Source organism: Panulirus ornatus, chromosome 22, assembly GCF_036320965.1.
Source record: "Panulirus ornatus isolate Po-2019 chromosome 22, ASM3632096v1, whole genome shotgun sequence".
Classification (NCBI taxonomy): Eukaryota; Metazoa; Arthropoda; class Malacostraca; order Decapoda; family Palinuridae; genus Panulirus; species Panulirus ornatus.
Window position 1 is genome coordinate 23,555,701 of NC_092245.1, and position 126,939 is coordinate 23,682,639.

The following is a 126,939-nucleotide window of genomic DNA, read 5'->3' on the forward strand; positions in this document are numbered from 1 at the left end:
TAAACCATGGAAAGCTGTGTAGGTATGTATATTTGCGTGTGTGGACGTGTATGTATATACATGTGTATGGGGGTGGGTTGGGCCATTTCTTTCGTCTGTTTCCTTGCGCTGCCTTGCAAACGCGGGAGACAGCGACAAAGCAAAAAAAAAAAAAATATATATATATATATATATATATATATATATATATATATATATATATATATATTATCCCTGGGGATAGGGGATTAAGAATACTTCCCACGTATTCCCTGCGTGTCGTAGAAGGCGACTAAAAGGGGAGGGAGCGGGGGGGCTGGAAATCATCCCCTCTCGGTTTTTTTTAATTTTCCAAAGCAAGGAACAGAGAATTGGGCCAGGTGAGGATATTCCCTCAAAGGCCCAGTCCTCTGTTCTTAACGCTACCTCGCTAATGCGGGAAATGGCGAATAGTTTGAAAGAAAAAACAAAAGAGATATATATATATATATATATATATATATATATATATATATATATATATATATCATATTTTTTTTTTTCTTATTATACTTTCTCTGTCTCCCGCGTTTGCGAGGTAGCGCAAGGAAACAGACGAAAGAAATGGCCCAACCCCCCCCCATACACATGTATATACATACGTCCACACACGCAAATATACATACCTACACAGCTTTCCATGGTTTACCCCAGACGCTTCACATGCCTTGATTCAATCCACTGACAGCACGTCAACCCCGGTATACCACATCGCTCCAATTCACTCTATTCCTTGCCCTCCTTTCACCCTCCTGCATGTTCAGGCCCCGATCACACAAAATCTTTTTCACTCCATCTTTCCACCTCCAATTTGGTCTCCCTCTTCTCCTCGTTCCCTCCACCTCCGACACATATATCCTCTTGGTCAATCTTTCCTCACTCATTCTCTCCATGTGTCCAAACCACTTCAAAACACCCTCTTCTGCTCTCTCAACCACGCTCTTTTTATTTCCACACATCTCTCTTACCCTTACGTTACTCACTCGATCAAACCACCTCACACCACACATTGTCATCAAACATCTCATTTCCAGCACATCCATCCTCCTGCGCACAACTCTATCCATAGCCCACGCCTCGCAACCATACAACATTGTTGGAACCACTATTCCTTCAAACATACCCATTTTTGCTTTCCGAGATAATGTTCTCGACTTCCACACATTCTTCAAGGCCCCCAGAATTTTCGCCCCCTCCCCCACCCTATGATCCACTTCCGCTTCCATGGTTCCATCCGCTGCCAGATCCACTCCCAGATATCTAAAACACTTCACTTCCTCCAGTTTTTCTCCATTCAAACTCACCTCCCAATTGACTTGACCCTCAACCCTAATGTACCTAATAACCTTGCTCTTATTCACATTTACTCTTAACTTTCTTCTTCCACACACTTTACCAAACTCAGTCACCAGCTTCTGCAGTTTCTCACATGAATCAGCCACCAGCACTGTATCATCAGCGAACAACAACTGACTCACTTCCCAAGGTCTCTCATCCCCAACAGACTTCATACTTGCCCCTCTTTCCAAAACTCTTGCATTTACCTCCCTAACAACCCCATACATAAACAAATTAAACAACCATGGAGACATCACACACCCCTGCCGCAAACCTACATTCACTGAGAACCAATCACTTTCCTCTCTTCCTACACGTACACATGCCTTACATCCTCGACAAAAACTTTTCACTGCTTCTAACAACTTTCCTCCCACACCATATATTCTTAATACCTTCCACAGAGCATCTCTATCAACTCTATCATATGCCTTCTCCAGATCCATAAATGCTACATACAAATCCATTTGCTTTTCTAAGTATTTCTCACATACATTCTTCAAAGCAAACACCTGATCCACACATCCTCTACCACTTCTGAAACCACACTGCTCTTCCCCGGTCTGATGCTCTGTACATGCCTTCACCCTCTCAATCAATACCCTCCCATATAATTTACCAGGAATACTCAACAAACTTATACCTCTGTAATTTGAGCACTCACTCTTATCCCCTTTGCCTTTGTACAATGGCACTATGCACGCATTCCGCCAATCCTCAGGCACCTCACCATGAGTCATACATACATTAAATAACCTTACCAACCAGTCCACAATACAGTCACCCCCTTTTTTAATAAATTCCACTGCAATACCATCCAAACCTGCTGCCTTGCCGGCTTTCATCTTCCGCAAAGCTTTCACTACCTCTTCTCTGTTTACCAAATAATTTTCCCTAACCCTCTCACTTTGCACACCACCTCGACCAAAACACCCTATATCTGCCACTCTATCATCAAACACATTCAACAAACCTTCAAAATACTCACTCCATCTCCTTCTCACATCACCACTACTTGTTATCACCTCCCCATTTGCGCCCTTCACTGAAGTTCCCATTTGCTCCCTTGTCTTACGCACTTTATTTACCTCCTTCCAGAACATCTTTTTATTCTCCCTAAAATTTAATGATACTCTCTCACCCCAACTCTCATTTGCCCTTTTTTTCACCTCTTGCACCTTTCTCTTGACCTCCTGTCTCTTTCTTTTATACATCTCCCACTCAATTGCATTTTTTCCCTGCAAAAATCATCCAAATGCCTCTCTCTTCTCTTTCACTAATACTCTTACTTCTTCATCCCACCACTCACTACCCTTTCTAATCAACCCACCTCCCACTCTTCTCATGCCTCAAGCATCTTTTGCGCAATCAATCACTGATTCCCTAAATACATCCCATTCCTCCCCCACTCCCCTTACTTCCATTGTTCTCACCTTTTTCCATTCTGTACTCATATATATATATATATATATATATATATATATATATATATATATATATATATATATATATATATTATTTTTTTTTCTTTTATTATACTTTGTCGCTGTCTTCCGCGTTTGTGAGGTAGCGCAAGGAAACAGACGAAAGAAATGGCCCAACCCCCCCCATACACATGTATATACATACGTCCACACACGCAAATATACATACCTACACAGCTTTCCATGGGTTACCCCAGACGCTTCACATGCCCTGATTCATTCCACTGACAGCACGTCAACCCCGGTATACAACATTGATCCAATTCACTCTATTCCTTGCCCTCCTTTCACCCTCTTGCATGTTCAGGCCCCGATCACACAAAATGTTTTTCACTCCATCTTTCCACCTCCAATTTGGTCTCCCTCTTCTCCTCGTTCCCTCCACCTCCGACACATATATCCTCTTGGTCTATCTTTCCTCACTCATTCTCTCCATGTGCCCAAACCACTTCAAAACACCCTCTTCTGCTCTCTCAACCACGCTCTTTTTATTTCCACACATCTCTCTTACCCTTACGTTACTCACTCGATCAAACCACCTCACACCACACATTGTCCTCAAACATCTCATTTCCAGCACATCCATCCTCCTGCACACAACTCTATCCATAGCCCATGCCTCGCAACCATACAACAACGCCTCGCAACCATACAACATTGTTGGAACCACTATTCCTTCAAACATACCCATTTTTGCTTTCCGAGATAATGTTCTCGACTTCCACACATTCTTCAAGGCCCCCAGAATTTTCGCCCCCTCCCCCACCCTATGATCCACTTCCGCTTCCATGGTTCCATCCGCTGCCAGATCCACTCCCAGATATCTAAAACACTTCACTTCCTCCAGTTTTTCTCCATTCAAAATCACCTCCCAATTGACTTGACCCTCAACCCTACTGTACCTAATAACCTTGCTCTTATTCACATTTACTCTTAACTTTCTTCTTCCACACACTCTACCAAACTCAGTCACCAGCTTCTGCAGTTTCTCACATGAATCAGCCACCAGCGCTGTATCATCAGCGAACAACAACTGACTCACTTCCCAAGCTCTCTCATCCCCAACTGACTTCATACTTGCCCCTCTTTCCAAAACTCTTGCATTTACCTCCCTAACAACCCCATCCATAAACAAATTAAACAACCATGGAGACATATATATTCCCTCAAAGGTCCAGTCCTCTGTAAGTAAGTTAATGCAACCTTGCTAATGCGGATGATGCCGAATAGTATAAAAAAGAATATATATATATATATATACATATATATATTTATTTATACATTTATTTTGCTTTGTCGCTGTCTCCCGTGTTTGCGAGGTAGCGCAAGGAAACATATATGAATTGTTTCCCACAATCTACACACTCAAATTTTTTCTTTCATGTGAATAACTGTGTAGATTAAGAATACCCTTCTCAGTGAATAGTTCCCCAATTATTTGCTGAATCATTCACCTTATGCAACCAGAGGCTGTCCTTTCTCGTTAATATTCTTCCATCCTCTTTATACTAAATCGTACCTCATGTGTAGCTGTAAAGGTATCCAAAATAAGGCCTTCTCTTGTGGAGTAGTTATGTAAAACAAAAGTAGTCTCTAGTTACATCTAGGATTCACCATCATCTATCATAATCACAAATCATATAAGATGGTGAAACTTACACTTGAGCATAATCTAGGAATACTAGCAATAGCTTTTTAAGGGAGATATTGAAATGATCATTTAAGTATAAACCTACTCTTCCTAAGAGAGTCATAATTTAGAAAACTGCACAATTAACTTTTTCAAAACTCAAAAAAGCTCTGGCTTATGCGATCACATGAATAACAGCAATTACCAAAACAATTAAAGGATACAAATTCCATTTCCAGCAGAGTTAATATGGTTGTGTTTGAAGAGCCTGTGTTGAACTCTTGATAAAAATTACCAGATTCAATTCTTGTTGGAGAGCAGCTGAAGTAGTCTTCAAAGCAAAAAAATAAAATAAAATAAAAAAATAAAATGTACAGTGATGCTTGTTTAACAAGATAATTCTTCTAAACTTGAAAAGTAGCTATCCCATCATTTTTTCCTTTGTGCAGCATCTGAAATGGTATGCATAAAGATATATATCTTCTGTACTTTTATCGAATATGGAAGGAATTTTCTGCATTTATAGAACTTAAGATTTGTGAAATGCTTTTTTACACAACCATATATTCAGTGTCAAAGAGAGACATGTTACCAAAAGAATCTATATTCTGTACAACAGTTCCATCAACTGTATATAATGAAATCAAATTCACTGATGCATTTGACAATGAACAGCAATATACTCATGAAGATTTACATACAAGTTACAATAATGTAAAATGAAAAGTATTATACTGATGAACACTCTGCACACACACACACACACACACACACACACACACACACACACACATATATTTTTCTTATATCTATTATACTTTGTCGCTGTCTCCCATGTTAGCAAGGTAGCGCAAGGAAACATTTGAAAGAATGGCCCAACACATCTACATACACATGTGTATACATAAACGCCCATACATGCACTTATACATACCTATACATTCCAACATATTCATACAGAGACATATACATATATTCACGTGTACATATTCATACATGCTGCCTTCATCCATACCTGCCACAAGACCACCACACATGAAATGGCACCCCCTCAACCCTGTGTGCATGTGAAGTAGCGCCAGGAAAAGACAACAAAGGCTACATTCGTTCACACTCAGTCTCTGGCTGTCATGTGTAATGCACCAAAACCACAGCTCCCTTTCCACATCAAGGCCCCATAAAACTTTCCATGGTTTATCCCAGACACTTCACATACCTTGGTTCAATCCACTGACAGCTTGTCGACCCCGGTATACCACATCATTCCAATTCACTCTATTCCTTGCATGCCTTTCACCCTCCTACATGTTCAGGCCCCAATCGCTCATAATCTTTTTCACTCATTCCTTCCACCTCCAATTTGGTTTCCCATTTCTTCTCATTCCCTCCACCTCTGACACATATACCCTGTTTGTCAATCTTTCCTCACTCATTCTCTCCATATGACCAAACCATTTCAAAACACCCTCTTCTGCTCTCTCAACCACACTCTTTCTATTTTCACACATCTCTCTTACCCTTTCATTACTTACTTGATCAAACTACCTCACACCACATATTGTCCTCAAACATTTCATTTCCAACACATCCACCCTATCAATAGCCTATTCCTAGCAACAATATAACTTTGGTGGAACCACTATTCCTTCAAATATACCCATTTTTGCTCTCTGAGATAAGGTTCTTGCCTTCCACACATTCTTCAATGTTCCCAGAACCTTTGCCCCCTACCCCACCCTGTGACTCACTTCTGCTTCCATGGTTCCATTCACTGCTAAGTCCAATCCCAGATTTCAGAAACATTTTGCTTCCTCCAGTTTTTCTCCATTCAAACTTACCTCCCAATCAACTTGTCCCACAACCCTACCGAACCTAATAACCTTGCTCTTATTCACATTTACTCTCACCTTTCTTCTTTTACACACTTTACCAAACTCGGTCACCAACTTCTGCAGTTTCTTACCCGAATCAGCCACTAGCGCTGTATCATCAGTGTACAACAACTAACTTCCTTTCCAAGCCCTCTCATCCACAACAGACTGCATAATTGCCCCTCTCTCCAAAACTCTTGCATTCACTTCCCTAAACACCCCATCCATAAACAAATTAAACAACCATGGAGACATCATGCAACCCTGCCGCAAATCGACATTCACTGAGAACCAATCACTTTCCTCTCTTTCTACCCATACACATGCCTTACATCCTTGGTAAAACCTTTGTACCGCTTCTAGCAACTTACCTACCACACCATATACTCTTAAAACCTTCCACAAAGAAGATCCATAAACACTACATACAAATCCATCTGTTTTTCTATTTCTCACATACATACTTCAAAACAAACACCTGATCCACACATCCTCTACCACTTCTGAAACCATACTGCTCTTCCCCAATCTGATGCTCAGTACATGCCTTTACTCCTCTCAATCAATACCCTCCCATATAATTTCCCAGGAATACTCACAGACTTACACCTCTGTAATTTGAACATTCATCTATATCCCCTTTTGTCTTTGTACAATGGCACTATGCATGCATTCTGCCAATCTTCATTTCACCATGAACCATACATACACTGAATATCCTTATTAACCAATCAACAACTTTTTTTATAGTCACCAACTTTTTTTTATAAATTCCACTGCCATACCTTCCAAACCTGCCGCCTTGTTGGCTTTCATCTTCCGCAAAGCTTTCACCACCTCTTCCCAGTTTACCAAACCATTCTCCCTGACCCTCTCACTTCGCTCATCACCTCAACCAAAACATCCTATATCTGCTACTCTATCATCAAACACATTCAACAAATCTTCAAAATACTCACACCATCTTTTCACTCCACCACTAGTTATTACCTCCCCATTTGCCCCCTTCACCGATGTTCCCATTTGATCTCTTGTCTTACGCACTTTATTTACTTCCCTCCAAAACATCTTTTTATTCTCCCTAAAATCTAATGATTCTCTCTCACCCAACTCTTATTTGCCCTATTTTTCTCTTGCACATTTCTCTTGACCTCCTGCTGCTTCTTTTATACATCTCCCATTCATTTGCGCTACTTCCCTGCAAAATCATCCAAACAACTCTCTCATCTCTTTCACTAACAATCTTACTTCTTCATCCCACCACGCACTACCCTTTCTAGTCTGCCCATCTCCAAGCTTTCTCATACCACAAGCATCTTTTGCGCAAGCCATAACTGCTTCCCAAAATATATCCCATTCCTCCCCCACATCCCTTATGTCATTTGCTTTCACTTTTTGCCATTCTTCACTCAATCTCTCCTGGTACTTCCTCACACAAGTCTTCTTTCCAAGCACACTTACTCTCACCACTCTCTTCACTCCAACATTCTCCCTTTTTTTCTGAAAACCTCTACAAATCTTCACCTTCACCTCCATAAGATAATGATCAGACATCGCTCCAGTTGCCCCTCTCCACACATTAACATTCAAAAGTCTCTCTTTCACACACCTATATCAAATAACAAGTAATCCAATAACACTCTCTGGCCATCTCTCCTAATTACATACATATACCTTTATATATATCTCTTTTTAAGCCAGGTATTCCCAATCACCAGCCCTTTTTCAGCACACAATCCACAAACTCTTCACCATTTCCATTTACAACACCAAAAACCCCTTGTACACCAATTATACCCTCAACTGTCTACGTTACTCAACTTTGCATTCAAATTACCAATCACTATAACCCAGTCTCATACATTAAAGCTGCTAACACACTCACTTGGCTGCTCCCAAAGCACTTGCCTCTCATGATCTTTCTTCTCATGACCAGGTGCATAGGTGCATATAATTACCCCTCTCTCTCCATCCACTTTCAGTTTTCCCATATGTGCTACTCCTTCCTTTGCTCTTGTCTTCTCACCAACCCCTGACTTTACTCCCAAGACATTCCCAAAGCATTCTTACCCTTTACTCTCGAGCTTCATTTCACTTAGAGCCAAAACATCTAGGTCACTTTCCCCAAACATACTACCTATCTTCTTTTTTCTCATCTTAGTTACATCCACACATATTTAGACAACCTAATCTCAGCCTTTGAGTAGGATAAGCACCCCCAGCATGATTCCCTCTTTCTGCTTTTAGAAATCAAAATATAAGGAAGGGGGGTTTTCCAGCCTCCCACTCCCATCCCTTCAGTGGCTCTCTACAACACGCAGGGAATACATAGAAAGTATTCTTTCTCCCATATATATATATATATATATATATATATATATATATATATATATATATATATATATATATATATATATATATATTTTTTTTTTTTTTTTTTTTTTAATACGATTCGCCATTTCCCGCACTTGCGAGGTAGCGCTAAGAACAGAGGACTGGGCCTTAGAGGGAAAATCCTCACCTGGCCCCCTTCTCTGTTCCTTCTTTTGGAAAATTAAAAAAAAAACGAGAGGGGAGGATTTCCAGCCACCCGCTCCCTCCCCATTTAGTCGCCTTCTACGACACGCAGGGAATACGTGGGAAGTATTCTTTCTCCCCTATCCCCAGGGATATATATATATATATATATGCAGGAGGATGGATGTGCTGGAAATGAGATGTTTGAGGACAATGTATGGTGTGAGGTGGTTTGATCGAGTGAGCAACGCAAGGGTAAGAGAGATGTGTGGAAATAAAAAGAGCGTGGTTGAGAGAGCAGAAGAGGGTGTTTTGAAGTGGTTTGGGCACATGGAGAGAATGAGTGAGGAAAGATTGACCAAGAGGATATATGTGTCGGAGGTGGAGGGAACGAGGAGAAGAGGGAGACCAAATTGGAGGTGGAAAGATGGAGTGAAAAAGATTTTGTGTGATCGGGGCCTGAGCATGCAGGAGGGTGAAAGGAGGGCAAGGAATAGAGTGAATTGGAGCGATGTGGTATACCGGGGTTGACGTGCTGTCAGTGGATTAAATCAAGGCATGTAAAGCGTCTGGGGTAAACCATGGAAAGCTGTGTAGGTATGTATATTTGCGTGTGTGGACGTATGTATATACATGTGTATGGGGGGGGTTGGGCCATTTCTTTCGTCTGTTTCCTTGCGCTACCTCGCAAACACGGGAGACAGCGACAAAGTATAATAATAAATAAAATATATATATATATATTTATATATATATATATACCCTAGCATGAGCCAGGTACCCATTTTATTAAATATACCCCTAAGGGTACATGAACAGCTGGGTTGACTGTGGATCTACTGCCGCAACCAGGATTCGAATCTATGTGCTCGACCCTGGGCAGCCCGTGAATGAGTCACAGTCAAGAACACTAACTCGTATGAGAGAGGTAGTAAGTAAGGAGCAAGCTATAATGATAATTGAGATACATACTAAAGTAGATGCCAAATACTGCAGATTACAACAATATCTAAAATGCTTACTAAAAGAAAACTAAGGGAATGATCGAGCAAGTAAATGAAGTGTAAACTAACAGTAACTCAAACACAGATTGAAAAGAATAAGCACAGGTGTAGATACAGATGTGTAAGACCAGTAGTGGTGCACGCTAAACAGTAGTCTATCTACACATCATCTTCATTGCCTGTTCCGAGTCTGCCACCCTCACCACGGCCCCCGGTGAAGACCACACTATCAGCAGACACCACCACTACATGCTGACTCCCACAACTGATACTGCCCACATCAACTGCCAGCAGCCGCTCTATAAGCTTAGGCTCGGTAGAGCTATGCCAATTGCCATGTCCAAGGCAGCCAGAAGTCCCATCACCACAGGTCATGACAATACCATTATCAGAGGCAAATATGGAGAAGCCATCGCCAGCACACATATATATATATATATATATATATATATGTGTTAGCAGGTTTGGATGGTATTGCAGTGGAATTTATTAAAAAAGGGGGTGACTGTATTGTTGACTGGTTGGTAAGGTTATTTAATGTATGTATGACTCATGGTGAGGTGCCTGAGGATTGGCGGAATGCATGCATAGTGCCATTGTACAAAGGCAAAGGGGATAAGAGTGAGTGCTCAAATTACAGAGGTATAAGTTTGTTGAGTATTCCTGGTAAATTATATGGGAGGGTATTGATTGAGAGGGTGAAGGCATGTACAGAGCATCAGATTGGGGAAGAGCAGTGTGGTTTCAGAAGTGGTAGAGGATGTGTGGATCAGGTGTTTGCTTTGAAGAATGTATGTGAGAAATACTTAGAAAAGCAAATGGATTTGTATGTAGCATTTATGGATCTGGAGAAGGCATATGATAAGAGTTGATAGAGATGCTCTGTGGAAGGTATTAAGAATATATGGTGTGGGAGGAAAGTTGTTAGAAGCAGTGAAAAGTTTTTATCGAGGATGTAAGGCATGTGTGCGTGTAGGAAGAGAGGAAAGTGATTGGTTCTCAGTGAATGTAGGTTTGCGCCAGGGGTGTGTGATGTCTCCATGGTTGTTTAATTTGTTTATGGATGGGGTTGTTAGGGAGGTAAATGCAAGAGTTTTGGAAAGAGGGGCAAGTATGAAGTCTGTTGGGGATGAGAGAGCTTGGGAAGTGAGTCAGTTGTTGTTCGCTGATGATACAGCGCTGGTGGCTGATTCATGTGAGAAACTGCAGAAGCTGGTGACTGAGTTTGGAAAAGTGTGTGGAAGAAGAAAGTTAATAGTAAATGTGAATAAGAGCAAGGTTATTAGGTACAGTAGGGTTGAGGGTCAAGTCAATTGGGAGGTGAGTTTGAATGGAGAAAAACTGGAGGAAGTGAAGTGTTTTAGATATCTGGGAGTGGATCTGGCAGCGGATGGAACCATGGAAGCGGAAGTGGATCATAGGGTGGGGGAGGGGGCGAAAATCCTGGGGGCCTTGAAGAATGTGTGGAAGTCGAGAACATTATCTCGGAAAGCAAAAATGGGTATGTTTGAAGGAATAGTGGTTCCAACAATGTTGTATGGTTGCGAGGCGTGGGCTATGGATAGAGTTGTGCGCAGGAGGATGGATGTGCTGGAAATGAGATGTTTGAGGATAATGTGTGGTGTGAGGTGGTTTGATCGAGTGAGTAACGTAAGGGTAAGAGAGATGTGTGGAAATAAAAAGAGCGTGGTTGAGAGAGCAGAAGAGGGTGTTTTGAAGTGGTTTGGGCACATGGAGAGAATGAGTGAGGAAAGATTGACCAAGAGGATATATGTGTCAGAGGTGGAGGGAACGAGGAGAAGAGGGAGACCAAATTGGAGGTGGAAAGATGGAGTGAAAAAGATTTTGTGTGATCGGGGCCTGAACATGCAGGAGGGTGAAAGGAGGGCAAGGAATAGAGTGAATTGGAGCGATGTGGTATACCGGGGTTGACGTGCTGTCAGTGGATTGAATCAAGGCATGTGAAGCGTCTGGGGTAAACCATGGAAAGCTGTGTAGGTATGTATATTTGCGTGTGTGGACGTATGTATATACATGTGTATGGGGGGGGTTGGGCCATTTCTTTCGTCTGTTTCCTTGCGCTACCTCGCAAACGCGGGAGACAGCGACAAAGTATAATAAAAAAAAAAATAATATATATATATATATATATATATATATATATATATATATATATATATATATATATCATAGGATGGGGGAAGGGGCGAAAATCCTGTGAGCCTTGAAGAATGTGTGGAAGTCGAGAACATTATCTCGGAAAGCAAAAATGGGTATGTTTGAAGGAATAGTGGTTCCAACAATGCTGTAGGGTTGCGAGGCGTGGGCTATGGATAGAGTTGTGCGCAGGAGGGTGGATGTGCTGGAAATGAGATGTTTGAGGACAATGTGTGGTGTGAGGTGGTTTGATCGAGTAAGTAATGTAAGGGTAAGAGAGATGTGTGGAAATAAAAAGAGCGTGGTTGAGAGAGCAGAAGAGGGTGTTTTGAAATGGTTTGGGCACATGGAGAGAATGAGTGAAGAAAGATTGACCAAGAGGATATATGTGTCGGAGGTGGAGGGAACGAGAAGTGGGAGACCAAATTGGAGGTGGAAAGATGGAGTGAAAAAGATTTTGTGTGATCGGGGCCTGAACATGCAGGAGGGTGAAAGGAGGACAAGGAATAGAGTGAATTGGATCGATGTGGTATACCGGGGTTGACGTGCTGTCAGTGGATTGAATGAGGGCATGTGAAGCGTCTGGGGTAAACCATGGAAAGTTGTGAGGGGCCTGGATGTGGAAAGGGAGCTGTGGTTTCGGGCATTATTGCATGAAAGCTAGAGACTAAGTGTGAACAAATGGGGCCTTTGTTGTCTTTTCCTAGTGCTACCTCGCACACATGAGGGGGGAGGGGGATGGTATTCCATGTGTGGCGAGGTGGCGATGGGAATGAATAAAGGCAGACAGTGTGAATTGTGTGCATGGGTATATATGTATGTGTCTGTGTGTGTATATATATGTGTACATTGAGATGTATAGGTACTTATATTTGCGTGTGTGGACGTGTATGTATATACATTGTGTATGGGGGTGGGTTGGGCCATTTCTTTCATCTGTTTCCTTGCGCTACCTCGCAAACGCGGGAGACAGCGACAAAGGAAAATAAATATAAAATAAATATATATATATATATATATATATATATATATATATATATATATATATATATATATATATCTATATTCTTTCACCCCTATCCCCAGGGACAATATATATATACATACACACACATATACACATGTGTGTATATATGTGTATATGTGTGTGTATGTATATATATATTGTCCCTCGGGGTAGGGGTGAAGGAATACTTCCCACGCATTCCTCACGTGTCGTAGAAGGCGACTAGAGGGGACGGGAGCGGGGAGCCAGATATCCTCCCCTCCTTGTATTTTTAACTTTTTAAAAGGGGAAACAGAAGGAGTCATGCGAGGAGTGCTCATCCTCCTCGTAGACTCAGATTGGGGTGTCTAAATGTGTGTGGATGTAACCAAGATGTGAAAAAAGGAGAGATAGGTAGTATGTTTGAGGAAAGGAACCAGGATGTTTTGGCTCTGAGTGAAACGAAGCTCAAGGGTAAAGGGAAAGAGTGGTTTGGGAATGTCTTGGGAGTAAAGTCAGGGGTTAGTGAAAGGACAAGAGCAAGGGAAGGAGTAGCAGTACTCCTGAATCAGGAGTTGTGGGAGTATGTGATAGAATGTAAGAAAGTAAATTCTCGATTAATATGGGTAAAACTGAAAGTTGATGGAGAGAGATGGGTGATTATTGGTGCATATGCACCTGGGCATGAGAAGAAAGATCATGAGAGGCAAGTGTTTTGGGAGCAGCTGAATGAGTGTGTTAGTGGTTTTCATGCACAAGACCGGACTATAGTGATGGGTGATTTGAATGCAAAGGTGAGTAATGTGGCAGTTGAGGGAATAATTGGTATACATGGTGTGTTCAGTGCTGTAAATGGAAATGGTGAAGAGCTTGTAGATTTTTTTTTTCTTTTTCATAATTTGCCATTTCCCGCGTTAGCGAGGTAGCGTTAAGAAGAGAGAACTGGGCCTTAGAGGGAATATCCTCACCTGACCCCCTTCTCTGTTCCTTCTTTTGGAAAATTAATTTATGTGCTGAAAAAAGACTGGTGATTGGGAACACCTGGTTTAAAAAGCGAGATATACATAAGTATACGTATGTAAGTAGGAGAGATGGCCAGAGATCGTTATTGGATTACGTGTTAATTGACAGGCGCGCGAAAGAGAGACTTTTGGATGTAAAAGTGCTGAGAGGTGCAACTGGAGGGATGTCTGATCATTATCTTGTGGAGGCTAAGGTGAAGATTTGTATGGGTTTTCAGAAAAGAAGACTGAATGTTGGGGTGAAGAGGGTGGTGAGAGTAAGTGAGCTTGAGAAGGAGACTTGTGTGAGGAAGTACCAGGAGAGACTAAGTACAGAATGGAAAAAGGTGAGAACAATGGAAGTAAGGGGAGTGGTGGAGGAATGGTATGTATTTAGGGAATCAGTGATGGATTGCGCAAAAGATGCTTGTGGCATGAGAAGCGTGGGAGGTGGGTTGATTAGAAAGGGTAGTGAGTGGTGGGATGAAGAAGTAATATTATTTGTGAAAGAGAAGAGAGAGGCATTTGGACGATTTTTGCAGGGAAAAAATGCAATTGAGTGGGAGATGTATAAAAGAAAGAGACAGGAGGTCAAGAGAAAGGTGCAAGAGGTGAAAAAGAGGGCAAATGAGAGTTGGGGTGAGAGAGTATCATTAAATTTTAGGGAGAATAAAAAGATGTTCTGGAAGGAGGTAAATAAAGTGCGTAAGACAAGGGAGCAAATGGGAACTTCAGTGAAGGGCGCAAATGGGGAGGTGATAAGTAGTGGTGATGTGAGAAGGAGATGGAGTGAGTAATTTGAAGGTTTGTTGAATGTGTTTGATGATAGAGTGGCAGATATAGGGTGTCTTGGTCGAGGTGGTGTGCAAAGTGAGAGGGTTAGGGAAAATGATTTGGTAAACAGTGAAGAGGTAGTAAAAGCTTTGCGGAAGATGAAAGCTGGCAAGGCAGCAGGTTTGGATGGTATTGCAGTGGAATTTCTTAAAAAAGCAGGTGACTGTATTGTTGACTGGTTGGTAAGGTTATTCAATGTATGTATGACTCATGGTGAGGTGCCTGAGGATTGGCAGAATGCGTGCATAGTGCCATTGTACAAAGGCAAAGGGGATAAGAGTGAGTGCTCAAATTAGAGAGGTATAAGTTTGTTGAGTATTCCTGGTAAATTATATGGGAGGGTATTGCTTGAGAGGGTGAAGGCATGTACAGAGCATCAGATTGGGGAAGAGCAGTGTGGTTTCAGAAGTGGTAGAGGATGTGTGGATCAGGTGTTTGCTTTGAAGAATTTACGTGAGAAATACTTAGAAAAGCAAATGGATTTGTATGTAGCATTTATGGATCTGGAGAAGGCATATGATAGAGTTGATAGAGATGCTCTGTGGAAGGTATTAAGAATATATGGTGTGGGAGGCAAGTTGTTAGAAGTGGTGAAAAGTTTTTATCGAGGATGTAAGGCATGTGTACGTGTAGGAAGAGAGGAACGTGATTGGTTCTCAGTGAATGTAGGTTTGCGGCATGGGTGAGTGATGTCTCCATGGTTGTTTAATTTGTTTATGGATGGGGTTGTTAGGGAGGTGAATGCAAGAGTTTTGGAAAGAGGGGCAAGTATGAAGTCTGTTGTGGATGAGAGAGCTTGGGAAGTGAGTCAGTTGTTGTTCGCTGATGATACAGCGCTTGTGGCTGATTCATGTGAGAAACTGCAGAAGCTGGTGACTGAGTTTGGTAAAGTGTGTGAAAGAAGAAAGTTAAGAGTAAATGTGAATAAGAGCAAGGTTATTAGGTACAGTAGGGTTGAGGGTCAAGTCAATTGGGAGGTAAGTTTGAATGGAGAAAAACTGGAGGAAGTAAAGTGTTTTAGATATCTGGGAGTGGATCTGGCAGTGGATGGAACCATGGAAGCGGAAGTGGATCATAGGGTGGGGGAGGGGGCGAAAATCCTGGGAGCCTTGAAGAATGTGTGGAAGTCGAGAACATTATCTCAGAAAGCAAAAATGGGTATGTTTGAAGGAATAGTGGTTCCAACAATTTTGTATGGTTGCGAGGCGTGGGCTATGGATAGAGTTGCGCGCAGGAGGGTGGATGTGCTGGAAATGAGATGTTTGAGGACAATGTGTGGTGTGAGGTGGTTTGATCGAGTAAGTAACGTAAGGGTAAGAGAGATGTGTGGAAATAAAAAGAGCATGGTTGAGAGAGCAGAAGAGGGTGTTTTGAAATGATTTGGGCACATGGAGAGAATGAGTGAAGAAAGATTGACCAAGAGGATATATGTGTCGGAGGTGGAGGGAACGAGGAGAAGTGGGAGACCAAATTGGAGGTGGAAAGATGGAGTGAAAAAGATTTTGTGTGATCGGGGCCTGAACATGCAGCAGGGTGAAAGGAGGGCAAGGAATAGAGTGAATTGGATCGATGTGGTATACTGGGGTTGACGTGCTGTCAGTGGATTGAATCAGGGCATGTGAAGCGTCTGGGGTAAACCATGGAAAGCTGTGTAGGTATGTATATTTGCGTGTGTGGACGTGTATGTATATAAATGTGTATGGGGTGGGTTGGGCCATTTCTTTCGTCTGTTTCCTTGCGCTACCTCGCAAACGCAGGAGACAGCAACAGAGCAAAAAAAAAAAAATATATATGTATATATATATATATATATATATACATATATATATATATATATATATATATATATATATATATATATATATATATATATATATATATATATATCCACTTGGGATAGGGGAGAAAGAAGACTTCCCATGCATTCCTCATGTTTCGTAGAAGGCGACTAAAGGGTACAGAAGCTGGGGGCTAGAAACCTAACCCCTCCTTGTATTTCAACTTTCTAAAAGGGGAAACAGAAGGAGGAGTCACGCAGGGAGTGCTCATCCTCCTCGAAGGCTCAGATTGGGGTGTCTAAATGTGTGTGGATGTAACCAAGATGAGAAAAAACGAGAGATAGGTAGAATGTTTGAGGAAAGGAGCCTGGATGTTTTGGCTATGAGTGAAATGAAGCTGAAGGGGAAAGGGGAAGAGTGGTTTGGGAATGTCTTGGGAGTAAAGTCAAGGGTTACTGAGAGGACAAGAGCAAGGGAAGGAGTAGCACTACCCCCGAAAATGAGTGGTGGGAGTATGTGATAGAGTGTAAGAAACTAAACTCCAGATCAATATGGGTAAAACTGAAAGTTGATGGAGAGAGATGGGTGATTATTGGTGCATATGCACCTGGGCATGAGAAGAAAGATCATAAGAGCCAAGTGTTTTGGGAGCAGCTGAATGAGTGTGTTAGTAGCTTTGATGCACGAGACTGGGTTATAGTGATGGGTGATTTGATTGCAAAGGTGAGTAATGTGGCAGTCGAGGGAATAATTGGTATACATGGGGAGTTCAGTGTTGTAAATGAAAATGGTGAAGAGCTTGTAGATATATGTGCTGGAAAAGGACTGGTGATTGGGAATACCTGGTTTAAAAAGAGAGATATACATAAGTATTCGTATGCAAGTAGGAGAGATGGCCAGAGAGCATTATTGGATTATGTGTTAATTGATTGGCATGCGAAAGAGAGACTTTTGGATGTTAATGTGCTGAGAGGTGCAACTGGAGGGATGTCTGATCATTATCTTGTGGAGGCGAAGGTGAAGATTTGTAGAGGTTTTCAGAAAAGAAGAGAGAATGTTGGGGTGAAGAGAGTGGTGAGAGTAAGTAAGTTTGGGAAGGACACCTGTGTAAGAGCTTGGGAAGGAGACCTGTGTGAGGAAGTTCCAAGAAAGACTGAGTACAGAATGGAAAAAGGTGAGAACAAAGGACGTAAGGGGAGCGGGGAAGGAATGGGATGTATTTAGGGAAGCAGTGATGGCTTGCGCAAAAGATGCTTGTGGCATGAGAAGTGTGGGAGGTGGGCAGATTAGAAAGGGTAGTGAGTGGTGGGATGAAGAGGTAAGATTATTAGTGAAAGAGAGGAGAGAGGCATTTGGACAATTTTTGCAAGGAAATAATGCAAATGACTGGGAGATGTATAAAAGAAAGAGGCAGGAGTTAAAAGAAAGGTGTAAGAAAAGAAACAGAGGGCAAATGAGAGTTGGGATGAGAGAGTATCATTGAATTTTAGGGAGAATAAAAAGATGTTTTGGAAGGAGGTAAATAAAGTGCGTAAGACAAGGGAACAAATGGGAACTTCAGTGAAGGGGGATAATGGGGAGGTGATAAGTAGTGGTTATGTGAGAAGCAGATGGAGTGAGTGTTTTGAAGGTTTGTTGAATGTGTTTGATGCTATAGTGGCAGATATAGGTTGTTTTGGTCGAGGAGGTATATAAAGTGACAGGCCTTGGGAAAATGATTTGGTAAACAGAGAAGAGGTAGTAAAAGCTTTGCGGAAGATGAAAGCCGGCAAGGCAGTGGGTTTGATGGCATTGCAGTGGAATTTATTAAAAAAAGGGGTGACTGTATTGTTGACTGGTTGGTAAGGTCATTTAATGTATGTATGATTTATGGTGAGGTGCCTAAGGATTGGTGGAATGCTTGCCTAGTGCCATTGTACAAAGGCAAAGGGGACAAAGGCGAGTGCTCAAATTGTTCAGTATTCCTGGGAAATTATATGGGAGGGTATTGATTGAGAGGGTGAAGGCATGTACAGAGCATCAGATTGGGGAAGAGCAGTGTGGTTTCAGAAGTGGTAGAGGATGTGTGGATCAGGTGTTTGCTTTGAAGAATGTATGTGAGAAATACCTAGAAAAGCAAATGGATTTGTACGTAGCTTTTATGGATCTGGAGAAGGCATATGATAGAGTTGCTCTGTGGAAGGTATTAAGAATATAAGGTGTGGGAGGCAAGTTGTTAGAAGCAATGAAAAGTTTTTATCGAGGATGTAAGGCATGTGTACATGTAGGAAGAGAGGAAAGTGATTGGTTCTCAGTGAATGTAGGTTTGCGGCAGGGGTGTGTGATGTTTCCATGGTTGTTAAATTTGTTTATGGATGGGGTTGTTAGGGAGGTGAATGCAAGAGTTTTGGAAAGAGGGGCAAGTATGAAGTCTGTTGTGGATGAGAGAGCTTGGGAAGTGAGTCAGTTGTTGTTCGCTGATGATACAGCACTGGTGGCTGATTCATGTGAGAAACTGCAGAAACTGGTGACTGAGTTTGGTAAAGTGTGTGAAAGAAGAAAGCTGAAAGTAAATGTGAATAAGAGCAAGGTTTTTGGTACAGTAGGTATGAGGGTTAAGTCAATTGGGAGGTAAGTTTGAATGGAGAAAAAGTGGAGGAAGTGAAGTGTTTTAGATATCTGGGGGTGGATTTGGCAGTGGATGGAACCATGGAAGCGGAAGTGAATCATAGGGTGGGGGAGGGAGCGAAAATTCATGGAGCGTTGAAGAATGTGTGGAAGTCGAGAACATTATCTCGGAAAGCAAAAATGGGTATGTTTGAAGGTATAGTGGTTCCAACAATGTTATATGGTTGCCAGCAATTGGCTATGGATAGAGTTGTGCGCAGGAGGATGGATGCGTTGGAAATGAGATGCTTGAGGACAAGATGTGGTGTGAGGTGGTTTGATCGAGTAAGTAATAATAGGGTAAGAGAGATGTGTGGTAATAAAAAGAGTGTGGTTGAGAGAGCAGAAGAGGGTGTTTTGAAATGGTTTAGTCACATAGAGAATGAGTGAGGAAAGATTGACGAAGAGGATATATGTGTCAGAGGTGGAGGGAACGAGGAGATGTAGGAGACCAAATTGGAGGTGGAAAGATGGAGTGAAAAAGATTTTGAGTGATCGGGCCTGAACTATGCAGGAGGGTGAAAGGCATGCAAGGAATAGAGTGAATTGGAATGATGTGGTATACTGGGGTCGACGTACTGTCAATGGATTGAACCAGGGAATGTGAAGCGTCTGGGGAAAACCATGGAAAGTTGTGTGGGGCCTGGATGTGGAAAGGAAGCTGTGGTTTAGGTTGATTATTACATGACAGCTAGAGACTGAGTGTGAACGAATGTGGCCTTTGTTGTCTTTTGTTAGTGCTACCTCGCACACATGAGGGGGGAGGGGTTGTTATTTCATGTGTGGCTAAGTGGTGATGGGAATGAATAAAGGCAGACAGTATGAATTATGTACATGTGTATATATGTGTATGTCTGTGTGTGTATATATATGTATACCTTGAGATGAATAGGTATGTATATTTGTGTGTGTGGACGTGTATGTATATACATGTGCATGTGGGTGGGCTGGGCCATTCTTTCGTTTGTTTCCTTGCGCTACCTCGCTAATGCGGGAGACAGCAACAAAGCAAAATAAATAAATATATATATATTATTATCATTATTGTCGCTGTCTCCTGCGTTTGCGAGGTAGCGCAAGGAAACAGACAAAAATATATATATATATATATATATATATATATATATATATATATATATATATATTTTTTTTTTTTTCAAACTATTCGCCATTTCCCGCGTTAGCGAGGTAGTGTTAAGAACAGAGGACTGGGCCATTGAGGGAATATCCTCACCTGTCCCCCTTCTCTGTTCCTTCTTTTGGAAAATTAAAAAAAATTGAGAGGGGAGGATTTCCAGCCCCCCGCTCCCTCCCCTGTTAGTCGCCTTCCACGACACGCAGGGAATACGTGGGAAGTATTCTTTCTCCCCTATCCCCAGGGGTAATATACATATATATTATATTTATATCTTATTTTGCTTTGTTGCTGTCTCCCGCGTTTGCGAGGTAGCGCAAAGAAACAGACGAAAGAAATGGCCCAACCCACCCCCATACACATGTATATACATACACATCCGCACACGCAAATATACATACCTGTACATCTCAGTGTACACATATATATACACACACAGACACATACATATATACCCATGCACACAATTCATACTATCTGCCTTTATTCATACCCATCGCGATGGGAATGAAAATATTTATTATCTATTTTTTCTTATTATACTTTGTCGCTGTCTCCCGCGTTTGCGAGGTAGCGCAAGGAAACAGACGAAAGAAATGGCCTAACCCACCCCCATACACATGTATATACATACGTCCACACACGCAAATATACATACCTACACAGCTTTCCATGGTTTACCCCAGACGCTTCACATGCCTTGATTCAATCCACTGACAGCACGTCAACCCCGGTATACCACATCGCTCCAATTCACTCTATTCCTTGCCCTCCTTTCACCCTCCTGCATGTTCAGGCCCCGATCACACAAAATCTTTTTCACTCCATCTTTCCACCTCCAATTTGGTCTCCCTCTTCTCCTCGTTCCCTCCTCCTCCGACACATATATCCTCTTGGTCAATCTTTCCTCACTCATTCTCTCCATGTGCCCAAACCACTTCAAAACACCCTCTTCTGCTCTCTCAACCATGCTCTTTTTATTTCCACACATCTCTCTTACCCTTATGTTACTCACTCGATCAAACCACCTCACACCACACATTGTCATCAAACATCTCATTTCCAGCCCATCCATCCTCCTGCGCACAACTCTATCCATAGCCCACGCCTCGCGACCATACAACATTGTTGGAACCACTATTCCTTCAAACATACCCATTTTTGCTTTCCGAGATAATGTTCTCGACTTCCACACATTCTTCAAGGCCCCCAGAATTTTCGACCCCTCCCCCACCCTATGATCCACTTCCGCTTCCATGGTTCCATCCGCTGCCAGATCCACTCCCAGATATCTAAAACACTTCACTTCCTCCAATTTTTCTGCATTCAAACTCACCTCCCAATTGACTTGACCCTCAACCCTACTGTACCTAATAACCTTGCTCTTATTCACATTTACTCTTAACTTTCTTCTTTCACACACTTTACCAAACTCAGTCACCAGCTTCTGCAGTTTCTCACATAAATCAGCCACCAGCGCTGTATCATCAGCGAACAACAACTGACTCACTTCCCAAGCTCTCTCATCCCCAACAGACTTCATACTTGCCCCTCTTTCCAAAACTCTTGCATTCACCTCCCTAACAACCCCATCCATAAACAAATTAAACAACCATGGAGACATCACACACCCCTGCCGCAAACCTACATTCACTGAGAACCAATCACTTTCCTCTCTTCCTACACGTACACATGCCTTACATCCTCGATAAAAACTTTTCACTGCTTCTAACAACTTTCCTCCCACACCATATATTCTTAATACCTTCCACAGAGCATCTCTATCAACTCTATCATATGCCTTCTCCAGATCCATAAATGCTACATACAAATCCATTTGCTTTTCTAAGGATTTCTCACATACATTCTTCAAAGCAAACACCTGATCCACACATCCTCTACCACTTCTGAAACCACACTGCTCTTCCCCAATCTGATGCTCTGTACATGCCTTCACCCTCTCAATCAATACCCTCCCATATAATTTACCAGGAATACTCAACAAACTTATACCTCTGTAATTTGAGCACTCACTCTTATCCCCTTTGCCTTTGTACAATGGCAATATGCACGCATTCCGCCAATCCTCAGGCACCTCACCATGAGTCATACATACATTAAATTACCTTACCAACCAGTCAACAATACAGTCACCCCCTTTTTTAATCAATTCCACTGCAATACCATCCAAACCTGCTGCCTTGCCGGCTTTCATCTTCCGCAAAGCTTTCACTACCTCTTCTCTGTTTACCAAATCATTTTCCCTAACCCTCTCACTTTGCACACCACCTCGACCAAAACACCCTATATCTGCCACTCTATCATCAAACACATTCAGCAAACCTTCAAAATACTCACTCCATCTCCTTCTCACATCACCACTACTTGTTATCACCTCCCCATTTGCGCCCTTCACTGAAGTTCCCATTTGCTCCCTTGTCTTACGCACTTTATTTACCTCCTTCCAGGACATCTTTTTATTCTCCCTAAAATTTAATGATACTCTCTCACCCCAACTCTCATTTGCCCTTTTTTTCACCTCTTGCACCTTTCTCTTGACCTCCTGTCTCTTTCTTTTATACATCTCCCACTCAATTGCATTTTTTCCCTGCAAAAATCGTCCAAATGCCTCTCTCTTCTCTTTCACTAATACTCTTACTTCTTCATCCTACCTTCAGACACAGTTTAAAATGTGAAGGAAAATAGTGAAATTGGAGAAAAATGTAGCTTAGACATTGAAGCTTATTGATACAGTGGTTAAATTGATGAGAACTGCTATTGACGTTTGTGTAAATAAATCATACATTTCCTTTTTTCCATAGCCAGAGGTTGAACCATTATGTGACATTCATTTTTTTTCATTCAAGCTAGAAGTTTCAGTTTTCTAAATTGTTTCTTACATTTTTCATATGTATATATATGTATGTGTGTGTGTGTGTATATGTGCGTATGTATGTGTATGTGTGTGTATGTGTATATGTATATATATATATGTATATTATCCCTGGGGATAGGGGTGAAAGAATACTTCCCACGTATTCCTCGCGTGTCGTAGAAAGCGACTAGAGGGGACGGGAGCGGGGGGCCAGAAATCCTCCCCTCCTTGTATTAACTTTCTAAAATGGGAAACAGAAGAAGGAGTCACGCGGGGAGTGCTCATCCTCCTCGAAGGCTCAGAGTGGGGTGCCTAAACGTGTGTGGATGTAACCAAGATGTGAAAAAAGGAGAGATAGGTAGTATGTTTGAGGAAAGGAACCTGGATGTTTTGGCTCTGAGTGAAACGAAGCTCAAGGGTAAAGGGGAAGAGTGGTTTGGGAATGTCTGGGGAGTAAAGTCAGGGGTTAGTGAGAGGACAAGAGCAAGGGAAGGAGTAGCAATACTCCTGAAACAGGAGTTGTGGGAGTATGTGATAGAGTGTAAGAAAGTAAATTCTCGATTAATATGGGTAAAACTGAAAGTTGATGGAGAGAGGTGGGTGATTATTGGTGCATATGCACCTGGGCATGAGAAGAAAGATCAAGAGAGGCAAGTGTTTTGGGAGCAGCTGAATGAGTGTGTTAGTGGTTTTGATGCACGAGACCGGGTTATAGTGATGGGTGATTTGAATGCAAAGGTGAGTAATGTGGCAGTTGAGGGAATAATTGTTATACATGGGGTGTTCAGTGTTGTAAATGGAAATGGTGAAGAGCTTGTAGATTTATGTGCTGAAAAAGGACTGATGATTGGGAATACCTGGTTTAAAAAGCGAGATATACATAAGTATACTTATGTAAGTAGGAGAGATGGCCAGAGAGCGTTATTGGATTACGTGTTAATTGACAGGCGTGCGAAAGAGAGACTTTTGGATGTTAATGTGCTGAGAGGTGCAACTGGAGGGATGTCTGATCATTATCTTGTGGAGGCTAAGGTGAAGATTTGTATGGGTTTTCAGAAAAGAAGAGTGAATGTTGGGGTGAAGAGGGTGGTGAGAGTAAGTGAGCTTGAGAAGGAGACCTGTGTGAGGAAGTACCAGGAGAGACTGAGTACAGAATGGAAAAAGGTGAGAACAATGGAAGCAAGGGGAGTGGGGGAGGAATGGGATGTATTTAGGGAATCAGTGATGGATTGCGCAAAAGATGCTTGTGGCATGAGAAGAGTGGGAGGTGGGTTGATTAGAATATATATATATATATATATATATATATATATATATATATATATATATATATATATATATATATATATATATATTTTTTTTTTCTTTTTCATACTATTCGCTATTTCCCACAATAGCGAGGTAGCGTTAAGAACAGAGGACTGGGCCTTTGAGGGAATATCCTCACCTGGCCCTCTTCTCTGTTCCTTCTTTTGGAAAATTAAAAAAAAAAAAAAAAAACGAGAGGGGAGGATTTCCAGCCCCCCGCTCCCTTCCCTTTTAGTCGCCTTCTACGACATGCAGGGAATACGTGGGAAGTATTCTTTCTCCCCTATCCCCAGGAAATATATATATATATATATATATATATATATATATATATATATATATATATATATATATATATATATATATATATATTTTTTTTTTGTTAATACTATTCGCCATTTCCCGCATTAGCGAGGTAGCGTTTAGAACAAATGACTGGGCCTTTGAGAGAATATCCTCACGTGGCCCCCTTCTCTGTTCCTTCTTTTAGAAAATTAAAAAAAAAAATGAGAGAGGAGGATTTATTTATGTTATATATATTATCCCAGGGGATAGGGGAGAAAGAATACTTCCTACATATTCCCTGCGTGTCGTAGAAGGCGACTAAAAGGGAAGGGAGCGGGGGCTGAAAATCCTCCCCTCTTTTTTTTTTCTTTTTCCCCAAAGAAGGAACAGAGAAGGGGGCCAGATGAGGATATTCCCTCAAAGGCCCAGTCCTCTGTTCTTAACGCTACCTCACTAATGCGGGAAATGGCGAATAGTATGAAAGAAATAAAAAGATTTATATCTTTCTTTTTTTCCTTCTTTTGGAAAATAAAAAAAAAGAGAGGGGAGGATTTCCAGCCCCCTGCTCCCTCCCCTTTAAGTCGCCTTCTACGACACGCAGGGAATATGTGGGAAGTATTCTTTCTCCCCTATCCCCAGGGATAATATATATATATATCATATCTATATTTTATTTTGCTTTGTTGCTGTCTCCCGCGTTTGTGAGGTAGCACAAGGAAACAGACGAAAGAAATGGCCCAACCCACCCCCATACACATGTATATACATACACGTCCGCACACGCAAATATACATACCTATACATCTCAATGTACACATATATATACAAACACAGACACATACTTATATATACCCATGCACACAATTCACACTGTCTGCCTTTATTCATACCCATCGCGATGGGAATGAATATATATTTATTTTCTATTATACTTTGTCGCTGTCTCCCGTGTTTGCGAGGTAGCGTAAGGAAACAGACGAAAAAAATGGCCCAACCCCCCCCCCCATACACATGTATATACATACGTCCACACATGCAAATATACATACCTACACAGCTTTCCATGGTTTACCCCAGACGCTTCACATGCCTTGATTCAATCCACTGACAGCACGTCAACCCCGGTATACCACATCGCTCCAATTCACTCTATTCCTTGCCCTCCTTTCACCCTCCTGCATGTTCAGGCCCCGATCACACAAAATCTTTTTCACTCCATCTTTCCACCTCCAATTTGGTCTCCCTCTTCTCCTCGTTCCTTCCACCTTCGACACATATATCCTCTTGGTCAATCTTTCCTCACTCATTCTCTCCATGTGCCCAAACCATTTCAAAACACCCTCTTCTGCTCTCTCAACCACGCTCTTTTTATTTCCACACATCTCTCTTACCCTTATGTTACTTACTCGATCAAACCACCTCACACCACACATTGTCCTCAAACATCTCATTTCCAGCACATCCATCCTCCTGCGCACACCTCTATCCATAGCCCATGCCTCGCAACCATACAACATTGTTGGAACCACTATTCCTTCAAACATACCCATTTTTGCTTTCCGAGATAATGTTCTCGACTTCCACACATTCTTCAAGGCTCCCAGAATTTTCGCCCCCTCCCCCACCCTATGAATATATATATATATATATATACATATATATATATATATATATATATATATATATATATATATATATATACATATATGTGTGTGTATATTTATATGTTAATATGCTGAGAGGTGCAACTGGAGGGATGTCTGATCATTATCTTGTGGAGGCGAAGGTGAAAATTTGTAGAGGTTTTCAGAAAAGAAGAAAGAGTGTTGGGGTAAAGATAGTGGCAAGAGTAAGTGAGCTTGGGAGGGAGACTTGTGTGAGGAAGTACCAGGAGAGACTGAGTACAGAATGGAAAAAGGTGAGAACAAAAGACGTAAGGGGAGTGGGGGAGGAATGGGATGTATTTAGGGAAACAGTGATGGCTTGTGCAAAAGATGCTTGTGGCACGAGAAGTGAGGGAGGTGGGCAGGTTAGAAAGGGTAGTGAGTGGTGGGATGAAGGAGTAAGATTATCAGTGAAATAGAAGAGAGAGAGGCATTTGGATGATTTTTGCAGGGAAATAAGGCAAATGACTGGGAGATGTATAAAAGAAAGAGGCAGGAGGTCAAGAAAAAGGAGCAAAAGGTGAAAAAGAGGGCAAATGAGAGTTGGGGTGAGAGAGCATCATTAAATTTTAGGGAGAATAAAAAGATGTTCTGGAAGGAGGTAAAGAAAGTGCGTAAGAAAAGGGAACATCAGTGAAGGGGGATAATGGGGAGGTGATAATACGTATTGGTGATGAGAGAAGTAGATGGAGTGAGTATTTTGAAGGTTTGTTGAATGTGTTTGATGATAGAGTGGCAGATATAGGGTGTTTTTGTCGAGGTGTTGTGCAAAGTGAGAGGGTTAGGGAAAATGATTTGGTAAACAGAGAAGAGGTAGTAAAAGATTTGCGGAAGATGAAAGCCGGAAGGCATCGGGTTTGGATGGCATTGCAGTGGAATTTATTAAAAAATAGAGTGGCTGTGTTGTTGAGTGGTTGGTAAGGTTATTTAATGTATGTATGACTCATGGGGAGGTGCCTGAGGATTGGCAGAATGCTTGCATAGTGCCATTGTACAAAGGCAAAGGGTATAAAAGTGAGTGCTTAAATTACAGAGGTGTAAGCTTGTTGAGTATTCCTGGTAAACTATATGGGAGGGTATTGATTGAGAGGGTGAAGGCATGTACAGAGCATCAGATTGGGGAAGAGCAGTGTGGTTTTAGAAGTGGTAGAAGATGTGTGGATCAGGTGTTTGCTTTGAAGAATGTATGTGAGAAATACTTAGAAAAGCAAATGGATATGTATGTAACATTCATGGATCTGGAGAAGGCATATGATAGAGTTGATAGAGATGCTTTTTGGAAGGTATTAAGAATATATGGTGCGGGAGGTAAGTTGTTAGAAGCAGTGAAAAGTTTTTATCGAGGATGTAAGGATGTGTACGAGTAGGAAGAGATGAAAGTGATTGGTTCCCAGTGAATGTCTGTTTGCGACAGGGGTACATGATGTCTCCATGGTTGTTTAATTTGTTTATGGATGGGGTTGTTAGGGAGGTGAATGCAAGAGTTTTAGAGAGAGGGGCAAGTATGCAGCCTGTTATGGATGAGAGAGCTTCGGAAGAGTCAGTTGTTGTTCGCTGATGATACAGCGCTGGTGGCTGATTCGGGTGAGAAACAGCAGAAACTGGTGACTGAGTTTGGTGAAATGTGTGAAAGAAGACAGTTGAGGGTAAATGTGAATAAGAGCAAGGTTATCAGGTACATCAGGGTTGAGGGACAAGTCAACTGGGAGGTACGTTTGAATGGAGAAAAACTGGAGGAAGAAGTGTTTTGGATATCTAGGAGTGCATTTGGCAGCAGATGGAACCATGGAAGCAGAAGCGAATCATAGGGTGGGGGAGGGGGCGAAAGTTCTGGGAGCATTGCAAAATGTGAAGGTGACAACATTATCTCAGAAATCAAAAATGGGTATGTTCGAAGGAATAGTGGTTCCGACAATGTTATATGGCTGCATGGCGTGGGCTATAGACAGAGTTGTGCGGAGGAGGGTGAATGTGTTGGAAATGAGATGTTTGAGGACAATGTGTGGTGTGAGGTGGTTTGATCGATTAAGTAATGAAACGGTAAGACAGATGTGTGGTAATAAAAAGAGTGTGGTTGAGAGAGTAGAAGAGGGTGTTTTGAAATGGTTTGGTCACATGGAGAGAATGAGTGAGAAAAGATTGACAAAGAGGATATATGTGTTAGAGGTGGAGGGAACGAGAAGTGGCAGACCTAATTGGAGGTGGAAAGATGGAGTAGAAAAGATTATGAGTGATTGGAGCCTGAACATGCAGGAGGGTGAAAGGCGTGCAAGGAATAGAATGAATTGGAACGATGTGGTATACTGGGGTCGACGTGCTGCCAATGGATTGAACCAGGACATGTGAAGCATCTGGGGGAAAACATGGAAAGTTTTGAGGGGCCTGGATGTGGAAAGGAAGCTGTGGTTTCAGTTCATAATCCATGACAGCTAGAGACTGAATGTGAATGAATGTGGCCTTTGTTGTCTTTTCCTAGCGCTACCTTGCACATATGCGGGGGGAGGGGGGTTGTTATTTCATGCGTGGCGAGGTGGCGACGGGAATGAATAAGGGCAGACAGTATGAATTATGTATATGTGTATATATGTGTATGTCTGTGTGTGTATATATATATGGATACGTTGAGATGTATAGGTATGTATATGTGCGTGTGTGGATATGTATGTGTGTGTGTATATATATATATATATATATATATATATATATATATATATATATATATATATATATATATATATATATATATATTTTTTTTTTTTTTTTTTTTGCTTTGTCGCTGTCTCCTGCGTTTGCGAGGTAGCGCAAGGAAACAGACGAAAGAAATGGCCCAACCCACCCCCATACACATGCCTTGATTCAATCCACTGACAGCACGTCAACCCCGGTATACCACATCACTCCAATTCACTCTATTCTTTGCCCTCCTTTCACCCTCCTGCATGTTCAGGCCCCGATCACACAAAATCTTTTTCACTCCATCTTTCCACCTCCAATTTGGTCTCCCTCTTCTCCTCGTTCCCTCCACATCCGACACATATATCCTCTTGGTCAATCTTTCCTCACTCATTCTCTCCATGTGACCAAACCATTTCAAAACACCCTCTTCTGCTCTCTCAACCACGCTCTTTTTATTTCCACACATCTCTCTTACCCTTACGTTACTTACTCGATCAAACCACCTCACACCACACATTGTCCTCAAACATCTCATTTCCAGCACATCCATCCTCCTGCGCACAACTCTATCCATAGTCCACGCCTCACAACCATACAACATTGTTGGAACCACTATTCCTTCAAACATACCCACTTTTGCTTTCCGAGATAATGTTCTCGACTTCCACACATTCTTCAAGGCTCCCAGAATTTTCGCCCCCTCCCCCACCCTATGACCCACTTCCGCTTCCATGGTTCCATCCGCTGCCAGATCCACTCCCAGATATCTAAAACACTTCACTTCCTCCAGTTTTTCTCCATTCAATCTCACCTCCCAATTGAATTGACCCTCAACCCTACTGTACCTAATAACCTTGCTCTTATTCACATTTACTCTTAACTTTCTTCTTTCACACACTTTACCAAACTCAGTCACCAGCATCTGCAGTTTCTCACATGAATCAGCCACCAGCGCTGTATCATCAGCGAACAACAACTGACTCACTTCCCAAGCTCTCTCATCCCCAACAGACTTCATACTTGCCCCTCTTTCCAAAACTCTTGCATTCACCTCCCTAACAACCCAATCCATAAACAAATTAAACAACCATGGAAACATCACACACCCCTGCCGCAAACCTACATTCACTGAGAACCAATCACTTTCCTCTCTTCCTACACGTACACATGCCTTACATCCTCGATAAAAACTTTTCACTGCTTCTAACAACTTTCCTCCCACACCATATATTCTTAATACCTTCCACAGAGCATCTCTATCAACTCTATCATATGCCTTCTCCAGATCCATAAATGCTACATACAAATCCATTTGCTTTTCTAAGTATTTCTCACATACATTCTTCAAAGCAAACACCTGATCCACACATCCTCTACCACTTCTGAAACCACACTGCTCTTCCCCAATCTGATGCTCTGTACATGCCTTCACCCTCTCAATCAATACCCTCCCATATAATTTACCAGGAATACTCAACAAACTTATACCTCTGTAATTTGAGCACTCACTCTTATCCCCTTTGCCTTTGTACAATGGCACTATGCACGCATTCCGCCAATCCTCAGGCACCTCACCATGAGTCATACATACATTAAATAACCTTACCAACCAGTCAACAATACAGTCACCCCCTTTTTTAATAAATTCCACTGCAATACCATCCAAACCTGCTGCCTTGCCGGCTTTCATCTTCCGCAAAGCTTTTACTACCTCTTCTCTGTTTACCAACTCATTTTCCCTAACCCTCGCACTTTGCACACCACCTCGACCAAAACACCCTATATCTGCCACTCTATCATCAAACACATTCAACAAACCTTCAAAATACTCACTCCATCTCCTTCTCACATCACCACTACTTGTTATCACCTCCCCATTTGCGCCCTTCACTGAAGTTCCCATTTGCTCCCTTGTCTTACGCACTTTATTTACCTCCTTCCAGAACATCTTTTTATTCTCCCTAAAATTTAATGATACTCTCTCACCCCAACTCTCATTTGCCCTTTTTTTCACCTCTTGCACCTTTCTCTTGACCTCCTGTCTCTTTCTTTTATACATCTCCCACTCAATTGCATTTTTTCCCTGCAAAAATCGTTCAAATGCCTCTCTCTTCTCTTTCACTAATACTCTTACTTCTTCATCCCACCACTCACTACCCTTTCTAATCAACCCACCTCCCACTCTTCTCATGCCACAAGCATCTTTTGCGCAATCCATCACTGATTCCCTAAATACATCCCATTCCTCCCCCACTCCCCTTACTTCCATTGTTCTCACCTTTTTCCATTCTGTACTCAGTCTCTCCTGGTACTTCCTCACACAGGTCTCCTTCTCAAGCTCACTTACTCTCACCACCCTCTTCACCCCAACATTCACTCTTCTTTTCTGAAAACCCATACAAATCTTCACCTTAGCCTCCACAAGATAATGATCAGACATCCCTCCAGTTGCACCTCTCAGCACATTAACATCCAAAAGTCTCTCTTTCGCACGCCTGTCAATTAACACGTAATCCAATAACGCTCTCTGGCCATCTCTCCTACTTACATAAGTATACTTATGTATATCTCGCTTTTTAAACCAGGTATTCCCAATCATCAGTCCTTTTTCAGCACATAAATCTACAAGCTCTTCACCATTTCCATTTACAACACTGAACACCCCATGTATACCAATTATTCCCTCAACTGCCACATTACTCACCTTTGCATTCAAATCACCCATCACTATGACCCGGTCTCGTGCATCAAAACCACTAACACACTCATTCAGCTGCTCCCAAAACACTTGCCTCTCTTGATCTTTCTTCTCATGCCCAGGTGCATATGCACCAATAATCACCCACCTCTCTCCATCAACTTTCAGTTTTACCCATATTAATCGAGAATTTACTTTCTTACACTCTATCACATACTCCCACAACTCCTGTTTCAGGAGTATTGCTACTCCTTCCCTTGCTCTTGTCCTCTCACTAACCCCTGACTTTACTCCCCAGACATTCCCAAACCAATATATATATATATTTATGTATATATATATATATATATATATATATATATATATATATATATATATATATATATATTTTTTTTTTTTTTTTCAAACTATTCGCCATTTCCCGCATTAGCGAGGTAGCGTTAAGTACAGAGGACTGGGCCTTTTTCGGAATATCCTCACCTGGCCCCCTCTGTTCCTTCTTTTGGAAAATTAAAAAAAAAAGAAAAAAAAAAAAAAACGAGAGGGGAGGATTTCCAGCCCCCCGCTCCCTCCCCTTTTAGTCGCCTTCTACGACACGCAGGGAATACGTGGGAAGTATTCTTAATCCCCTATCCCCAGGGATATATATATATATATATATATATATATATATATATATATATATATATATATATATATATATATATATTGAGGGAATAATTGGTATAAATGGGGTGTTCAGTGTTGTAAATGGAAATGGTGAAGAGCTTGTAGATTTATGTGCTGAAAAAGGACTGATGATTGGGAATACCTGGTTTAAAAAGCGAGATATACATAAGTATACTTATGTAAGTAGGAGAGATGGCCAGAGAGTGTTATTGGATTACGTGTTAATTGACAGGCGTGCAAAAGAGAGACTTTTGGATGTTAATGTGCATTGAGATGTGCATTGAGGTGTACATTGAGATGTATAGGTATGTATATTTGCGTGTGTGGACGTGTATGTATATACATGTGTATGTGGGCAGGTTGGGCCATTCTTTCGTCTGTTTCCTTGCACTACCTTGCAAACGTGGGAGACAGAGACAAAGCAAAATAAAAAAATAATATATTTATCATATATTTATTTATTTTGCTTTGTCGCTGTCTCCCGCGTTTACGAGGTAGTGGAAGGAAACAGACGAAAGAAATGGCACAACCCACCCCCATGCACCCAAACATGCAAATGTACATACCTATACATCTCAATGTACACATATATATTCACACACAGACACATACATATATACCCATGCACACAATTCACACTGCCTGCCCCTATTCATTCTCATCGCCACCTCACCACACATGGAATACCATCCCCCTCCCCCCTCATGTGTGCGAGGTAGCACTAGGAAAAAACAACAAAGGCCCCATTCGTTCACACTCAGTCTCCAGCTGTCACGCAATAATGCCCGAAACCACAGCTCCCTTTCCACATCCAGGCCACACACAACTTTCCATGGTTTACCCCAGACACTTCACATGCCTTGATTCAATCCACTGACAGCACGTCAACCCCGGTATACCACATCGCTCCAGTTTACTCTATTCCTTGCTCTCCTTTCACCCTCCTGCATGTTCAGGCCCCGATCACACAAAATCTTTTTCACTCCATCTTTCCACCTCCAATTTGGTCTCCCTCTTCTCCTCGTTCCCTCCACCTCCGACACATATATCCTCTTGGTCAATCTTTCCTCACTCATTCTCTCCATGTGCCCAAACCATTTCAAAACACCCTCTTCTGCTCTCTCAACCACGCTCTTTTTATTTCCACACATCTCTCTTACCCTTACGTTACTTACTCGATCAAACCACCTCACACCACACATTGTCCTCAAACATCTCATTTCCAGCACATCCAACCTCCTGCGCACAACTCTATCCATAGCCCACGCCTCGCAACCATACAACGTTGTTGGAACCACTATTCCTTCAAACATACCCATTTTTGCTTTCCGAGATAATGTTCTCGACTTCCACACATTCTTCAAGGCTCCCAGGATTTTCGCCCCCTCCCCCACCCTATGATCCACTTCCGCTTCCATGGTTCCATCCGCTGCCAGATCCACTCCCAGATATCTAAAACACTTCACTTCCTCCAGTTTTTCTCCATTCAAACTTACCTCCCAACGGACTTGACCCTCAACCCTACTGTACCTAATAACCTTGCTCTTATTCACATTTACTCTTAACTTTCTTCTTCCACACACTTTACCAAACTCAGTCACCAGCTTCTGCAGTTTCTCACATGAATCAGCCACCAGCGCTGTATCATCAGCGAACAACAACTGACTCACTTCCCAAGCTCTCTCATCCCCAACAGACTTCATACTTGCCCCTCTTTCCAAAACTCCTGCATTCACCTCCCTAACAACCCCATCCATAAACAAATTAAACAACCATGGAGACATCACACACCCCTGCCGCAAACCTGCATTCACTGAGAACCAATCACTTTCCTCTCTTGCTAAACGTACACATGCCTTACATCCTCGATAAAAACTTTTCACTGCTTCTAACAACTTGCCTCCCACACCATATATTCTTAATACCTTCCACAGAGCATCTCTATCAACTCTATCATATGCCTTCTCCAGATCCATAAATGCTACATACAAATCCATTTGCTTTTCTAAGTATTTCTCACATACATTCTTCAAAGCAAACACCTGATCCACACATCCTCTACCACTTCTGAAACCACACTGCTCTTCCCCAATCTGATGCTCTGTACATGCCTTCACCCTCTCAATCAATACCCTCCCATATAATTTACCAGGAATACTCAACAAACTTATACCTCTCTAATTTGAGCACTCACTCTTATCCCCTTTGCCTTTGTACAATGGCACTATGCAAGCATTCTGCCAATCCTCAGGCACCTCACCATGAGTCATACATGCATTAGATAACCTTACCAACCAGTCAACAATACATTCACCCCCTTTTTGAATAAATTCCACTGCAATACCATCCAAACCTGCTGCAAACACCTGATCCACTCATCCTCTACCACTTCTGAAACCACACTGCTCTTCCCCAATCTGATGCTCTGTACAGGCCTTCACTCTCTCAATCAGTACCCTCCCATATAATTTACCAGGAATACTCAAGAAACTTATACCTCTTTAATTTGAGCACTCACTTTTATCCCCTTTGCCTTTGTACAATGGGTCTATGCAAGCATTCCGCCTATCCTCAGGCACCTCACCATGAATCATACATACATTAAATAACCTTACCAACCAGTCAACAATACAGTCACCCACTTTTTTAATCAATTCCACTGCAATACCATCCAAACCTGCTGCCTTGCCGGCTTTCATCTTCCGCAAAGCTTTTACTACCTCTTCTCTGTTTACCAAATCATTTTCCCTAACCCTCTCACTTTGCACACCACCTCGACCAAAACACCCCATATCTGCCACTCTAACATCAAACACATTCAACAAACCTTCAAAATACTCACTCCATCTCCTTCTCACATCACCACCACTTGTTATCACCTCCCCATTAGTACCCTTCACTGAAGTTCCCATTTGCTCCCTTGTTTTATGCACTTTATTTACCTCCTTCCAGAACATCTTTTTATTCTCCCTAAAATCTAATGATACTCTCTCACCCTAACTCTCATTTGCCCTCTTTTTCACCTCTTGCACCTTTCTCTTGACCTCCTGTCTCTTTCTTTTATACATCTCCCACTCAATTGCATTTTTTCCCTGCAAAAATCGTCCAAATGCCTCTCTCTTCTCTTTCACTAATAATCTTACATCTTCATCCCACCACTCGCTACCCTTTCTAATCAACCCACCTTCCACGCTTCTCATGCCACAAGCACCTTTTGCGCAAGCCATCACTGCTTCCCTAAATACATCCCATTCCAACCCCCCACTCCCCTTACCTCCTTTGTTCTCACCTTTTTCCATTCTGTACTCAGTCTCTCCTGGTACTTCCTCAAGTCTCCTTCCCAAGCTCACTTACTCTCACCACTCTCTTCACCCCAACATTCTCTCTTCTTTTCTGAAAACCCCTACAAATCTTCACCTTCGCCTCCACAAGATAATGATCAGACATCCCTCCAGTTGCACCTCAGCATATAAACATCCAAAAGTCTCTCTCGCGCGCCTATCAATTAACACGTAATTCAATATATATATATATATATTTTTTTTTTTTTTTCTATACTTTGTCGCTGTCTCCCGCGTTTGCGAGGTAGCGCAAGGAAACAGACGAAAGAAATGGCCCAACCCCCCCCCATACACATGTACATACGTCCACACACGCAAATATACATACCTACACAGCTTTCCATGGTTTACCCCAGACGCTTCACATGCCTTGATTCAATCCACTGACAGCACGTCAACCCCGGTATACCACATCGCTCCAATTCACTCTATTCCTTGCCCTCCTTTCACCCTCCTGCATGTTCAGGCCCCGATCACACAAAATCTTTTTCACTCCATCTTTCCACCTCCAATTTGGTCTCCCTCTTCTCCTCGTTCCCTCCACCTCCGACACATATATCCTCTTGGTCAATCTTTCCTCACTCATTCTCTCCATGTGCCCAAACCATTTCAAAACACCCTCTTCTGGTCTCTCAACCACGCTCTTTTTATTTCCACACATCTCTCTTACCCTTACGTTACTTACTCGATCAAACCACCTCACACCACACATTGTCCTCAAACATCTCATTTCCAGCACATCCATCCTCCTGCGCACATCTCTATCCATAGCCCACGCCTCGCAACCATACAACATTGTTGGAACCACTATTCCTTTAAACATACCCATTTTTGCTTTCCAAGATAATGTTCTCGACTTCCACACATTTTTCAAGGCTCCCAGAATTTTCGCCCCCTCCCCCACCCTATGATCCACTTCCGCTTCCATGGTTCCATCCGCTGACAGATCCACTCCCAGATATCTAAAACACTTCACTTCCTCCAGTTTTTCTCCATTCAAACTCACCTCCCAATTGACTTGACCCTCACCCCTACTGTACCTAATAACCTTGCTCTTATTCACATTTACTCTTAACTTTCTTCTTCCACACACTTTACCAAACTCAGTCACCAGCTTCTGCAGTTTCTCACATGAATCAGCCACCAGCGCTGTATCATCAGCGAACAACAACTGACTCACTTCCCAAGCTCTCTCATCCCCAACAGACTTCATACTTGCCCCTCTTTCCAGGACTCTTGCATTTACCTCCCTAACAACCCCATCCATAAACAAATTAAACAACCATGGAGACATCACACACCCCTGCCGCAAACCTACATTCACTGAGAACCAATCACTTTCCTCTCTTCCTACATGTACACATGCCTTACATCCTCGATAAAAACTTTTCACTGCTTCTAACAACTTGCCTCCCACACCATATATTCTTAATACCTTCCACAGAGCATCTCTATCAACTCTATCATATGCCTTCTCCAGATCCATAAATGCTACATACAAATCCATTTGCTTTTCTAAGTATTTCTCACATACATTCTTCAAAGCAAACACCTGATCCACACATCCTCTACCACTTCTGAAACCGCACTGCTCTTCCCCAATCTGATGCTCTGTACATGCCTTCACCCTCTCAATCAATACCCTCCCATATAATTTACCAGGAATACTCAACAAACTTATACCTCTGTAATTTGAGCACTCACTCTTATCCCCTTTGCCTTTGTACAATGGCACTATGCACGCATTCCGCCAATCCTCAGGCACCTCACCATGAGTCATACATACATTAAATAACCTTACCAACCAGTCAACAATACAGTCACCCCACTTTTTAATAAATTCCACTGCAATACCATCCAAACCTGCTGCCTAGAGGGGACGGGAGCGGGGGGCCGGAAATCCTCCCCTCCTTGTATTAACTTTCTAAAATGGGAAACAGAAGAAGGAGTCACGCGGTGAGTGATCATCCTCCTCGAAGGCTCAGAGTGGGGTGCCTAAATGTGTGTGGATGTAACTAAGATGTGAAAAAAGGAGAGATAGGTAGTATGTTTGAGGAAAGGAACCTGGATGTTTTGGCTCTGAGTGAAACGAAGCTCAAGGGTAAAGGGGAAGAGTGGTTTGGAAATGTCTGGGGAGTGAAGTCAGGGGTTAGTGAGAGGACAAGAGCAAGGGAAGGAGTAGCAATACTCCTGAAACAGGAGTTGTGGGAGTATGTGATAGAATGTAAGAAAGTAAATTCTCGATTAATATGGGTAAAATTGAAAGTTGATGGAGAGAGGTGGGTGATTATTGGTGCATATGCACCTGGGCATGAGAAGAAAGATCACGAGAGGCAAGTGTTTTGGGAGCAGCTGAATGAGTGTGTTAGCGGTTTTGATGCACGAGACCGGGTTATAGTGATGGGTGATTTGAATGCAAAGGTGAGTAATGTGGCAGTTGAGGGAATAATTGGTATGCATGGGGTGTTCAGTGTTGTAAATGGAAATGGTGAAGAGCTTGTAGATTTATGTGCTGAAAAAGGACTGATGATTGGGAATACCTGGTTTAAAAAGCGAGATATACATAAGTATACTTATGTAAGTAGGAGAGATGGCCAGAGAGTGTTATTGGATTACGTGTTAATTGACAGGCGTGCAAAAGAGAGACTTTTGGATGTTAATGTGCTGAGAGGTGCAACTGGAGGGATGTCTGATCATTATCTTGAGGAGGCTAAGGTGAAGATTAGTATGGGTTTTCAGAAAAGAGGAGTGAATGTTGGGGTGAAGAAGGTGGTGAGAGTGAGTGAGCTTGGGAAGGAGACCTGTGTGGGGAAGTACCAGGAGAGACTGTGTACAGAATGGAAAAAGGTGAGAACAATGGAAGTAAGGGGAGTGGGGGAGGAATGGGATGTATTTAGGGAATCAGTGATGGATTGCGCAAAAGATGCTTGTGGCATGAGAAGAGTGGGAGGTGGGCTGTTTAGAAAGGGTAGTGAGTGGTGGGATGAAGAAGTAAGAGTATTAGTGAAAGAGAAGAGAGAGGCATTTGGACGATTTTTGCAGGGAAAAAATGCAATTGAGTGGGAGAAGTATAAAAGAAAGAGACAGGAGGTCAAGAGAAAGGTGCAAGAGGTGAAAAAAAGGGCAAATGAGAGTTGGGGTGAGAGACTATCAGTAAATTTTAGGGAGAATAAAAAGATGTTCTGGAAGGAGGTAAATAGGGTGCGTAAGACAAGGGAGCAAATGGGAACTTCAGTGAAGGGCGTAAATGGGGAGGTGATAACAAGTAGCGGTGATGTGAGAAGGAGATGGAATGAGTATTTTGAAGGTTTGTTGAATGTGTCTGATGACAGAGTGGCAGATATAGGGTGTTTTGGTCGAGGTGGTGTGCAAAGTGAGAGGGTTAGGGAAAATGATTTGGTAAACAGAGAAGAGGTAGTAAAAGCTTTGCGGAATATATATATATATATATATATATATATATATATATATATATATATATATATATATATATATATATATATATCCCTGGGGATAGGGGATTAAGAATACTTCCCACGTATTCCCTGTGTGTTGTAGAAGGCGACTAAAAGGGGAGGGAGCGGGGGGCTGGAAATCCTCCCCTCTCGTTTTTTTTTTAATTTTCCAAAAGAAGGAACAGAGAATTGGGCCAGGTGAGGGTATTCCCTCAAAGGCCCAGTCCTCTGTTCTTAACGCTACCTCGCTAATGCGGGAAATGGCGAATAGTTTAAAAAAAAAAAAATATATATATATATATATGGGGCCTGGATGTGAAAAGGGAGCTGTGTTTTCAGTGCATTATACATGACAACTAGAGACCGAGTGAGAACGAATGTGGCCTTTGTTGTCTTTTCGTAGCGCTACCTCGCGAGCATGCGGGGGGGGGTAGGGGGTTGTCATTTCATGTGAGCTGGGTTGGTGGCGAAAATGAATATAGGCAGCAAGTATGAATTATGTACATGTGTATATATGTATATGTCTGTGTATGTATATACATGTATATGTTGAAATGTACATGTGCATGTGTGAACATGTATGCATATGCATGTGTATATGGGTTGGTTGGGCCATTCTTTCATCTGTTTCCTTGTGCTATGTCCCTAATGCGGGACACAGCAACAAAGTATAATAAATATAAATATATATACATCCACATGTGCACATATACATACCTATACATTTCAACGTATACATATATAAACACACAAAGACATATACATATATACAAATGTACACAATTCATACTTGCTGCCTTTATTCATTCCCGCTGCTACCCTGCCACACTTAAATGCCAACCCCCGCAGCACACGAGGTAGTGCTAGGAAAAGACAACAAAGGCCATATTCGTTCACACTCAGTCTCTAGCTGTCATGTATAATGCACCGAAAGCACAGCTCCCTTTCCACATCAAGGCCCAACAAAACTTTCCATGGTTTACCCCAGATGCTTCTCATGCCCTGATTCAATACATTGACAGCACGTTGACCCCAGTATATGGCATCGTTCCATGTCACTCTATTCCTTGCACACCTTTCACCCTCCTGCATGTTCAGGCCCAGATCACTCAAAATCTTTTTCACTCCATCTTTCCACCTCAAATTTAGTCTCCCAATTCTCCTTGTTCCCTCCACCTCTGACACATATATCCTATTTGTCAATCTTTCCTCACTCATTCTCTCCATGTGACCAAACCATTTCAATATAACCTCTTCTGCTGTCTCAACCACACTCTTTTTATTACCACACATCTCTCTTACCCTTTCATTACTTACTCGATAAAACCACCTCACACCACATATTGTCCTCAAACATCTCATTTCAACAAATCTACCCTCCTTCAAACAACCCTATCTATAGCCCACACCTCTCAACCATATAACATTGCTAGAACCACTATTCCTTCAAACATACCCATTTTTGATTTGAGAGATAATATTCTCGCCTTCAACACATGTTTCAATGCCCCCATCACTTTCACCCCCTCCCCCAACCTGTGACTCACTTCCGTTTCCATGGTTCCATCCCCTGCCAAATCCACTCCCAGATATCTAAAACACTTCACTTCCTACAGTTTTTCCCCATTCAAACTTACCTCCCAACTGACTTGTCCCTCATCCCTACTGTACCTAATAACCTTGCTCTTATTCACATTTACTCTCAGCTTTCTTCTTTCACACACTTTACCAAACTCAGTCACCAGCTTCTGCAGTTTCTCACACGAATCAGCCACCAGCATTGTACCATCAGCGAACAACAACTGACTCACTTCCCAAGCCCTCTCACCTACAAGAGACTACATACTTGCCCCTCTCTCCAAAACTCTTGCATTGACCTCCCTAACAACCCCATCCATAAACAAATTAAACAACCATGGAGACATCATGCACCCCTGCCGCAAACTGACATTCAATGAGAACCAATCACTTTCCTCTCTTCCTACTCATACACATGCCTTACATCCTCTATAAAAACTTTTCATCGCTTCCAGCAACTTGCCTCCCAAAGCATATACTCTTAATACCTTCCACAGAGCATCTCTATCAACTCTATCATATACCTTCTCCAGATCCATAAATGCTTCATATAAATCCATTTGTTTTTGTGAGTATTTCCCTCATACATTTTTCAAAGCAAACACCTGATCCACACATCCTCTACCACTTCTGAAGCCACACTGCTCTTCCCCAATCTGATGCTCTGTACATGACTTCACCCTCTCAATCAATACCCTCCTATATAATTTCCATGGATTACTCAACAAATTCATACCGCTGTAATTTAAACACTCACCTTCATCCCCTTTGCTTTGTACAATGGCACTATGCATGCATTCCGCCAATCCTCAGGCACCTCACCATGAACCATACATAAAGTGAATATCCTCACCAACCAGTCAACAACATAGTCATCCTCTTTTTTAATAAATTCCACCGCAATACCATGTAAACCCGCCACCTTGCCAGCTTTCTTCTTCCGCAAAGCTTTCACTAACTCTTTTCTGTTTACCAAATCATTCTCCCTAACCCTCTCACTTCATACACCACCTCAACCAAAACACCCTATATCTACAACTCTATCATCTAACACATTAAACAAACCTTCAAAATATTCACTGCATCTCCTTCTCACATCATCACTATTTGTTATTATCTCCCCATTAACCCCCTTCACCGACCTCCCCATTAACCCCCTTCACCGATGTTCCCATTTGTTCTTTTGTCTTCTGCACTTTATTTACCTCCTTCCAAAACATCTTTTTATTCTCCCTAAAATTTAATGATACTCCCTCACCCCAACTCTCATTTACCTTCTTTTTCACCTCCTGCACCTTTCTCTTGATCTCCTGCCTCTTTCTTTTATACATCTCCCACTCATTTGCACTATTTCCCAGCAAAAATCATCCAAATCCCTCTCTCTTCTCTTTCATTGATAATCTTACTTCTTCATATCAGCACTCTACCTATTCTAATCTGCCCACCTCCCATGCTTCTCATGCCACAAGCATCTTTTACGCAAGCCATCACTGCTTCCCTAAATACATACCATTCCTCCTCTACTCCCCTTATGTCCTTTGCTCTCACCTTTTTCCATTTTGCACTGTCTCTCTTGGTACTTCCTCACACAAGTCTCCTTCCCAAGCTCACTTACTCTGACCACTCTCTTCACCCCAATATTCTCTCTTCTTTTCTGAAAACCTCTACAAATTTTCACCTTCGCCTCCACAAGATAATAATCAGACATCCCTCCAGATGAACCTCTCAGCACATTAACATCCAAAAGTCTCTCTTTCACGCGCCTATCAATCAACACGTAATCCAATAACGCTCTCTGGCCATCTTTCCTACTTACATACGTGTACTTATGTATGTCTCTCCTTTCAAAGAAGGTATTCCCAATCACTAGTCCTTTTTCAGCACACAAATCCACAAGCTCTTCACCATTTCCATTTACAACACTGAACACCCCATGCACACCAATCATTCCCTCAACTGCCACATTACTCACCTTTGCATTCAAATCATATATATAATGATATCATATAATATAAAACTTTAAAGAATGGCAACCTATTCATAATGGCACATATGTAGTGAAGATTAACTTTGGATCAGAAGATCTCTACATAAATGTATATGAAAATCTCCAGTCACAGACAAATTTATCGAAGCCACTTTGACACTCCTGCTTCTAAATAGTTTTCAAGCTAGGCACCTGTTTGTCCTCTACAAATTACCTGACTGTATTCAGACAGTTTCATAATTTTTCAAATTTACAACTTTCCCCATGTGTAACTATGGTTATAAAGAAAAAATTGCAAAGGAAGTTGCCCACAATCCTCAGATTCATTCATTTATGAACATGAATAAATACTTGTGTGCATGATGAGACTGCCTTTACAACATAAAAGTTTCCAAAATCTGTGCAATCAAACATTTCCTCACCAGAATGAATACACTTGTGCATTGCAAGATGGCTCATATGAATTTTTCCCACAATCCTAACATTTAAATCTTTTTCTGTGTGAATAGCTTTGTGCAAATTATTTCCCATAATCATCATTCACAAACCTTCTCTCAGTTTTGCGAATGCCTTTAAGCATATTAAGGTTGCCCTTCTCTGGAAATAATTTCCCCAAAATCCTATTTAAACTTTTTCTCACTGTGTGAATAACTTAATGCAAGTAAAGGCTGCCCTTCAATGGGAATAATTTCTCATAATCCTTACACTTTTTTCACATTTATGAATGACTGTGCATGTTAAGGCTGCCCTCTCCGTGAACTGTTTCCTCAATCTTTACATTCAATCTTCTCATCTGTGTGGATAATTGTGCAAATTAAGGTTGTCTCTCATTAACAATTAGTTTTCACTATCCTCACAATCAGACTTTCTCACCACTGTCAATATCTTTATGCATATTGAGGTTGTCTTTCAAAATGAATAGTTCCCCACTATCTAACCATTCAAACAATTTCTCATGTGTGGATACGATTGTAAACATTAAAGATGATTCTCACACAAAATTTTTCAAATCCATATGAATAACACTTTGCATTTAACCTTCTGTGTAAATCTTCTCCCACAATCCTTACATTCAAAATCTTTTGGTTCTGAATGAATATCTTTGTGTATGTTAAGGTTGTATTCAAAGCGAGATATTTTCCCACAATTCTCATATACAATTTTTTCTCACCTATGTGAACATATATGAGAAACTTAATGGCATTTCCCACTATTTTCACATTTATACCCTTTCTCAAATGTAAGAACAAGTTTGTGCATGTTAAGGTTGCCCTTCTGCATAAATCCTTTCCTACAATCCTTGCATTCAAACTTTCTCACCTATGTGAACACTTTTGTACATGTTAAACATATCTTTCAATAGGAACTATTTCTCACCATCCTAAGATACAATCTTTTTCTAACTTACGTGAATAAGTTTGTTAAGCTCAAAGGCAATCAACCGTATGAACAGTTTTCCAGAATCCTCACATCTAAACTTTTTCTCACCAATGTAAGTAAACTTGTGGATGTTAAGGTTGCCCTAGTGTGTGAATAGTTTCCCGCAATTCTCAAATTCAAACTTTTTCTCACGTATGTGAATAAGCTTGTGCATTTTGAGGTTGCCCTCATATGTGAATCGTTTCCCACAATCCTCACACTCAAACGTTTTCTCACCTATATGAACAGCTTTGTGAAAGTCAAGGCTGCCCTTTGTTATGAATAGTTTCCCACAATCCTCACACTTGAACTTTTTCTCATCTGTGTGAATAACTTTGTGCATGTTAAGGTTGCCCTTATTTGAGAATCGATTCCCACAATTCTCACATTCAAAAATATTCTCTGGTGCGTGAATACGTTTGTGCACATTGAGGTTACCCTTATATGTGAATTTTTTCCCACAGTCCTCACATTCAAACTTCTCATGTGTGTGAGTACGTTTGTGCACAGTGAGGTTACCTTTATATGTGAATCGTTTCCCACAATCCTCACATTCAAAGTTTTTCTCACCTGTATGAATAACTTTGTGAACCTTAAGGCTGCTCTTTGTTGAGTATAGTTTCCCACAATCCTCACATTTAAATTCTTTCCCACCTACATGGATAACTTCATGCATGTTAAGGTTACCCTTCCCATGATCCTTGCCTTCAAATGTTTTCTCATGAGCATAAATAACTTCATGCATGTTAAGCTTTCCCTTCTTTGAGAGAAGTCTTTCACAATTCTCATATTCAAACTTATTCTCATGCGTGTGAATACGTTTGTGCACATTGAGGTTACCCTTATATGTAAATCGTTTTCCACAGTCCTCACATTCAAAGTTTTTCTCACCTGTATGAATAACTTTGTGAACTTTAAGGCTGCCCTTTGTTGAGTATAGTTTCCCACAATCCTCACATCTAAATTCTTTCTCACCTTTGTGGATAACTTCGTGTATATCAAGGTTACCCTTCTCATGATCCTTGCCTTCTAACGTTTTCTCACCAGCATGAATAACTTTGTGCATGTTGAGCTTGCCCTTCTTTGAGAGAAGTCTTTCACAATTCTCATATTCAAACTTATTCTCATGTGTGTGAATACGTTTGTGCACATTGAGGTTACCCTTATATGTAAATCGTTTTCCACAATCCTCACATTCAAAGTTTTTCTCACCTGTATGAATAACTTTGTGAACTTTAAGGCTGCCCTTTGTAGAGTATTGTTTCCCACAATCCTCACATTCAAATGTTTTCTTATCTATGTAGTTGACTTTTTGAATGCTAAGGTTGCCCTTCTGTGTGAATAGTTTTCCACTATCCTCACCTTCAAATTTTTCTTCATCTTTGTAAACTTTAAGGCTGCCCTTCATTGAGCACTGTTTCCAGCAATCCTTATATCTAAACTTTTTCTTACCTGTGTGAGTAACTTTGTACACATCAAGACTGCCCTGCACTGGCAATATTTTCCCACAATCTAACTGTTCAACCTTGTTCTCATCAGTGTGAATACCTTTGAGCATGTTTAGGGTGTCATTCAAAATGAATCTTTTGCCACTATCCTCATTCAAACTTTTTCTTACTTGTGTGAATACCCTTTTGAACATTCAGGGTTATCTTTTGTGCAAATAGTTTTCCACAATCCTCATTTTCAGTCTTTTTCTCACCAATGTGAATAACTTTGTGCAAGTTAAAGTTGGCCTTCTCTGAACAGTCTCCTACAGTCCTCAAATTCAAACTTTTTTCAAGCATTTGAGTACCTTTTTGCATGTTTAGGTTGTCTTTCACTATAAACTGCTTCCCACTATCCTCACATTCAATCTTTTTCTCACCTATGAGAATAACTTGGTGAATACCAAGAAAACTTTTATGTGAATAATTTTCCAAAATCCTTACATTCAAGCATTTCCTTGGTGTGAACAACAATGCATGTCAAGGCTGCCCTTCTGTGTAAATATTTTCTTACAACCTTCACATTCAAAATTTTTCTCACCAGTATGAACTACTTTGTGCACACTAAGGTTATTTTTGTGTGAGAATAGTGTCCAGCTATTCTTGCACCTAAGTATTCCCTCCTGCTAGTTAAAACTATCTTTCACTATACAGTACTGTAGTGTCCCACAAGTCTCTCATTCAAAGGTTTTCTTACTTGTGTGTGTAGATTAAGATTACCTTTCTGAACATATGGTGTCCCATACTCCTTGCATTCAAACCTTCTTTAATGAAGGATTCAGCTTATGGATCCTGAGGGTCCCTCTTATGAATATTCTTCTAAAATCTTTACATTATATGTATATAAAAAGAATCCCAAATAAAGCTCTCTGGTGAAGTAATTACTTGTAACAAAATGATTGTTTCCAGCTATATCTCTGGTTCAATGTCTTCAGTTACAATCAAGCAATATATGATAGCATAACAAACAGTCAAGCATAAACTATGAAAAGTAAACTTTTTGAGAGAAATATTGATATGACTAATTAACTGGAACCTTCTTTCCACAACTTGAAATAACAATCTGTTAAACCATTGCACATCATTTCTCTTAGAAGCACCCTGAACTTTTTGTCTATAAATCAAAAATGTTCAGACACAAATGAGAATATTTCACAGCAAACAATAATCCAAGTGCACAAATTCATTTCTCAGTGGAGATGATGATAAGTTTAAGTGTGTTGCTTGAAGAGCCTGCAATTCCTTGCAATATAAATGATTAAAGTGAATTATTCTTGGAGAGCAGCTGAAGCAGTCTTCATAGCAACAACAAAAAACAAAGCACACTAATGCTTGTTTAAAGTTTTAGTTGCTCTAAACTTAACAACTTGATAAGTAGTTATCCCATCATTTTCTTTTAATCTTGGTAGTCTACAATGACACTTCTGAGCAGCATCTGAAACAGTAAGCATAAAAGATATATCTCGTAATTTCATCACTTATGGCAAAGCACTTTTTGAAGAATGTTTCTTAATCATTTTGCAGCTGAATTTATCAAGAAAGGGGGTGACTGTGTTCTTGATTGGTTAGTAAGGATATCTAATGTATGTATGGATCATGGTGAAGTGCCTAAGGACTGGCAGAATGCATGCATAGTGCCAGTGAACAAAGGCAAAGGGGGAAAAGGCGAGTATTCAAACTGCAGAGGCATTTGTTTGTCGAGTATTTCTGGGAAATTGCATGGGAGGGTATCGAGTGAGAGGGTGAGGGCATGTACAGAGCATCAGAATGGGGAGGACCAGCATCATTTCAGAAAGGGTAGAGGATGTGTGAATCAGTAGTTTGCTTTGAAGGAATGCAAGAAATACTTAGGAAAACATATGAATTTGTATGTGGCATTTATGGATCTGGAGTAATGCCATCTTGGTTACTGACATTAACCCTGGTAAAACAAGAAATATCATTGAATATTCTATTATCAAATATACAAAGAATTGTAATAATGTTAGTTACAGTTTATACAAATTGGATAGCTTTACTGTTGGTAAAATTTGTAAACAGTTGCCAGACGTGAATGCACCTTACCTCCATTCAGGTAGACATTTGTGTACCAAATGGTGTCCTAGCTAGGTCTTCTTGTTGTATATCAACTGACTGTTATATTTCTTTCTTGTACTTCCCACAATGAAATAGCACTTGGGAACTTACTGTTTCATTTCCCCAGTAGTTAAGAAAGGAATGTATACTTTATTATATTCGATTGCTGATTCCCGAGTCAGCGAAGTAGCACCAGGAGTCAGACAAATGGCCCAGCCACTAATTTTTTTTTTCATTATACTTAACTACTGTTTACTGAATCAGCTCCAGGAAACAGACAAAGAATGTCCAATCCATTAATATACACACAAGGGTGTGTGATGTCTCCGTGGTTGTTTAATTTGTTTATGGATGGGGTTGTTAGGGAGGTGAATGCAAGAGTTTTGGAAAGAGGAGCAAGTATGTAGTCTGTTGTGGATGAGAGAGCGTGGGAAGTGAGTCAGCTGTTGTTCGCTGATGATACAGCGCTGGTGGCTGATTCATGTGAGAAACTGCAGAAGCTGGTGACTGAGTTTGGTACAGTGTGTGAAAGAAGAAAGCTGAGAGTAAATGTGAATAAGAGCAAGGTTATTAGGTACAGTAGAGTTGAGGGGACAAGTCAATTGGGAGGCAAGTCTGAATGGAGAAAAACTGTTGGAAGTGAAGTGCTTTAGATATCTGGGAGTGGATTTGGCAGCGGATGGAACCATGGAAGTGGAAGTGAATCATAGGGTGGGGGAGGGGGCGAAAGTTCTAGGAGCGTTGAGTGGGTGAAAGTCGAGAACATTACCTCGGAAAGCAAAAATGGGTATGTTTGAAGGAATAGTGGTTCCAACAATGTTATATGGTTGCGAAGCATGTGCTATGGATAGAGTTGTGTGCAGGAGGGTGGATGTGCTGGAAATGAGATGTTTGAGGACAATATGTGGTGTGAGGTGGTTTGATCGAGTAAGTAATAATAGGGTAAGAGAGATGTGTGGTAATAAAAAGAATATGGTTGAGAGAGCAGAAGAGGGTGTTTTGAAATGGTTTGGTTACATGGAGAGAATGAGTGAGGAAAGATTGACCAAGAGGATATATGTGTCAGAGAACTAGGAGAAGTAGGACACCAAATTGGAGGTGGAAAGATGGAGTGAAAAAGATTTTGAGTGATCGGGGCCTGAACATGCAGGAGGGTAAAAGGCGTGGAAGTAATAGAGTGAATTGGAACGATGTGGTATACCGGGGTCGACGTGCTGTCAATGGATTGAACCAGGGCATGTGAAGCGTCTGGGTTAAACCATGGAAAGTTCTATGGAGCCTGGATGTGGAAAGGAAGCTGTGGTTTCCACATGACAGCTAGAGACAGTGTGAACAAATGTGGCCTTTGTTTTTTTCCTAGCGCTCCCTTGCGCACATGAGGGGGGAGGGGGTTGTAATTTTCATGTGTGGCGGGGTGACGATGGGAATGAATAAATGCAGACAGTATGAAATATGTACATGTGTATATATGTATATGTCTGTGTGTGTATATATATGTATACATTGAGATGTATAGGTATGTATATTTGCGTGTGTGGATGTGTATGTGTGTGGGTTGGGCGATTCTTTCGTCTGTTTCCTTGCGCTACCTCGCTAACGTGGGAGACAGTGACAAAGCAAAATAAATATAAATAATATATATATATATCTTTCTTTCTTTTCTTTCAAACTATTCGCCATTTCCCGCATTAGCGAGGTAGCGTTAAGAACAGAGGACTGGGCCTTTGAGGGAATACCCTCACCTGGCCCAATTCTCTGTTCCTTCTTTTGGAAAATTAAAAAAAAAAAAACCGAGAGGGGAGGATTTCCAGCCCCCCGCTCCCTCCCCTTTTAGTCGCCTTCTACGACACGCAGGGAATACGTGGGAAGTACTCTTAATCCCCTATCCCCAGGAATAATATATATATATATATATATATATATATATATATATATATATATATATATATATATATATATATATATATATATTTTTTTTTTTTTTTTCATACTATTTGCCATTTCCCGCGTTAGCGAGGTAGCGTTAAGAACAGAGAACTGGGCCTTAGAGGGAATATCCTCACCTGACCCCCTTCTCTGTTCCTTCTTTTGGAAAATTAAAAAAAAAAAACAAGAAAGGGGAGGATTTCCAGCCACCCGCTCCCTCCCCTTTTAGTCGCCTTCTACGACATGCAGGGAATACGTGGGAAGTATTCTTTCTCCCCTATCCCCAGGGATAATATATATATATATATATATATATATATAGAGTACAGAATGGAAAAAGGTGAAAACAAAGGAGGTAAGGGGAGTGGGGGAGGAATGGGATGTATTTAGGGAAGCAGTGATGGCTTGTGCAAAAGATGCTTGTGGCATGAGAAGCATGGGAGGTGGGTTGATTAGCAAAGGTAGTGAGTGGTGGGATGAAGAAGTAAGATCATTAGTGAAAGAGAAGAGAGAGGCATTTGGACGATTTTTGCAGGGAAAAAATGCAAATGAGTGGGAGAGGTATAAAAGAAAGAGGCAGGAGGTCAAGAGAAAGGTGCAAGAGGTGAAAAAGGGGGCAAATGAGAGTTGGGGTGAGAGAGTATCATTAAATTTCAGGGAGAATAAAAAGATGTTTTGGAAGGAGGTAAATAAAGTGCATAAGACAAGGGAGCAAATGGGAACTTCAGTGAAGGGGGCTAATGGGGAGGTGATAACAATTAGTGATGTGAGGAGGAGATGGAGTGAGTATTTTGAAGGTTTGTTGAATGTGTTTGATGATAGAGTGGCAGATGTGGGGTTTCTTGGTCGAGGTGGTGTGCAAAGAGAGAGGGTTAGGGAAAATGATTTGGTAAATAGAGAAGAGGTAGTAAAAGTTTTACGGAAGATGAAAGCCGGCAAAGCAGCAGGTTTGGATGGCATTGCAGTGGAATTTATCAAAAAAGGGGGTGACTGTATTGTTGACTGGTTGGTAAGGTTATTTAATGTATGTATGTTTCATGGCGAAGTGCCTGAGGATTGGCAGAATGCTTGCATAATGCCATTGTACAAAGGCAAAGGGGATAAGAGTGAGTGCACAAATTACAGAGGTATAAGTTTGTTGAGTATTCCTGGTAAATTATATGGAAGGGTATTGATTGAGAGGGTGAAGGCATGTACAGAGCATCAGATTGGGGAAGAGCAGTGTGGTTTCAGAAGTGGTAGAGGATGTGTGGATCAGGTGTTTGCTTTGAAGAATGTATGCGAGAAAAACTTGGAAAAGCAAATGGATTTGTATGTAGCATTTATGGATCTGGAGAAGGCATACGATAGAGTTGATAGAGATGCTCTGTGGAAGGTATCAAGAATATATGGTGGGGGAGGCAAGTTGTTAGAAGCAGTGAAAAGTTTTTATCAAGGATGTAAGGCATGTGTACGTGTAGGAAGAGAGGAAAGTGATTGGTTCTCAGTGAATGTAGGTTTGCGGCAGGGGTGTGTGATGTCTCCATGGTTGTTTAATTTGTTTATGGATGGGGTTGTTAGGGAGGTGAATGCAAGAGTTTTGGAAAGAGGGGCAAGTATGAAGTCTGTTGTGGATGAGAGAGCTTGGGAAGTGAGTCAGTTGTTGTTCGCTGATGATACAGCGCTAGTGGCTGATTCATGTAAGAAACTGCAGAAGCTGGTGACTGAGTTTGGTAAAGTGTGTGAAAGAAGAAAGTTAAGAGTAAATGTGAATAAGAGCAAGGTTATTAGGTACAGTAGGGTTGAGGGTCAAGTCAATTGGGAGGTAAGTTTGAATGGAGAAAAACTGGAGGAAGTGAAGTGTTTTAGATATCTGGGAGTGGATCTGGCAGCGGATGGAACCATGGAAGCGGAAGTGAATCATAGGGTGGGGGAGGGGGCGAAAATTCTGGGAGCCTTGAAGAATGTGTGGAAGTCGAGAACATTATCTCGGAAAGCAAAAATGGGTATGTTTGAAGGAATAGTGGTTCCAACAATGTTGTATGGTTGCGAGGCGTGGGCTATGGATAGAGTTGTGCGCAGGAGGGTGGATGTGCTGGAAATGAGATGTTTGAGGACAATATGCGGTGTGAGGTGGTTTGATCGAGTAAGTAATGTAAGGGTGAGAGAGATGAGTGGAAATAAAAAGAGTGTGGTTGAGAGAGCAGAAGAGGGTGTTTTGAAATGGTTTGGTCACATGGAGAGAATGAGTGAGGAAAGATTGACCAAGAGGATATATGTGTCAGAGGTGGAGGGAACGAGGAGGAGTGGGAGACCAAATTGGAGGTGGAAAGATGGAGTGAAAAAGATTTTGAGTGATCGGGGCCTGAACATGCAGGAGGGTGAAAGGCGTGCAAGGAATAGAGTGAATTGGAATGATGTGGTATACCGGGGTCGACGTGCTGTCAATGGATTGAACCAGGGCATGTGAAGCGTCTGGGGTAAACCATGCAAAGTGTGTGGGGCCTGGATGCGGAAAGGGAGCTGTGGTTTCGGTGCATTATTACATGACAGCTAGAGACTGAGTGTGATCGAATGGGGCCTTTGGTGTTTTTCCTAGCGCTACCTCGCACACATGAGGGGGGAGGGGGTTGTTATTCCATGTGTGGCGAGGTGGCGATGGGAACAAATAAAGGCAGACAGTATGAATTATGTACATGTGTATATATGTATATGTCTGTGTGTGTATATATATGTGCACATTGAGATGTATAGGTATGTATATTGTGCGTGTGTGGACATGTATGTATATGCATGTGTATGTGGGCGGGTTGGGCCATTCTTTCGTCTGTTTCCTTGCGCTACCTCGCTAACGCGGGAGACAGCGATAAAGCAAAATAAATATATATATATATATATATATATATATATATATATATATATATATATATATATATATATATATATATATATATTTTATTTATTTATTTATTTTGCTTTGTCGCTGTCTCCCGCGTTTGCGAGGTAGCACAAGGAAACAGACGAAAGAAATGCCCCAACCAACCCGCCTACACATGTATATACATATATACGTATGTACACATATATATACACCCACAGACACATACATATATATACCCATGCACACAATTCACACTGTCTGCCTTTATTCATTCCCATCACCACCTCGCCACACATGGAATACCATCCCCCTCCCCCTCATGTGTGCGAGGTAGCGCTAGGAAAAGACAACAAAGGCCCCATTCGTTCACACTCAGTCTCTAGCTGTCATGTAATAATGCCCGAAACCACAGCTCCCTTTCCACATCCAGGCCCCACACAACTTTCCATGGTTTACGCCAGACGCTTCACATGCCCTGATTCAATCCACTGACAGCACGTCAACTCCGGTATACCACATTGATCCAATTCACTCTATTCCTTGCCCGCCTTTCACCCTCCTGCATGTTCAGGCCCCGATCACTCAAAATTTCTTTCACTCCATCTTTCCAACTCCAATTTGGTCTCCCACTTCTCCTCGTTCCCTCCACCTCCGACACATATATCCTCTTGGTCAATCTTTCCTCACTCATTCTCTCCATGTGCCCAAACCATTTCAAAACACCCTCTTCTGCTCTCTCAACCACGCTCTTATCATTTCCACACATCTCTCTTACCCTTACGTTACTTACTCGATCAAACCACCTCACACCACACATTGCCATCAAACATCTCATTTCCAGCACATCCACCCTCCTGCGCAAACCTCTATCCATAGCCCACGCCTCGCAACCATACAACATTGTTGGAACCACTATTCCTTCAAACATTACCATTTTTGCTTTCCGAGATAATGTTCTCGACTTCCACACATTCTTCAAGGCTCCCAGGATTTTCGCCTCCTCCCCCACCCTATGATTCACTTCTGTTTCCATGTATATATATGTATAATCCCTGGGGATAGGGGAAAAGAATACTTTCCACACATTCCCCACGTGTCGTAGACAGCGACTGAAGGGGATGGGAGCGGAGGGCTGAAAACCCTCCCTCCTTGTATTTTAACTTTCTAAAAGGGGAAACAGAGGAAGGAGTCATGCGGGGAGTGCTCATCCTCCTCGAAGGCTCAGATTGGGGTGTCTAAATGTGTGTGGATGTAACCAAGATGAGAAAATAGGAGAGATAGGTAGTATGTTTGAGGAAAGGAGCCTGGATGTTTTGGCTACGACTGAAACGAAGCTCAAGGGTAAAGGGGAAGAGTGGTTTGGGAGTAAAGTCAGGGGTTAGCGAGAGGACAAGAGCAAGGGAAGGAGTAGCACTACTCCTGAAACAGGAGTGGTGGGAGTATGTGATAGAGTGTAAGAAAGTAAACTCTAGATTGATATGGGTAAAACTGAAAGTGGATGGAGAGAGATGGGTGATTATTGGTGCATATGCACCTGGGTATAAGAAAGATCATGAGAGGCAAGTGTTTTGGGAGCAGCTGAGCGAGTGTATTAGTAGTTTTGATGCACGAGACCAGGTTATAGTGATGTGTGATTTGAATGCAAAGGTGAGTAATGTGGCAGTTGAGGGAATAATCGGTGTACATAGGGTGTTCAGTGTTGTAAATGGAGAAGAGCTTGGAGACTTATGTGCTGAAAAAGGACTGGTGATTGGGAATACCTGGTTTAAAAAGAGAGATATACATAAGTATATGTATGTAAGTAGGAGAGATGGCCAGAAAGCATTATTGGATTACGTGTTAATTGATAGGCATGCGAAAGAGAAACTTTTGAATGTTAATGTGCTGAGAGGTGCAACTGGAGGGATGTCTGATCATTATCTTGTGGAGGCGAAGGTGAAGATTTGTAGAGGTTTTCAGAAAAGAAGAGAGAATGTTGGGGTGAAAAGAGTGGTGAGAGTAAGTGAGCTTGGGAAGGCGACTTGCATGAGGAAGTACCTGGAGAGACTGAGGACAGAATGGAAAAAGGTGAGAACAAAGGATGTAAGGGGAGTGGGGGAGGAATGGGATGTATTTACGGAAGCAGTGATGGCTTGCGCAAAAGATGCTTGTGGCATGAGAAGCGTGGGAGGTGGGCAGATTAGAAAGGGTAGCGAGTGGTGGGATGAAGACGTAAGATTATTAGTGAGAGAGAAGAGAGAGGCATTTGGACAATTTTTGCAGGGAAATAATGCAAATGAGTGGGAGATGTATAAAAGAAAGAGGCAGGAGGTCAAGAGAAAGGTGCAAGAGGTGAAAATGAGGGTAAATGAGAGTTGGGGTGAGAGAGTTTCATTAATTTTTAAGGAGAATAAAAAGATGTTTTGGAAGGAGGTAAATAAAGTGTATAAGACAAGGGAACAAATGGAAACTTCAGTGAAGGGGGCTAATGGGGAGGTGATAACAAGTAGCGGTGACGAGAGAAGGAGATGGAGTGAGTATCTTGAACGTTTGTTGAATGTGTTTGATGATAGAGTGGCAGATATAGGGTGTTTTAGTTGAGGTGGTGAGCAAAGTGAGAGGGTTGGGGAGAATGATTTGGTTAACAGAGAAGAGGTAGTAAAAGCTTTGTGGAAGATGAAAGCCGGCAAGGCAGTGGGTTTGGATGGTATTGCAGTGGAATTTATTAAAAAAGGGGGTGACTGTATTGTTGACTGGTTGGTAAGGTTATTTAATGTATGTATGACTCATGGTGAGGTGCCTGAAGATTGGCGGAATGCTTGCATAGTGCCATTGTACAAAGGCAAAGGGGATAAAAGTGAGTGCTCAAATTACAGAGGTATAAGTTTGTTGAGTATTCCTGGGAAATAATATGGGAGGGTATTGATTGAGAGGGTGAAAGCATGTACAGAGAATCAGATTGGGGAAGAGTAGTGTGGTTTCAGAAGTGGTAGAGGATGTGTGGATCAGGTGTTTGCTTTGAAGAATGTATGTGAGAAATACTTGGAAAAGCAAATGGATTTGTATGTAGCATTTATGGATCTGGACAAGGTATATGATAGAATTGATAGAGATGCTCTGTGGAAGGAATTAAGAATATATGGTGTGGGAGGCGAGTTGTTAGAAGCAGTGAAAAGTTTTTATCGAGGATGTAAGGCATGTGTATGTGTAGGAAGAGAGGAAAGTGATTGCTTCTCATTGAATGTTGGTTTGTGGGAGGGGTTGCTTGGGAAGTAAATGCAAGAGTTTTGGAAAGAGGGGCACGTGTTGTGGATGAGAAAGCTTGGGAAGTGAGTCAGTTGTAGTTTGCTGATGATACAGCGCTGGTGGCTGATTTGTGTGAGAAACTGCAGAAGCTGTTGACTGAGTTTGGTTAAGTGTGTGAAAGAAGAAAGCTTTGAGTAACTGTGAATAAGAGCAAGGTTATTAGGTACAGTAGGGTTAAGGGACAAGTCAATTGGTTGGTAAGTTTGAATGGAGAAAAACTGGAGGAAGTGAAGTGTTTTAGATATCTGGGAGTGGATTTGGCAGCGGATGGAACCATGGAAGTGGAAGTGAATCATAGGGTGGGGGAGGGGGCGAAAGTTCTATGAGAGTTGAAGAATGTGTGGAAGTCGGGAATGTTATCTCGGAAAGCAAAAATGGGTATGTTTGAAGGAATAGTGGTCCCAACAATGTTATTTGGTTGCGAGGCGTGGGCTATGGATAGAGTTGTGCGGAGAAGGGTGGATGTGCTGGATATGAGATGTTTGAGGGCAATATGTGGTGTGAGGTGGTTTGATCGAGTAAGTAATAATAGGGTAAGAGAGATGTGTGGTAATAAAAAGAGTGTAGTTGAGAGAGCAGAAGAGGGTGTTTTGAAATGGTTTGGTCACATGGAGTGAATGAGTGAGGAAAGATTGACCAAGAGGATATATGTGTCAGAGCTGGAGGGAACAAGGAGAAGTGGGAGTCCAAATTGGAGGTGGAAAGATGGAGTGAAAAAGATTTTGAGTGATCGGGGCCTGAACATGCAGGAGGGTGAAAGGCATGCAAGGAATAGAGTGAATTGGAACAATGTGGTATACCTGAGTCGATGTGCTGTCAATGGATTAAACCAGGGCATGTGAAACATCTGGGGTAAACCAGGGAAAGCTCTGTGGGGCGTGGATGTGGAAAGGGAGCTGTGGTTTCGGTGCATTATTACATGACAGCTAGAGACTGAGTGTGAACGAATGTGGCCTTTGTTGTCTTTTCCTAGTGCTACCTCGCGCACATGCAGGGGGAAGGGTTTTTTTTTTTTCATTCTGGTGGGGTGGCAATGGGAATAATAAAGGCAGACAGTATGAATCATGTACATGTGTATATATGTATATGTCTGTGTGTGTATATATATTTATGCGTTGAGATGTATAGGTATGTATATTAGCTTGTGTGGACACGTATGTATATACATGTGTATGTGGGTGGGTTGGGCCATTCTTTTGTCTGTTTCCTTGTGCTACCTCGCTAATGCGGGAGACAGCAACAAAGCAAGATAGTATATATATGTATATATATATGTATATATACATATATATTTTTTTTTTTTGCTTTGTCGCTGTCTCCCGCGTTAGCAAGGTAGTGCAAGGAAACAGACGAAAGAAATGGCCCAACCCACCCCCATACACATGTATATACATACATGTCCACACACACAAATATACATACCTATACATCTCAACGTATACATGTGTATACACGCACAGACATATACATATATACACGTGTACATAATTCATACTGTCTGCCTTTATTTGTTCCCATCACCACCCCGCCACCCATGTAATAACAATCCCCTCCCCCTAATGTGTGCGAAGTAGTGCTAGGAAAAGACAACAAACGCCCCATTCGTTCACACTCAGTCTCTAGCTGTCATGTAATAATGCACCGAAACCACAGCTCCCTTTCCATATCCAGGCCCCACAAAACTTTCCATGGTTTACCCCAGATGCTTCACATGCCCTGGTTCAATCCACTGACAGCATGTCTGCCCTGGTATACCACATCGTTCCAATTCGCTCTATTCCTTCCACGTCTTTCACCCTCCTGCATGTTTAGGCCCCAATCACTCAAAATTTCTTTCACTCCATGTTTCCACCTCCAATTTGGTCTCCCACTTCTCCTCGTTCCCTTCACCTCTGACACATACATCCTCTTCGTCAATCTTTCCTCACTCATTCTCTCCATGTGACCAAACCATTTCAACACACCCTCTTCTGCTCTCTCAACCACACTCTTTTTATTACCACACAACTCTCTTACCCTTACATTACTTACTCGATCAAACCACCTCACACCACATATTGTCCTCAAACATCTCATTTCCAGCACATCCACCCTCCTGTGCAAAACTCTATCCACAGCCCACGCCTCGCAACCATACAACATTGTTGGAACCACTATTCCTTCAAACATACCCATTTATGCTTTCGGAGATAATGTTCTCCACTTACACACACTCTTCAATGCTCCATGAATATTCGCCCTCTCCCCCACCCTATGATTCACTTCCGCTTCCATGGTTCCATCTGCTGCCAAATCCAATCCCAGACTTCTAAAATACTTCACTTCCTCCAGTTTTTCTCCATTCAAACTTACCTCCCAATTGACTTGTCCCTCAACCCTACTGTACCTAATAATCTTGCTCTTATTCACATTTACTCTCAACTTTCTTCTTTCACACACTTTACCAAACTAAGTCACCAGCTTCTGCAGTTCCTCACATGAATCAGCCACCAGCACTGTATCATCAGCGAACAACAACTGACTCACTTCCCACGCATTCTCATCCACAACAGACTGCATATTTGCCCCTCTTTCCAAAACTCTTGCATTCACCTCCCTAACAACCCCATCCATAAACAAATTAAACAACCATGGAGACATCACACACCCCTTCCGCAAACCTACACTCACTGAGAACCAATCACTTTCCTCTCTTCCTACACATACACATGCCTTACATCCTCGATAAAAACTTTTCACTGCTTCTAACAACTTGCCTCCCACACCATTTATTCTTAATACCTTCCACAGAGCATCTCTATCAACTCTATCATATGCCTTCTCCAGATCCATAAAAGCTACATACAAATCCATTTGCTTTTCTAAGTATTTCTCACATACCTTCTTCAAAGCAAACACCTAATCCACACATCCTCTACCACTTCTGAAACCACATTGCTCTTCCCCAATCTGATGCTCTGTGCATGCCTTCACCCTCTCAATCAATACCCTCCCGTATAATTTACCAGGAATACTCAACAAACTTATACCTCTGTAATTTGAGCACTCACCTTTGTCCCCTTTGCCTTTGCACAATGGCACTATGCAGGCATTCTGCCATTCCTCAGGCACCTCACCATGAGTCATACATACATTAAATAACCTTACCAACCAGTCAACAATACAGTCACCCCCTTTTTTAATAAACTCCACAGCAATACCATCCAACCCCGCTGCCTTGCCGGCTTTCATCTTCCGCAAAGCTTTTACTACCTATTCTCTGTTTACCAAATCATTTTCCCTAACCCTCACACTTTGCACACAACCTCGACCAAAACACCCTATATCTGCCCCTCTATCATCAAACACATTCAAGAAACCTTCAAAATACTCATGCCACCTTCTAACATCACCACTACTTGTTATCACCTCCCCATTAGTCCCCTTCACTGAGGTTCCCATTTGTTCCCTTGTCTTACACAATTTATTTACCTCCTTCCAAAACATCTTCTTATTCTCCCTAAAATTTAATGATAAGCATCTTTTGTGCAAGCCATCACTGCTTCCCTAAATACATCCCATTCCTCCCCCACTCCCCTTACCTCCTTTGTTCTCAACTTTTTCCATTCTGTATTAGTCTCTCCTGGTACTTCCTCCCACAAGTCTCCTTCCCAAGCTCACTTACTCTCACCACTCTCTTCACCCCAACATTCTCCCTTCTTTTCTGAAAACCTCTACAAATCTTCACCTTCGCCTCCACAAGATAATGATCAGACATCCCTCCAGTTCCACCTCTCAGCACATTAACATCCAAAAGTCTCTCTTTTGCATGCCTATCAATGAACACGTAATCCAATAACCCTCTCAGGCCATCTCTCCTACTTACATACGTATATTTATGTATATCTCTCTTTTTAAACCAAGTATTCCCAATCACCAGTCCTTTTTCAGCACATAAATCTACAAGCTCTTCACCATTTCCATTTACAACACTGAACACCCCATGTATACCAATCATTCCCTCAACTGACATTACTAACCTTTGCATTCAAATCACCCATCACTATAACCTGGTCTCGTGCATCAAAACTACTAACACATTCATTCAGCTGCTCCCAAAACACTTGCCTCTCATGATCTTTCTTCTCATGCCCAGGTGCATATGCACCAATAATCACCCATCTCTCTCCATCCAATTTCAGTTGTACCAATATCAATCTAGAGTGTACTTTTTTACACTGTATTACATACTCCCACCACTCCTGTTTCAGGAGTAGTGCTACTCCTTCCCTTGCTCTTGTCCTCTCACTAATCCCTGACTTTACTCCCAAGACATTCCCAAACCACTCTTCCCCTTTACCCTTGAGCTTCATTTCACTCAGAGCCAAAACATCCAGGTTCCTTTCCTCAAATATACTACCTATCTCTCCTTTTTTCTCATCTTGGTTACATCCACACACATTTAGACACCCCAATCTGAGCCTTCGAGGAGGATGAGCACTCCCCGCCTGACTTCTTCTGTTTCCCCTTTTAGAAAGTTGAAATACAAGGAGGGGAGGGTTTCTAGCCCTCCACTCCCCTCCCCTTTTGTCGCCTTCTACGACACGTTAGAAATGCGTGGGAAGTATTCTTTCTCCCCTATCCCCAGGGATTATATATATATATATATATATATATATATATATATATATATATATATATATATATATATATATATATAACTGAAAGTTGATGGAGAGACATGGGTGATTATAGGTGCATATGCATCTGGGCATGAGAAGAAAGATCATGAGAGGCAAGTGTTTTGGGAGCAGCTGAATGAGAGTGTTAGTGGTTTTGATGCACGAGACCGGGTTATAGTGATGGGTGATTTGAATGCAAAGGTGAGTAATGTGGCAGTTGAGGGAATAATTGGTATACATGGGGTGTTCAGTGTTGTAAATGGAAATGGTGAAGAGCTTGTAGATTTATGTGCTGAAAAAGGACTGGTGATTGGGAATACCTGGTTAAAAAAAAGCGAGATATACATAAGTATACGTATGTAAGTAGGAGAGATGGCCAGAGAGCGTTATTGGATTACGTGTTAATTGACAGGCGCGCGAGGGAAAGACTTTTGGATGTTAATGTGCTGAGAGGTGCAACTGGAGGGATGTCTGATCATTATCTTGTGGAGGCTAAGGTGAAGATTTGTATGGGTTTTCAGAAAAGAAGAGTGAATGTTGGGGTGAAGAGGGTGGTGAGAGTAAGTGAGCTTAGGAAGGAGACTTGTGTGAGGAAGTACCAGAAGAGACTGAGTACAGAATGGAAAATGGTGAGAACAATGGAAGTAAGGGGAGTGGGGGAGGAATGGGATGTATTTAGGGAATCAGTGATGGATTGCGCAAAAGATGCTTGTGGCATGAGAAGAGTGGGAGGTGGGTTGATTAGAAAGGGTAGTGAGTGGTGGGATGAAGAAGTAAGATTATTAGTGAAAGAGAAGAGAGAGGCATTTGGACGATTTTTGCAGGGAAAAAATGCAATTGAGTGGGAGATGTATAAAAGAAAGAGACAGGAGGTCAAGAGAAAGGTGAAGAGGTGAAAAACAGGGCAAATGAGAGTTGGGGTGAGAGAGTATCATTAAATTTTAGGGAGAATAAAAAGATGTTCTGGAAGGAGGTAAATAAAGTGCATAAGACAAGGGAGCAAATGAGAACTTCAGTGAAGGGCACAATTGGGGAGGTGATAACAAGTAGTGATGATGTGAGAAGGAGATGGAGTGAGTATTTTGAAGGTTTGTTAAATGTGTTTGATGATAGAGTGGCAGATATAGGGTGTTTTGGTCGAGGTGCTGTGCAAAGTGAGAGGGTTAGGGAAAATGATTTGGTAAACAGAGAAGAGGTAGTAAAAGCTTTGCGGAAGATGAAAGCCAGCAAGGCAGTGGGTTTGGATGGTATTGCAGTGGAATTGATTAAAAAAGGGGGTGACTGTATCATTAACTGGTTGGTAAGGTTATTTAATGTATGTATGACTCATGGTGAGGTGCCTGAGGATTGGCGGAATGCGTGCATAGTGCCATTGTACAAAGGCAAAGGGGATAAGAGTGAGTGCTCAAATTACAGAGGTATAAGTTTGTGTTGTGTGATCGGGGCCTGAACATGCAGGAGGGTGAAAGGAGGGCAAGGAATAGAGTGAATTGGAGCGATGTGGTATACCGGGGCTGACGCGCTGTCAGTGGATTGAATCAAGGCATGTGAAGCGTCTGGGGTAAACCATGGAAAGGTGTGTAGGTATGTATATTTGCGTGTGTGGACGTATGTATATACATGTGTATGGGGGGGGGGGTTGGGCCATTTCTTTCGTCTATTTCCTTGCGCTACCTCGCAAACGCGGGAGACAGCGACAAAGTATAAAAAATATATATATATATATATATATATATATATATATATATATATATATATATATATATATATATATATATATAAAGAAGAAAGCTAAGAGTAAATGTAAAAAAGAGCAAGGTTATTAGGTACAGTAGGGTTGAGGGTCAAGTCAATTGGGAGGTAATTTTGAATGGAGAAAAACTAGAGGAAGTAAAGTGTTTTAGATATCTGGGAGTGGATCTGGCAGCGGATGGAACCATGGAAGCGGAAGTGGATCATAGGGTGGGGGAGGGGGCGAAAATTCTGGGAGCCTTGAAGAATGTGTGGAAGTCGAGAACATTATCTCGGAAAGCAAAAATGGGTATGTTTGAAGGAATAGTGGTTCCAACAATGTTGTATGGTTGCGAGGCGTGGGCTATGGATAGAGTTGTGCACAGGAGGATGGATGTGCTGGAAATGAGATGTTTGAGGACAATGTGTGGTGTGAGGTGGTTTGATCGAGTGAGTAACGTAAGGGTAAGAGAGATGTGTAGAAATAAAAAGAGCGTGGTTGAGAGAGCAGAAGAGGGTGTTTTGAAATGGTTCGGGCACATGGAGAGAATGAGTGTGGAAAGATTGACCAAGAGAATATATGTGTCGGAGGTGGAGGGAACGAGGAGAAGAGGGAGACCAAATTGGAGGTGGAAAGATGGAGTGAAAAAGATTTTGTGTGATCGGGGCCTGAACATGCAGGAGGGTGAAAGGAGGGCAAGGAATAGAGTGAATTGGAGCGATGTGGTATACCGGGGTTGACGTGCTGTCAGTCGATTCAATCAAGGCAAGTGAAGCGTCTGGGGTAAACCATGGAAAGGTGTGTAGGTATGTATATTTGCGTGTGTGGACGTATGTATATACATGTGTATGGGGGTGGGTTGGGCCATTTCTTTCGTCTGTTTCCTTGCGCTACCTCGCAAACGCGGGAGACAGCGACAAAGCAAAAAAAAAAAAAAAAAAAAAAGTTTGTTGAGTATTCCTGGTAAATTATATGGGAGGGTATTGATTGAGAGGGTGAAGACATGTACAGAGCATCAGATTGGGGAAGAGCAGTGTGGTTTCAGAAGTGGTAGAGGATGTGTGGATCAGGTGTTTGCTTTGAAGAATGTATGTGAGAAATACTTGGAAAAGTAAATGGATTTGTATGTAGCATTTATGGATCTGGAGAAGGCATATGATAGAGTTGATAGAGATGCTCTGTGGAAGGTATTAAGAATATATGGTGTGGGAGGCAAGTTCTTAGAGGCAGTGATAAGTTTTTATCGAGGATGTAAGGCATGTGTATGTGTAGGAAGAGAGGAAAGTGATTGGTTCTCAGTGAATGTAGGTTTGCGGCAGGGGTGTGTGATGTCTCCATGGTTGTCTAATTTGTTTATGGATGGGGTTGTTAGGGAGGTAAATGCAAGAGTTTTGGAAAGAGGGGCAAGTATGAAGTCTGTTGGGGATGAGAGAGCTTGGGAAGTGAGTCAGTTGTTGTTCGCTGATGATACAGCGCTGGTGGCTGATTCATGTGAGAAACTGCAGAAGCTGGTGACTGAGTTTGGTAAAGTGTGTGAAAGACGAAAGTTAAGAGTAAATGTGAATGAATAAGAGCAAGGTTATTAGGTACAGTAGGGTTGAGGGTCAAGTCAATTGGGAGGTAATTTTGAATGGAGAAAAACTGGAGGAAGTAAAGTGTTTTAGATATCTGGGAGTGGATCTGGCAGCGGATGGAACCATGGAAGCGGAAGTGGATCATAGGGTGGGGGAGGGGCGAAAATTCTGGGAGCCTTGAAGAATGTGTGGAAGTCGAGAACATTATCTCGGAAAGCAAAAATGGGTATGTTTGAAGGAATAGTGGTTCCAACAATGTTGTATGGTTGCGAGGCGTGGGCTATGGATAGAGTTGTGCACAGGAGGATGGATGTGCTGGAAATGAGATGTTTGAGGACAATGTGTGGTGTGAGGTGGTTTGATCGAGTGAGTAACGTAAGGGTAAGAGAGATGTGTGGAAATAAAAAGAGCGTGGTTGAGAGAGCAGAAGAGGGTGTTTTGAAATGGTTTGGGCACATGGAGAGAATGAGTGAGGAAAGATTGACCAAGAGGATATATGTGTCGGAGGTGGAGGGAACGAGGAGAAGTGGGAGACCAAATTGGAGGTGGAAAGATGGAGTGAAAAAGATTTTGTGTGATTGGGGCCTGAACATGCAGGAGGGTGAAAGGAGGGCAAGGAATAGATTGAATTGGATCGATGTGGTATACCGGGGTTGACGTGCTGTCAGTGGATTGAATCAGGGCATGTGAAGCGTCTGGGGTAAACCACGGAAAGTTGTGTAGCTATGTATATTTGCGTGTGTGGATGTATGTATATGCATGTGTATGGGGGTGGGTTGGGCCATTTCTTTCGTCTGTTTCCTTGCGCTACCTCGCAAACGCGGGAGACAGCTACAAAGCAAATATATATATATATATATATATATATATATATATATATATATATATATATATATATATATTATCCCTGGGGATAGGGGATTAAGAATACTTCCCACGTATTCCCTGCGTGTCGTAGAAGGCGACTAAAAGGGGAGGGAGCGGGGGGCTGGAAATCCTCCCCTCTCGTTTTTTTTTTTTTTTTTTTTTTTTTAATTTTCCAAAAGAAGGAACAGAGGGGGCCAGGTGAGGATATTCCAAAAAAGGCCCAGTCCTCTGTTCTTAACGCTACCTCGCTAACGCGGGAAATGGCAAATAGTTTAAAAAAAAAAAAAAAAAAAAATATATATATATATATATATATATATATATATATATATATATATATATATATACATATATATATATATATATATATATATATATATATATATATATATATATATATATATATATATATATATATATTCTTTTTTCTTTTTATACTTTGTCGCTGTCTCCCGCATTTGCGAGGTAGCGCAAGGAAACAGACGAAAGAAATGGCCCAACCCACCCCCATACACATGTATATACATACGTCCACACACACAAATATACATACCTACACAGCTTTCCATGGTTTACCCCAGACGCTTCACATGTCCTGATTCAATCCACTGACAGCACGTCAACCCCGGTATACCACATCTATCCAATTCACTCTATTCCTTGCCCTCCTTTTACCCTCCTGCATGTTCAGGCCCCGATCACACAAAATTTTTTTCACTCCATCTTTCCACCTCCAATTTGGTCTCCCACTTCTCCTCGTTCCCTCCACCTCCGACACATATATCCTCTTGGTCAATCTTTCCTCACTCATTCTCTCCATGTGCCCAAACCATTTCAAAACACCCTCTTCTGCTCTCTCAACTACGTTCTTTTTATTTCCACACGTCTCTCTTACCCTTACGTTACTTACTCGATCAAACCACCTCACACCACACATTGTCCTCAAACATCTCATTTCCAGCACATCCATCCTCCTGCGCACAACTCTATCCATAGCCCACGCCTCGCAACCATACAACATTGTTGGAGCCACTATTCCTTCAAACATACCCATTTTTGCTTTCCGAGATAATGTTCTCGACTTCCACACATTCTTCAAGGCTCCCAGAATTTTCGCCCCCTCCCCCACCCTATGATTCACTTCCGCTTCCATGTTTCCATCCGCTGCCAGATCCACTCCCAGATATCTAAAACACTTTACTTCCTCCAGTTTTTCTCCATTCAAACTTACCTCCCAATTGACTTGACCCTCAACTCTACTGTACCTAATAACCTTGCTCTTATTCACATTTACTCTCAACTTTCTTCTTTCACACACTTTACCAAACTCAGTCACCAGCTTCTGCAGTTTCTCACATGAATCAGCCACCAGCACTGTATCATCAGCAAACAACAACTGACTCACTTCCCAAGCTGTCTCATCCCCAACAGACTTCATACTTGCCCCTCTTTCCAAATCTCTTGCATTCACCTCCCTAACAACCCCATCCATAAACAAATTAAACAACTATGGAGACATCACACACCCCTGCCGCAAACCTACATTCACTGAGAACCAATCACTTTCCTCTCTTCCTACACATACGCATGCCTTACATCCTCGATAAAAACTTTTCACTGCTTCTAACAACTTGCCTCCCACACCATATATTCTTAATACCTTCCACAGAGCATCTCTATCAACTCTATCATATGCCTTCTCCAGGTCCATAAATGCTACATACAAATCCATTTGCTTTTCTAAGTATTTCTCACATACATTCTTCAAAGCAAACACCTGATCCACACATCCTCTACCACTTCTGAAACCACACTGCTCTTCCCCAATCTGATGCTCTGTACATGCCTTCACCCTCTCAATCAATACCCTCCCATATAATTTACCAGGAATACTCAACAAACTTATACCTCTGTAATTTGAGCACTCACGCTTATCACCTTTGCCTTTGTACAATGGCACTATGCGCGCATTCCGCCAATCCTCAGGCACCTCACCATGAGTCATACATACATTAAAAAACCTTACCAGCCAGTCAATAATAGTGTCACCCCCTTTTTTAATAAATTTCACTGCAATACCATCCAAACCTGCTGCCTTGTCGGCTTTCATCTTCCGCAAAGCTTTTACTACCTATTCTCTGTTTACCAAATAATTTTCCCTAACCCTCTCACTTTGCACACCACCTCGACCAAAACACCCTATATCTGCCACTCTATCATCAAACACATTCAACAAAACTTCAAAATACTCACTCCATCTCCTTCTCACATCACCACTACTTGTTATCACCTCCCCATTTGCGCCCTTCACTGAAGTTCCCATTTGCTCCCTTGTCTTACGCACTTTATTTACCTCCTTCCAGAACATCTTTTTATTCTCCCTAAAATTTAATGATACTCTCTCACCCCAACTCTCATTTGCCCTTTTTTTCACCTCTTGCACCTTTCTCTTGACCTCCTGTCTCTTTCTTTTATACATCTCCCAATCAATTTCATTGTGTGTGTGTGTGTGTGTGTGTGTGTGTGCGTGTGTGTGTGTGTGTGTGTGTGTGTGTCTGTGTGTGTATACGAGTTGACGGGTTGTTCTTTGTCTGTTTCCTGGCACTACCTCGCTGATGTGGGAAGTGGCGATCAAGTATAACAACATGATAATAAACAAATATTAATTGTGTGTGTATGTGTGTGTGTGTGTGTGTGTGTGTGTGTGTGTGTGTGTGTGTGTGTGTGTGTGTGTGATACATCTTGCTTTTGTAACTAACACAATTTCTTAATCACACAGAGTTCATTTCTATGAGATTACCACAATTCAAAAGGAGTAACACAGAGGGAACATGAGCTAATGATGGATATATCATAAATTCCAGCTATGTGTGTATATTGACTAATGCTTCATTCCAAACCAAACCCTCTCTTAGGAAGGAATGGCACCTGAGAGCATAAAACAAGTCCCTCAAGTACTTACAAGTCTGAGCTTTAGTTACTAAGTTTAGAAATAAATATAGGCAATCAGGAACCAAGTTTGGTAAAGAAAAATATATCATGGTAAGATATGGAAAGAATAAAGGAAGAAAAATTTGTCAATCATGAAAAGTTTCAATATTGAGATGTGTTGCATCAGGTAAGACAAAGATGATTCAGCTAAGACAGGTTATATATAACAAGTGGTACTCTGAAATATAACTCAAGATTTCATCTGAACCAAATAGCCTAACTTTCATGACTCAAATCATGGAATCACTTATATTTTGAACTTCTAGGTTTTTCATGTTTCTGTTAACCAAAGTATCAACACAAGAAAAAAGTAAAAAGTCTATCTCAAACACAATTTGCTTCTGATTCTGATTTTATCATTGCTCATTCACTCATGGTCACTTTCACACATGTCAGTATTTACAAAATATGCTCAGCCACAAAGCAATCCATCAAGATATGCTTAGACTCTGTATATAAATTAATTCAACGACTGATACACATAACTGTAAAACATTCAATAGCAAGTTCTTTTACATATATATATATATATATATATATATATATATATATATATATATATATATATATATATATATATATATATATATATATAATTTTTTTTTCTTTTTTTTTTATACTTTGTCGCTGTCTCCCGCGTTTGCGAGGTAGCGCAAGGAAACAGACGAAAGAAATGGCCCAACCCCCCCCCCCATACACATGTATATATATACGTCCACACACGCAAATATACATACCTACACAGCTTTCCATGGTTTACCCCAGACGCTTCACATGCCTTGATCCAATCCACTGACAGCACGTCAACCCCGGTATACCACATCGCTCCAATTCACTCTATTCCTTGCCCTCCTTTCACCCTCCTGCATGTTTAGGCCCCGATCACACAAAATCTTTTTCACTCCATCTTTCCACCTCCAATTTGGTCTCCCTCTTCTCCTCGTTCCCTCCACCTCCGACACATATATCCTCTTGGTCAATCTTTCCTCACTCACTCTCTCCATGTGCCCAAACCACTTCAAAACACCCTCTTCTGCTCTCTCAACCACGCTCTTTTTATTTCCACACATCTCTCTTACCCTTACGTTACTCACTCGATCAAACCACCTCACACCACACATTGTCCTCAAACATCTCATTTCCAGCACATCCATCCTCCTGCGCACAACTCTATCCATAGCCCACGCCTCGCAACCATACAACATTGTTGGAACCACTATTCCTTCAAACATACCCATTTTTGCTTTCCGAGATAATGTTCTCGACTTCCACACATTCTTCAAGGCCCCCAGAATTTTCGCCCCCTCCCCCACCCTATGATCCACTTCCGCTTCCATGTTTCCATCCGCTGCCAGATCCACTCCCAGATATCTAAAACACTTCACTTCCTCCAGTTTTTCTCCATTCAAACTCACCTCCCAATTGACTTGACCCTCAACCCTACTGTACCTAATAACCTTGCTGTTATTCACATTTACTCAACTTTCTTCTTCCACACACTTTACCAAACTCAGTCACCAGCTTCTGCAGTTTCTCACATGAATCAGCCACCAGCGCTGTATCATCAGCGAACAACAACTGACTCACTTCCCAAGCTCTCTCATCCCCAACAGACTTCATACTTGCCCCTCTTTCCAAAACTCTTGCATTTACCTCCCTAACAACCCAATCCATAAACAAATTAAACAACCATGGAGACATCACACACCCCTGCCGCAAACCTACATTCACTGAGAACCAATCACTTTCCTCTCTTCCTACACGTACACATGCCTTACATCCTTACATACAGGGAGAATAAAAAGATGTTCTGGAAGGAGGTAAATAAGGTGCGTAAGACAAGGGAGCAAATGGAAACTTCAGTGAAGGGCGCAAATGGGGAGGTGATAACAAGTAGTGGTGATGTGAGAAGGAGATGGAGTGAGTATTTTGAACGTTTGTTGAATGTATTTGATGATAGAGTGGCAGATATAGGGTGTTTTGGTCGAGGTGGTGTGCAAAGTGAGAGGGTTAGGGAAAATGATTTGGTAAACAGAGAAGAGGTAGTGAAAGCTTTGCGGAAGATGAAAGCCGGCAAGGCAGCATGTTTGGATGGTATTGCAGTGGAATTTATTAAAAAAGGGGGTGACTGTATTGTTGACTGGTTGGTAAGGTTATTTAATGTATGTATGACTCATGGTGAGGTGCCTGAGGATTGGCGGAATGCGTGCATAGTGCCATTGTACAAAGGCAAAGGGGATAAGAGTGACTGCTCAAATTACAGAGGTATAAGTTTGTTGAGTATTCCTGGTAAATTATATGGGAGGGTATTGATTGAGAGGGTGAAGGCATGTACAGAGCATCAGATTGGGGAAGAGCAGTGTGGTTTCAGAAGTGGTAGAGGATGTGTGGATCAGGTGTTTGCTTTGAAGAATGTATGTGAGAAATACTTAGAAAAGCAAATGGATTTGTATGTAGCATTTATGGATCTGGAGAAGGCATATGATAGAGTTGATAGAGATGCTCTGTGGAAGGTATTAAGAATATATGGTGTGGGAGGAAAGTTGTTAGAAGCAGTGAAAAGTTTTTATCGAGGATGTAAGGCATGTGTACGTGTAGGAAGAGAGGAAAGTGATTGGTTCTCAGTGAATGTAGGTTTGCGGCAGGGGTGTGTGATGTCTCCATGGTTGTTTAATTTGTTTATGGATGGGGTTGTTAGGGAGGTAAATGCAAGAGTTTTGGAAAGAGGGGCAAGTATGAAGTCTGTTGGGGATGAGAGAGCTTGGGAAGTGAGTCAGTTGTTGTTCGCTGATGATACAGCGCTGGTGGCTGATTCATGTGAGAAACTGCAGAAGCTGGTGACTGAGTTTGGTAAAGTGTGTGGAAGAAGAAAGTTAAGAGTAAATGTGAATAAGAGCAAGGTTATTAGGTACAGTAGGGTTGAGGGTCAAGTCAATTGGGAGGTGAGTTTGAATGGAGAAAAACTGGAGGAAGTGAAGTGTTTTAGATATCTGGGAGTGGATCTGGCAGCGGATGGAACCATGGAAGCGGAAGTGGATCATAGGGTGGGGGAGGGGGCGAAAATCCTGGGGGCCTTGAAGAATGTGTGGAAGTCGAGAACATTATCTCGGAAAGCAAAAATGGGTATGTTTGAAGGAATAGTGGTTCCAACAATGTTGTATGGTTGCGAGGCGTGGGCTATGGATAGAGTTGTGCGCAGGAGGATGGATGTGCTGGAAATGAGATGTTTGAGGACAATGTGTGGTGTGAGGTGGTTTGATCGAGTGAGTAACGTAAGGGTAAGAGAGATGTGTGGAAATAAAAAGAGCGTGGTTGAGAGAGCAGAAGAGGGTGTTTTGAAGTGGTTTGGGCACATGGAGAGAATGAGTGAGGAAAGATTGACCAAGAGGATATATGTGTCGGAGGTGGAGGGAACGAGGAGAAGAGGGAGACCAAATTGGAGGTGGAAAGATGGAGTGAAAAAGATTTTGTGTGATCGGGGCCTGAACATGCAGGAGGGTGAAAGGAGGGCAAGGAATAGAGTGAATTGGAGCGATGTGGTATACCGGGGTTGACGTGCTGTCAGTGGATTGAATCAAGGCATGTGAAGCGTCTGGGGTAAACCATGGAAAGCCGTGTAGGTATGTATATTTGCGTGTGTGGACGTATGTATATACATGTGTATGGTGGGGGTTGGGCCATTTCTTTCGTCTGTTTCCTTGCGCTACCTCGCAAACGCGGGAGACAGCGACAAAGTATAATAAAAAAAAAATAAAATTATTTATTCTATTTTGCTTTGTCGCTGTCTCCCGCGCTAGCGAGGTAGCGCAAGGAAACAGACGAAAGAAATGGCCCAACCCGCCCTCATACACATGTATATACATACACGTCCACACACACAAATATACATACCAATACATCTCAATGTACACATATATATACACACACAGACATATACATATATACACATGTACATAATTCATACTGTCTGTCATTATTTGTTCCCATCGCCACCTCGCCACACATGGAATAACAACACCCTCCCCCCTCATGTGTGCGAGGTAGCGCTAGGAAAAGACACCAAAGGCCCCATTCGTTCACACTCAGTCTCTAACTGTTATGTAATAATGCATCGAAACCACAGCTCCCTTTCCACATCCAGACCCCACACAACTTTCCATGGTTTACCCTAGACGCTTCACTTGCCCTGGTTCAATCCATTAACAGCACGTCGATCCCGGTATACCACATCGTTCCAATTCACTCTATTCCTTGCACGCCTTTCACCCTCCTGCATGTTCCGGCCCCGATCACACAAAATCTTTTTCACTCCATCTTTCCACCTCCAATTTGGTCTCTCACTTCTCGTTCCCTCCACCTCTGCCACATATATCCTCTTTGTCAATCTTTCCTCACTCATTCTCTCCACGTGACGAAACCATTTCAAAACACCCTCTTCTCCTCTCTCAACCACTCTCTTTTTATTTCCACACATCTCTCTTACCCTTACATTACTTACTTGATCAAACCACCTTACACCACATATTGTCCTCAAACATCTCATTTCCAGCACATCCACCCTCCTGCGCAAAACTCTATCCATAGCCCACGCCTCACAACCATACAACGTTGTTGGAACCACTATTCCTTCAAACATACCCATTTTTGCTTTCCGAGATAATGTTCTCGACTTCCAAACATTCTTCAAGGCTCCCAGAATTTTCGCCCCCTCCCCCACCCTATGATTCACTTCCGCTTCCATCGTTCCATCCGCTGCTAGATCCACTCCCAGATATCTAAAACACTTCACTTCCTCCAGTTTTTCTCCATTCAAACTCACCTCCCAATTGACTTGACCCTCAACCCTACTGTACGTAATAACCTTGCTCTTATTCACATTTACTCTTAACTTTCTTCTTTCACACACTTTACCAAACTGAGTCACCAGCTTCTGCAGTTTCTCACATGAATCAGCCACCAGCGCTGTATCATCAGCGAACAGCAACTGACTCACTTCCCAAGCTCTCTCATCCACAACAGACTGCATACTTGCCCCTTTTTCCAAAACTCTTGCATTCACCTCCCTAACAACCCCATCCATAAACAAATTAAACAACAATGGAGACATCACACACCCCTCCCGCAAACAGACATTCACTGAGAACCAATCACTTTCCTCTCTTCCTACACGTACTTACATCCTCGATAAAAACTTTTCACTGCTCTAACAACTTGCCTCCCACACCATATATTCTTAAAACCTTCCACAGAGCATCTCTATCAACTCTATCATATGCCTTCTCCAGATCCATAAATGCTACATACAAATCCATTTGTTTTTCTAAGTATTTCTTACATACATTCTTCAAAGCAAACACCTGATCCACACATCCTCTACCACTTCTGAAACCACACTGCTCTTTCCTAATCTGATGCTCTGTAAATGCCTTTACCCTCTCAATCAATACCCTCCCATATAATTTACCAGGAATACTCAACAAACTTATACCTCTGTAATTTGAGTACTCACTCTTATCCCCTTTGCCTTTGTACAATGGCACTATGCAAGCATTCTGCCAATCCTCAGGCACCTCACCATGAATCATACATACATTAAATAACCTTATCAGCCAGTCAACAATACAGTCACCACCTTTTTTAATCAATTCCACTGCAATACAATCCAAACCTGCTGCCTTGCCGGCTTTCATCTTCCGTAAAGCTTTTACTACCTCTTCTCTATTTACCAAATCATTTTTCCTAACCCTCTCACTTTGCACACCACCTCGACCAAAACACCCTATATCTGCCACTCTATCATCAAACACATTCAACAAACCTTCAAAATACTCACTCCATCTCCTTCTCACATCACCACTACTTGTTATCACCTCCCCATTAGCCCCCTTCACTGAAGTTCCCATTTGCTCCCTTGTCTTACGCACTTTATTTACCTCCTTCCAAAACATCTTTTCATTCTCCCTGAAATTTAATGATACTCTCTCACCCCAACTCTCATTTGCCCTCTTTTTCACCTCTTGTACCTTTTTCTTGACCTCCTGCCTCTTTCTTTTATACCTCTCCCACTCATTTGCATTTTTTCCCTTCAAAAATCGTCCAAATGCCTCTCTCTTCTCTTTCACTAATAATCTTACTTCTTCATCCCACCACTTACTACCTTTTCTAATCAACCCACCTTCCACGCTTCTCATGCCACAAGCATCTTTTGCGCAAGCCATCACTGATTCCCTAAATACATCCCATTCCTCCCCCACTCCCCTTACCTCCTTTGTTCTCACCTTTTCCCATTCCGTATTCAGTCTCTCCTGGCACTTCCTCACACAAGTCTCCTTCCCAAGCTCACTTACTCTCACCACTCTCTTCACCCCAACATTCTCTCTTCTTTTCTGAAAACCCCCACAAATCTTCACCTTCGCCTCCACAAGATAATGATCAGACATCCCTCCAGTTGCATCTCTCAGCACATTAACATCCAAAAGTCTCTCTTTCATGCGTCTATCAATTAACACGTAATCCAATAACGCTCTCTGGCCATCTCTCCTACTTACATACGTATACTTATGTATATCTCTCTTTTTAAACCAGGTATTCCCAATCACCAGTCCTTTTTCAGCACATAAATCTAAATTTTCTAAATTGTTTCTTACATTTTTCATATGTATATATATGTATGTGTGTGTGTGTGTATATGTGCGTATGTATGTGTATGTGTGTGTATGTGTATATGTATATATATATGTATATTATCCCTGGGGATAGGGGTGAAAGAATACTTCCCACGTATTCCTCGCGTGTCGTAGAAAGCGACTAGAGGGGACGGGAGCGGGGGGCCAGAAATCCTCCCCTCCTTGTATTAACTTTCTAAAATGGGAAACAGAAGAAGGAGTCACGCGGGGAGTGCTCATCCTCCTCGAAGGCTCAGAGTGGGGTGCCTAAATGTGTGTGGATGTAACCAAGATGTGAAAAAAGGAGAGATAGGTAGTATGTTTGAGGAAAGGAACCTGGATGTTTTGGCTCCGAGTGAAACGAAGCTCAAGGGCAAAGGGGAAGAGTGGTTTGGGAATGTCTGGGGAGTAAAGTCAGGGGTTAGTGAGAGGACAAGAGCAAGGGAAGGAGTAGCAATACTCCTGAAACAGGAGTTGTGGGAGTATGTGATAGAGTGTAAGAAAGTAAATTCTCGATTAATATGGGTAAAACTGAAAGTTGATGGAGAGAGGTGGGTGATTATTGGTGCATATGCACCTGGGCATGAGAAGAAAGATCAAGAGAGGCAAGTGTTTTGGGAGCAGTTGAATGAGTGTGTTAGTGGTTTTGATGCACGAGACCGGGTTATAGTGATGGGTGATTTGAATGCAAAGGTGAGTAATGTGGCAGTTGAGGAAATAATTGGTATACATGGGGTGTTCAGTGTTGTAAATGGAAATGGTGAAGAGCTTGTAGATTTATGTGCTGAAAAAGGACTGATGATTGGGAATACCTGGTTTAAGAAGCGAGATATACATAAGTATACTTATGTAAGTAGGAGAGATGGCCAGAGAGCGTTATTGGATTACGTGTTAATTGACAGGCGTGCGAAAGAGAGACTTTTGGATGTTAATGTGCTGAGAGGTGCAACTGGAGGGATGTCTGATCATTATCTTGTGGAGGCTAAGGTGAAGATCTGTATGGGTTTTCAGAAAAGAAGAGTGAATGTTGGGGTGAAGAGGGTGGTGAGAGTAAGTGAGCTTGAGAAGGAGACCTGTGTGAGGAAGTACCAGGAGAGACTGAGTACAGAATGGAAAAAGGTGAGAACAATGGAAGCAAAGGGAGTGGGGGAGGAATGGGATGTATTTAGGGAATCAGTGATGGATTGCGCAAAAGATGCTTGTGGTATGAGAAGAGTGGGAGGTGGGTTGATTAGAAAGGGTAGTGAGTGGTGGGATGAAGAAGTAAGAGTATTAGTGAAAGAGAAGAGAGAGGAATTTGGACGATTTTTGCAGGGAAAAAATGCAATTGAGTGGGAGATGTATAAAAGAAAGAGACAGGAGGTCAAGAGAAAGGTGCAAGAGGTGAAAAAAAGGGCAAATGAGAGTTGGGGTGAGAGAGTATCATTAAATTTTAGGGAGAATAAAAAGATGTTCTGGAGGGAGGTAAATAAAGTGCGTAAGACAAGGGAGCAAATGGGAACTTCAGTGAAGGGCGCAAATGGGGAGGTGATAACAAGTAGTGGTGATGTGAGAAGGAGATGGAGTGAGTATTTTGAAGGTTTGTTGAATGTGTTTGATGATAGAGTGGCAGATATAGGGTATTTTGGTCGAGGTGGTGTGCAAAGTGAGAGGGTTAGGGAAAATGATTTGGTAAACAGAGAAGAGGTAGTGAAAGCTTTGCGGAAGATGAAAGCCGGCAAGGCAGCAGGTTTGGATGGTATTGCAGTGGAATTTATTAAAAAAGGGGGTGACTGTATTGTTGACTGGTTGGTAAGGTTATCTAATGTATGTATGACTCATGGTGAGGTGCCTGAGGATTGGCGGAATGCGTGCATAGTGCCATTGTACAAAGGCAAAGGGGATGAGAGTGAATGCTCAAATTACAGAGGTATAAGTTTGTTGAGTATTCCTGGTAAATTATATGGGAGGGTATTGATTGAGAGGGTGAAGGCATGTACAGAGCATCAGATTGGGGAAGAGCAGTGTGGTTTCAGAAGTGGTAGAGGATGTGTGGATCAGGTGTTTGCTTTGAAGAATGTATGTGAGAAATACTTAGAAAAGCAAATGGATTTGTATGTAGCATTTATGGATCTGGAGAAGGCATATGATAGAGTTGATAGAGATGCTCTGTGGAAGGTATTAAGAATATATGGTGTGGGAGGAAAGTTGTTAGAAGCAGTGAAAAGTTTTTATCGAGGATGTAAGGCATGTGTACGTGTAGGAAGAGAGGAAAGTGATTGGTTCTCAGTGAATGTAGGTTTGCGGCAGGGGTGTGTGATGTCTCCATGGTTGTTTAATTTGTTTATGGATGGGGTTGTTAGGGAGGTAAATGCAAGAGTTTTGGAAAGAGGGGCAAGTATGAAGTCTGTTGGGGATGAGAGAGCTTGGGAAGTGAGTCAGTTGTTGTTCGCTGATGATACAGCGCTGGTGGCTGATTCATGTGAGAAACTGCAGAAGCTGGTGACTGAGTTTGGTAAAGTGTGTGAAAGAAGAAAGTTAAGAGTAAATGTGAATAAGAGCAAGGTTATTAGGTACAGTAGGGTTGAGTGTCAAGTCAATTGGGAGGTGAGTTTGAATGGAGAAAAACTGGAGGAAGTGAAGTGTTTTAGATATCTGGGAGTGGATCTGGCAGCGGATGGAACCATGGAAGCGGAAGTGGATCATAGGGTGGGGGAGGGGGCGAAAATTCTGGGGGCCTTGAAGAATGTGTGGAAGTCGAGAACATTATCTCGGAAAGCAAAAATGGGTATGTTTGAAGGAATAGTGGTTCCAACAATGTTGTATGGTTGCGAGGCGTGGGCTATGGATAGAGTTGTGCGCAGGAGGATGGATGTGCTGGAAATGAGATGTTTGAGGACAATGTGTGGTGTGAGGTGGTTTGATCGAGTGAGTAACGTAAGGGTAAGAGAGATGTGTGGAAATAAAAAGAGCGTGGTTGAGAGAGCAGAAGAGGGTGTTTTGAAGTGGTTTGGGCACATGGAGAGAATGAGTGAGGAAAGATTGACCAAGAGGATATATGTGTCGGAGGTAGGTGGAGGGAACGAGGAGAAGAGGGAGACCAAATTGGAGGTGGAAAGATGGAGTGAAAAAGATTTTGTGTGATCGGGGCCTGAACATGCAGGAGGGTGAAAGGAGGGCAAGGAATAGAGTGAATTGGAGCGATGTGGTATACCGGGGTTGACGTGCTGTCAGTGGATTGAATCAAGGCATGTGAAGCGTCTGGGGTAAACCATGGAAAGCTGTGTAGGTATGTATATTTGCGTGTGTGGACGTATGTATACACATGTGTATGGGGGGGGGGGGTTGGGCCATTTCTTTCGTCTGTTTCCTTGCGCTACCTCGCAAACGCGGGAGACAGCGACAAAGTATAAAAAAAAAAAAAAAATCTACAAGCTCTTCACCATTTCCATTTACAACACTGAACACTCCATGTATACCAATTATTCCCTCAACTGCCACATTACTCACCTTTGCATTCAAATCACCCATCACAATAACCCGGTCTCGTGCATCAAAACCACTAACACACTCATTCAGCTGCTCCCAAAACACTTGCCTCTCATAATCTTTCTTCTCATGCCCAGGTGCATATGCACCATTAATCACCCTTCTCTCTGCATCCACTTTCAGTTTTACCCATATCAATCTAGAATTTACTTTTTTACACTCTATCACATACTCCCACAACTCCTGATTCAGGAGTAGTGCTACTTCTTCCCTTGCTCTTGTCCTCTCACTAACCCCTGACTTTACTCCCAAGACATTCCCAAACCACTCTTCCCCTTTACCCTTGAGCTTCGTTTCACTCAGAGCCAAAACATCCAGGTTCCTTTCCTCAAACATACCACCTATCTCTCCTTTTTTCTCATCTTGGTTACATCCACACACATTTAGACACCCCAATCTGAGCCTTCAAGGAGGATGAGCACTCCTCGCATGACTCCTTCTTCTGTTTCCCCTTTTAGAAAGTTAAAATACAAGGAGGGGAGGGTTTCTGGCCCCCCGCTCCCGTCCCCTTTAGTCGCCTTCTACGACATGTGAGGAATGCGTGGGAAGTATTCTTTCTCCCTTATCTCCAGGGATATATATATATATATATATATATATATATATATATATATATATATATATATATATATATATATATATATATATAAACACCCATACACGCACATATACACATATATATATATACATATACATACATATAAAAGAAAGAGACAGGAGGTCAAGAGAAAGGTGCAAGAGGTGAAAAAAAAAAGGGCAAATGAGAGTTGGGGTGAGAGAGTATCATTAAATTTTAGGGAGAATAAAAAGATGTTCTGGAAGGAGGTAAATAAAGTGCGTAAGACAAGGGAGCAAATGGGAACTTCAGTGAAGGGCGCAAATGTGGAGGTGATAACAAGTAGTGGTGATGTGAGAAGGAGATGGAGTGAGTATTTTGAAGGTTTGTTGAATGTGTTTGATGATAGAGTGGCAGATATAGAGTGTTTTGGTCGAGGTGGTGTGCAAAGTGCGAGGGTTAGGGAAAATGATTTGGTAAACAGAGAAGAGGTAGTAAAAGCTTTGCGGAAGATGAAAGCCGGCAAGGCAGCAGGTTTGGATGGTATTGCAGTGGAATTTATTAAAAAAGGGGGTGACTGTATTTTTGACTGGTTGGTAAGGTTATTTAATGTATGTATGACTCATTGTGAGGTGCCTGAGGATTGGCGGAATGCGTGCATAGTGCCATTGTACAAAGGCAAAGGGGATAAGAGTGAGTGCTCAAATTACAGAGGTATAAGTTTGTTGAGTATTCCTGGCAAATTATATGGGAGGGTACTGATTGAGATGGTGAAGGCATGTACAGAGCATCAGATTGGGGAAGAGCAGTGTGGTTTCAGAAGTGGTAGAGGATGTGTGGATCAGGTGTTTGCTTTGAAGAATGTATGTAAGAAATACTTAGAAAAGCAAATGGATTTGTATGTAGCATTTATGGACCTGGAGAAGGCATATGATAGAGTTGATAGAGATGCTCTGTGGAAGGTATTAAGAATATATGGTGTGGGAGGCAAGTTGTTAGAAGCAGTGAAAAGTTTTTATCGAGGATGTAAGGCATGTGTACGTGTAGGAAGAGAGGAAAGTGATTGGTTCTCAGTGAATGTAGGTTTGCGGCAGGGGTGTGTGATGTCTCCATGGTTGTTTAATTTGTTTATGGATGGGGTTGTTAGGGAGGTAAATGCAAGAGTTTTGGAAAGAGGGGCAAGTATGAAGTCTGTTGGGGATGAGAGAGCTTGGGAAGTGAGTCAGTTGTTGTTCGCTGATGATACAGCGCTGGTGGCTGATTCATGTGAGAAACTGCAGAAGCTGGTGACTGAGTTTGGTAAAGTGTGTGAAAGAAGAAAGTTAAGAGTAAATGTGAATGAGAGCAAGGTTATTAGGTACAGTAGGGTTGAGGGTCAAGTCAATTGGGAGGTGAGTTTGAATGGAGAAAAACTGGAGGAAGTGAAGTGTTTTAGATATCTGGGAGTGGATCTGGCAGCGGATGGAACCATGGAAGCGGAAGTGGATCATAGGGTGGGGGAGGGGGCGAAAATTCTGGGAGCCTTGAAGAATGTGTGGAAGTCGAGAACATTATCTCGGAAAGCAAAAATGGGTATGTTTGAAGGAATAGTGGTTCCAACAATGTTGTATGGTTGCGAGGCGTGGACTATGGATAGAGTTGTGCGCAGGAGGATGGATGTGCTGGAAATGAGATGTTTGAGGACAATGTGTGGTGTGAGGTGGTTTGATCGAGTAAGTAACGTAAGGGTAAGAGAGATGTGTGGAAATAAAAAGAGCGTGGTTGAGAGAGCAGAAGAGGGTGTTTTGAAATGGTTTGGTCACATGGAGAGAATGAGTGAGGAAAGATTGACCAAGAGGATATATGTGTCGGAGGTGGAGGGAACGAGGAGAAGAGGGAGACCAAATTGGAGGTGGAAAGATGGAGTGAAAAAGATTTTGTGTGATCGGGGCCTGAACATGCAAAAGGGTGAAAGGAGGGCAAGGAATAGAGTGAATTGGAGCGATGTGGTATACCAGGGTTGACGTGCTGTCAGTGGATTGAATCAAGGCATGTGAAGCGTCTGGGGTAAACCATGGAAAGATGTGTAGGTATGTATATTTGCGTGTGTGGACGTATGTATATACATGTGTATGGGGGTGGGTTGGGCCATTTCTTTTGTCTGTTTCCTTGCGCTACCTCGCAAATGCGGGAGACAGCGACAAAGCAAAAAAAAAAAAAAAAAAAAACATATAAATATATACACATGTACATATTCATACTTGCTTGCCTTCATCCATTCCAGGCAATACCCTGCCCCATAGGAAATAACAACGCTACCCCCTAATTCAGCGAGGTAGCACCACTTAAACAGAAAAAAAGGCCACATTCATTCACACTCAGTCTTTAGCTGTCATGTTTAATGCCCTGAAACTACAGCTCCTTAACCACATCCAGGCCTTGCAGATCTTTCCATGGTTTATCCCCAGATGTTTCATATGTCCCGCTTCATTCAACTGACAGCATGTCGACTCCAGTATACCTGTATGTTTAATTCCTGTATGTTCAGGCCCCGATGGCTCAAAATCTTTTTCACTCCATCCTTCCACCTCCAATATGGTCTCCCACTTCTTGTTCCCTCCACGTCTGACACATATCCTCTTTGTCAATCTTTCCTCACTCATTCTCCATATGCCCAAACCATTTCAACACACCCTCTTCTACTCTCTTAACCAGAATTTTTATTTCCACACATTTCTCTTACCCTTTCATTACTTACTTGATCAGACCACCTCACACCACATATTGTCCTCGAACATTTCATTTCCAACACATCCATTCTCCTCTGTACAACCATATCTATAGCCCATGCCTCGCAGCCACATAATAATGTTCGAACTACTATTCCTTCAAACATACCCATTTTTGCTCTAACAGATAACATTTCTCCTTCCACACGTTCTTCATCGCTCCCAGTACCTTCGCCCCCTCCCCATCCTGTGATTCACTTTCATGAGTCCATTCTCTGCTAAGTCCACTCCTAGATATCTAAAACACTTCACTTCCTCCAATTTTTCTACATTCAAACTTACATCTCAAGTAAGTTGTCCCTCAACCCTACTGAACCTAATACCTTTGCTTTTATTCACATTTACTCTCAACTTTCTCCTTTCACACACTTTTCCAGACTCAGTCACCAACTTCTGAAGCTTCTCACTCGAATCAGCCACCAGAGCTGTATCATCGGTGAACAACAACTTACTTCCCAGAACCTCTCTTCCCGAAAAGACTGTATACTCACCCCTTTCTCCAAAACTCTTGCATTTACCTCCCTAACCACTTCATCCATAAACAAAATAAACAACCATGAAGGCATCACACACCACTGCTGCATACCAACATTCACTGAGAACGAATCACTCTCCTCTATACCTACACATGCCTTACATCCTTGGTAAAAACTTTTCACGGCTTCTAGCAGCTTACCTTCACACTATATACTCTTACAACTTTCCACAAAGCATCTCTATCAACCCTCTCATATGCCTTCTCCACATCCATAAATGCTACATACAAATCCATCTGTTTTCTAAGCATTCCTCACATGCATTCTTCAAAGCAAACACCTGGTTTACACATCCTCTACCACTTCTGAAACCACATTGCTCTTCATCCCCAGTCTGATGCACTGTACATGCCTTCACCCTCTAAATCAATACCCCTCTCATCCAATTTCCCAGTAATACTCAGGAAACTTATGCCTCTGTAGTCTGAACACTCACCTTTATCCGGTTTGCCATTTTACAATGGCACTATGCATACAAGCACTTCACCATCATCCATATATACAGTGAATATCCTTACCAACCAATCAACAACACAGTCACCCCTTTCTTAATACATTCTACTGCAATACCATCCAAATCTACCACCTTCCTGGATTTCATCTTCCACAAAGCTTTCACTACCTCTTCTCTCTTAACCAAACCATTCTCCATTACCTTCTCACTTCATACACACACTACCCTTACCAAAATACCTTACATCTGCCATTCTATCATCAAACATATTCAATAAACCTTGAAAATACTCACTCCGTATCCTTCTCACTTCATTACTAACTATTATTACTTCCCTCCTTGCCCTCTTCACGGATGTTCCTATTTGTTCTCTCGTCTTACGCACGTTATTTACCTCCTTCCAAAATATCCTTTAATTTTCCCTGAAGTTTAATGATACTCTCTCATCCCAACTCTAATTTGCCATCTTTTTCAGTCCTTGCACCTTCCTCTTGACTACCTGCCTCTTTCCTTAATACATCTCCCAGTCATTTGCTCCCCTTCCTTGTAAGTATCATGTAAACGCCTCCCTCTTCTATTTCTCTAACAACTTCTTCATCCTAGCACTCACTACCCTTTCTAATCTGACCACCTCCCACCTTTCTCATGCCACATGCATCTTTTGCACATGCCATCACTGCTTCCCTAAATACATCCCATTCTTCCCCCACTCCCCTCATGTCATTTGCTTTCACCTTTTGCCATTCTACACTCAATATCTCCTGGTACTTCCTCACACAAGTGTCCTTTCCAAGCTCACTTACTCTTCTCTTCTCCCCAACATTCTCTTCTTTTTGGAAAACCTCTGCAAATCTTCACATTTGTCTCCACAAGATAGTGATCAGACATCCCTCCAGCTGCCCCTCTCAGCACATTAACATCGAAAAGTCTCTCTTTTACACACCTATCAGTTAACACGTAATCCAATAATGCCCTCTTACCATCTCTCCTACTCACATATGTATACTTATGCATATCTTTCTTTTCAAACCAGGTATTCCCATTCACCAGTCTTTTTTAGCACACAAATCCACAAGCTCTTCACCATTTCCACTCACACCACTGAATACCCCATGTAAACCAATTAAACCCTTAACTACCATGTTATTCACTTTCACATTCAAATTACCTATGACTAATACCCGGTCTCGAGCAACAAATCTAACACACTCTCTCAGCTGCTCCCAAAAACTTGCCTCTCATGATCTGTTTTCTTATGACTAGGTGCAAAGCACCAATAATCACCTATCTCTCACCATTCACTTTGAGTTTTACCCAAATCAATCTAGAATCTACTTTCTTACACTATCACACTCCCACAACTCCTACTTCAGTAGTAGTGCTACTCCTTCCTTAGCTCTTGTCCCCTTACCAACACTTGACTTTATTCTCGAGATTTTTCCTAACCATTCTTCCTCTTTACCCTCGAGCTTCATTTCGCTTGTAGCCAGAAAATCCAGGTCTCTTTCATCAAACATTCTACCTTATCTCCCCTTACTTCTCATCCTGGTTAGTCCATATACATTCAGACACTCAAGTCTGAGCCTTTGAGGAGGATCAGCACTCCCCCCTTGTCTCCACTTGTTTCCCTTTTTAGAAATTGAAGTAAATGGAGTGGAGAAAGAATACTTCCCACGTATTCCCCGCATGCACGTATTCCCCGCATGTCTTAGAAGGTGACTAAAGGGGGCAGGAGTGGGGGGCTGGAAACCCTCCCCTCCCTGTATTTAACTTTCGAAAAGGGAAAACAGAAGCAGCAGTCATGTGGGGAGTGCTCATCCTCCTTGAAGGCTCAGATTGGGGTGTCTAAGTGTGTGTGGATGTAACCAAGATGAGAAAAAAGAAGATAGGTAGTATGTTTGAAGAAAGGAACCCGGATGTTTTGGCTCCAAGTGAAAAGAAGCTCAAGGGTAATGGGGAAGAGTGGTTTGGGAATGTCTTGGAAGTGAAGTCAGGGGTTAGTGAGAGGACAAGAGCAAAGGAAGGAGTAGCACTCCTCCTGAAGCAGGAGTTGTGGGAATATGTGATAGAGTGTGAGATAGTAAATTCTACATTGATATAGGTAAAACTGAAAGTGGACGGAAAGAGATGGGTGATTACTGGTGCCTATGAACCCGGTCATGAGAAGAAAGATCATGAGAGGCAAGAGTTTTGGGAGAAGCTGAGTGAGTGTGTTAGCAGCAATGATGCACAAGACCAGGTTATAGTGATGGGTGATTTGAAAGCAAAAGTGAGTAATGTGGCAGTTGAGGGCATAATTGGTGTACGTGGGGTGTTCAGTGCTGTAAACAGAAATGGTTAAGAGCTTGATGATTTTTGTGCTGAAAAAGGGTTGGTAATTGGGAATATTTGGTTTAAGAAAGTATTAAGAATGTATGGTGTGGAAGGCAAGTTGTTGGAAGCTGTGAAAAGTTTTTATCAAGGATGTAAGGCATGTGAATGAGTAGGAAGAGAGGAAAGTGATTAGTTCTCAGTGAATGTCAGTTTGCGGCAGGGGTTCTTGATGTCTCCATGGTTGTTTAATTTGTTTATGGCTGAGGTTCTTAGGGAGGTGAATGCAAGAGTTTGGGAGAGAGGGACAAGTATGCAGTCTGTTGTGGATGAGAGAGCTTGGGAAGCGAGTCAGTTGTTGTTTGCTGATGATACAGCGCTGGTGGCTGAATCAGGTTAGAAACTGCAGAAGCTGGTGACTGAGTTTGGTAAAGAAGAAAGCTGAGAGTAAATGTGAATAAGAGCAAGGTTATTAGGTACAGTAGGGTTGAGGGACAAGTTTGAATGGAGAAAATAAATTGGAGGAAGTGAAGTGTTTTAGATATCTGGGAGTGGATTTGGCAGTGGATGGAACTATGGAAGTGGAAGCAAGTCATAGGGTGGGGGAGGGGGCGAAAGTTCTGGGAACGTTGAAAAATGTGTAGAAGGCGAGAACGTTATCTCAGAAAGCAAAAATGGGTATGTTTGACGGAATAGTGGTTCCAGCAATGATATATGGTTGCGAGGCTTGGGCTATAGATAGAGTTATGCATGTACTGGAAATGAGATGTTTGAGGACAATATGTGGTGTGAGGTGGTTTGATTAAGTAATGAAAGGGTAAAAGAGATGTGTGGTAATAAAAGTGTGTGGTTGAGAGACCAGAAGAGGGTGTTTTGAAATGGTTTGGTCACACGGAGAGAATGAGTGAGGAAAGACTGACAAAGAGGATATACATGTCAGAGGTGGAAGGAACAAGGAGAAGTGGGAGGCCAAATTGGAGGTGAAAAGATGGAGTGAAAAAGATTTTGAGTGATCGGGGCCTGAACATGCAGGAGGGTGAAGGGCATGCAAGGAACAGAATGAATTGGAACAATGTGGTATACCAGGGTCGACGTACTGTCATTGGATTGAACCAGGGGATGTGAAGCGTTTGGGGTAAAACATGGAAAGTTTTGTGGGGCCTGGATGTGGATAGGGAGCTGTGGTTTCGGTGCATTATACATGACAGATAGAGACTGAGTGTGAAAGAATGTGGCCTTTGTTGTCTTTTCCTAGTGCTACCTCGCACACATACGGGGGGAGAGGTTTGTCATTTCATGTGTGGCGGGGTGGCGACGGGAATGAATAAGGGCAGGTTTTCTCCATTCAAACTTACCTTCCAACTGACTTGTCCCTCAACCCTACTGTACCTAATAACCTTACTCTTATTCACACTCACTCTCAACTTTCTTCTTTGTCACACTCAGTCACCAGCTTCTGCAGTCTCTCACCTGCATCAGCGACCAGCGCTGTATCATCAGCGAACAACAACTGACTCACTTCCCAAGCCCTCTCATCCACAACAGACTGCATACTTGCCTCTCTCTTCAAAACTCTTGCATTCACCTCCCTAACAACCCCATCCATAAACAAATTAAACAACCATTACGCACCCCTGCCGCAAACCAATATTCACTGAGAACCAATCACTTTCCTCTCTTCCTACTCGTACACATGCCTTACATCCTCGATAAAAACTTTTCACTGCTTCTAGCAACTTGCCTCTCACACCATATATTCTTAATACCTTCCACAGAGCATCTCTATCAACTATATCATATGCCTTCTCCAGATCCATAAATGCTACATACAAATCCATTTGCTTTTCTAAATATTTCTCACACATTCTTCAAAGCAAACACCTGATCCACACATCCTCTACCACTTCTGAAACAACACTGCTCTTCCCCAATCTGATGCTCTGTACATGCTTGAACCCTCTCAATCAATACCTTCCCATATAATTTCCCAGGAATACTCAACAAACTTATACCTCTGTAATTTGAGCACTCACCTTTATCCCCTTTGCTTTTGTACAATGGCACTATGCATGCATTCCGCCAATCCTCAGGCACCTCACCATGAGTTATACATATGTTAGATATCCTTACCAACCAGTCAACAACACAGTCATCCCCTTTTTTAATAAATTCCACTGCAATACAATCCAAACCCACTACCTTGCCAGCTTTCATCTTCCACAAGGCTTTTACTACCTCTTCTCTGTTTACCAAATCATTCTCCCTAACCCTCTCACTTTGCACTTCACCCCGAGGTATATATAAATATACTTATGTGAGTAGGAGAGATGACCAGAGGGCATTATTGGATTATGTGTAACTGACAGGTATATGAAAGAGACTTTTGGATGTAAATGTGCTTAGAGGGGCAGCTGGAGGGATGTATGATCACTATCTTGAGGAGGCGTAGGTGAAGATCTTTAGAGGTTTTCAGAAAATAAGAGAATGTTGGGGAGAAGAGAGTGGTGAGAGTAAGTGAGCTTCGAAAGGAGACTCGTGTGAGGAAATACCAGTAGATATTGAGAGCAGAATGGCAAAATGTGAAAGCAAATGATATAAGGGGAGTGGGGGAGGAATGGGATGTTTTTAGGGAAGTAGTGATGGCTTGCACAAAAGATGCATGTAGCATGAAAAAGGTGGGCACATTAGGAAGGGTAGTGAATGGTGGGATAAAGAAGTAAGATTGTTAGTGAGAAAGAAGAGAGACATTTGGATGATTTTTGCAGGGAAGTAATGCAAATGACTGGGAGATGTATAAAGGAAAGCAGCAGGAGGTCAAGAGAAAGGTGCAAGAGGTGAAAAAGAGGGCAAATGAGAGTTGGGATGAAAGAGTATCATTACATTTTAGGGAGAAGATAAAAGATGTTTTGGAAGGAGGTAAATAAAGTGCGTAAGACAAGAGAACAAATGGGAACATCGGTGAAGGGGACAAATGGGAAGGTAATAACAAGTAGTGATGCAGTGAGGAGATGGAGTGAATATTATGAAGGTTTATTGAATGTGTCTGATGATAGAGTGGCAGATATAGGGTGTTTTGGTTGGGGTGGAGTGCAAAGTGAGAGGGCCAGGGAGAATGGTTTATTAAACAAAGAAGAGGTAGTGAAAGTTTTGTGAAAGATGAAAGCCGGCAAGGTGGCAGGTTTGGATGGTATTGCAATGGAATTTCATAAAAAAGGGATGTCTGTGTTGTTGATTGGTTGGTAAGGATATTCAATGTATGTATGGATCATGGTGAAGTGCCTGAGGGTTGGTGGAATGCATGCATAGCGCCACTGTACAAAGGCAATGGGGAAGGGTGAGTGTTCAAATTACAGAGGTTTGTTGAGTATTCCTGGGAAATCATATGAGAGGGTAGTGACTGAGAGGGTAAAGGCATATACAGAGCATCAGATTGGGGAAGAGCATTGTGGTTTCAGAAGTGGTAGAAGATGTGTGGATCAGGTGTTTGCTTTGAAAAATGTATGCGAAAAATACTTAAAAAAACAGATGGATTTGTGCGGAACATTCATGGATCTGGAGAGGGCATATGACAGGGTAAATAGAGATGCTTTGTGGAAGGTTTTAAGAGTATATGGTGTGGGAGGTATGCTGCTAGAAGCAGTGAAAAGTTTTTACAAAGGAGGTAAAGCATGTGTATGAGTAGGAAGAGAGGCAAGTGATTGGTGCCCAGTGAATGTTGGATTGCAGCAGGGGTGCGTGAGGTCTCCATGGTTGTTTAATTTGTTTATAGATGGAGTGGTTAGGGAGGTGAATACCAGTTTTGGAGAGAGGGGCAAGTATACAGTCTGTTACAGAAGAAAGGGCATGGGAAGCAAGTCAGTTTTTGTTTGCTGATGATACAGCGCTGGTGGCCAATTCGGGTGAGAAATTGCAAAAGTTGGTGACCAAATTTGGTAAAGTGTGTGAAAGAAGAAAATAGAGAGTATATGTGAATAAGAGCAAGGTTATTAGGTTTAGTAGAGTTGAGAGACAAGTCAATTGGGAGGTAAGTTTAAATGGAAAAACTGGAGGAAGTGGAGTGCATTAGATATCTGGGAGTGGACTTAGCAAATGGAACCATGGAAATGGAAGCGAGTCACAGGGTTGGGGAGGGGGCGAAGGTTCTGGGAGCATTGAAGAATGCGTGGGAGGCAAGAACCTTATCTTGGAGGGCAAAAATGAGTATGTCTGAAGGAATGGTGGCTCCAACAAAGTAATATGGTTGTAAAGCATGGGGTATAGATAGAGTTTTGCGGAGCAGATGTGTTGGAAATGAAATGTATGAGGACAATATGTGGTGTGAGGTGATTTGATCGAGTAAGTAATGAAAGGGTAAGAGATTATGTGTGGTGATAAAAGGAGTATAGTTGAGAGAGAGAGGGTGTGTTGAAATGGTTTGGTCACATGGAGAGAAAGAGTAAGAAAAGATTGACAACGAGGATATATGTGTCAGATGTGGAGGGAAGGAGGAGAAGCAGGAGGCCAAATTGGAGGAGAAAGGATGGAGTGAAAAAGATTTTCAGGAATTGGGGCCCTAACATACAGGAGGGTGAAAGGAGTGCCAGGAAAGGAGTGAATTGGAATGATGTGGTATACCAGGGTTGATGTGCTGTCAATGAATTGATTCAGAGAATGTGAAGAGTCTGTGGAAAGGGAGCTGTGATTTCAGTGCATTACACAAGACAGCTGGAGACTGAGTATGAATGAATATGGCTTTTTTGTATGTTCCTGGCACTTCCTTACAGGAGGGAAGGTGGGGGATGCTATTTCATGTGTGGTGGGGTGGTGACAGGAATGGATGAAGGCAGCAAGTATGAATATGTATATGAGTATATATGTGTATGTCTTTGTATGTATATGATGAAATGTACATGCAAGTATATTTGTGTGTGTGGGCGTTTATGTATATACATGTGTATGTGGGTGGGTTGGGCCATTCCTCGTCTGTTTTCTTGCACTACCTCGCTAACACGGGAGATGGCGGTTAAGCATAATAAAAAGAAAATACATTTCAATGTATATTTCATTCTTTTTTCTATTATACTTTGTCGCTGTCTCCTGCGTTAGCGAGGCAGCGCAAGGAAGCAGACGAAAGAATGACCCAACCCAGCCACAAACACATGTATATACATACATGTCCATGCACGTAAATATACATACCTATACATCTCAATGTATACATATATATACACACACAGACATATACATGTACACACATGTACATAATTCATACTGTCTGCCCTTACTCATTCCCGTCGTCATCCTGCCACACATGAAATGAAAACTCCCTCCCCCCGCATGTGCGCGAGGTAGCGCTAGGAAAAGACAACAAAGGCCACATTCATTCACAATTGGTCTCTAGCTGTCATGTATAATGCACTGAAACCACAGCTCCCTTTCCACATCCAGGCCCAACAAAACTTTCCATGGTTTACCCCAAACGCTTCACATGCCCTGGTTCAATCCAGTGACAGCACGTCGACCCTGGTATACCACATCGTTCCAATTCACTCTATTCCTTGCACGCCTTTCACCCTCCTGCATATTCAGGCCCCGATCACTCAAAATCATTTTCACTCCATCTTTCCACCTCCAATTAGGTCTGCCATTTCTCGTTCCCTCCACCTCTGACACATATATCCTCTTTGTCAATCTTTCCTCACTCATTCTCTCCATGTGACCAAACCATTTCAAAACACCCTCTTCTGCTCTCTCAACCACTCTTTTTATTACCACACATCTCTCTTACCCTTTCATTACTTACTTGATCAAACCACCTCACACCACATATCGTCCTCAAACATCTCATTTCCAGCACATCCACCCTTTGCAACCATATAACATTGTTGGAACCACTATTCCTTCAAACATACCCAGTTTTGCTTTCCAAGATAACGTTCTCGACTTCCACACATTCTTCAACGCTCCCAGAACTTTCACCCCCTCCCCCACCATATGATTCACTTCTGCTTCCATGGTTCCATCTGCTGCCAAATCCACTCCCAGATATCTAAAACACTTCATTTCCTCCAGTTTTTCTCCAATCAAACTTATCTTCCAAGTGACTTGTCCCTCAACCCTACTGTACCTAATAACCTTGCTCTTATTCACATTTACTCTCAGCTTTCTTCATTTCACACACTTTACCAAACTCATTCACCAGCTTCTGCAGTTTCTCACCCGAATCAGAAACCAGCACTCTATCATCAGCGATCAACAACCGACTCACTTCCCAAGCTCTCTCATCCACAACAGACTACACATTACAGAGATTACACATATGTATACATGTACATATCCATAATTACTGCCTTCACCCACTGCCATCGCCACCCCACCACACATGAAAGTATCATCCCCCCTCCGGCGAGTCAGTGCCAGTAACATATGAAAAAGGCCACATTCATTCACATTAAGTCTCTAGCTGTCATGTGTAATGCACCAAAACCACAGCTTCCTTTCCACATCCAGGCCCCATAGACCTTTCCATGATTTACCCTAGACGCTTCACATGCCCTGATTCAATCCATTGGCAGCACGTTGACCCCGGTATAACACAGAGTTTCAATTCACTCTATTCCTTGAACGCCCTTCACCCTCCTGTATGTTCAGGCCCCGATCGATCAAAATCTTTTCCCCTCCATCCTTTCACTTCCAATTTGGTCTCCCGCTTCTCTTTCTTCCCTCCACCTCCAATTTGTTCTCCTGCTTCCCTTTCTTCCCTCCACCTCTGACACATATATCCTCTTTGTCAATCTTTCCTCACTCATTATCTCCTTGTGATCAAACCATTTCAACACACCATCTTCTGCTCTCTCAACCACACTTTTTATTACCACACATCTCTCTTACATTTCATTACTCTTTCAATGAAACCACCACACACCACAAATTGTCCTCAAACATTTCATTTCCAGCACACACACTCCTCCACAGAACCCTATCTACAGCCGATGCCTCGTAACCATATAACATTGTTGGAACCACTATTCCTTCAAACACCCATTTTTGCTCTCAAAAATGATGTTTTTGCCCTCCACACATTCTTCAATGCTCCCAGAACTTTTACCCCTCCCCCACCCTGTGACTCACTTCTGCTTCCATGGTTCCATCAACTGCTAAGTCCACTCCCAGATATCTAAAACACTTCACTTCCTCCAGTATTTCCATTCACACTTACCTTCCAATTAACTTGTCCCTGAACCCTACTGTACCTAATAAACTTGCTCTTATTCACATTTACTCTCAACTTTCTTCTTTCACACACTTTACCAAACTCAGTCACCAGCTTCTGCAGTTTATCACCTGAATCAGCCACAAGCGTAGTATCATCATCGAACAACAACTGACTCACTTCCCAAGCCCTCTCATCCACACCAGCCTACATACTTGCCCCTCTCTTCAAAACTCTTGCATTCACCTCCCTAACAATCCCACCCATAAACAAATTAAACAACCATGGAGACATCATGCACCCCTGCTGCAAATTGACATTCATTGGAAACCAATCACTTCCTCCCTTCCTACTCATACACATGCCTTACATCATTGGTTAAAACTTTTCACTGCTTCTAGCATATGCTCTTAAAACCTTCCACAAACCATCTCTATCAACCCTATCAGATGCCTTCTTCAGATTCATAAATACTACATACAGATCCATTTGTTTTTCTAAGTATTTCTCACACACATTCTTCAGAGCAAACTCCTGATTCACACATCCTCTACGACTTCTGAAACCACACTGCTCTTCCCCATTCTGATGCTCTGTACATGCCTTTATCCTCTCAATCAATACCCTCCCATATAATTTCCCAGGAATACTCAACAAACTTATGCCTCTGTAATTTGAACACTCGCCTTTATCCCATTTGCCTTCGTACGGTGGCACTATGCATGCGTTCTGCCAATCCTCAGGCACTTCACCATGATCCATACATACACTGAATATCCTAACCAACTAGTCAACAACACAGTCACCCCCCTTTTTTGATAATCTTCACTGCAATACCATCCAAACCTGCCACCTTGCTGGTTTCATCTTCTGCAAAGCTTTCATTACGTCTTCTCTGTTCACCAAACCTTTTTCCCTGACCCTCCCACTTCACACATCACCCCGACAAAAACTCCCTATATCTGCCACTCTATCATCAAGCACATTCAACAAACCTTCAAAATACTCGATCCATCTCCTTCTCACTTCATCACTACTTGTTATTTACCCCCCCCCCCCCCCCCCCCCCCCCCCCCCCCCCCCCCCCCCCCCCCCCCCCCCCCCCCCCCCCCCCCCCCCCCCCCCCCCCCCCCCCCCCCCCCCCCCCCCCCCCCCCCCCCCCCCCCCCCCCCCCCCCCCCCCCCCCCCCCCCCCCCCCCCCCCCCCCCCCCCCCCCCCCCCCCCCCCCCCCCCCCCCCCCCCCCCCCCCCCCCCCCCCCCCCCCCCCCCCCCCCCCCCCCCCCCCCCCCCCCCCCCCCCCCCCCCCCCCCCCCCCCCCCCCCCCCCCCCCCCCCCCCCCCCCCCCCCCCCCCCCCCCCCCCCCCCCCCCCCCCCCCCCCCCCCCCCCCCCCCCCCCCCCCCCCCCCCCCCCCCCCCCCCCCCCCCCCCCCCCCCCCCCCCCCCCCCCCCCCCCCCCCCCCCCCCCCCCCCCCCCCCCCCCCCCCCCCCCCCCCCCCCCCCCCCCCCCCCCCCCCCCCCCCCCCCCCCCCCCCCCCCCCCCCCCCCCCCCCCCCCCCCCCCCCCCCCCCCCCCCCCCCCCCCCCCCCCCCCCCCCCCCCCCCCCCCCCCCCCCCCCCCCCCCCCCCCCCCCCCCCCCCCCCCCCCCCCCCCCCCCCCCCCCCCCCCCCCCCCCCCCCCCCCCCCCCCCCCCCCCCCCCCCCCCCCCCCCCCCCCCCCCCCCCCCCCCCCCCCCCCCCCCCCCCCCCCCCCCCCCCCCCCCCCCCCCCCCCCCCCCCCCCCCCCCCCCCCCCCCCCCCCCCCCCCCCCCCCCCCCCCCCCCCCCCCCCCCCCCCCCCCCCCCCCCCCCCCCCCCCCCCCCCCCCCCCCCCCCCCCCCCCCCCCCCCCCCCCCCCCCCCCCCCCCCCCCCCCCCCCCCCCCCCCCCCCCCCCCCCCCCCCCCCCCCCCCCCCCCCCCCCCCCCCCCCCCCCCCCCCCCCCCCCCCCCCCCCCCCCCCCCCCCCCCCCCCCCCCCCCCCCCCCCCCCCCCCCCCCCCCCCCCCCCCCCCCCCCCCCCCCCCCCCCCCCCCCCCCCCCCCCCCCCCCCCCCCCCCCCCCCCCCCCCCCCCCCCCCCCCCCCCCCCCCCCCCCCCCCCCCCCCCCCCCCCCCCCCCCCCCCCCCCCCCCCCCCCCCCCCCCCCCCCCCCCCCCCCCCCCCCCCCCCCCCCCCCCCCCCCCCCCCCCCCCCCCCCCCCCCCCCCCCCCCCCCCCCCCCCCCCCCCCCCCCCCCCCCCCCCCCCCCCCCCCCCCCCCCCCCCCCCCCCCCCCCCCCCCCCCCCCCCCCCCCCCCCCCCCCCCCCCCCCCCCCCCCCCCCCCCCCCCCCCCCCCCCCCCCCCCCCCCCCCCCCCCCCCCCCCCCCCCCCCCCCCCCCCCCCCCCCCCCCCCCCCCCCCCCCCCCCCCCCCCCCCCCCCCCCCCCCCCCCCCCCCCCCCCCCCCCCCCCCCCCCCCCCCCCCCCCCCCCCCCCCCCCCCCCCCCCCCCCCCCCCCCCCCCCCCCCCCCCCCCCCCCCCCCCCCCCCCCCCCCCCCCCCCCCCCCCCCCCCCCCCCCCCCCCCCCCCCCCCCCCCCCCCCCCCCCCCCCCCCCCCCCCCCCCCCCCCCCCCCCCCCCCCCCCCCCCCCCCCCCCCCCCCCCCCCCCCCCCCCCCCCCCCCCCCCCCCCCCCCCCCCCCCCCCCCCCCCCCCCCCCCCCCCCCCCCCCCCCCCCCCCCCCCCCCCCCCCCCCCCCCCCCCCCCCCCCCCCCCCCCCCCCCCCCCCCCCCCCCCCCCCCCCCCCCCCCCCCCCCCCCCCCCCCCCCCCCCCCCCCCCCCCCCCCCCCCCCCCCCCCCCCCCCCCCCCCCCCCCCCCCCCCCCCCCCCCCCCCCCCCCCCCCCCCCCCCCCCCCCCCCCCCCCCCCCCCCCCCCCCCCCCCCCCCCCCCCCCCCCCCCCCCCCCCCCCCCCCCCCCCCCCCCCCCCCCCCCCCCCCCCCCCCCCCCCCCCCCCCCCCCCCCCCCCCCCCCCCCCCCCCCCCCCCCCCCCCCCCCCCCCCCCCCCCCTCGGAAGGTTGCGTGGTTCACATTACAGTGGTTAGTGAGTATTCCTGGTAAATTATATGGGAGGGTATTGATTGAGAGGGTGAAGGCATGTACAGAGCATCAGATTGGGGAAGAGCAGTGTGGTTTCAGAAGTGGTAGAGGATGTGTGGATCAGGTGTTTGCTTTGAAGAATGTATGTGAGAAATACTTAGAAAAGCAAATGGATTTGTATGTAGCATTTATGGATCTGGAGAAGGCATATGATAGAGTTGATAGAGATGCTCTGTGGAAGGTATTAAGAATATATGGTGTGGGAGGAAAGTTGTTAGAAGCAGTGAAAAGTTTTTATCGAGGATGTAAGGCATGTGTACGTGTAGGAAGAGAGGAAAGTGATTGGTTCTCAGTGAATGTAGGTTTGCGGCAGGGGTGTGTGATGTCTCCATGGTTGTTTAATTTGTTTATGGATGGGGTTGTTAGGGAGGTAAATGCAAAAGTTTTGGAAAGAGGGGCAAGTATGAAGTATGTTGGGGATGAGAGAGCTTGGGAAGTGAGTCAGTTGTTGTTCGCTGATGATACAGCGCTGGTGGCTGATTCATGTGAAAAACTGCAGAAGCTGGTGACTGAGTTTGGTAAAGTGTGTGGAAGAAGAAAGTTAAGAGTAAATGTGAATAAGAGCAAGGTTATTAGGTACAGTAGGGTTGAGGGTCAAGTCAATTGGGAGGTGAGTTTGAATGGAGAAAAACTGGAGGAAGTGAAGTGTTTTAGATATCTGGGAGTGGATCTGGCAGCGGATGGAACCATGGAAGCGGAAGTGGATCATAGGGTGGGGGAGGGGGCGAAAATTCTGGGGGCCTTGAAGAATGTGTGGAAGTCGAGAACATTATCTCGGAAAGCAAAAATGGGTATGTTTGAAGGAATAGTGGTTCCAACAATGTTGTATGGTTGCGAGGCGAGGGCTATGGATAGAGTTGTGCGCAGGAGGATGGATGTGCTGGAAATGAGATGTTTGAGGACAATGTGTGGTGTGAGGTGGTTTGATCGAGTGAGTAACATAAGGGTAAGAGAGATGTGTGGAAATAAAAAGAGCATGGTTGAGAGAGCAGAAGAGGGTGTTTTGAAGTGGTTTGGGCACATGGAGAGAATGAGTGAGGAAAGATTGACCAAGAGGATATATGTGTCGGAGGTGGAGGGAACGAGGAGAAGAGGGAGACCAAATTGGAGGTGGAAAGATGGAGTGAAAAAGATTTTGTGTGATCGGGGCCTGAACACGCAGGAGGGTGAAAGGAGGGCAAGGAATAGAGTGAATTGGAGCGATGTGGTATACCGGGGTTGACATGCTGTCAGTGGATTGAATCAAGGCATGTGAAGCGTCTGGGGTAAACCATGGAAAGCTGTGTAGGCATGTATATTTGCGTGTGTGGACGTATGTATATACATGTGTATGGGAGGGGGTTGGGCCATTTCTTTCGTCTGTTTCCTTGCGCTACCTTGCAAACGCGGGAGACAGCGACAAAGTATAATAAAAAAAATATAATAATATAAATAAGTATATCTATGCTTGGCTTGTGCAAATTACAGAGGTATAAGTTTGTTGAGTATTCCTGGGATATTATAAGGGAGGGTATTGATTGAGAGGGTGAAGGCATGTACAGAGCATCAGATTGGGGAAGAGCAGTGTGGTTTCATTAGTGGTAGAGGATGTGTGGATCAGGAGTTTGCTTTGAAGAATGTATGTGAGAAATACTTAGAAAAGCAAATGGATTTGTATGTAGCATTTACAGATCTGGAGCTTAAGGCATATGATAGAGATGATAGAGATGCTCTGCAGAAGGTTTTAAGAATATATGGTGTGGGAGGCAAGTTGTTAGAAGCAGTGAAAAGTTTTTATCGAGGATGTAAGGCATGTGTACGAGTAGGAAGAGAGGAAAGTGATTGGTTCTTAGTGAATGTTGGTTTGCAGCAGAGGTGCATGATGTCTCCATGGTTGTTTAATTTGTTTATGGATGGGGTTGTTAGGGAGGTGAATGCAAGAGTTTTGGAGAGGGGCAAGTATACAGTCTGTTGTGGATGAGAGAGCTTGGAAAGCGAGTCAGTTGTTGTTCGCTGATGATATAGCGCTGGTGGCTGATTCGGGTGAGAAACTGCAGAAGCTGGTGACTGAGTTTGGTAAAGTGTGTGAAAGAATAAAGCTGAGAGTAAATGTGAATAAGAGCAAGGGAAAGGAATGAATAAGGGCAGATAGTATGACTTATGTACATGCGTATATATGTATATGTCTGTGTGTGTATATATATGTATACGTTGAGATGTATAGGTATGTATATGTGCATGTGTGGATGTGTATGTATATACATGTGTATGTGGGTGGGTTGGGTCATTCTTTCGTCTGTTTCCTTGCGCCACCTCGCTAACGCGGGAGACAGCGACAAAGTACAATAAATAAATAAATAAATCTATGCGTGTAGGAGAGATGGGTAGAGGGCATTATTGGATTGTGTGTTAATTGATAGGCAAGTAAAAGAGAGAGGTTTGGATGTTAGTGTGCTGAGAGGTGCAGCTGGAGGGATGTCTGAAGATTTGAAGAGGTTTTCAGAAAAGAAGAGAGTGGTGGAAGTATGTAAACTTTAAAAGGAGACTTGTGTGAGGAAGTACCAGGAAAGATTGAGTGCAGAATGGCAAAAGGTGAGAGCAAACGACATAAGGGGAGTGGGGGAGGAATGGGATGTAATTAGGGAAGCAGTGATGGCTTGCGCAAAACATGCATGTGGAGGAGAAAGTTGGGAGGTGGACTAATTAATATTGGTAGCAAATGGTGGGATAAAGAAGTAAGTTTGTTAGTGAAAGAGAAGAGAGAGGTGTTTGGACAATTTTTGCAGGGAAGTAGTGCAAATGACTAGAAGACATAAAAAAGAAAGCAGCAGGAAGTAAAAAAAAAGGGTGCAATAGGTGGTAAAGGGCAAATGAGAGTTAGGGTGAGTATCATTAAACTTTAGGGAGAATAAAAACATGTTTTGGAAGGAGGTACATAAAGTGCATAAGATGAGAACATATGGGAACATCGGTGAAGGGGGCAAATGGAGAAGTAATAACAAGTAGTGTTGAAGTGTGGAGATGGAGTGAATATTTTGAAGGCTTGTTGAATGTGTTTGATGACAGAGTGGCAGATATAGTGTTTTGGTTGGGGTGGAGTGCGAAGTGAAAGGGTCAGGGAAAATGGTTTGATGAACAGAGAAGAGGTAGTGAAAGCTCTTTGGAAGATCAAAGCTGGCAAGGCAACAGGTTTGGATTGCATTGCAGTGGAATTTATAAAATAGGGGGAAGACTGTTGTTGATTGGTTGGCAAGGATATTCAATGTATGTATGGATCATGGTGAAGTGCCTGAGGATTGGCAGAATACATGCATAGGGGATAAAGGCGAGTGATCAAATTACAAAGGCAAAAGTTTGTTGAGTATTCCTGGGAAATTATGTGTGGGGGTACTGATTGAGAGTTAAAGGCATATAAAGAACATCAGACGGGAAGAACAGTGTGGTTTCAGAAGTGGATGAGGATGTGTAAAGCAGGTGTTTGCTTTGAAGAATGTATGTGAGAAATACTTAGAAAAACAGATGGATTTGTATATAGCATTTATGGCTCTGGATAGAGATGCTTTGTGGAAGGTTTTAAGCATATATGGTGAGGGGGATAAGTTGCTAGAAACAGTGGAAAGTTTTTACCAAGGATTTTAGGCATGTGTACAAGTAGGAAAAGAGGAAAGTGATTGGTTCCCAGTAAATGTTAGTTTGCAGCAGGGGTACGTGATGTCTCCATGGTTGTTTAATTTGTTTATGGATTGGGTTTGTTAGGGAGGTGAATGCAAGAGTTTTGGAGAGAGGGGCAAGTATGCAGTCCGTTCTGGATGAGAGGGCTTGGGAAGTGAGTAAGGTGTTGTTGGCTGATGATACAGTGCCGATGGCTGATTTGGGCGAGAAACTTCAGAAATTGGTGACCGAATCTGGTAAGGTGTGTGAAAAAAGAAAGTTGAGAGTGAATGTGAATAAGAGGAAAGTTATTAGGTTTAGTAGGGTTAAGGGACAAGTTAATTGGGAGGCAAGTTTGAGTGGAGAAATACTGGAGAAGTGAAGTTTCTATATATCTGGGAGTGGATTCAGCATCAGATGGAACCATGGAAGCGGAAGTGAGTCACAGGGTGGGGGATGGAGCGAAGGTTCTGGGAGCATTGAAGAATGTGTGGAAGGTGAGAATGTTACCTCCGAGGGCAAAAATGGGTACGTTTGAAGGAATAGTGTTTCCAACAATGTTATATGGTTGCGTGGTGTGGGCTTTTGATAGGGTTGTATGGAGGAGGGTGGATGTGTTGAAAATGAAATGTTTGAGGACGATATGTGGTGTGAGGTGGTTTGACCGAGAAAGTGATGAAAGGGTAAGAGAGATGTGTGGTAATAAAAAGATTGTGGTTGAGACAGCAGAAAGGGGTGTGTTGAAATGGTATAGACACATGGAGAAGAGGGGTGAGGAAAGACTGACAGAGGATATATGCGTCAGAGGTGGAGGGAAGAAGAAGCAAGAGACCAAATTGGAGGTGGAAGGATGGAGTGAAAAACATTTCGAGTGATCGGGGCCTGAACATACAGGAGGGTGAAAGGCGTGCAAGGAATAGAGCGAGGTGGAACAATGTGGTATACCGGGGTCGATGTGCTGTCAATGGATTGAACCAGGGTATGTGAAGTGTCTAGGGTAAACCATGGAAAGGTTTGTGGGGCCTGGATGTGTAAAGGGAGCTGTGATTTCAGTGCATCACACATAACAGCTAGAGACTGAGCAGGAACGAATGTGGCCTTTTTTTTCTGTTCCTGGCCCTGCCTCACTGGAGGGAGGGAGGGAGGGGGGGATGCTATTTTGTGTGTGGCATGGTGGTAACTGAAATGGATGAAGGCAGCAAATATGGATATCTACACGTGTATATATGCATATGTCTGTGTATGTATATGTATGTGTACATTGAAATGTATATGTATATGTGTATGTGGGTGGGTTGGGCTATTCCTCGTCTGCTTCCTTGCACTACCTCACTAACATGGGAGATGGCGGTTAAGCATAATAATAATAATGATAATGATAATAGTAATAATAATAATAGAAATATCAATATGATGCAGCTGCCTTTACGTGAGAATAGTTTCCATAGTTTTCATATTCAAACCTTTTCCCTTCTGAGTGAACATGTTTATGCATGTTAACATTGCTCTTGTATGTAAATTGTTCTCATAATCCTCACATTCACTCTTCTTTCCTTTGCGAATAACTTGGCACATGTTACGATTATCCATCATTAAGAATAATTTCCAATAATACTCGTATTCAGACTTTTTCACCTGTATGAAAACCTAAGTATATACTAAGGTTGTCCATTATGAATAGTTGCCCACTATTCTCACCACCTAACTTTTTCTTACATGAGTGAATAACTGTGTACTGCTTGTTCAGGTTGCTCTTCTGTGTGAATCATTTTCGCATGATCCTCACATTTAAACTTTAACCAATATGAACACTTCTGTGCATGTTAAGGCTCCCCTTCAAAGAGAATAATTCTGCAATATACTCACATTAAGGGTGACCTTTTTGTGTACATTATTTCCAAGAATCCTCATTCAAGCTTTTCACCTATGTGAATAATCTTGTGCATGTTAAGGTTGCCCTATTGCGTGAATTATTTCCCACAATCCTTTCATTAAACCTTTTTCTCACCTGTGCAATTAAATCTGAGAGTTCAAGAGTTGTTATTATGTGTGAATCAATTCCCACAATCCTCACATACATACATTTTTTTTTTTTTTTTGTTTTTGCTTTGTCGCTTTTGCGAGGTAGCGCAAGGAAGCAGACGAAAGAAATGGCCCAACCCATCCCCATACACATGTATATATACACACGTTCACACATGCAAATATACATACCTACACAGCTTTCCATGGTTTACCCCAGACGCTTCACATGCCCTGATTCAATCCACTGACAGCACGTCAACCCCGGTATACCACATCGATCCAATTCACTCTATTCCTTGCCCTCCTTTCACCCTCCTGCATGTTCAGGCCCCAATCACACAAAATCTTTTTCACTCCATCTTTCCACCTCCAATTTGGTCTCCCACTCCTCGTTCCCTCCACCTCCGACACATATATCCTCTTGGTCAATCTTTCCTCACTCATTCTCTCCATGTGCCCAAACCATTTCAAAACACCCTCTTCAGCTCTCTTAACCACGCTCTTTTTATTTCCACACATCTCTCTTACCCTTACGTTACTTACTCGATCAAACCACCTCACAACACACATTGTCCTCAAACATCTCATTTCCAGCACATCCATCCTCCTGTGCACAACTCTATCCATAGCCCACGCCTCGCAACCATACAACATTGTTGGAACCACTATTCCTTCAAACATACCCATTTTTGCTTTCCGAGATAATGTTCTCGACTTCCACACATTCTTCAAGGTTCCCAGAATTTTCGCCCCCTCCCCCACCCTATGATCCACTTCCGCTTCCATGGTTCCATCCGCTGCCAGATCCACTCCCAGATATCTAAAACACTTTACTTCCTCCAGTTTTTCTCCATTCAAACTTACCTCCCAATTGACTTGACCCTCAACCCTACTGTACCTAATAACCTTGCTCTTGTTCACATTTACATCTCTAAGAATAGTTTTGCTTGTCAAAATTGCCTTCTATTGTTAATTCCTTCCCACAATCCTTATAATCAAACTTCTTACGGGTAAATAACTTTAAGATTACCCTTTTGAGGGAACAGTGTCCCACACTCATGACATTCAAACTTAATGCCAAATGATTCAGCTTGTATATCATGGGGCTGTCTTTTTTTACATGCATCCTTCTACATACTTACACTCCTTACACTGTGTTTAACAGATGAAGTGTATCTAAAAGTAATATATCTCTGGTGGAGTATTTACCTGTAATAAAGGACTGTATTCAGCTGTATCTTAAGGTATGCAATGATTTCATCATATTTGTCACCGATGATTATCCAACATCAGTTGAGCACAAGCCTTAAAAGAGAGATACAGATAAAACATTGTGTAACTGCTCAAGCACTATTGTTTCAGAATACTGCTCAAAATTTCTTAAATAAACATATAGTCTCTCATCCAAAAATAAGAAATTTTCAAACCCAACTAATAGTAAGAAAAACAGTAATGAACAATCCAATTAAACTTTTTTTTTCCCCAAAGAGATGATATGGTTAAGTTTCAAGACCCTGTGCGACAACCTGATGAGCATTACCTAATTAATTTCTTAGTGAAGAGCATCTAAAGGAGTCTTCACCGCCAAAGAAGTATATCAACACCTGCTTAATGAATTCTTCAAAACTTGAATGACTTGAAAAGTAGTTATCCCATCATTCTCCTCTTGCACTGGTAGTCGACAATGATCCTTCTGTATAACGTCTGAAACAGTAGACACGGAAAACCTTTTGTACTTTCATCATATATGGAATGACATTTCCACCCTTTATAACCCATAAGTAGAATGTTCCTTAAACCATCACATCTTCCAGTGACAAAGATTTCCTTAACCATCATATCATCCACAGTCAAAAAGACTATGTAGACAACAGAAATATTTCTATCACATGCATTAGAATAGTCAACTAATAACCGAGTCCTTGTTCTGTTATATACATAACTATGGACAAAAACTCCCATGAAGGCTTATATGCAAGTCAAAAGTAATATACTATATTCTTTGGGGGACTATTCAAGACCTCTAAGAACTGCATAAGCAAGAAAAGCTGGTATGGACTCTATTACAAGAATGTATGAAGACCATTCAGTTAAAACAGACATGCAAAAAAAGAGACTAGACTAAAGGAAATGAAGACAACAGAGAACAAACTACTGGGAATGTTTGGGAATTTGTTAAGGAACAAGACCAAAGGGTAACAACTACAGCTAGAGTTAAGAAATTAAGGAAACATTTCAAGTGTCAAAAAATTTCATGATACAGAGATCACAAAAGAAGTCATGAGATTAGATAGATTAGAGGAAGTAGGAAATCTAGGAAATTACATCTTCAAGTATGAACAGAAATACGGTTTAGTGGAGGGGCTTCAGAGAAACAAAACCAGAGGAAAGAAGGCAAAGCCATCAAAAAGCAAATAAAGTCTGATGGGTCTTTCTTAGAAGCACAAGAGGCTGTTCAGTCAGAGAAAAGGACTAAAATGAAGACAAAATCTACCGAAGACAATGCTGGGCAGGGAACTGCAGGCACAATATCACCAAGCATTTAGACAGAGGAAAACACAAAAGTACAAACAGAGTACATTTGATAAAAAGGGCACGAAAGTGCAGGAGGATCAATATTGTCAGCTGTTCAGGTAAAGAAAATGTTTAGAAGAAGCAATTTCAGCAGCAGATTAATACACACAGAAGATGAAAGGTAATGGAAGGAACACAAACCCAGGGTGACACAAAAAAGAGGTAAACAAGAAATCAAGAGTAACAGTTACAATAATAATCAGAGATGAAGCAATCAAGAAAGATTATGAGCTAGCTGATGGAAGGTTTAGAAAAATACAGATTATACAGTACCAGTGCTTGATAAAAGAAAATCAAAGAGAAATTAGACACACAGAGGTTGACACTTTCACACTGGTGATTCTAGCTGAAAACTGGGTGGCATCAAAACTGAAAATACTAATCGCTAATAATGTAAATCACTAATTATATTTGGTTAGATAATACATCAAATATGCATGAATCAGGGCGGAGGAGGAAGTGCAAATTATATGCATGCTAGAGTCTACTGGACTGCTAGGTGTGATTTCTGTGATAAAGGAAGGAAAAGCTGGAGGTTGTAATCAAGATGTAAGGGGTGACCAGTTATGGCTTTGTCTGAACTGGAGTCATTAAGCCAGGAAGCACAGAAACAAAGACAGGAAGCCAAAAACAAAGACAAGGTGGAATTCAGTGGGATATTCATAAAATGAGATAAATCAGAGTAATGAGGTTGTGAAGCAGAGTAACGACTGAAGACAAAAATTTGGAGACACCTCATGCGGCAAGAGGTTGGAGCAGCCACCACTGCTTAGCGGAGAGGGCAGAAGTGTTAGATGGTACTGTCACACATAGTAATGCATCACAATATTGAAGGATTAATAATTAGTGGTAAAGAGCTAGATGTATGTATGGCTCATGGTGAAGTGCCTCAGGGTTGGTGGAATGCATGCATAGTGCCATTGTATAAAGGCAAAGGGGATAAAGGTGAGTGTTCAAATTTCAGAGGTACAAGTTTGTTGAGTATTCCTGCGAAATTATGTGGGAGGGTATTGATTGAGAAGGTGAAGGCATGTACAGAGCATCAGATCGGGGAAGAGCAGTGTGGTTTCAGAAGTGGTAGAGGATGTGTGGATCAGGTGCTTGCGTTGAAGAATGTATGTGATGAATACTTAGAAAAACAAATGGATTTGTATGTAGTATTTATGGACCTGGAAAAGGCATATGATAGAGTTGATAAAGATGCACTGTGGAAAGGATTAAGAGTATATGGTGTGGGAGGCAAGTTGCTAGAAGCAGTGAAAAGTTTTAATCGAGGATGTAAGGTATGTGTATGAGTAAAAAGAGAGGAAAGTAAGTGGTTCTCAGTGAATGTCGGTTTGCGGCAGGGGTACGTAACGTCTCCATGGTTGTTAAATTTGTTTATGGATGGGGTTGTTAGGGAGATGAATGCAAGAGTTTTAGAGAGGGTCAAGTATGCAGTCTGTTGTGGATTAGAGGGCCTGGGAAGTGAGTCAGTTGTTGTTCGCTGATGATACAGCGCTGGTGGCTGAGAAACTGCAGAAGCTGGTGACAGTTTGGTAAAGTGTGTGAAAGAAGAAAGCTGAGAGTAAATGTGAATAAGAGCAAGGTTATTAGGTACAATAGGGTTGAGGAACAAGTCAATTGGGAGGTAAGTTTGAATGGAGAAAAACTGGAGGAAGTGGAGTGTTTTGGATGTCTGGGAGTGGATTTGGCAGCCGATGGAACCATGGAAGTGGAAGCAAGTCATAGGGAGGGGGAGGGGGGCGAAGGTTCTGGGAGCGTTGAAGAATGTGTAGAAGGCGAGAACATTATCTTGGAAAGCAAAAATGGGTATGTTTGAAGGAATAGTGGTTCCAACAATGTTATATGGTTGCGAGGCATGGGCTGTAGATAGAGTTGTGCGGAGGAGGGTGGATGTTTTGAAGATGAGATGTTTGAGGACAAATGTGGTGTGAGCTGGTTTGATCGAGTAAGTAATGAAAGGGTAAGAGAGATGTGTGGTGATAAAAAGTGTGTGTTTGAGAGAGCAGAAGAGGGTGTATTGAAATGGTTTGGTCACATGGATAGAATGAGTGAGGAAAGATTGACAAAGAAGATATATGTGTCAGAGGTGGAGGGAACGAGAAGTGGGAGACCAAATTGGATGTGAAAGGATGGAGTGAAAAAGATTTTGAGCAATCGAGGCCTGAACATGCAGGAGAGTGAAAGGTGTGTAAGGAATAGAGTGACTTGGAATGCTGTGATATACCGGGGTCGATGTGCTGCCAATGGACTGAACCAAGGCACGTGAAGCATCTGGGGTAAACCATGGAAAGTTTTGTGGGGCTTGGATGTGGAAAGGGAGCTGTGGTTTTGGTGCATTATACATGACAGCTAGAGACTGAGCATGAACGAATGTGGACGAAGGTGGCCTTTATCTTTTCCTAGCGCGACCTCATCCACATGTGGGGGGGGAGGGGGGTGTCATTTAATGTGCGGCGGGGTGGCGATGGCAATGAATGAAGGCAGCAAGTATGAATTATGTGCATGTGTATATATGTATATGTCTGCGTATGTATATATATGTATACGTTGAAATGTATAGGTATGTATATGTGCATGTGGACGTGTATGTATATACATGTGTATGTGGGTGGGTTGGGCCATTCTTTCGTCTGTTTCCTTGCGCTACCTCGCTAACGTGGGAGACTGACAAAGTATAATAAAATTAAAAAAAATGTACATAAAAGGGCTAGAATTCAAGGATCGTACTTCTACGTCAAAACCAAGGATGTAGAATGGTGAAATAAATGCTTGTCGACTCAGAAAGAAGCTGAAGAAATTCCGAGAATCCAATAACCAGCATGATAAAGTTACGCAAATTTTTGGAGAGAAAGTAAAAGAGCTACACCACTAAGTAAATGTCAGTATGAAGCATATATTGTTGAAAATAGCAAACAAACCCCTCAGAAGTTATGCAATTATGTTAGAAGCAAGAGGCATTAGCTAGTCAATAGGTCCATTAATTATGGAAAATGATGATTTAATTCAAGACCACGAAGTCATGACAAAAATGTCAGATGACCTTTTTGCATCTGTATACAATTTAAGATAAATTATCAAGAGAAGGGAACATTCAACATATTGACAAAGCTGGAGACAATTTCAGCAATACTGTAAATAGAATGAAAATGAATAAAATGGCTGACCATGACGAGTTTTATTTATAAACAATGAAAGAGACAAAAAGTGAGATAGTTAAGACCTTGAATGCCCTTTTCAATACATCACTTCCTACATGAAAAGTTCCAGATGAATGAACATTAGTCAATGTAACACCAATATTCAAAAAAGGTAACAAGTCAGTGCCTGCAAATCATCTCATGAGCTTAACGTCTGTAGTTAGGAAACTTATGGAAACCATCATTTGAATCAATTGTTAACCATTTAGAGGACTACCACTTAAAAAATGCTCAGCATAGTTTTAAACAAAATTGCTCATGTCTAACAAATCTGATTCTTTTATGATATAATCAACATACATGACAAAAGTATAGAAGTTGATGTTATCTATCTAGACTTTCAAAAAGCTTTTGATATGGCTCCACATCAAAGATTACTAATAAAATTTATGTTGTATGGTATTGATACGGTTTTACTTTAGTGGAGAGAAAACATGTCAATAGGCCGTAAACAAAGAGTAGTGATTAATGGTCCAGACTCGGAATAAATGGAGGTAACAAGTTGAGCGCCATAAGGATCAGTCTTGAGACTTGTTCTCTTTCTCATTAATGACACTGATAAGGAGCTGCATTGAAAGATATCAAAATATGCCGATACAAAGCTGGGAAATAAATCTACAAATGGACATGAAGGTATACAGGTGTAATTGACAGACAAACGGTGGTAAACCTTTAATATTGATCAGTGCAAAGTTTTACATGTTGGTAATAAAAATGAAAAAGCAAGCTACAGCATGAAATCTGTTACATGGTAGGACGTAAATGAGGAAAAAGACTTGGGTGTAATAATCTCTAGTGATCTAAAATCAAGCTAACAGTGCACAGAAGCAATGAAAAGAGCAAAGGAAATTCTTGGTTTCATAGATAAAGCCTTTGAATTTATGTCTCAGGAAATCAGCCTTACCCCTTAAAATTTATTGGCTTGTCCATATCTCACATATAGTGTTCAGTCTTAGTCACCCTACTTTAAAAGAAAGACAGAATGGAGAGAGAACAAAGTCATCAAGATGATTCCCAGACTGAGACACAGATCCTATGAAATGAGATTAAATGACAAATCTGTTTAGCATAGAAAAGAGAAGGTTACAGTGTGATCTAATACAAGTATGATTAAAGGCTTTAATAACCTCGATAGATCATGTTACTTAAGACTTTATTTGTCCAATTTTTTCATTGTAATGTATACAAACTCATGGGAAATTTACCTAGTGAGGAAAAGTACATTTTCTTCAAAAGTATTGTTAACATATAGAATGACTTACCCTTTAGAGTGGTTGAAAGCAGTACTATTGATACGTTTAAGAACAGACTTGATAAATACTTCAAGTCTGAGACTTTCACTTTTTATGCCTCCATAGTCAAAATGACAATTTGCCGGTTATTCTCTTTGAATTATCTATATCCTTTAACTTTCACTACATTTTTTTTGTGCGTATCTGATATCTTTTCCTATCACAAACAGCCATGAAAGGACTCTGTGGTCTGTTGCCATTTGAATTCCTTTATATTCCTATGTAAAGTGCATACAATTTTGTTGGAGTCATGGAAACAGCTTATTAGATAGGCAAGATCTTGTCTGTTCTCCCCAGGGGGGTACATGACAGCAAGAAAGAAAAGATTAAGTAAAGGAGGGAGAGGATTAGTCCTCTTAAAAAAATAGCCACAGGTTTCAAGAAATAATGGAAGATGGCCCACTCTGACAATATATAATGGTTAGAGTTACTGTAGAGAGGAAAGAGTGATGTTAATATTAAATAATCCTTCAAAGAATTAAAAAAAATCTAAAATAAATATATAACACTGTAGGCACAATCAGAATGGTACATGAAGCAGTGAAATACTCACTTCTCAGAGATAGTAAAGTACTGAAATGGGCAAATTTCAGTTAAAAAGAGAAAGACTTGAGGAAATTCGGATTCCTTTGGGGATAAGGAGTTGGAGATAAGAGCATTTTGTGTATGCAAGAAAATTCCCTATACCCCTATACCAGTATGTCAGGGAACATACTGGGCTGAGAAGAATTAGCAGACCATCATTGCTATATCTTATCTTCACATGTACTAAAACAGATATTGAGGATATTATACATAATACATCAACTGGAAGAAATGATCATGTAATGCTCACACTTGACTAAGTAGTAAACAATGACAGAAAGAGGAAATATAATGAAGGAAACTACACAAATCTCAATTTCTATGGTAATGTAGACTGAAAAATTGGGTTCAGAAGTCTAGAATCAGGGCATTGTGAGATGTTCTGTGGAATTTACAATGAAGGAGTACATAAGTGGGAACCAAAAGCCTCAAATACTGAGGAAACACCAAAAAAGATGACAAGATGGTTTAATGAAAGATATCAAAAACTAAGGAAGTTTCAAGATGTTCAGAGGCAAAAATATGCACAGCAATCCAGCCAGCCTGCATTTGCATGGCATAAAAAAGCAAGGAATTAGAATAATAGGATAAGAAAGGAAAAACAAAGAAACTCTGAAAAGAATATTGTGGACATGGCAAGTGAAATTACTTTACTTTTCCATGAATTCATGATGAGTCAGTCATTAGTTAAGGTGCAGATAATCATGTTAAGTAAAAAATTGTAGAGGATTATGTAAGGATGCAAAAGGAACTATATCACAAGTTCAAAAGTGTTTTGACTGTGGAAGACACTAAAGCCTCAACACCAAAGATATGAACTGGGAAGGGGGTTTTTGAAATCACAGAAATATCTAGAAAAGACACTAAAAGAATACTAAAAGGACTGGACCACTAGAAGGTTAATTGTCTTAAAATTCACCATATTTACAAAAGATGTGTGCAGATACACTATATAAACCACTTAAGTTATTTCTGATGTTACTGGAGAGAGGGAGAGTGCCTCGAAAATGGGAAAAGGCAAACATCATGCCTAGGTTTAAGAAAGGAGACTGGAAACAGGTGCTGAACTACAAGCCAGTCTCACTAATAAGTGGATGACCTTCTATGGAGGAGAAACTACCAAAGTGAGAGACAATTTGGTTTTAGGGAAAGGAAATCAAAAGTAACTAACCTATTTGAGGTCTTTGGGAGAGTGAGCTCAGTCCTCGATAAGGGGGAAAGGTGGGCAAACTGTTTGAATTAGACTGCCAGAATCCATTGGACACTATCAAGTGGGAGGCTGATTAATAAGATGGATTATCAGGCAGGTAGAAAGGAGAAACTCCTTTGATGGGTGAAAGATTATCCTAGTATGAGGAAACAAATGATATATATTTGAGGAGCATTTCCAAACAGTATAAAGCGACCTGTAAAGTGCAACGGTATACAGTTCTAGGACAATTACTCTTCTTGAATTATGGAAATGACTTGCTTGAAGGAATGGACTCCTAAATGAATGCAGGAGGTCTCCAATTTACAAGCTTCCACCAATACTCATGAACAGGCTCCAAAAACAAAATTCCTAATGACAAAATCAACAACTCAAGTTTACTCTAATTTTATCAACTTTTTTATATCTACTGACTTATGTAAAAATTGTCTTCTGAACAGGGTCCAAGAATCTAAATCATTTGAAATCTGGGGATCCCATATTTGCAAGTGATGAAAAGGTTGTGAGTGAAATGAAGAGGATGGAGGACTACATCAGGTGACTAAAAACAGATTCCAAAGTAGGTCTAAAATATGGTTGATGAATTTCTATATCTACATTTCTGACACCCATTCCTCTGGGAACTCCCATCAAGCTAAAGAGTTTACACATATCACTGCCCTTACTTGCCTCCCTCGCATACACCATTCCATGCATTCTTCCACCATTTCTTTCCCTCCAGTATTCTTCCACTACTTGCCCATGCCACAGGTGGTCTTCCTCTTGCACTAACCCCTTTAACTGTACTATCAAACACAATCCTTGTAAACTCCCAGTTTTGCTTTCTTTCCACAAGCCCAAACCACCTCAGTGTACTATGTTTTATCCACTCTACACACAATTTTCTTTGCATTGCATACCACATCTCTCATACTATCTTCATTCCAACTAATCATAACACATGCTCCTCTCAAATAGCTCATGTCCATTCTATGTCCATATTTCTGCTGCAGAGGTCAGGGTTGGGAGGACTATGCTGTCCCTTAATCCTCTCTCCACTTCCAGTACTTACACCTCTACTCTTCATTTTTCCGGTAAGGGACCCAATGACTCTTCTACCTTGTACTGCTTTTTCCCTTTATCTTTCCTTCAATATCACCAAACTTACCCAAAATAGCTCCTAAATACTTTAATTCTCTCACCTCTTCCAGTCTTTCTTCCTCATATCCAAAGAACATTTTAGGGCAGTTTCTTCTTTTACTCTATACAGTTTTACAAAATCTATACTTTCACCACTATCTGTCATACTTTTACTTGCATTTATCTTCAATAGCCTATGCTTATACATGACATAAAACACACCCACAACCTTTTGTAACTCTTCCTCTCTCTCTCAAAAAACAACACATCATCTGCAAACAGGATTGCCACTAGCTATCACATCTCAACGTCATACTCCATCTCTGCAACCCCTTTCCCTGGTTTGTTTTCATTTCTCATCACGCCATCCATACATACATCAATAAGACAAGATGACACCACACAACCCTGCCTTACACCCACGTGCATGTCAAAAATCTTGCCACTCTCTCCATCCACTCTTACACAAGCATTTGTTTCTCTTAGAAGGCTTCCACACCATGCAACAGTTGTCCCCTTACACCACATATCCTGAATACATCCCATAAAGCATTCCACTTGACTATCATCTGCTTTCTCCAAACCTACAGAAGCTGCATACAATTACTTAACTTTTGCCAAATATTTTCCCACAATCATCTTCATAAAAATCTGATCCGCACATCCCCTACCTTTCATAAAATCCCCTTGCTTCTCACTTATTCTGCACTCAGTCACTTCTATCAACCTATCAATCAACATTCTTGTATAAAATTTTCCTAGTATACTTAAAAGACTTGTTCCCCTATTATTGCTATATACATCCTTATCACCTTTTCCTTTGAATAAAGAACAATAATAGCTCTCACCTTATCCTTAAGTACAACTTTGCTGAACATACTACATTTTCTCCTCCATGCTTCATCATTTCAGATGTAATCCCATCCAATCTAGGTGCCTCCTACCTTCAGCCTCATTATGCTCTTCTTTACCTCTCCTTTTGCTATAGGCTATTACACTTATATCATCTTCCTTCTAACCTCTGAACCTATGCATGTAACAACTGCTACCACCTCTTCTCCCATATTCATCAGTTCTTCAAAATACTCTTTCCATTTTCCTTTCATTTCATCCTCTTGATTCAGCAACTCCCTTTCCTTACTTCTCACAAATATTTCCACTCTTACACTCACTTCTATCCTTTTTCACCTTCTTTCAATGTAACTTCTTATTTTCCCAAAACTTTCCACTCAATTCTCCTCCAAAAACTTCATCTACTCTTCCTTCGCTTTCGTCTATCAGCTTCTTAACATTCTGCTTGCACATTTCATATTCTTCCCTTCTCCTTTGCTGAACTTCCACTAGTACATTCCTTTTGAGCAATCAACCATATGCCTTTTTCTTCTCTTCCACAGCATTTCTAATCTCTTCCATCAACCATGCCCTATCCTTTTCCTTCCTATATCTCATGACCTTCTATCCTGCTATCAATTTTACAACCTTTAATAGTATTTCTCTAAACAATTCAAACATCTCATTCACACATGACTGCATTCCTACATTCAGTGTACCTACATCTAAGCTTTCAATTACCTTCCTTTCATACTCCTCTCTGCATTTCTTTCAGATTGATCTTGCTTGCCAACATTTTTTACCTCCCCGTTCTTCCTTACACCATACATCCACTTCTCTCTGATCCTCATCCCAACAAGAAGTGCAAGAAGGTAACCAAATGATGGAATTCAAACAATAAATGTAAGGTAATGAGGATGGAATACAACAATACAGCCTCAGTATGATTACTAGAAAGTAATCATACTGAGGCTGTATATGGTTCTATATGTTAGGATTTGGGAGTTGACACTGTCCCTAATCTGTTGCCAGAGCTCCATGTTAGAGGAATAGTGAAAGAGATTAGCAGTTTGATGGAAAATACCGAAATAGCATTCACATATATGAATAATTAAATTTCTAGCAAGCAAATCATATTCTACATAAGACCAGAACTCGAATGTGCTCCTCAGGTTTGATCACTGCACCTAAAAAAGTACATAAAGCAAACAGAGAAGGTTAAGAGGAAAGCAACAATCATGGCACCAGAATTAACAGTTAATCTACAGGTAAAAGGTTGGAAGCTTTAAAACTGCTCACTTTAGAGAAGAACACTGTGGGTAGACCTGATCAAAACGTTCAAGTTTTTAAAATAGATCAATGACATAGCAATAAGTTCTTCAATAGATGTAATGCTAGAGCAAACACAGGACATAACATGAAATTAAGCAAGAACTTGTTAAAATGGATGTAGAGAAATACTTTTATTGTGTAATAGAGGTGGATGAATGGAACAGAATGAATGAGGGCATGGTTCACACAGACAGCATTCATAACTTTAAGAGGTTGTGTGACAGTAAAAAATGTTCGAGAGATATGGTACAGAGTGTAGAACTCCTTCCCAGTATGGTATAAATAGGCAATTACAACTGGTATTGCAATGAACATTATCTCAATCATGACCTTTTTCTACGGCACTGTGGTAAACAGTAACCCAGTCATAAAGGCCCAATATATACTATGAACAATAACTAAAGAATAAATAATCAAGTGCTAGGGTGAAGTGATGGTGGAGTGCATCCCCCTCCACCTAAAGAGCAACAAGTTCCACAAAAGTACAGTTGAATTTCTGGCTTCTGTACAATATTTTCTTTTCTCACACAAGTCACACTGAGACAAAACTGGCATCGCAAAAGTGTCAATAATATTGATGTACAGGTTTTGTTTGAGGACTTTCTGATATCAGCAGGCAAATCACCAAACTTGAAAACATTTTGCTCACCAAACATGCTTGCCACTGCAGCTGAGGATATTTGTTGCATTTTCACCATAATTTAGGTATGATATGGTTAATATTTCATCCATAATAGTTTTCATCTATATCAATAATACATATATGTATTTCATCTTTTCATCCCTGGGGATAGGGGATTAAGAATACTTCCCATGTATTCCCTGCATGTCGTAGAAGGCGACTAAAAGGGGAGGGAGCGGGGGGCTGGAAATCCTCCCCTCTCATTTTTTTTTTAATTTTCCAAAAGAAGGAACAGAGGGGGCCAGGTGAGGATATTCTAAAAAAGGCCCAGTCCTCTGTTCTTAACGCTACCTCGCTAACGCGGGAAATGGCGAATAGTTTAAAAGAAAAAAATTTCATCTTTTACTACATTAAGCAGCAAAAACTAGTCTGAAATAGTGATGTAAAGAAACAATGAGCTATCTACTGGAGTATTCACCTTTGTCCTACAGTCTCTCCTTCCCCTTCCTGTTTGTTGTGGACACTGTTAAGTCAATCTATGTGGTGCAAATAATGTAATGTTTCATCTATTACTGGCTGGTATAATTTCTTTAATGGCTCATTACATCATGTTATGACATTGGAAAAACAATGAAAAATTGCAAATAAATATGGGAGAAGTTTTCTCATGTTTGGATCTTTCCTAGGCTCTGGGACTTCACATCATTCTTAAAACTAGTTATCAGAGGTGGATATAATGTCGAATGTACAGGGATATGTACTAAAACTTAAAGGAGTCACAACAGGTAAATATCATTAAATACAAACAAAATTTAGGTTTAAGCTGCCCAGTTACACGAAATATGAAAAAACAAAATTCATCTAAGTACTACAACAATGAAATCAGTCACCATTTACTTGCACCCTAATCAATGCTCTCTTCTTTAAACTCTTTATGATTTGTGGATCTACACACCACTTCTATCCCAGCAAGGCCTCTAGCACTTGATGGTCACACGGGTGATGTAACAGGTAACAGAATCATTTCATCACTCCAAAATACACGATAAACGAGTTTTATACACCTGTAGGGTTCTGTAGCAGTGAATGAGTGATGCATAACTGGCAAGATGCTGATGACTGCATCACTAATTGGTTTATAAATGGAGATTCGCAAAGCTTTCTTTTTACAATGTGGATGATTTAAACAAACCCCACTATGTTTAAAATGCAAGCAAACTTTTTTTTATATTTCACTACATAACCTAAGGCTTGTATCACTTGTTTCTTGGTTTTACTTTTCTTATACGACACCATTTCATTTCATTAGAGAAATACCGTTTATCACCAACTTGAAAAACAATATGGATGTACAGAAATTTATCAAACCTATCATAAATAGATTCTATACCTTGACAAGGTCTCCTACAGTTTTAGTTATATTTCCCAGACCCTACTGCAATTGTCTTGGATTTCTGTAACTAGAGTTAAAGGGAACCCCAGTACTCAATGTCTCACTAGGTTAAATTGAATATTCAACATATTATATTCTTGTTATAATACACAAAACAGATATATTTGTTTGAATATATGGGAATATGCCTTTGCAAGTCTAACTATATATAGCAATTACTTTTTTCTTTCTTTTAAACTATTCGCCATTTCCCGCGTTAGCAAGGTAGCGTTAAGAACAGAGGACTGGGCCTTTTTTGGAATATCCTCACCTGGCCCCACTCTGTTCCTTCTTTTGGAAAAATAAAAAAAAAAAATTACTATCAACTGTAATATCATTTTCCCAACTTCGTCACATTGGAACTTCATTCCCAGAGATGCAACTGTAAATACTCTCGTAGGAGAGTTCTTCTAAATGACACTCACCCAGCCCACCCAATGATAAATCCTGGACACAGGTCTGCATTCATAAAAGATAATCATAACACAAGATGACTAGCATATATATGGCAGTGGTACATCCAACAGATCAGTAATTACCCATTTACTGTACAGGGAGGAAGCTTCATATTCCAGAGGCCAAATCTCAAACACTCTCTACTATCATACAAACTCTCAATTTTAGGTATGCTATCTGCATTAACCATGTTTTTACTCAATCTGTTCTATTCATCCACCACTTGTACTATGGACGTATTTCTTTACATTCTTATCTACAAAGTTTCTAATTTCAGGTGATGTCCTTTGGTAGTTCTATCTCTACATCTCTCAAAGAACTGTCAACTGTCCATCTAATCAATTTCATTTGAAAAAGGTTGTGAGGTTGTGATCAGGTCATCCTCAGTCTTCTCTCTTCCAAGATGGTTAAATTTAGTGCTTCCATCCTATCCCAATAGCTTAGCTTTCTTAATTCTGGTACCATCTTTGTTGCCATCTTCTGGACCATCTTCACAAGCTCTTTGAGCTTTTGTGTTTCTTTAGGTGGGGTGGCTAAACCCAAGAGGCATATTCTGCTTTTGGCCATATGTATAATATGAATAGGCTGCTTAATATTTCTTTATCCATATACTTGAAAGTCATTCTGATATTTGTCAGCAGATGGTTTGTATCCCTAACTTTCCCACTAACATGGGACTGATAACACATTTGGGATTACATCTACTCCAAATTCCTTCTCACACAATCTTAAAGTTGAAGTTTATTTCTTGCAAAGTACTAATCATAATGAGGCTGTCTTTTGATTTGTCCCTTCCTTATTACATTTAATTTCCTTGGGTTGAATTTCATCACCCAACCATTTCAGTCCAACTCTGGATTCTGTTTAGGTCCCCTTGTAAGCTGATGCAATCCTTCTCACTTTTCACTTCCCTCACTACCTTTGCATTATCTGCGAATATTTTCAGTAAGAATCATGACTTCAGACAAGTCATTGATATAGGTCAAGAAGAATTTATATAACTTCCCTGACTAGTTTATTCTCTATCTTAAAACTCTATAGACTTTATCAACCTAAATCAAATTCACCAATGTTCAGATACATACCTAGAATTTTTATATGTACTCTCTATTACCCCAATAATTTTTTGAGAGACTAGCTATGAAAATTTCATCAAATTCATTTGGTGAAAAATGTGAATTTTATGTAATACAATTTAAGTCATGGAAAACTTTTACTTTTTTCTTCAACTGAGTATCCCAGTTTTTAGACATTTTGTCTTAATTTTCATAAATATTCTGCTGGGTGTGTGTGTGCATGTGTTCTTACCCAATTTATACATATAGTCATTCCCTTGGAGGATCATTTACCTCTTTCTGTTTAGCTTATTTGGGCAAATTTCTGGATATTTCCATTTCTTTAGGTTGTTATGAACCTGCATGTTCACTGTTACGAACCTGCGTGTTCATTGCGTCTATGATAGAGAGTTGTATGCTTAGGAAAGCCATGTGGTGACATGGGAGGACCCAAGGGATTCCTCGGCTGGTCTCATGTACCTGGGATCTCATTTACCTCAAGCTAGGTGGCCAAGATTATCGGTGCATGTCGTGAACAGCCACTAATTGCTCTTCAGGTCCATTGTCAAGAGACCCAGGGTCAGCCACGAGGCCATGCCTGGGAAAGGTCATCCACCCATCCTGGTAGTGTCATCAGAGATGCAGGGCTGGCCCATTAGACAGTATAAGGCCTCACCCAACCAATCAAGTCGGGATGAGAACACAACAATCAGTCTTTTGACCAATAAAGAGTAATTGTGGTCATTCCTTCCTATTGTAGCCATAGGTGGCTTGTCAAGGCGGGGCTGGCTGCTCCCACCTGGCCGTCCCTTCAGATAAAAGGCCTAAACAACAGTCCAGCAGCCAATTCCTTCAGCAGTCACAGCCCAGCAAGGTAATGTAGGCTTTCCTTGTCTCAAACCCCGTAGCCACCGCTGCCCTACATTGTAAGATATTAGACTCATGTCAGGTCCAAGTGTAATAATGTATCATAACTTGTCAAAGAATTGCCCAACAAATAAGATTACCTCTTATCATGTTTCTATAGCCAACTTGTCATAATGGAAAGAGATCTCCTGGTTTGAAATCTTACCTGGAAAGCAGAATGTGGAATATTGAATGTTAAGTGTTAATGAAAGTGTTTGTATCCAATTAATGTGATTTGTTATCTTGTACTCATATTTCTTGTATCATATGTAGATTTAACCCTGGTATTTGCTTTCATCCCATAACATTTAGTTATCCAGTTAAAGTAACAAATATAATTGACGACCCTGCTAGGATAGCATCATAACATATAAATGACATTCTTGCCAGGAGTTTGTAACAAGGTTTCATATCATGAATTTTTTTTTTTTTTTTTTTTTTGCCACTGTCTCCCGCGTTTGCGAGGTAGCGCAAGGATACACACGAAAGAAATGGCCCAACCCCCCCCCATACACATGTATATACATACGTCCACACACGCAAATATACATACCTACACAGCTTTCCATGGTTTACCCCAGACGCTTCACATGCCTTGATTCAATCCACTGACAGCACGTCAACCCCGGTATACCACATCGCTCCAATTCACTCTATTCCTTGCCCTCCTTTCACCCTCCTGCATGTTCAGGCCCCGATCACACAAAATCTTTTTCACTCCATCTTTCCACCTCCAATTTGGTCTCCCTCTTCTCCTCGTTCCCTCCACCTCCGACACATATATCCTCTTGGTCAATCTTTCCTCACTCATTCTCTCCATGTGACCAAACCATTTCAAAACACCCTCTTCTGCTCTCTCAACCACGCTCTTTTTATTTCCACACATCTCTCTTACCCTTACGTTACTCACTCGATCAAACCACCTCACACCACACATTGTCCTCAAACATCTCATTTCCAGCACATCCATCCTCCTGCGCACAACTCTATCCATAGCCCATGCCTCGCAACCATACAACATTGTTGGAACCACTATTCCTTCAAACATACCCATTTTTGCTTTCCGAGATAATGTTCTCGACTTCCACACATTCTTCAAGGCTCCCAGAATTTTCGCCCCCTCCTCCACCCTATGATCCACTTCCACTTCCATGGTTCCATCCGCTGCCAGATCCACTCCCAGATATCTAAAACACTTCACTTCCTCCAGTTTTTCTCCATTCAAACTCACCTCCCAATTGACTTGACCCTCAACCCTACTGTACCTAATAACCTTGCTCTTATTCACATTTACTCTTAACTTTCTTCTTCCACACACTTTACCAAACTCAGTCACCAACTTCTGCATTTTCTCACATGAATCAGCCACCAGCGCTGTATCATCAGCGAACAACAACTGACTCGCTTCCCAAGCTCTCTCATCCCCAACAGACTTCATACTTGCCCCTCTTTCCAAAACTCTTGCATTCACCTCCCTAACAACCCCATCCATAAACAAATTAAACAACCATGGAGACATCACACACCCCTGCCGCAAACCTACATTCACTGAGAACCAATCACTTTCCTCTCTTCCTACATGTACACATGCCTTACATCCTCGATAAAAACTTTTCACTGCTTCTAACAACTTTCCTCCCACACCATATATTCTTAATACCTTCCACAGAGCATCTCTATCAACTCTATCATATGCCTTCTCCAGATCCATAAATGCTACATACAAATCCATTTGCTTTTCTAAGTATTTCTCACATACATTCTTCAAAGCAAACACCTGATCCACACATCCTCTACCACTTCTGAAACCACACTGCTCTTCCCCAATCTGATGCTCTGTACATGCCTTCACCCTCTCAATCAATACCCTCCCATATAATTTACCAGGAATACTCAACAAACGTATACCTCTGTAATTTGAGCACTCACTCTTATCCCCTTTGCCTTTGTACAATGGCACTATGCACGCATTCTGCCAATCCTCAGGCACCTCACCATGAGTCATACATACATTAAATAACCTTACCAACCAGTCAACAATACAGTCACCCCCTTTTTTAATAAATTCCACTGCAATACCATCCAAACCTGCTGCCTTGCCGGCTTTCATCTTCCGTATAATATCTCAACTTTAGGCTTTTCAATAACCATGTTTTGTAGACCAAATATTCAAAATCCACCATTATTCTATTTTTTACAGTCAATAAATATCAAGACACCATCTTACATCACATTCTCCTGCTATTCTTATTATGTCTTGTACTTTTTCCCTCCTTTTTGGGTGGCTGTTTCAGATTCAGGCACTTACAATACATTGTTTTTCTCATTTCTCACTTAAAATGAAAAGTAATCAACTTGGTTCCTAGAAATTATTTGGTTACTCTGTACAGGTATCTGTGATATGATAAGGGTGGTTGAAGTATTTCTTAATTTACCCTGCATACATTTCATAAGTCCTTTTGTTTTGGTTATATAAGTTTTTTCTTCTTATACTGTTTACTTTCTGGTTATTTTCAAAACCTTGAACCTTGGTATGTTCATATGAAATACTTTTCTCTTAGTTATCAACCACTTTTTTTTAACAGCCTTGCACAACAGACAATATCAGAAATTGTCTTGTACCTTTCTTTTGAAAGTTCTTGACATTTTACAATGATACCAAGTGATGCAGGAGCCACACAATAATCCTTCTTTTGATACACAGTATTACAGGTCTTCAGTCTCCACAGCAAACAATATTCTGAATTCTTCTTCATTTGCTATCTGTTTCTTTTATAACAAGAAAATATAGCTCATTACCTTTACTGTAAGGTCTTATTTACCTCTACTTCAAACTGATTGATATATAATGTTCAGGAAGAGGTTAGGAATTTTGTTTTATGTCAAAGGCTCCATTCATGTACATAACTCCACATCAAAGCCACCCTTAATTGAAATACAGAGGATTATGAAAGCAAAAAAGAAATGGGGAATTATTCATAAATTTTGGAGGAAGTGAGAAACCTTTCTCTTAAACATGCCAGGTCATGGTTACTGAGAAAAACATGAGCAGGTAGAAAGTTCTGAAGCTTCCACATGTAAAGAAAAAAATAGTTATCAAAACTGCCCACCCTCAAGTTCCAAACAGCCACACCATAATCAAGTGATGCAGCAGCCTGTCAAGTAATGCATTATCTGGCTAGTGGTGGGGGCACACAAGCTGCCAGCTCTTGAGAGCAGAAACCAAGGTAATACTTACTGAAAAGGGAAATTGGAACTAACATTGCAGTACAGGGAAAGATGGTCAAGTTTGAAAGTTAGCTTGGCAGGGTTTACAAGTCGGACCGCTTTGGACTCTACTCTGTCAAGTGAGGATGGAGAGCTAAGACCTCTCTCGCTGAAAGAGCAGTACTCCATACAAGGATGAATCAATCCTTTGTATGAATGGATTGGATTGGAATACAGAATTTAGGCTTACAAGCCAAGCACTGGAGCTTCTAAGGCTATTCAGCACTCTTACTACAGATTAAAATATTCTATTTTAGAAATTCATTTTTCAAAAAAAAAAAAAAAAAAGATATAAACAAAAACTAAAAATATATACATATACACCCAAACATATACATAAACATACATACATATGTGAAACATCTGGGGTAAACCATGGAAAGGTCTGTGGGGCCTGGATGTGGAGTGGGAGCTGTGCATTCCGTGCATTACACATGACAGCTAGAGCCCAAGTGTGACAAATGTGGCCTTTTTTGCCAGTTTCCTGGTGCTACCTCACTGCAGCAGGAGGTAGTGATGCTGTTTCCTGTGGGGCAGGGTAACACCAGGAATGGATGAAGGCAAGCAAGTATGAATATGTACATGTGTATGTTTTTTTTTTTTTTTTTTTGTCGCTGTCTCCCGCGTTTGCCAGGTAGCGCAAGGAAACAGATGAAAGAAATGGCCCAACCCACCCCAATACACATGTATATACATACACGTCCACACACGCAAATATACATACCTATACATCTCAATGTACACACATATATATATACACACACAGACATATACATATATACACATGTACATCATTCATACTGTCTGCCTTGATTCATTCCCATCGCCACCTCGCCACACATGGAATAACATGTGTGTGAGGTAGCGCTAGGAAAAGACAAAAAAGGCCCCATTCGTTCACACTCAGTCTCCAGCTGTCACGTAATAATGCCCGAAACCACAGCTCCCCCTCCACATCCAGGCCCCACAGAACTTTCCACGGTTTACCCCAGACGCTTCACATGCCCTGATTTAATCCATTGACAGCACGTCGACCCCAGTATACCACATCGATCCAATTCACTCTATTCCTTGCCCGCCTTTCACCCTCCTGCATGTTCAGGCCCCGATCACTCAAAATCTTTTTCACTCCATCTTTCCACCTCCAATTTGGTCTCCCACTTGATGTATAAGTATGTATACATGGATATGTTATGTATATATGTATGTATAAGAGCATGTATGGGCCACTCTACCTTTGTTCCCTGGCACTACCTCGCTGATGCGAGAAACAGCAAACAAGAAGTAAAATAGGGTTGTGCGGAGGAGGGTGAATGTGTTGGAAATGAAATGTCTGAGAACAATATGTAGTGTGAAGCGGTTTGATCAAGTAAGTAATGAAAGGGTAAGAGAGATGTGTGGTAATAGAAAGAGTGTGGTTGAAAGAGCCAGAGAGGGTGTGCTGAAATGGTTTGGTCACGTGGAGAGAATGAGTGAGGAAAGATTGATAAAGAGGATATATGTGTCAGAAGTGGAGGGAACAAGGAGAAGCGGGAGACCCAACTGGAGGAGGAAAGATGAAGGGAAATACATTTTGAGTGATCGGGGCCTGAACATACAGGAAAGAGAAGCAAGGAATAGAGCAAATTGGATTGAACCAGGGAATGTAAAGCTTCTGTGGTAAACCATGGAAAGGTCAGTGGGGCCTGGATGTGGAAAGGTCAGTGGGGCCTGGATGTGGAAAGGGAGCTGTGGTTTCAGTGCATTACACATGACAGCTAGAGACCAAGTGTGAACGAATGTGGCCTGTTTTTGTCTTTTCCTTGTGCTACCTCACTGGAGGGGTGGGGAGGGATGCTATTTCATGTGTGGTGGGGTGGCGACAGAAATAAATGAAGGCAGTATATGTCTGTGTATGTATATATATGTGTACATTGAAATGTATATGTCTGTATATGTGGGTGGATTGAGCTATTCCTAGACTGTTTCCTTGCACTATCTCGCTAACGCAAGAGATGGTGATTAAGTGCAACAAGTAATAAAATGATATATATATATATATATATATATATATATATATATATATATATATATATATATATATATATATATGCGCAAAAGATGCTTGTGGCATGAGAAGCGTGGGAGGTGGGTTGAATAGAAAGGGTAGTGAGTGGTGGGATGAAGAAGAAAGATTATTAGTGAAAGAGAAGAGTATTTGGACGATTTTTGCAGGGAAAAAATGCAATTGAGTGGAAGATGTATAAAAGAAAGAGACAGGAGGTCAAGAGAAAGGTGCAAGGGGTGAAAAAGAGGGCAAATGAGAGTTCGGGTGAGAGAGTATCATTAAAATTTAGGGAGAATAAAAAGATGTTCTGGAAGGAGGTAAATAAAGTGCGTAGGACAAGGGAGCAAATGGGAACTTCAGTGAAGGGCGCTAATGGGGAGGTGATAACATGTAGTGGTGATGTGAGAAGGAGATGGAGTGAGTATTTTGAAGGTTTGTTGAATGTGTTTGATGATAGAGTGGCAGATATAGGGTGTTTTGGTCGAGGTGGTGTGCAAAGTGAGAGGGTTAGGGAAAAAGATTTGGTAAACAGAGAAGAGGTAGTAAAAGCTTTGCGGAAGATGAAAGCCGGCAAGGCAGCAGGTTTGGATGGTATTGCAGTGGAATCTATAAAAAAAAGGGGGCGACTGTATTGTTGACTGGTTGGGAAGGTTATTTAATATATGTATGACTCATGGTGAGGTGCCTGAGGATTGGCGGAATGCGTGCATAGTGCCATTGTACAAAGGCGAAGGGGATAAGAGCGAGTGCTCAAATTACAGAGGTATAAGTTTGTTGAGTATTCCTGGTAAATTATATGGGAGGGTATTGATTGAGAGGGTGAAGGCATGTACAGAGCATCAGATTGGGGAAGAGCAGTGTGGTTTCAGAAGAGGTAGAGGATGTGTGGATCAGGTGTTTGCTTTGAAGAATGTGAGAAATACTTAGAAAAGCAAATGGATTTGTATGTGGCATTTATGGATCTGGAGAAGGCATATGATAGAGTTGATAGAGATACTCTGTGGAAGGTACTAAGAAGATATGGTGTGGGAGGCAAGTTGTTAGAAGCAGTGAAAAGTTTTTATCGAAGATGTAAGGCATGTGTACGTGTAGGAAGAGAGGAAAGTGATTGGTTCTCAGTGAATGTAGGTTTGCGCAAGGGGTGTGTGATGTCTCCATGGTTGTTTAATTTGTTTATGGATAGGGTTGTTAGGGAGGTGAATGCAAGAGTTTTGGAAAGGGGGGCAAGTATGAAGTCTGTTGTGGATGAGAGAGCTTGGGAAGTGAGTCAGTTGTTGTTCGCTGATGATACAGCGCTGGTGGCTGGTTCATGTGAGAAACTGCAGAAGCTGGTGACTGAGTTTGGTAAAGTGTGTGAAAGAAGAAAGTTAAGAGTGAATGTGAATAAGATCAAGGTTATTAGGTACAGTAGGGTTGAGGGTCAAGTAAATTGGGAGGTAAGTTTGAATGGAGAAAAAAGGGAGGAAGTAAAGTGTTTTAGATATCTGGGAGTGGATCTGGAAACGAATGGAACCATGGAAGCAGAAGTGAATCACAGGGTGGGGGAGGGGGCGAAAATCCTGGGAGCCTTGAAGAATGTGTGGAAGTCGAGAACATTATCTCAGAAAGCAAAAATGGGTATGTTTGAAGGAATAGTGGTTCCAACAATGTTGTATGGTTGCGAGGCGTGGGCTATGGATAGAGTTGTGCGCAGGAGGGTGGATGTGCTGGAAATGAGATGTTTGAGGACAATGTGCGGTGGTTTGATCGAGTAAGTAATGTAAGGGTAAGAGATATGTGTGGAAATAAAAAGAGCCTGGTTGAGAGAGCAGAAGTTTTGAAATGGTTTGGGCACATGGAGAGAACGAGTGAGGAAAGATTGACCAAGAGGATATATGTGTTGGAGGTGGAGGGAACAAGGAGAAGTGGGAGACCAAATTGGAGGTGGAAAGATGGAATGAAAAAGATTTTGTGTGATCGGGGCCTGAACATGCAGGAGGTTGAAAGGAGGGCAAGGAATAGAGTGAATTGGATCGATATGGTATACCGGGGTTGACATGCTGTCAGTGGATTGAATCAGGGCATGTGAAGCGTCTGGGGTAAACCACGGAAAGTTGTGTGGGGCCTGGATGTGGAAAGGGAGCTGTGGTTTCGGGCATTATTGCATGACAGCTAGAGACTGAGTGTGAACGAATGGGGCCTTTCTTGTCTTTTCCTAGCGCTACCTCGCACACATGAGGGGGGAGGGGGATGGTATTCCATGTGTGGCGAGGTGGCCTTGGGAATGAATAAAGGCAGACAGTGTGAATTGTGTGCATGGGTATATATGTATGTGTCTGTGTGTGTATATATATGTGTACATTGAGATGTATAGGTATGTATATTTGCGTGTGAGGACATGTATGTATATACATGTGTATGGGGATGTGTTGGGCCATTTCTTTCGTCTGTTTCCTTGCGCTACCTCGCAAACGCGGGAGACAGCGACAAAGCAAAAAAAAAAAAAAATATATATATATATTTTTTTTTTTTTTGCTTTGTCGCTGTCTCCCGTGTTTGCGAGGTAGTGCAAGGAAACAGACGAAAGAAATGGCCCAACCCACCCCCATACACATGTATATACATACGTCCACACACGCAAATATACATACCTACACAGCTTTCCATGGTTTATCCCAGACGCTTCACATGCCCTGATTCAATCCAATGACAGCATGTCAACCCCGGTATACCATATCGATCCAATTCACTCTATTCCTTGCCCTCCTTTCAACCTCCTGCATGTTCAGGCCCCGATCACACAAAATCTTTTTCATTCCATCTTTCCACCTCCAATTTGGTCTCCCACTTCTCGTTCCCTCCACCTCAGACACATATATCCTCTTGGTCAATCTTTCCTCATATATATATATATATATATATTTTTCATACCATTCGCCATCTCCCGCATTAGCAAGGTTGCGTTAAGAACAGAGGACTGGACCTTTGAGGGAATATCCTTACCTGGCCCCCTTCTCTGTCCCTTCTTTTGGGAAATTAAAAAAAAAACGAGAGGGGAGGATTTCCAGCCCCCCGCTCCCTTCCCTTTTAGTCGCCTTCTATGACACGCCGGGAATACGTGGGAAGTATTCTTTCTCCCCTATCCCAAGGGATATATATATCTTTCTTTCTTTCATACTATTCGCCATTTCCTGCACTAGCGAGGTAGCATTAAAAACAGAGGACTAGGCCTTTGAGGGAATATCCTCATCTGGCCCCCTTCTCTGTTCCTTCTTTGGGAAAAAGAAAAAAAAAACAAGAGGGGAGGATTTCCAGCCCCCCCCCCGCTCCCTTCCCTTTTAGTCGCCTTCTACGACACGCAGGGAATACATGGGAAGTATTCTTTCTCCCCTATCCCCAGGGATAATATACATATATATTCTTCTTTTTTCTTTCAAACTACTCGCCATTTCCCGCATTTGCGAGGTAGCGTTAAGAACAGAGGACTGGGCCTTTGAGGGAATACCCTCACCTGGCCCAATTCTCTGTTCCCTCTTTTGGAAAATTAAAAAAAAACGAGAGGGGAGGATTTCCAGCCCCCCGCTCCCTCCCCTTTTAGTCGCCTTCTACAACACGCAGGGAATACGTGGGAAGTATTCTTTCTCCCCTATCCCCAGGGATAATACATATATATACATATATATATATATATATATATATATATATATATATATATATATATATATATATATATATATATATATAATACGAATAAAGTGCATATGAACGCGCACCTTCATAGAACATACAAACCTCCAACAGCCAGGATCGAACCCGGGACCCCTGTGCAAGAGGCAGGCATGCTAACCGCTAGGCTATGGGACTGTATAATACAGTTAGCATGCCTGCCTCTTGCACAGGGGTCCTGGGTTCGATCCTGGCTGTTGGAGGTTTGTATGATATATATATATATTTCATATATTTATTTTGCTTTGTAGCTGTCTCTGGCGTTTGCCAGGTAGTGCAAGGAAACAGACAAAAGAAATGGCCCAACCCACCCCCATACACAATGTATATACATACACGTCCACACACGCAAATATACACACCCATACATCTCAATGTACACATATATAAACACACACAGACACATACATATATACCCATGCACACAATTCACACTGTCTGCCTTTATTCATTCCCATCGCCACCTCGCCACACATGGAATACCATCCCCCTCCCCCCTCATGCGTACGAGGTAGCACTATATATATATATATATATATATATATATATATATATATATATGGTGGTGAGAGTAAGTGAGCTTGGGAAGGAGACTTGTGTGAGGAAGTACCAGGAGAGACTGAGTACAGAATGGAAAAAGGTGAGAACAATGGAAGTAAGGGGAG

General features: G+C 42.3%; 1 protein-coding gene across 1 annotated transcript; it reads right to left on the minus strand.

The window, feature by feature from the left end:
* Positions 1-39,436: 39,436 nt before the first annotated feature.
* Positions 39,437-102,337, minus strand: LOC139756632 (uncharacterized). Its single transcript, XM_071676303.1, has 3 exons — positions 102,179-102,337; positions 101,848-101,943; positions 39,437-47,275 (listed from the first exon to the last, which is right to left on the minus strand). Exon 3 carries the CDS (start codon positions 45,993-45,995, stop codon positions 44,457-44,459), a length of 1,539 nt encoding a protein of 512 aa, XP_071532404.1. The 5' UTR covers positions 45,996-47,275; positions 101,848-101,943; positions 102,179-102,337; the 3' UTR covers positions 39,437-44,456.
* Between the last annotated feature and the right edge of the window lie 24,602 nt (positions 102,338-126,939).

Excerpts from the sequence above, each read along its gene's own strand:
- LOC139756632 (XM_071676303.1), bottom strand. The coding sequence starts at position 45,995 with ATGTTCAAAAGGGTATTCACACAAGTAAGAAAAAGTTTGAATGAGGAT.